At 37.1% G+C, this 144,179-nt stretch overlaps 1 protein-coding gene and 2 pseudogenes across 4 annotated transcripts; 2 read left to right on the plus strand and 1 right to left on the minus strand.

Moving 5' to 3' along the window:
• Positions 1-691: 691 nt before the first annotated feature.
• On the plus strand, positions 692-119,930 carry HACE1 (HECT domain and ankyrin repeat containing E3 ubiquitin protein ligase 1). 4 transcript variants are annotated; one of them, XM_044244910.1, is made up of 24 exons: positions 692-916; positions 7,869-7,923; positions 9,148-9,237; positions 9,984-10,088; positions 15,019-15,094; positions 27,262-27,393; positions 37,752-37,834; positions 47,059-47,155; positions 48,147-48,248; positions 49,305-49,411; positions 55,586-55,736; positions 63,532-63,866; positions 64,490-64,558; positions 64,798-64,885; positions 86,870-86,981; positions 87,074-87,171; positions 87,352-87,439; positions 90,786-90,935; positions 91,458-91,654; positions 100,884-101,015; positions 109,779-109,877; positions 110,158-110,228; positions 118,529-118,642; positions 119,192-119,930. In XM_044244910.1, exons 1-24 carry the CDS (start codon positions 841-843, stop codon positions 119,292-119,294), a joined length of 2,730 nt encoding a protein of 909 aa, XP_044100845.1. In that variant the 5' UTR covers positions 692-840; the 3' UTR covers positions 119,295-119,930. The 4 variants fall into 4 exon arrangements, with proteins under 4 accessions (XP_044100845.1, XP_044100863.1, XP_044100853.1 ...); XM_044244918.1 differs by having other exon boundaries at positions 883-916; positions 7,841-7,923; XM_044244928.1 differs by lacking the exon at positions 27,262-27,393.
• Positions 119,931-123,560: 3,630 nt separating this feature from the next.
• LOC122904296 lies at positions 123,561-124,137 on the plus strand (annotated as a pseudogene).
• A 14,141-nt stretch (positions 124,138-138,278) lies between these two features.
• Positions 138,279-140,067, minus strand: LOC122911271 (annotated as a pseudogene).
• Between the last annotated feature and the right edge of the window lie 4,112 nt (positions 140,068-144,179).

Below are 144,179 nucleotides of genomic sequence, written 5' to 3' on the forward strand. Positions count from 1 at the left end.
AAGTCTGGATTCCCCACTGGGATTTGCCATCACCTTGACGCTTCAGCACTGTACCAAAGAAACGAAAATTTTCTTTCAGAATGTCATCATCAAGATTTTCCTTAAAGTTCCTTCTTTCTGTCAGGTGGTAAGTATGGGAGTATAAGACACAAGATAGAGTGGTGTTTTGCCCTCATGAAGTCGCCCCAAAGGGGAGACAAATAATTAAGCTACCTGCAGTGATAGAAAACGTGTATTCTGTTTTGCATTTGAGTTTATTCTAAGTTTGACACATTAAAATATACTATTTCAGCAGTTCGTGCATCTGCAAAACAAACGTACCAAAACTAAAATGAGGAGGAGGATGGACTTAAACTGTGCAAAACTCCAATCCGCCACATAGGAGAGTGACAGAAATGAAAGAAGCTGCTGCTCTCCCGTACAACTTTGGCCGGCCGGTGAGGGCGTGGGGCCACAGAGCATGTCTCTCCAGGAACTTCGGGGTGCGCCCAGTGCCGGTCGCGCCTCCCGCACTCACCTCTCCACCATGGCGTCTGCGTAGTCTGGGCGTGGAGTCACCCGCGCACCCAGCGTGGCTCCGCCTCAGGCGCGCGAGTCGGTCGGCTCGGAACTACTGTTCCCAGAAGGCTGTGCGGAACCGGGAGGGAAGCGGCGGCCGCTGCAGGAAGGGCACGAGCGGCAGCCTCGGGTGTCCAGTCAGTGGCGAGTCCGGCAGTCCACGGGCCCCCGGCGGAGGAGGCGGCCTCTAGCGGCCCTGCAAACGGGCACCGGGGCGGGATGTAGGGCGCTGGGTGCGGAGGCCGCCGGCGCGGCGGGGTGGGCGCGGAGGGCGCGCCGAGGATGGAGAGAGCGATGGAGCAGCTCAACCGCCTGACGCGCTCGCTGCGCCGCGCGCGCACCGTCGAGCTACCCGACGGTGAGCGGGCCAGGGGGCTCGGGGTGTCTAGGGCAGCCGTGTGGCGGCGGGGGCGGGGCTGGGGCTGAGGCGAGGTCGGGTGGATAAACTAACCCAAAGCGGAGAAAACGCCCACATTTACTTTCCTTAGCTGGGAGGGGCCGGGCTGGAACCCCCGACTACCCCTCGACCGCTGCTCCCACCCTGGCAGGTGGGAGTTTGGGGGAGGGTCTGGGCTCTGTGGGCACTGGTGCTGGAAGAAGCAAGACAGAAGTCTCCCGACCGTCGATTTGGGGTTTTGGCAAAGGGGCAAAAATATCAGTCGGATGGCGGAGACCCGGATTCAGAGAACATTACAGTTGTGGGTCATTTTAGTGTCGTTGCTAGCTGGGGGTAGAGAGATGCACCAAAATAGTTTTTTTTTTTTTTTTTTACTTTAAGCTGCAGAGCTGGAATTAAGTAGCCTTTCTTTTCTTTTCGGAAATGGAGAGTACTGTATTTTGATCTTTTGGCAGACAAAAGCGTGTTAAATATCAAATATGTACCCTTAAAGTACTGTGCGTGTGTGTGTACACACTTTGAAACTATGCCTGCCTGTCTTCATTCTTCATTTATTCATCAGATGTTAAGTGTGTGTTGGGGACCTTTTACAAAGAGGAATAAGGCACGATCCTCGTAGTTGAGGAATTTTAGTTCATCGTGCCAGGGTTTCTTTAGGTAAAGAAAGCACTAGCAATAAGGAAGGTGAGGAATGAAGCTGTTTTGTTTGCAGCCTCACGAATTCTACGTTTCAGTGGCAGTGGGAGGTGGCAGTGCTGCCTCTGTGGCCCAGTGAGAGACGGGTTAGGAGGTAGGGGCTGGTGGTTTTTTTTTTTTTTAATGTATTAGTGTATCTTTCATTTTTCAAAACTTTCTTTGAATTGCTGCTGGAGAGGTGATTTGTAGGTTATAGGAGACATTGGGAGGGAGTCATGTAATAATAAATGTGGGACTGAGAACTTTGGGGATAATTTTCATGAAAAAAATCCCCCCCAGGCTCTGTTTAAGATTAAGAATAGGGTTGATTTGTTTGACTTCCTGAAAAATAATTTTCTGCTTGGTGCTTTGCTAGTATAAAGTATTTGACTGAAAATAATTATGATTTTAGTAACTGGACTTCCAGCTTGAGCTCCTACTTTCCATGTTTTCTTTCCAACTTTTACCTTTGAATCCATTTCTTAAGTGCTGTCCTCATTCATTTCCCACAAATTACTGGTATAGGTTAGTGAAGAACATAGCATGCACAGTTTCACTGACTTGGCAATTCTGTTGCTTAGTTTATATCCCATTATATTTTACACAAATATGATTTAGAAGACTTTGATAATGTTTCCTGGTCTTAAAATTAAGTAATGTATTTTCGTTGTAGAACATTTCAAGAAAGAAAAATTCAAAAATTTGTTGTTCGGCCATTCAGTAATTAACAGTATTTTCTTTATTTCCTTCTATTATTTTTTCTGTCATTCTCTACCAAATTAAAATCATACTGTATATAGTCTTTTATTTTGCTTTTAGAAAACATCACTTTTAAAAATATCTTTAAATATGCCTAGTGACCTTGCAGCTTTTCATAGGATACATGTAACAAATACTGAATTTTTTAATTTTTGTTTTGATAATAGCGTTTATGAGGAGTAGCTTTGTAGTTTTTAAGTCTTAGTCTTCTTTTAATTCTTTCCTTATGATTAGAAGTAGAAGAAGATTTATAGATCTAATTAAATCAACATTTTTAAAGCTCTGAGTATCAGCCTCTCAGCCTTCTTTTTAGAATGTTCCACCAACAGTCTTGAGAGCCCCTGGAAACTAGAGTAGTAGTAAAAATGAGACATTTTCCCGTGTTGCTAGGCTAAATTGAAGTCTTGGCTTTCATTTTTTTTTCATTATGATGAATGGTGCTCATCTTGTACCTTTAATTTGTCTTCGTCCTTAAGTTCTGATGGATCTTTCTTTTTGAATTCTCTGAGATTGGCTCTTTCAAGTACGTATGTATATGTGTTATAAAAATCTAGTTATAAAAATCCAGATTGTTGTGTTCGCATTGTAAAGACTGGACAGAAGTTCTGAGATCGCTCTGAATTTGGAAAATATTCAGATACTTATTTTGCCTTGTTAGAATTCAATGATTAATAAGCACCTAATTGGAACACATTATTAAGGTTAGAAAGTTTTTAATTAGCTTTTATTCTGAAATTAACTTTGTTGCATAGGATTAAACTGCAGATTTGATTTACTGAACTGGATTCTGGTAGAGCACTTTTTTTGTTTCTTTGGGATGATGAAAACCTGAGTATTACCTCTAAGTATTACCACTAAATAATGGAGTGCAGGTTGTTGAGTCATCCTGGACAGGGCTAACATAAGAATATTCTTGCGAGAGGGGAAATGAAGAATAAGCTATTACTCTAGGGATATAAATTCTCAGTGGACTTTACAAAATTGGTATATAGTGTTTGATTCTGTGGAAAAAATAGTCGTTACTGAATTTACGGTGAATATAGCTTGTTTCGTAAAATAATGGAACATGAGCCCATATTAGCATATATTTGAATGATGATTAGGGTGATAATCAATATTTTATAGAATTTTTTATTTTTTAAAAAAGATTTTATTTATTTATTTAAAAGGCAGAGATCACAGGTAGGCAGAAAGGCAGGCAGAGAGAGAGGAAGGGAAGCAGGTTCCCTGTTGAGCAGAGAGCCCGATGTGGGGCTCGATCCCAAGACACTGGGATCATGACCTGAGCCGAAGGCAGAGGCTTTAACCCACTGAGCCATCCAGGCGCCCCCAATATTTTAAAAATTACTCCCATTTGGGCTGCCTGGGTGGCTCAGTCCTTAAGCTTCTGCCTTTGGCTCAGGTTATGGTCCTGGGGTCCTGGGATGGAGTCCCTGCTCAGCGGGGAGCCTGCTTCTCCCTCTCCCCCTCCCCCTTCTTGTGTTTCCTCTCTCACTGTCTCTCTCTCTGTCAAATAAATAAATGAAATCTAAAAAATAAATAAATCAATAAAAATTTCTCCGATTTGATAGTTTAAAGAGAAATAGTGTATAATGAATCTGAGCTCCCTGTTTAAGGTTTTCCTTTTAGTTGTGGAGTTCTCGAACTTTATCAGCTAATCAGAATGGCCAACATATCTGAAAAAGTGAGAGACTTTTTTTTTAATCAATCTGAAAACTTTAATTATATACCTAGTTCTTAAGGTGTCTTCCTGAGCACGTTAGAACAAATTTTATTGTTCTTCCATAGTGTAGTATTTCCCGGGTAGGCTCCTTTTAGCATCATAGTTGTGGTTATATTTATTTCCTCATACCATTTAGTGTATGTGAACTATACTTTTATAAGGTTAAATGTGAATTAAAAAGTGAGATCTATATATAAATTTTGTCTAAACAAACACCCTATTAAATAAAACCCATGTGAACATTATGAAGCTTATGCTTACTTAAAATTAGGTATGAACTTGATTTATAAGTTTAAACTTGAGGGTACTTCCTGTTTATGACTGTGCTTATTATGGAGAGACTTAATGAAATTGTCATGGTTTGGAAGTTCAGATGTTTATTGGGGCATGTATCATATGAGAGATAAAGAATGTTGCCACGCCCAGGGAGGCGAAATGCAGTATTTTTCAGCTGCTGGTGGTGACTCACTAGTAGTTAATGAGAACAATTTATTGCAGTCAGCATTTTAAAAAATGAAATAGAAGAGAAAAAAACAAATTAGAATGTATTGCGCATAAACAACTAAGTATTGTATTGTAGACCTTTTGGTTACTGTATGTAGTATACTGGGTATACTGTAAGATTTTTATTGTGGCCTCTGCAATCAGACAGGTTTGAATTCAAGCTTAATAACCTAATGTCATCATCACACAGCTTATTACTTACTTTGGTGCTCAGTTTTTTTGTTTGTGAAATGGGGATAATAATTGTACCTACTTCATAAAAGTGGTTGTGACGATAAGAGAGATGATGTATGTAAAGTGTTTAGAACAGTGCCTTTAATATAATGGTTTAAAACATGTGGGCTGATTTGCGACAACATGGATGGAACTAGAGCGTATCATGCTTAGCGAAATAAGTCAAGCGGAGAAAGACAACTATCATATGATCTCCCTGATATGAGGGAGTGGTAATGCAACATGGGGGCTTAAGTGGGTAGGAGAAGAATCCATGAAACAAGATGGGATAGGGAGGGAGACAAACCATAAGTGACTCTTAATCTCACGAAACAAACTGTGGGTTGCTGGGGGGAGGGGGGTTGGGAGAAGGGAGGTAGGGTTATGAACATTGGGGAGGGTATGTGCTTTTGGGTAAATTGGAAGGGGAGATGAACCGTGAGAGACTATGGACTCTGAAAAACAATCTGAGGGGTTTGAAGTGGCGGGGGGGTGGGAGGTTGGGGTACCAGGTGGTGGGTATTATAGAGGGCACAGCTTGCATGGAGCACTGGGTGTGGTGAAAAAATAATAAATACTGTTTTTCTGAAAATAAATAAATTGGAAAAAAAAACATGTGGGCTGTTAGGACTAGGATTTTTGGTATTATTATTATTATTTTTTAAAGATTTTATTTATTTATCAGAGGGAGAGGGAGAGAGAGCGAGCACAGACAGACAGAATGGCAGGCAGAGGCAGAGGGAGAAGCAGGCTCCCCGCTGAGCAAGGACCCCGATGCGGGACTCAATCCCAGGATGCTGGGATCATGACCTGAGCTGAAGGCAGCTGCTTAACCAACTGAGCCACCCAGGCGTCCCATATTTTTTTGTAGTGAAAGAATTGTTGCATTTTCATGCTGAACTTGTGAATAGTCCTGACTAGGACCAAATTGTTTTTCATGGATATACTTAAAATTAGTGAAATAATGAACGAAGATCTGAAGAAATGGTGATAATTTTTTTCCTTCTCTGCAGTATACATTTCTTCAGTATATATTTCTAAATATGTAAACAGCTTTATTTAAACATAATCACAATACTGTTGGTAGAGCCAACACAAATGACAATAATTTTTCTTATCATCAAATCCCTATTAAGTTTTTTTCTCTCAGAAACATCCTCTTAGGGTCACCTGGGTGGCTCAGGTCATGATCCCAGAGTCCTGGGATCGAGCCGTGCATGGGGCTCTCTGTTCAGCGGGGAGCCTGCTTCCTTTCCTCTCTCTCTGCCTGCCTCTCTGTCTATTTGTAATCTCTGTCTGTCAAATAAATAAGAAAAAAAAAATTTTTTTTTAAAGATTTTATTTATTTATTTGACAGAGAGAGATCACAAGTAGGCAGAGAGGCAGGCAGAGAGAGAGAGGAGGAAGCAGGCTCCCTGCTGAGCAGAGAGCCTGATGTGGGACTCAATCCCAGGACCCTGAGTTCATGACCTGAGCCGAAGGCAGCGGCTTAAACCCACTGAGCCACCCAGGCGCCCAAGAAAAATCTTTAAAAAAAAAAAAAGAACATCCTCTTACAGTTGGTTTTTTGGATCAATATCCAGAGACCACATATTATATTTGGTTGATCATCTCTTAAGACTCTTTCAATGATAACAATTCCACTTTTTCCTTCTTTTGTTAAAACTTTATTTTTAAGTAATTTAAGACTTACAGAAAAGTTGCATAAATAGTACAGGTTCCCCTTCTCCCAATTTCCCATTAATGTTCACATCTTGTTACAACTATAGTACACTTATCAAAACTAAGGAATTAACATTGACATAATACTGTTAACAGCATTACAGACTTTATTAGAATTTCATGAGTTTTATCAGTATCAATGTCCTTTTTCTCACTTAGCATCCAATCAAAGATACTACATTGCATTAAGTTGTCCATGTTTCCTTAGCCTCCACAAACTGTAATAGCCTTCAAACTCTCTTGTATTTAATGGCCTTGAGACTTTTTAAGAGGACTGCTTGGGTATTTTGTGGAATTCCCCTTAATTTGGGTTTGTCTGATATTTATTTATACTATGTTGTTTTTAGTGGATCATCGTATCAGAGGCTACATGATATCAATATGTATTATATCTGGTGATATTACCCTTTATCAGTTGATCAAGGTGGTATCTGCTGGGCTCTCCAATGTAAATTTTCCTTCATAATTAGTATTTTGGGGAAATACTTTGATACTATGCAAAAACCCTTTTTTCCTTCTGAAAGTTTAACTCTTTAATTTTAGTATTAGCATTAATGTTTTAAGAGTTGTCAGGATTACTTCTCTGTAAATAACTTAGAAAAAACCATAAACCTCTAAAATGCATTGAATTGAGATGACCATTGGTAATATATAAAAATAAATCCAAACAAGGCTGAAATTTACATGAGTATAGTCTAATATCATAAATATTGTTGACTTTTAACCTTTTCTTTTGGATCTTATCTCTGTGAACTTATTCTATAAAAGATATAAATGAAAATGTGAAAAATAAGATTTTTAATGCTGTTTTGTAAAAGCTTCTAAAATAATTTCCTTTGTTATAATATTGGCATGAAGCAAGTACTATGTATATTTAATGTTTAAAAATTATTTTAGCATTTATATCTTTAATGCCCATGTATCTATAATACCCATATAGGCTTAAAAATCCCCCAACCTACATGTAAGTTTGATAAAACATGAAGTTGGTAAACACTTCTTTGGAAGTAAAAGAAATTTCTGTTGTTAAAGCTACAGAAAATATTAGGTCTTATTTTCCCCATCAAATCCAGAAGCTAAGTGTTTTGGTGGTGATGTAAAGAGGCGTAACATTAAGATAAGAAATTTTGCAAATTTTGAAATGCCTCTGGTATTCTACACTATCTTTAATCTTCTTTCCTGTCTTCTCACTTTTTATATGGAATTAGGAAAACTCTGAGGCTGTTTTAAGGATCATCCTTTGGAAAAAAATAGGACAAAAATTAATTCTTTCTCTGTTTTTTGTTTAGTTTTTGTTTTGTTTTGTTTTTTACTCAGATAATGAAACTGCTGTTTATACATTAATGCCAATGGTTATGGCTGATCAGCACAGGTGAGTGCCTATTTCAAATTTAATCTTTTTTGTATAAATATGCAAAAGAAGGGTGCCTGGGTGGCTCAGTTGATTAAGTGTCTGACTGTTGATCTCAGCTCAGAACTTGGTCTCAGGATCCTGAGTTCAAGACCTGTATTGGGCTCTACACTGCACGCGGAGCCTACTTTAAAAAAGAAAGAAACAAACAAAACCCTCCCCAAACTTAAAAAATATAAATTTACCTGTGTTGCGTACACATACATGCATGCACACACAGTTTGGACATAGATGTTGTCTTGGGACATGTTACTTAACCTCTGTTATATAGGTTATTGTCTGTGAAATAAAAACCAAGATTTTCCAAGGTCCATCTCTGCTATAAAAGTGTATAGTAAGAGATGTTCTGAATGAATTATCGAATATTAAGTAAGTTATTTATTTGGCTGCTCACTGACAATTAGAAAAACATTGTGATGGTTTCAACTAGAGATCACTACTGATATTTATTGCAAAAGGTTAGGGTTGATGGACAACTTAACTTTCTAATGTTCTACTTTCATGTTCTTTTTATTGATGTGTTGTGGACACTTTTTACAGGAGGCATATGAGATCTAGTTATCTGCCGGGGTGATAAGATGTTTATATTTGTAGCAGGCAGCTCTGCTGTACTTAGCCATTCGGTAGTTGATGTATAAAGGGGACAAGGAAACTATTTTGAAACAAATTTAAAATATAAATAATTTTTTGCTTTAAACTCCTTTTGTGCTACAACTAAAACATATTTAAATCTGATTTTTTTATTTGGCCAAAATTAATATAGATAGGCTATACCTTTTTTAGATGAGCAGATGAGGAAACCTTCAACACTAGTTTTTAGGTAAGTGCAGTTGGTTTTTTTTTTTAAGATTTTGTTTATTTAAGAGACACAAGCTGGGGGAGAGGTTGAGGGAGAGGGAGAAGTAAACCCTCCACTGAGCAGGGATTTTTTCCCAGTGTGGGGCTCCATCCCAGGATCCTGGGATCATGACCTGAGCCACCCAGGTGCCCCAGTGCAGTTGTTTTTTGGATGAAACTGCTGGCTACCATGCTATGCTTAGAGGAGAGTGCTTTGTATTTTGGTTGGTGTGGGACAGAACTTTTTGGATAATTGGTTAGAGTAACTAAAGGACTATTAACTTGCATTACTGTGTTTTTAAACACTTTTATTTTCAGCATCGACTCCTTTATTTTCTTTTGGCTTAGGTCTGTTTCTGAGCTACTATCAAATTCAAAGTTTGACGTCAATTACGCATTTGGACGTGTGAAAAGAAGCTTGCTTCACATTGCGGCAAAGTAAGAAGGATATTTTGGATTAAAGTCTGGTCTAGCACAGTGATCAGTAAGCTTTGGATCAGTGTTGTCCCACAGTAGTTATGGGAAGAGATGAGAACAGACTGCTGAATGGTTCCTTATTGTGTTGAAAGCATAGTGTGCTGTGTTTGCATTCTTTTTCTTGATACCTTAAGACCAGACTCAAGTCTCCCATATACTGTCTTAGCTTGTTCTAGATCAGATCAGTAGGTTGTCTTTCCTGGATATACTTGAGAGGGTATATTCACTGAAATTTTTCTCTCATCCTACCAGTATGAAATTTTATTTGTTAACTGCACATTGGCTTTATATTTTTTATTGAGGTGTGCAAATGATTTTTATCCATAATCTTCAAGTATGTAATCAATTAATTATCAGTTAGTGGATATCTAACTTCCTTTCAGTACTTAGATATGTTAAAATTAGTTTTTCATAATAAATTTGGCTTTTGAAAGGTCAGAGCATTGAGAGTACTATGTGGTTTCTTTTATGTATTAATACTTTATTTTGCTTTGAGTATCTCAAATACTTCATAGCTTTCATAGTAGAATGTACTTTCTTGAAAGTAATGGATATTTACTATTTGTGACGGAAGTTAAATAAAATTGTAGGTTATTAATGGACCTCAAAAATAATGTGTTTAATAGGGCTTTTTGTTTTTTTAATTGAGGTATGTCAGCTGTGACTGTTTGTTGAATGTATCTGAACTGTTTTTAATATTGTTTTAGTTGTGGATCGGTGGAATGCTTGGTCCTGCTATTAAAGAAAGGAGCAAATCCTAACTATCAAGATATTTCAGGCTGTACACCCCTTCATTTGGCAGCTAGAAATGGGTAAATATTTTGTCTCCTTGAGTAGCTTAAGCTGTATTGTCTGTTAGGACTGACAGTATTCAAGGCACTCTTTGGTGATTTTTTTGTCCAATATTTGCCTTGGGAAGAGGATTGTGGATCATTATATTCAGTATTTAAATAACTGTCATATTTAACAATTTATTAAATTGTTTACTACTATTTTTTCTTGAGAATATACTTGAAGTTTATTTTTATTTGTATTATAATGATATTTTATTTTATTTTTAAAAAAGATTATTTATTTATTTATCTGACAGAGAGAGGTCACAAGTAGGCAGCGAGGCAGGCAGAGAAAGAGGAGGAAGCGGGCTCTCCGCACAGAGAGCCCGATGCGGGTCTTGATCCCAGGACCCTGAGATCATGACCTCAGCTAAAGGCAGAGGCTTAACCCACTGAGCCACCCAGGCGCCCCTGATACTTTATTTTTTAAAAAGCATCATTGTCACCTCTTTGTTTTGGTGTCCTTTTTCCTGCTGATTCTTTTCCACATCTATTTCCATACCTTATTGTCCAAATCGCTTGTTCAGTTAATTTTATTAATGGAATTAAAGACAGAGTAAATATACCCAGCTTATTTATATCTTTTTGAGAATGGGTTATACCATAGTAAGCTTTCTAAATTAGGGTAGCTTACTCCTTTCAATGCCAAAACTTACTTATCCTTTCTAAATGAATAATGTCTTTACTACCCTTCCTTTTGAAATTTTTTATTAAATAATTTTTCCCCTTATAAAAATAGTATTTCCAAAATGTAAATTTATTTTTTCCTTTTTTTAATAACTCTGGTCTTCATTATGAACATGTTTATGTTATTGTGTGCTGTTTCATTCTTTTAAAGATTTATTTGAGAGAGAGAGAGAGAAAGAGAGGTACTTGAGAGGTAGAGTGGGGGCAGGGGCAGAGAGAGAGAATATCAAGCAAACTCCCTGTTGAGCATGGGGCCCTACAACATGGGGCTCCATCTCAGGATCCTGAGATCATGACCAAGAATCAGACACTTAACCAGCTGAGCCTCCCAGGTGCCCCCATTGTGTGCTATTTAAAACCCTACTATACTTTTTATGGCTTTCTTTCTCCCTTTTCTGTGGAGAATTTCAGATGTCATATATCTGTATCTGCCTCTGCTTACCACTATTTTTTATGTCTTAAAATTTGTTGGACTGAGGGGTGCCTAGGTACCCAGGCTTAGTTGGTTAAGCATCTGATTCTTGATTTCGGCTCAGATCATGATCTCAGAGTCCTGTGATTGAGCCTCACATTGGGCTCCACACTCATCAGGGAGCCTGCTTGAGATTATCTCTCTGTCTCCCCTTACTCCCTGTTAGCCCTCTCCCCCCCGACCCCCGCTCTTTTGCAGGAATGTGTATGTGCATGCACACTGTCTCTAAAATAAGTAAATCTTTTAAAAAAAATTCTGTTGGACTGAGAAACCATACCAAATGGCTGGAATTATGTTTAAAATGAAAAAAAAGCAGTTTTGACTCAGGGCTTGAAGAACTATGTTTATAAACATGCTCCAAATGATATAAAACTTCTGTATAAAAGTATATTCTTGGGGCACTGGAGTGGCTCAGTCAGTTAAGCTTCAAACTGTTGATCTCAGCTCAGGTCATGGTCTCAGGGTCGTGAGATCTGGTTCTGTGTTGGGCTCTGTGCTGGACATGGAACCTGCTTAAGATTCGCTCTCTCCATCTCCCTTTGCCTCTACCCAGCTTTCCTCCTCACACCCCAAAAGAATAAAAGGTATATTCCTATGCATCCTTTTTTTGTTCTTTTTTTTTTTTTTTTAAGATTTTATTTGTTTGTTTACTTGTTTGAGAGAGAGAAAGCGAGCATGAGTGGCAGGGAGAGAGGGGCTGAGGGAGAGGGAGAAGAAGACTCTCTGCTCTCTGCTGAGCAGGGAGCCTGATGGGGCTTAATCCCGGACCCCAGGATCGTGGCCTGACCTGAAGGCAGATGCTTAACTGAATGAGCCACCCAGACGTCCCTCTTTTTTTGATTACTCTTAAAATTATTTTTGTTTCCTGTTTTGACCTGGGATTCTAGGTAGTTGCGGTAGACGCCTAGCTGAGATACGGGGCTAAAATTGTGTACTGCATCATTCTGAGACCAAATTTTTGTATACAGGGATTAAAGTGGAACCAAAAATGTAAGAATTATAGTGATATCTAGGTTGGACAATGGAAAGGCATACTCCTTTGACCCTGTTTGGTCTGATCCAGTTCTTGATTTAGCGTGTGAACCAGTTGTCCACTGTTGCGATACGTAAAAAGGTAAAAAATGTTCTGATTACCAACCATTTTTATAGTAATTAGTAACACTGGTTATATTTGTAGTTTGTCACACCTAAGTTCATACATCTTGCTGAATTCACTCCTTGGTGAATTGTTCTCAGGTTAGGTACATTATCGGATAGTGACAAAGCGCTTTCAAAAAATTACACATAGAAAAATATCTCAGTACTCTAGATCAACAACTGTAAGTGAAAGGAGAGATTGGCGCACAGTGGGGTTAAAATGTCTATTGCCCTTGTAGTCAGAGACTTAAGTCATTTAGGAGATCATTACCTTTTTTTTTCCCCTAGCTTTGTTGAAAGTATAACCAACAAAACTGTAAGATTTTTAAAGTGTACATCATTATGATTTGATAGACATATACACTGTGAAAGAATTCTTTTCATTTAGTTAGTAAACACATCCATCACTATCACCTTACATGTTTATCTTTTTTGGTTGGGGGTGTGAGAACGTTTAAGTTGGAGACTGTTACATTTAAAGGTGAAGAAATATGACAGAACCCACTTGATTCACATGGCAAGTCAGTGAAGAGAGGAGTAAGAATAGTTTATAACCCTACCATAACATCTAATTTGGATACCCTTTCTGTTTCTATAAAGATTAATTTTGATATTTGAAACTAGTTTTTATTACTTAATTGCTTGTACAACTTAAAGTTGCTCCATAACTATTTGCTGAGTGGTTTGAGTGCATGTTATTTCTGATGTTTTCAGAAATAGCTTTTTAGGGACACCTGAGTGGCTCTGCCTGCTGCTTTCCCTGCTTGTGCATGTGCTCTCTCTCTCTGACAAATAAAAAAAGAAAGAAAGAAAGAAATAGCTTTTTTTTATAATATCTTTATGAGTTTATATTTGTCTAGACTGAAGCAGAAGTCAGGGGGACTTCTGCCCCTTTTCCTTGTCCATCAGTTTTTGGGAGTTTATTTTCTGTTTTGTTCCCATAGTTGTTGTTAGATGAGTATTATAATTCTTCTGGCCTGCTCTACATTCCTCTCATTAACTGTTAATGCTGGGTATGTTGGTACTGAATTGTCCTCCTTTCCAGTAGAAGGCTTGTTAAGCTACCGCAGAGCAGCACTAGGATGATTTGCCCTTGTGTCATTTAGGTTACCATAAGCTTCCCATAATTGTTGCAGTATCTGAGCAGGAAAATAGTTACTTCCTGTACAGGAGGATCCAGTATTCTTCATGATTATATGAGATTTAAAAAAAAAAAAAAAAGACTTCAAAATTGTTGTGTGTTCTTAGGTTGCTTGTTGGTCACATTTGAAACATGATTTTTTTTCTTAATTTTTTGGGCGAAGTTTTGACTTTGTAAAGGGAACAGCCCATATGTTAATTAATATTTTAGCTCTAATTCCTGGCAAAATAAGTGCTCATTTAGTGGATTGTTTTGACCTACTGAGATTCTATAAAGTATTAATAATGATTTTTAAATGAGAGATAAAGGATACATTTCTCTAATATTGCTGTCTTTTACAATTCATTATTTGTTTGGGGAGCATTATGGATTTCTACTTTTTTTTTTAAGATTTTATTTATTTATGACAGAGAGATTACAAGTAGGCAGAGAGGCAGGTGTAGAGGGCGGAGGTGGGGTGGGGGCAGGGTGGGGGGGAAGCAGGCACCCCACTGAACAGAGAGCCCGATGTGGGGCCCGATCCCAGGACCCTGAGATCATGACCCGAGCTGAAGGCAGAGGTTTAACCCACTGAGCCACCCAGGTGCCCCAATTTCTGCTTTTCTTCAGCCACTCCCTGAACACCTCCTTAGGACTATTTTCCTGGCCCATTCCACCTAAGTGTTTATTTTGGCAATAGGCCAGTGGTCTAAAACAGGCTTTTGAAGATCTTTTCAAAATCCAGCAATATGGGTATAGGCACACATACACATGTTTTAAACAATGTATTCATTTTTTAATAGGGCTGTCTGTTCTGTTGTCTCAGGATTATTGAAGATTTATTTCCTATGGTTTTCAGAACAGTGTATTAGATGAGCTTTGTAAATGTTGAACTTACAAGTTTACTCATAACTTTTTCTTTCTTTTCTTTGATTATAATGCCAATTTTAAGTATTTAATTTCATTTCAGGTACAAAAACCAAAGCTAGAAAAGTAATTTGTTTCCTTTTAAAAAGATTTTTTCAGTTAATAAAAATTTAGCTATAAGTTAGAAGATTGAATAATTAATAATCAGTCAATAAAGTTTTATTGAATTTCACTGAGAGTACCTAACTATGCTTAATACTAAGTTTATTAAAGAAATATACAATTCATGGCATGAAGAAATTTAGGATCTGATTGAGTAAATGGTAACATGTACACATGTATACTATTTATTCTGCATATTGCATATATAGTACTATTATGTATATCCATGTTAATACTGTATATGTTACATGGTACATAATATGGTATTATATATACACTGTTACATATTTTTATATGTCACAATTTTTTCGATTTATTTCAAATGTTATAACGTTTGTTTAAAAAAACCTATAGATTGATACTTGCCATCAGCTAATGTTAAGTGTAGTCAATATTTCAGTAAAATAATTGTCATTTGCCTATTTTTCTCATACCAGTTATCTGTGTCTCTTTTTTCTCTTCAGGCAGAAGAAATGCATGAGTAAATTATTAGAATACAGTGCTGATGTCAACATTTGTAATAATGAAGGCCTTACAGCAGTAAGTGCTAAGAATTCTATGAGAGTTTTAAAATACTTTTTTGAAAATCGTATCGAAGGTGATAGTAATGCAAAGTGCAGCGCAAGTGTTTCTGCAGGTTACTTCTTTGTGTAGTTAAGAAGATGCAGAAAGATCTAGTTCTAGTTCTGTACTGTATTTATTAAGAGAAGTTATGGGTTCACTTATGTTTCTCCTTTCTGCTTTTTGTTTGTGACCTTTCATTTATTTTGAAGGCTTATTCCTCTAGCTTTGTCATTGAATTTCAGGGGATGTTTTAGGAGCATGTCTGCTGTGTTATGAGTTCATTATAGGAGAGCTATTTTTTTATTATGTTCTTTAAAACTATTTTAATACGTACATTTCAGAAAAATTGAATGGCTAGGCGGAAAGGAAAAAAGTAATGGAATGATCACTCACTGTATCCTCTGCACTCAGAGATAATCACTGTTAATATTTTGGTCTGTCTCCTTCAGACTTGTTATATCTTAGCTAAACTAGTATTTTTATCCATTTTGCTATGTCACTTTCTTTTCAAAAATAAGTTAATATATTTTTGATCCATATTGATATTATTTGGAGGTAGTGTGGGATATTTCTGAAAAGATTGTTGAAGTCCAAAGATTTTTTAAAATTTATTTTTATTTTAATTTTAATGAAGTTAATATACAGTGTTACATTAGTTTCAGATGTACAATATATGATTCAACAGTTCTGTACATGAAATCTAAAAATTTTAATCGTTGTCACTATTTAATGGAACATTATTCACCTTAGAAGTAGAGATAAAATAGAATTATGTGATTATGGAGAAATTATTTAGAAGTTGGGACAGAAGATGTTAAATTTTATATATTAAATTTTATCTTCCCAATGTGAAATTATGCATGTATGAATTAAGTGGATGGTGAGGATCCTTTCAGATGTCTGTCAAATCAATATTGTATACTTGAAATATCCTACAGTTTTATTTGTCAATTATACCTCAATAAAGCTGAAAAAATTTATTAGAATTTTTAATCCTAATTCCAGTATAGTTAACATACAGTGTTTTATTAGTTTCAAGTGTATACTATAGTGATTCAATGATTCTATAAATTGTTCAGTATTCATCATGATAAGTATACTCTTAATCCCCTACACCTATTTCACCCATCCCCCAACCGCCTTCCCTTTGATAACTGTTAGTTTGTTCTCTCTAGTTAAGATTCTTTTTCTAGGTTTAAAAAAAATGTTTTGTTTTTTTTTACCTTTCTTGGTAGTATTTGTAGATTCTGAATCTTTTAACTTGTGGATGAAGAATATTATTTACTTACCATGCCAGTTTTCAAGACTTTCTGAATAAAAAATTTTTTGAAGGTGGGGGTGCTGAGCATTAAAAAACAGCTTACCTAAGATTTGCTTTATTCTGTATGAATGACTTATTAAAGATAAAGAATAAGCTCCATCATGATTATTATATGGAATCTACAATTCCTGTGATAATCTAGATTTTTTTATATATATGTATATTACATATGCACACATAATATATTTTTTTCAAGATTTTATTTATTTATTTGAGACACTGAGAGAGCGCAAGAGCCAGGGTGCAGAGAGAGGAAGAAGCAGACTCCTTGCTGAGCAGGGAGCAGGGAGTCTCACTCGGGGCTCAATCCCAACACCTTGGGATCATGATTTAAGCTGAAAGCAGATGCTTAACCAACTAAGCCACCCAGGCTTCCCAGTTTTCTCCTATATGTATATATTTTCAAAGACTTTACCTATTTGACACAGAGAGAGAGCACAAGCAGGGGGAGCAGCAATTAAATGGAGAAAGAGAGGCAGGCTTCCTGCCAAGCAGGGAGCGAGATATGGGGCTCAATCCCAGGACCCTGAGATCATGACCTGAGCCCACGGCAGATGCTTAACTGACTGAGCCACCCAGGCACCCGATTTTGTCCTGTATTAACAGCATACTGCTATCTATTCTATAAAGAAAAACTGTGGAATGAATATCTGCAAGATGCCAAATGATGCTCTACTACTGATGATTATAAAACTGTGCAACTGACAGACCCTATCTTTTGAACACTATCTAGTGTAGGCAAGATAAGATGTTCAGTATTAACATAAATTTTTACTGCTGATTACTCCTGTTCACTCCTGAACTTTAGGGGAAGTAGAGAAAAGTTTTAAAAATAAAATTTTTACTTAAAATGTTATTAATACACCTATTTAAAGAGTCAGATGATTCTACAAAACTTATTATAGAAAAACAGTCTTTGCACTCTTTCTGCTTGACCAACCTTGGTGTTTTTCTCCTTTGGCCTGAATGGTATAATGTGCCTCCTCCTCTTAGAAACTATTCTGGCAACCAACATGATTCTTCCTAGTCCCAGAACACCATGAAGGAATTAATTCAACAGCTGGGCCATTGACCCCATCAGCTGAAGGAAGCTGGGATGGTGAAAATGTGTTGCTGCAGAACTGAATAGTTGTCACCAAACATGTGGGACAGTAAAGCCAATGGCTCCTGAGTTGGAAGAAGCCTTCATTGAGGAGCCAAAAGTCCCAGGATTTTTCTTACAAAAAGAGAGAACTGTTGACTGCATGCTTTCTAGGCTGGTTATTCTCCCAGAGGACTCCTCGTATTTCTTCCTTCATTTGTTTCAACAGGAATTTCTTGTATACTTACTATGTGCTAGGCACTTTGCTGTTGTGGGATAGAGCCATGAATATGGTCCTTGTTGTGCCCAAACTTAAAAGGAAGACAGGAAAGTTTTTTTTTTTCTTCCAAGTCTTTATTAAAGTTCAAGTTAGTTAACATTTAGTGCATTATTGGTTTCAGGAGTAGAATTTAGTGATTCATCACTTATATAAAACATCCATTGTTCATCACAAGTACTCTCCTTAAAGCCCATCACCCATTTAGCATCTTCCCCCCCACTCGCCCCCCTAATTTGTTCTCTGTAGTTGAGTCTTTTCGATGTGCCTCCTGCCATGTTTTTATCTTACTTTTCCTTACAAGAAGACTGGTCTAGCAGGGGACCCGTCCTCACCTAGGGCATTAGAAGAAGTATCCCAGGGACATAGCACATGGGCTGAGGCCAGAAGGACAAATGGAAGTTAGACTGGTGGGGCGCCTGGGTGGCTCAGTGGGTTAAAGCCTCTGCCTTCGGGTCAGGTCGTGATCCCAGGGTCCTGGGATTACGCCCCATATCTGGCTCCCTGCTCAGCGAGGAGTCTGCTTCCCTTCCTCTCTCTGCCTGCCTCTCTGCCTGCTTGTGATCCCTGTCTATCAAATAAATTAAAAAAAAAAAAAAGAAGTTAGACTGGTGAAAGTGGTCGTTGTGGGGTTGGGAGAGGGGTGGGGAACAGTTTTGGTTTTACAGAATAGATTTGTGAAGGCTTGGAGGTGAGAGAGAGCATTTAACTGCTGTTCAGGTATCCCGGGGGGTTCATGGAGACTTCCCAAAGGTCTTTGGCATGGATAGTTATGGGGATCACTTTCCAGATCTTTAGCTTCTGGATGTGCATTTTTTCTTCAGAATGATTCCTGTGGTAGAAAGCCTGCCCTTCACACCTTCACCTTCAAAATCACTCTCCTCCCACTTTTTTTTTCTTAAAGATTTTTTTTATTTGATAAGGAGAGAGAGAGAGTGAGAAAGCACAAGCAGGGGGAGCGGCAGAAGGAGAGGGAGAAGCAGGCTCTCCTTTGGGCAGGGAGTCTGACATGGTGCTCGATCCCAGGACCCTGGGATTACAACCTGAGCCAAAGGCAGACGCTTAACCAACTGAACCACCCAGCTGCCTTCTCCTACTACTTTTTGAATGAAGTACATTTTATGCTCACCCATCCTGAGTATTACTAAGTAAAGGATGGCCTGGAGATAGTGACAAGCAGAAGAACAATTCAAAGTATTGGTGTCTGCAAAGGCTGTCATTTAGCACCATAAACCACAAAATCATGGTAGGATTTCATAGACTTTTCCCCACCTTATACATACTGCTATCAAGGGTGAGATAATTAGACTTAAATTGGTTTGTTCTAAACTTAGCAAAATTATAAAAGTGAAGCAATAGGAGTGATGGAATATTTGTTTGATGATGCTGCCTATATCATTCCCCAACGACTGTTCAGAGAATTCATTGCCTCTAACAGAGATCTGTGAGAACAAAGAAAAAGAACATCAGTAATAAATACTGAAGGCAATGTTGACTTACATTATGCAGGTGTAAAATTAGGGTGAGACATGTGTCTTACCTATCCATCTCAGGACAAGGGAGAAAATAGGCAGTGACTGCTAATGGTACTGGGTTTCTTTTTGGGGAAATGAAAATGTTTTAAAATTGATTGTGGTGATGATTGCACAACTGTAACTATACCAAAAGCCCTAAGGTGTCTACTTCAAATAGATGGATAGTATGGCATTTGAATTGTATGACATTATACCTTAAATAAATATACATCTATATGGTGATCTGCGCCCCCCCCAAGAAAAGAAAATATTCTCTTGACTTTCTTCTCCAGCCTCTCTATACTTCTAACTCTGTAGTTAGTGCTTCTCAACTATTTTAATAGATATGAAAATTTTGTTTCCTCACCTCTAAATAGCATGCTACTATTGTTCTTTTTTTGATTTTTTAGTTTTAGGCATCATCAATTGACTTTATGGAAGATAAGGCTATTTGCTCTCTTTTTCAGCCCCACCTCCAGGTACAAGCACATTTCTCTTACACCTTTTCTTTCTTTCTTTTTTTTTTTAATATTTTATTTATTTATTTGACAGACAGAGATCACAAGTAGGCAGAGCAGCAGGCGGTGGGGGTGGGGGAGTGAAGCAGGCTCCCTGCTGAGCAGAGAGCCCAGTGTGGGGCTCTATCCCAGGACCCTGAGATCATGACCTGAGCCGAAGGCAGAGGCTTTAACCCACTGAGCCACCCAGGCACCCCACACCTTTTCAATATAGTTGTGATTTTAATTAGATCATTTTTTTCAGTATTTTGATTTTTTAAAATTATATACATACTATTCATATTTAGGCCAAATAGTTTGCTATAATTATTTTTATTACATACCATTTTGATTTTCATAGAGTTCATAATTGCATTCTAAAAAAATTGAGATAATTGTACATTCATATATACCTGTAAGAAATAATACAGAAGAATGCTCTCTATATATTGCCCAGTTTCCTTCAGTGGTAACATTTTACAAAATGGTAGTATTATATCATCACTAGGATGTTTATACTGATAAAATTTTTCTTGTTGCTATTGCCCCAGTTTTACTTGTTTATTTGTACTCAGTTTTATCAGAGTGCGTGTGTATTTATAGTAAGTTCTATACATTTTTATTACCTGTGTAGGTCCATTTGTTCATTACTCAAGTCAATATTCTGAACATTTCCAAGTCTACAAAGATGTTTTATGTTGCTCTTTTGTAACTACACCTTTTCTCCCCTTCATCCCATGCCTGACCCTTGGCAACCACTAATCTGTTCTCCATTTCTAAAATTCGGTCTTTCTGAGAATGTTACATAATTGGAATCATATTGTATGGAACCTTTTACGATTGGCTTTTGTAAGTTCATCATATTCTGTGGAGATTGACCTAGGTTGATGTATTTATCAGTAGTTTGTTCCTTTATGTTGCTGACTGGTATTCCTTGGTGTAGATGTACCATTGTTTGTTCAACCATATGCTGTTGAAGGGCATCTGGATCATTTCCTATTTGAGGCTATCTTGAATAAAGCTGCTATAAACATAAACATTAATGTACAGGTTTTTGTGTGGACATAAAACTTTTCATTTCTCTAGAATAAATGTCCAAGAATGCAATTGCTGGATTGTATCGTAGTTTCATGTTTAATTTTTTTTTAAGATATTTTATTCATTTATTTGATAGAAATCACAAGTAGGCAGAGAGAGAGAGGGGGAAGCAGGCTCCCAGCTAAGCAGAGAGCCCAATGTGGGGCTCAATCCCAGGACCCCCAGATCATGACCTAAGCTGAAGGCAGAGGCCTTAACCCACTGAGCCACCAGGCACCCCTCATGTTTAGTTTTAAAATGCACTGCCTAACTTTTCCAGAGTGCCTGGAACATTTTGTACCCTCAGTTGCAATATATGAATCATCTAGTTTTTCAGTATCCTCCCCAGCATTTGATGTTGTCACTCTTTTTAATTTTAGCCATAATAATACATGTATATAGTTGCTAACTCATTGTGTTTTTTGTTTTTTTTTTTTAAAGATTTTATTTATTTATTCGACAGAGAGAAATCACAAGTAGATGGAGAGGCAGGCAGAGAGAGAGAGAGAGAGGGAAGCAGGCTCCCCGCCAAGCAGAGAGCCCGATGTGGGACTCGATCCCAGGACCCTGAGATCATGACCTGAGCCGAAGGCAGCGGCCCAACCCACTGAGCCACCCAGGCGCCCCTCATTGTGGTTTTAACTTGCATTTGCCTAATTGACATCTTTTCATGTGTTTTTTTGCTATCTGTATTTTTTTTTCTTTTTTAAAGTTTTTATTTAAATTTCAGTTAGTTAATCTACAGTTTTATATTAGTTTCAGGTATACAATGTAGTCATTCAGTGCTCATTACAACAAGTGCACTCCTTAATCCCCATCACCTGTTTAACTCATCCCCTTATCCACCTCCCCTCTGGTAACTATCAGTTTGTTTCTGAGTCTGTTTCTTGGTTTGCCTCTCCCCTCTCCCTCCTCACCTTCCCCCCCTTTTTTTTTTGTTTCTTAAATTCCACATATAAGTGAAATCATACGATATTTGTCTTTCTCTGAATGATTTATTTCACTTAGCATTGTACTTTCTAGTTCCATCTATGTCATTGCATATGGCAGGATTTCATTCTTTCTGGCTGAATAATATTCTCTCGTGTTTCTATATCACATCTTTATCCATTCATCAGTCGATGGACACTTAGGCTGTTTCCATAGTTTGGCTGTTGTAGATAATGCTGCTATAAATATTGTGGAGCATGTATCCCTTTGAGTTAATATTTTTGTATTCTTCGAGTAATTTTGCTATCTCTATATCTTTCTATGTGAAATGTTGTCAATTCATGTCATTTGCCCATTTTTAAATTGGATTACTTTTAAACCTTGAGCTGTGAGAGTGCTTTATATACGAAGATACTGGTCCTTTATCAGGTATGTGATGTGTAAATATTTTCTCCTAATCTCTAGTTTGCTGTTTTAATTCTTTAAAAAAAAAAACAGATTTTATTTATTTGAGATAGAAAGAGAGAGAGTGAGCGAGTGCAGAAGCATGGGGAGCAGCAGGCAAGGGAGAAGCAGACTCCCTGATGAGCAGGGAGCCCAGTGTGTCGCTCAATCCCAGTACTCTGGGATCGTGACCTGAGCTGAAGGCAAACACTCAACCGACTGAGCCATTCATGCGCCCTTGCCATTTTAATTCTTAACAGATCTTTTATATAAAAGTTTGCAGTTTTGATGAAGGCCACTCTCAGTTTTTACTTTTATGGATTATGCTTTTGTTACCAAGTTTAAGAACTCTCCCTAACTCTAGATCTTCAAGACTTCTTAGATTTTTTTTCTAACTTTTTATTATTTTATATTTTACATCTAAATCAGTGATATATTTTGAGCTAATATTTGTGTAAGATGTAATGCTTAAGTTGGGGTTCATTTTTTTTTAAGGTTTTATTTATTTTTTTGTCAGGGTGAAGGGGAGAGAGCACAAACAGTGGGAGTGGCAGGCAGTGGCAGGCACAGACTCCTCAGCAAGGAGCCTGGTGCAGCACTCAATCCCAGGACCATGGGATCATGACCTGAGCCGAAGGCAGACGCTTAACCAGCTGAGCCACCCAAGCGTGCTTTTTTTTCCCCTCAAGTCCAATTACTTGCGCACTGTTTGTTGAAAAACTATTCTTCCTGCATGAATTTCGTTTTGCATCTTTCTCAAAATCTACGGGACATAATTATATGGACTTTTTTCTGGGTTTCATGGATCTATGTGGTTGTCCCTTTGCCAATACCACACTGTCTTGATTACTGTAGATACATACTAAATAGTAAGCCTTAATATCTGGTTGAGTAATGCCTCCCGTTTTATTTTTCTATGTTAGGATTGTCTTAGTTATTCTGGTCTCTTTGCCAGAAATTTATAGATAGAATAAATGTATTTATATAATAAGCTTGACTATGACAAAAAAAACCTTGCTGGGATATTTACTGAGATTTTATTAAATGTATAGATCTGTTTGAGAATTGTTAACTTTATTGTAAACACAGTATGTTTCCTCATTTATTTAGGTCTTTGATTTCTTTTTGTAAATGAAAGTTTACCTCTTGTACTGTTCACCATACAGACCTCGTGCATGTTTTAAGTATATATGTGTAGCTAAGTTTCATTTTCTTTCGAGCAATACTAAATGGTATTATGTTTTTAATATCAGTTTCTGCATGTTCACTGATAGTATGTAGAAATGCAATTCCTTTTTTGTGTGTTGATACTGTATTCTTGTGACCTTGTTGAACTCACTTATTAGTTCTAGGAGTTTTTGGTAGATGCCTTGGGGTTTTCTATGTAGATGGTCATGTCATCTGCAAGTAGAGACAATTTTATCTTTACCTTTTCAATCTCTGTCTTTTTTGTCTTATTGCAGCTTAAGATTAACACACACACACACACACACACACATACACACACACTTTTCTGAGTACTTATTAATTCGTTGTGAAGTTTTCCCTGAGTTTTGTAAATATCCTCATGATAAGTATTCATTGTTTTTCATCTTCTTGATTAACTTCAAAGGAGTCTTTTATGGAGACTTCTGTCCTCTCTAAGCTGGTTTGGGAGATTTCTAGGCTTCCTTCACAGTTGTTTGGAATGTCTCTTCACCATCATTCTGGATGTTCCTTTTGCCTTTCTCTTGTTTCAGATTCTTTTTTATATGGATTCTCTGTCTTTGCAGATAACTATTCTGTCACTTTGCTGAAACACATTTTCTAGTAGTTAACTGAGAAATAGTTAATGGAAAATAAATTTGTTGATACTTTGCATTACTTTAATTTTGAGTCTGATTAATATTAATCATTAATAATTAGTAATTGAGCTGGCAATAAAATTCTGGGTTGGACATTGTTTTCCCTTAGAATTTTGAAAGCATTGCTTCATTGTTTTCTAGCTTTCAGAAGTTTGGTGCTGTTTGCTGTTTAGATTCTTTTCCTTTTTTTTTTTTTTTTAAGATTTATGAGAGAAAGAGAGGGTTTGCATGGGGTGGGAGAGGGGCAGAGGAGTAGGGAGAGAGAGTCCTTTTTTTTTTTTAAAGATTTTATTTATTTGACAGAGAGGGAGAGAGCATTAGCGGGGGGTGGGGCAGCAGGCAGAGGGAGAGGGGAAAGCAGGATACTAGATGAGCAGGGAGCCCAATGCCCAATGCAAGGCTCCATCTGAGGACCCTTGGGGTTATGACATGGGCCACACAGGCGCCTGAAGGAGAGAGAGTCTTAAATGGACTCCTCACTGAGCACAGAGAGTGATGTGGGGCTGGATCTCTCAACTCTGAGATCAGGACCCAAGCCAAAACCAAGAGTCAGACGTTTAACCAACTGTACCACCCAGGCACCCCACCATTTAAATTCTTGACTCTAGAAACTTAGTGAACCACTTTGTCTTTAGAGTTTTAGAATTTCAGGATTATAGGTCTGGGTTTGGTTTAATTATATCCGTTTGGCTGGGTAATACTGAGGCATTATCATCCTGGAAACTCATGTAATGGGAACTCAGGAAAAAATTTTCCTTAAAATACTTTGATAATTTCACCCCTCTATTTTCCCTGTTCTCTCCTTTTTGGGTTCCTGTTATTTGAATATTGGACCTCTTGGGCTAATCTTTTAATTTTCTTACTTTTTCTCTTGTTTCTCTACTTTTGTCTTTTTGTGCTTCTTGGGAGGCTTCCTCCATGTTATCTTCTAAGTCTGTTGAGTTTGCATGTCTCTATCACAATATTAATTTCCAGAAGTTTGTTTTTCATTGTCCTTTAAAAATATATCCTGTTCTTGTTTGAAGGATGCTGTCAGTATGTTTTCTTTCTAAGAGTATTAAATACAACTTTTTTTTTTTTTTTTTTTTTTTAGATTTTATTTATTTATTTGACAGAGACAAAGCAAGAGGGGAGGTAGTAGGAAGGGAGAAACAGGTTTCCCGCTGAGGAGGGAGCCCAGTGTGGAGCTCTCTGTGGGGCTTGATCCAAGGACCCTGGGATCATTACCAGAGCCTAAGGCAGATGCTTAATGACTAAGCCACCCAGGCGCCCCTGGCTTTTTTTTTTTTGAAGGTTTGTTTGTTTGTTTTGTTTTGTTTTTTAAATATTAATGGTTCCTTGTCTGCTCTTTGTATGTTTCTGTTTTGTTTTTTGTATTTTTGTCTTTCAAACTCCCATTTGAATGAATGAGGTTTATTCACCACGGACTTCAGCATAGGGTGATCTCTTGGGCATTTGCCTTTAGGATTCTTCCTAAAGAAGAATCTTCTTCTTTTTTTTCTTCTTCTTCTTCTTTTTTTTTTTTTTTAAGATTTTATTTATTTATTTGACAGAGATCACAAGTAGGCAGAGAGTCAGGCAGAGAGGAGGGGGAAGGGGGGAGCAGGCTCCATGCTCTATCCCAGGACCCTGGGATCATGACCTGAGCAGAAGGCAGAGGCTTTAACCCACTGAGCCACCCAGGCGCCCCATGATAGCAATTTCTTTAGGCATTTATTCTCAAACTGGTTAGATTCTTCAGGGTAAACTCTAACAATTGCCTAGAGGGAGTTAGCATTCTGGATATTAGGTAGAGGAGAATTCTTCAGGATTTCAGTATTTGGTGTATAAAATTGACTTCGTCTCCCTTTTTCAATGTGATATTCTTGCTTCATTGTGCTTGGTGTCACCTGTGTAGAGATTGTTTTCAAGTCTCTTGGGTTCTCTTGGATTGGGAAGGGGCAGTTATTGTCCTGGAAGAGTTGGGGAGGGTTGGGGATATAAGGGTCTAAATCCACCAGTTCATCCCTACTTAAAGAGATGCAAGGTGCTTACCTCCAATTCTTGAACCTTTTGGGATTTCAGTGATCTGAATCATCTTCCTTGGCTTTTTCTATTACTGGTTTAGGATTCAGGTTTTTGTTCTGATCAATCAGAACTTGGTCAGTTCTTTTACTGACTTTTAACTTGCAAAACTTTTTGCTAGTTTTTTAGCAAAAGCTTTTAACTTGCAAAACTTGTTGCTATTATAATCTTGTTTTTCTTTATTGTAATGGGTCTGTCTTTGAAGAAAAGGTATTCTTTATTGTCCTTTCAGTGATGTTTGGAGAAGAAATAGAAGTCGATGCATGTGTTTAAGCTGCCATTTTAAAACAAGTTTCATGATGTATTTTTTAACAGAAAACAATCAATTGAAAAATGCATGGGTAGCATAGTCCAAAGTTTTAACATTGATTATCTTTGAGTGGTAGAGTTTTAAGTATTTTATCCTCCCTATGTATTATTATTTATGTATGATACATGAGTTACTTGGAAAATGCAAGAAGAAGAGAATATGATGTCTATTGTGTTAATTACCTCTTTACTCATACTTGCTTCTGGGAAGGAAAGGTATCCAGTACCTTTTCTTTAGAGACAAGCTGTGCATAGAGTCCAGGATCATCTAGGAAGCAGGGTATTTGGTGATCCTAAGTATAGGATATTTAACTGTTGTGATCCATGAAATGCTTGCTTTTGAAGTACATGGTGGTGTGACCTACATGTTGATGCATGTTTTTCCCCATATAAAAAATAAGAAAAATATAGGAAAATATATGGGCTTTTATTTTTTTTAATTATTTATTTTATTTATTTATTTATTTATTTTTAAAAAGATTTTTATTTATTTATTTGATAGAGAGACATCACAAGTAGGCAGAAGGCAGGCAGAGAGAGAGGGGAAAGCAGGCTCCCTGCTGAGCAGAGAGCCCGATGTGGGGTTCAATACCAGGACCCTGAGATTATGACCTGACCTGAAGGCAGAGGCTTAAACCACTGAGCCACCCAGGCACCCCTATGGGCTTTTATTTTAATCTTTAGTTTGTGTATCATGCTCACATTTGAGAAATAATGGCATTATTTATCTGCTGTTTTTATGAAAAACTCCATGCATAAATGTTAAGTAACTAAATGCTGTACAGATACACTGGCTGGCTGTGAATGGACGGACAGAACTACTCCATGACCTTGTACAACACGTCAGTGACGTCGATGTTGAGGATGCGATGGGGCAGACAGCACTGCATGTGGCCTGCCAGAACGGTCACAAGACGGTAAATTCAGCCATGAGGACTTTCAGTTGCATGTATTTGTTTTTGAAAACTTTGAATTCGTGAAAAGATTTTCACTGTGCGTAATTGGGAACATGAAGCATCGCAGCAAAATCTTAAAACATTTTCTACATCATATGGACTTATTAAATATATATTCTTTGTGGATAAAAGGAATAGAAAATAGTGCTTTTAAATCTGTTTAAAGTATTTGGATTTCAAATTTATTTCTAATTCATAGATTTTGATAGCTGAATATACTAAAATTTTAAATGTATGTTCACATGTAATTCTAAGTAGTAATGTTCTTATTCTCAATCTTATTGTCACATAACTTTTTTGTATTTTATTTTTTACCGTTCAGCCTCAGTTACTGGGATTAGATAGTAAGAAAGTGAGCACTGACATTGCTTAAATATTTCAGCTTGGATTATCATATTTTTCTTTTGTCTTAGAATATGATGCAAGACTAGAGTGATGGATTTTTTCTTCCTTACTTAGATATCTAAAATCATGCATTTGTTTTATGTTAGTACTTTCCTGTTACATCCATGTACAAACATTTAACTTTAAAAGTTGCTAATAGTTTTTCTTTTATTAGGAGACTGCTGTCTTATATAAAAATTGTTAGATTAAAATTTAAAATCTGCTTTGTTATAGTTTCCTATCCTGGTTACTTTTGAATTTTTTTTTCACATTTAACATTGTTGATAAGAGAAATTTATTTACTTGTTAACCATAACAGTAACAACAAAAAACAGCCAAAACCAAAAAATCATCACCAATAACTGCAAAGATACAAAAATTTGTATTTAATATGTATTCTTTTTTTAAAGATTTTATTTATTTGACAGAGAGAGGGAGAGCACAAGCAGTTGGAGCAGCAGGCAAAGGGAGAGGGAAAAACAGGCTCTCCACTGAGCAGGGAGCACCAGGCAATGTCAGGGCTCAATGTCGGGCTTGAGCCTAGGACCTTGGGATCATGACCTGAGCCAAAGGCAGATCTTAACCTACTGAGCCATCCAGGCACTCAATATGTATTATTTGGACACACTCTCTCTGAGTCTTATCTTCCTGTTGTGAGAATTCCTACTGCAGTCTAGATTTTCATTTCTGAAATACTTTTTTCCTAATCTGGGTTTAGGATGTAAGATGCTAGATGTTTAGTTGGCTTTATGTATGACTATAATTCAGAGTATTACATTTCTTTAGGATAGTGAGGCCAAGAGTAACATTGTCTTATGTTTAATGTGTGGATAAGAGGAGGGATATAGATTTTTTTTCCTTTCCTGGAATTTCTTCTGAATACTAGTCCATTTTTATTTTTATTTTTATCTTTATTTTTGTCTTTCATCATCTGAAAAGTAACCCAGTGTTTTGAAGGAGTATTTCCTTCTCGCTAGTTTTTACTTTCCGAGAGTCAGCACTATTAATTTAAAAAGTATTCTGTGTGAAAAAAAATTTATCTGAAATGTTTTAATCTTGAATGGCCCAGGCTTTAAACAATGGTTTCGTATTAGCAATACTAATAACAATACTGCTTGTAGTTGTTATAGGACAGAAAAGCACACACTTCAGTATAGAAGAGTAGAGTGTCCTATACTAAGATTATAAACCCTACCTGTTGCTAAAGAGTTATTGTACAAAAAGCTGGGATACAGATCAGAAGTGATCTACAAAAGCTATTTTTAGCTGCCTTGAGCCAATGAAGAAACAAGAATTACTAAGGAAACCCTATTTCAAAACATGTGCATTACAGGCTGCATTAAAAGTTTAGAATTGCCTTCTGAAGTTATTGAAGAATAGTTAGTATGAGTATAATATAGTCCATATGGTTTACAACCCAAAGCAGGTGTGGTGAGGTAAGGGAGAATTCCTCATACTCAAATGCCTTTGAAGAATTATATTCTCAGAAGATTTATAAGGGGGCCTGACTTCACTGCGATGATGAGTTTCACAGAGATTTTGCAGATATAGTAGAGGAGGAAGAGTACTAAAAGCCATGTTGACTTGTGGTTGATTGTTTTGGTGAGTGGGATTCCATTCTATTATAGTTGGTCAATTTTAGTTATCTGCAAGGATCATGAACAGATAAAGAGTATGTTTAGTGTTTTATGAATCATTGTATGCATCTTTTTTTTTTTTAAGATTTTATTTATTTTTTTGACAGAGAGAGATCACAAGTAGGCAGAGAGGCAGGCACAGAGAGAGGAGGAAGCAGGCTCCCTGCTGAGCAGAGAGCCCGATGCGGGACTTGATCCCAGGATCCTGAGATCATGACCTGAGCCGAAGGCATCAGCTTAACCCACTGAGCCACCCAGGCGCCCCATTGTATGCATCTTCAGTCCTTCCTCAAGGCAAGAAGGAATCTTGAAAAATTAGTCTTTTAGCTTCCAGGCTGAATTATACCCCTAAAAATCTTTGTTCGTAGTTGTTAATATTACCCATGTCTTACAGTTACTTCTGTATTTCTGGGACATGTTCAAATCTCAGTGGATGAGCATATGATATAAATTATTACAGGGTAGGGATTATTGATTTTTGTTAACTCTTTGTATATCTTTCCATAAGTTGAACCCTGAGTCCAAAATGCTTTGTCAGTTATCCTGCTGACTTAACTTTAGCTGCAAGTAAAAACGGCCTTTTCATGGTCTCAAAGTAGTCAGTTCATGTATAAATCCATTAAAAGGTGTTTAAAACTAGGCTCCATGTAGATATATAGCAGTGCATATAGGCTTCAAGGTTTATTTTTAAGCTTAAATCTTGCATATTGATTATATATGTTTTATAAAATAAAATAGGAAACTTTCAGGGGAGAAAGAAACTCCATTTAAAAAATATTTTTTTTTTTTTTTTTTTAGGAGCGTGTGGGTGATAGTCGGTTAAGCATCTGACTTTAGCTCAGGTCATGATCTCACCGTCCTGGGATTAAGCCCAGTGTAGTTGGGCTCCCTGAACAGGAGGGAGTCTAATTGTCCCTCTCCTCCCTCTGCTCCTCCCCTGCCATTGTTCTTTCTGTCTCTCTGAAATAAATAAAAAATCTTAAAATATTTTTAAAAGGTATTAGTAGCACTTTTCAAATTAAAGAAATATGATAAATCCTCTGAAATTTACTTTCTAATCTCACTTCATAGTAAATCTAAGAACTGCGTGAAAAGATTTTTGATCAACTGGCTAAGACCCCTAAAGCTTTGTAGAATTTGTAATTGAATTTTTGCTTTGATAACAAGAGTGCTGTTCAAATTTACATTATTTTTTTAAAAGGCAAAGATTTAGAAGACAAATTCCATTTTGTTGTAACTAAGAAATTGAATAATCTTTGCTGATTTCATATAGATGTTCTCATATAGATTTCATATAGATGCATTGGTTTTATTAGAGGTAAACCAAGATAAAGGCCTTGTTTAAAGGAATTGGTTTGGGTTGTTGAGAATGAATTTTGACCATTTCTTGTCCTTGGAATGTAATAGCACTATGGGTTTTTTGGCTTTTGTTGGGGGTGGGGAGAGAGTTGGGAGGGGCAGAGGGAGAAGAAGAGAGAGAATCTTGAGCAGACTGCATGCCCAGTACAGAGCCCAACACTGGCTGGATCTAACAACCCTGAGATCATGACCTGAGCCAAAGTTAAGAGTTGGACCCTTAACCAACTGGGCCACCCAGGTGCCCCAGTAGATTTTAAACTACTCTGTTCCTATTTAAAAATGATCAAATGAAAGAAATGAGCTTAACTTCTCAGTAATTTAATTTTTTGTAATTTTCCTTAGGTCAGCTCTTATTAGCTTTCAATAGCAAAATAATGGTTTGTCTTGGGATATTGATTTTAAAAATCATTTCAGAGTTTGGTTATTCAGCTGGGCTATTATACAGTCTTTGGCAAATTTTTCCCCCCTGCCCTTACCTCCCCCCTTTGGTATATTCTGTTCACTGTTTATGTAATTAAAGTGTTGTGAACACTCTGGAAGACACTTAAGAGCAATAATCATATTGGTACCCTTCCTTCCTTCCTTCCTTCCTTCTATCATTATTAATGTGATGATGTAATTCTGCAAGGAAAGTACAGAGAGCACTATCCTGGACCCTTAATTTGTTTAGCCTGTGCAGTGAACTAGGACCAGTGTGTTACTTGATTTTTTTTTTTAATAAAAATTTGATTTATTAGTATATTTGCAATTTTTGTGTTACTTGATTTTTTATCTCATTTTTAGAAAGTATGGTAAAACCTAATATTATTCTACTTGGATATAATTGACTCCAATTTTTTTGGCCATAAACTGAGTTACCTTTTGGTGACTTTTTTCTTTTTTATTCGTTCTTTAAGATTTGTTATTGTGTTAAATTGCCACAGAAAGTTGATTATTGTTTTTGTAGAATAACTTGGGTTAAAAACCCTAGCGACTGTCAAATGATTTTGTCACAATTTATATTTATGAGAGTACACAGCGGAATTAGTTTATGAACTAATTTCACTTCACTTAAAAAATAAATTTTATTTTTATCAGAATAAACTTTATGTTGCTGAATTTATATAGCTAACTATGAAGCTTCACAAACAATATAAAATGACAGTTGAATCCTGGTTAGAATAGATTTAAGCTTCTGAAACTTAAAAGCGTTGTTTGACACTGGTATTATATAGACTGTCTTTGATAGAACTGACTGCATGTTTTACTGAAATTGTAGGCTTGGTAAGGAATAGTGCTTACCTACGTTCCGTCAGCTCTCCTTGGTACCTTTTAGCTAGCTTTCAAGCTTTTCATTCAGAGAATTACGGGAGAACCATGCAAACTTAATTGAAAGCTTTTGCAAAAACATTCATTGGATTCAGCCTTGAGGCACAAAGGTAGATAGACTAACATTTTGGATTGTATTTTTAGGTTCAGAGTAATATTATTTATTCTAATGTTGGAATTCTTCTTTAATCGCTTCTGGGAAATGTGACCAAAATAGTTCTGTTACTACAATTTTCAAACACAATTGGATAATCATTTTTACTACATGTTACATAATCAAAGTTTTGAAAGGTTTAGGTGGACAGCTTTCTATTGAAAAATCTATATAAACCCGTCATTAGTTAGTGAGTTGGCCATTTTTCTTAGTGGATAAGTAATTTGTGCATTGCTGTCAAGTTGTATCATCAGAATTATTCTTACTAAGAGGTAAAGATGCTGTTTTGGTTGTTTTGTCTTTTAGGAAGTAGAAATATCACAGCTCAGATTTTTACTTACAATTTTAATATTGAACATCTATTCCTTTTTACTTTGATCAGTATTATTTAGAGTTGACATTGATAAAGTAGAGCTGCCTTGGATTTCTTGCTTTGTAATTTTTCAGTGTATTAGGCACAGGTGGTCTTGGTTAGTCACTGCCTTCAATTAAATGACTTTTGAGATTGACCCGAACATTAGCTTTGCGCATTAGTTTTCCACTCAGAATATTGTTTTATCACTTGAAAGGTCATGAAGTCTGTTGAAAGTGTGTTGTTTCTTCTCAAGGATTTCTTGAAGCCTTATGAAAATCTCCGTTCAATGCTTTTCTTTCAAGGATCTTTACTAGCAGTTTCTTATACTGTAAGAAGGAAGGAGCCTCCCCCCACTTGTAGATTATCTAGGAATAAGAGAATAGTTTATTTTTGTTGTTTTTGTTTTTTTGCTGGGGGAGTATTGGACAGTTTCCTACTTTAAAAGTAGAATATCTGTTGCCTCCCAGGATTTATTAAATTTACTAGCATAGTGTCCAGGTACATGTTAAGGTTACTCATATTATTATATCATTATGTATTTTAAACAACTATATAATATTTGTAAATGCATAGTATGTTTTGTTAATAATTTATTTCTGCTTCTGGGACAACTGGCTGGCTCGGTCAGTGGAGTATGCTACTCTTTTTTTTTTTTTAAATTTTTATTTTTTTAAAAAGATTTTTATTTATTTCACAGAGAGAGAGAGACACACAGCAAGAGAGGGAACACAAGCAGGGGGAGTGGGAGAGAGAAGCAGGCTTCCAGCTGAGCAGGGAGCCTGATGCGGGGCTCAATCTCAGGACCCTAGGATCATGACTGAACGGAAGTCAGACACTTAACGACTGAGCCACCCAGGCACCCCAGTATGCAACTCTTGATCTAGTTGTTGTGAGTTCAAGGCCCATGTTGTGTGTAGAGATTACTTTAAAAAACTAAAGTCTTTAAGATAATAATAGCAACAATAATAATAATTTATTTTGCTTCTTTGTGAATTGCTTGGTTTTAGTTGCATATTAATATATATTTTCAATGTATATATTGCTTTCATCTCTCCTGAGCCTTTTGAATTGTGGCTTTTTGTCTAATTTCTACAATAACTAATGAACGTTATTGCTGCTGTCCATCTCATTCTTGTTTTGGGCCATATAGACACAGCTTTTTTTTTTTTTTTTTTTTAAGATTTTATTTATTTATTTGACAGAGAGAGAGTGAGAGAGGGAACAGGAGTAGGGGAAGTAGGAGAGGGAGAAGCAGGCTTCCCACTGAGCAGGGACCTGATGTGAGGTTTGATCCTGAACTGAAGGCAGATGCTTAACAACTGAGCCACCCAGGCAACTGTAAACACAGCTTCTAGGTCAAAACTCAGAAAGAAGAAGAAAGAAAGAAAGAAGCCATGATCAAAAGGCTCAAGTAGGCCTTGTCTTATAAAATAATGACCTAAATGCTTATTTTTCTTATATTTGAAAGATGTGCTTGACCACTTGTCCTCAGTTTAAAGGAGTTCTATAGCTGATAAAATTTTATGTAAATGTTTCTATTCCTCTTGGATTAGAAGTGAATTCCAATAGTAATGCATAAATACTCTATCTTAAAATATTTTACTTTTATCAGAATCTTTGCAATAAACATGATAGCCCCTTAAACGACCTTTTTTTGTCCAGTCATGAACACCAGGCAATAATTTTCAGCTCTTAGTTTTCCTTCTGTTATCTATTTCCAAATAATATGCTTTTGTTGCTCTTCCTCAACTTTCAGATGACACTGAATCATTTCTTGTCCTGCTGAGTGAGGACTTAACTCATTTAAATCCTCTTCCCATGCTTTCTCCCCCATTTCTAAAATTAAATTGTAAATTTTGACAGAAAAGATTAGGTGTATATATAGTTAGATAATTATTGTTTAATTATTGTTTACTGAGTCAAGTAATGAATTATAATAACATTTTCTGTCTAGGGTGACTATTTTTCTTAAAGTTAATTGGCTGTGTTCCATTTTCTTTTTATGAATTAGTAATTCTTCCTATATGCTTCTACAGAATCAGAATATCACGGGACTATTTTCTACAAAGACAAATTGATTAGATATTATCAGGTCCAATTTTTTTTAACTTAGGAATTTCTTAGTTTCTCCTGTGTTCAATGCCCAATAATCTGGGTTCCATATCGTCTATATTTTGATGTATTCCTTTGTTTAGTAGCTTCTTGAGAAAAGCTACACTGGATGTAATCTTTTTTTTAAAGATTATTTATTTATTTATTTGACAGACAGAGATCACAAGTAGTCAGAGAGGCAGGCAGAGAGAGGAAGGGAAGCAGGCTCCCCGCTGAGCAGAGAGCCCAATGCAGGGATGATCCCAGGACCCCTGGTTCATGACCTGAGCAGAAGGCAGAGGCTTCAATCCACTGAGCCACACAGGCGCCCCTGATTTTTTTTTTAATATTACATAGCTAAGCATGTTTTTAATTTAAAACCATGTATTTGAATGATAGTGTGGTTGGCTTTAGTTTTACATTGGAAATAATTTACCTTACAATTTTGAGGGCATTTAATGTTTTAAATTTCACTGTTGCTGTTGAGAAGTTTTGTGCTAATCCCATATATGTTTGTCTGGAATCTTCTATTCCCAGTATTATGAAATTTCACTTTGATGTGCCTTGTTCAAAGTCTTTTAATTTATTATACCAGACAGTTTTTGAGCCTTTTCAGTCTGGCACTGCATGTCTTTCAGTTACAGAAATTTTTTGGTATTATTTCTTGATTACTTCCCTTTGGTCTACCACCTCCTTCATTTTCTTTGTTCTTGATTTCTACAGTGTCTCCCTGGATTGATCTACTAACTTCCTGTTCTTCCTGTTTTCTTTGTCTCTTTGTTTTAGTTTCTTTTTATGGAGTTTTCAACATTGTCTTTCTAAACTTCTGTTGAATTTGTGGAGTGCCTGGCTGGCTCAGAAAGATACCTGTGACTCTTTTTCTTGGGGTTGTGAGTTGAAGTCTCATGTTGGTTGTGGAGATTATTTAAATAAATAAATAAAAATAAACTTAAAAATATTTTTAAACTCCTATTGAATTTTTGCTTCTTCCATCACATTTTTGATTTCTTATTCTTTGAATATTTTTCTCCCAGCATCTTATTCTTGTCCTATGGATATAATATCTTCTGTTTCAGGGTAATGTCTTTTCTAAATTTTGTTGTTGTTTTTTTTTTTTTTTTTTGGTTCCCTTTATTATCTTTATTTTTCTGACTTCCATTTTCTTCTTGTTCTGGTTTTTGTTTTTCAGGTTAGAGACCTGCTTTTAGTCAAGTTAGTTGTCTCTTAAATATTGTCTGTCCATTTGTAATATAGTGGTGAGGCACTAAAATGTTGGCTGAAAGTATCATGTACATGGGCTGGGTTTGTCTGACATCATAGAATGCTATGGTTTCTCAGTTCTGCCACTATTGATGTTTTGGAACTGAAAATTCTTTCTTATGGGGGCTCTCTGTAGATTGTAGGATGTTTAGACCTATCCCTGACCTCTGCCCACTAGCTGCCAGTTGCACACCCTTCCCCAGTCATGGAAAAGAAAATCTCCCAGCATTGCCAGGTGTCCCCTAGGGGTGACTGGGCTATTTCATGGCCACTCTGTAATGCCATTATTTGTAGGTATCTTCTCTGGTGCCAGTCTGCAGAGGAGGCTTTCAGTCTCTACCCCTTGAGGTTTAGCCTGACTACTGGATTTCTGGGAGTCTAGTGGAATGTAGGGGCTGGAAGTTTTTACTTAATTGTGTTCTTCATGGCTCCTGTTCTCTGCTTTACCTATGTATCTTGCCTGTCAGTCTTGAGCCTCCCTATTCACTTTGTCCAGACAATAAATCTCTCTATTTTGAGACAGTGTAGGGAGAGATAGTGGCTAACTGTATGTATGGGGAGGAAGGGTCCTGTGATAAGGTCCAGGTGTTTCTTTTGTAGGCTTTTGCTACAATTCCTGTTTAGAACTCTGTGTAACTGTTCCTATCTTCCAAGGTACCTGGTACTCCCAACTCCTGTGTTTTGTTTGTGTGTTCGACAGGGAGAATTTTGTGGTTTGTTGGAATCCACGTTTGCAGGTGCTTAGAGTTAAGCTGCCTCTGATCTGCTAAGTTGGCTTCTATTCCTCCACTTGCTTGCCACTTTCCCGAAACTTACTGACTTGTGTAGCATGCTGTTGTGTTCTTTCCTATTCTTCCTTGGGAGTTTATAGTCTTACTATTTTACTGACCTTGTAATAGGTCTTAGAGCATTAATAATGAACGTGTGTGTTCAGTCTAAAGGTAATATTAAACAGTGTAATTCCAAAAACTTTTAGGTTTTTACATGTTTTCTTCCTTTTGGCAGGAGAAACCCAAATGAAGATCAAAAGAATAAAACCAGAAGAGATTCTTTTTTTTAAGTTTTCAGGCGATCCACATTCTATATCTAGTTACCGAATTATGTGTTTTTAAGATTTTACATTAACTTGCTCTTTCTTAGTATGATGCAGATGATTGCAGAAGTAGAGCTTAACAGAGTATGTATGAATGAGACTAGCAGAGAAAGAGTATTGGTTACTGCTAATAGCAGAGAAAGAGTATTGGTTACTGTTAATAGCAAAAGGATTTCTTAGCTTTTTAACATTTTGAACTTTAATAATTATGTTTAGTAATCATGTTTGAGTTTAAGAAAGTGATAATTCTGGTACCTATTTTTTGTTTTTAGAGGCAAAAATTCTGGTTTATAAAACAAATAGCTAGAGTAGCACTGTCAATTTCACTAACCATATGTGGCTATTTAAACTTAATTATTATAAAAAAATAAAAAATTCAGTTCCTCAGTTATTCTAGCCATTTTTCAAGTCTTTGGTAGCTACATGTGTCAGCAATGTTCTAGAGCCTTTCTGGGTTAACATAGGTTATATTGCATTGATAATTCCACATATATTGTTTCAAAAGGACTAACCAAAAGTTGAGGTAGTTAAGCTATCATAATTGTCATGTTCCGACTTATTCTACTTTAAAATTTCAGGTAGTGGCAAGAGCATTTCTTATATCTGTTTAAATTGTGATAATTGTGTCTTTGTTTGACTTCTCTGGCTTTACTTTTTAATTGTTTCTTTTCCCTCCAGACAGTGCAGTGCTTGCTAGACAGTGGTGCTGATATTAACAGACCAAATGTATCTGGAGCTACTCCATTGTATTTTGCTTGCAGGTAGGATATTTTATATTTGCCGATGCTCTCATTAATGTACTTATTACATTTCCAAAGACTAGCATTTCTGTATATTTTCTGAAGTTCTCGTTTTCCCACAAATGCTGTGCTCACTGAACTGCACAAGTAAAAGCGTTTTCTATTATATTGCCAGTGTTTTTATGTGGTGTAGGTGGGAGCTTTTGATTTACTTGATTATTTAAATTTTAGATTAATTACTTAATAAGTAATGAAAAAAGATTCCTCTATAATTCAGTAATTTCCATAGTTTTCTTTGTTAAGTACTAGATCTATTCCAGAGGGATGAGCTATTAAAGTATGTGTTGGTTCAGAGAGCCATGCCTTTGCTTTCTTTGGAGTTGTAACTTAAAAAAAAAAAATCTTTGGATTTGTCTTGTTAGATATTAAATTATGCATTAAGTTATTTTTGAACTTCTATTTTGGTTCATTTTCTTGAAGCGTACATTTTGTTCATTTGTTCATTCATGTAATAAGCAAATGTTTAGTTAGCACTCATTGTGTGCCATATATTAGAGTATTAGTGATATTGTAATAAATAAATCTAAGTCCTTAAGGAGCTAACAACATAACAATTACACACGTATTCCACCCTGTACCTACATAGCCTATATACATACTATGTTATAAAAATGTAGTTTCTTTTTTTTTTTTTTTTTTTAAGATTTATTTATTATTTGTTTGACAGAGAGAGACACAGGGAGAGAAGGAGCACAAGCAGGGGGAGTGAGAGAGGGAGAACCAGGCTTCCCGCCGACCAGGGAGCCTGATGCAGGGCTTGATCCCAGGACCATGGGATCATGACCCGAGCCAAAGGCAGATGCTTAACGACTGAGCCATTCAGGCCCCCTAAATGTAGTTTCCAATTAGAACCAGTTTACAGTAAACCAGTGTTTCTTGTCTTTGGTTTATTTAGATTATATGAAGTACAGTATTTATTTAGGCTCTTAAATGCAGATATGGAGTTATCCAGAAAGTTCCTCTTTTCTTATCCTTTTTTCTGTTACATATCATTTTACAGGATGTTTGTTTTATTATTTTTTAAATTATTATTATTATTTTTTTAAAGACAGAGTTTACATGTAGACAGAGAGAGAGAGGGAGTGGGAAGCAGGCTCACTGCTGAGCAGAGAGCCGGATGCGGGGCTTGATCCCAGGACCCTGAGATCATGACCTGAACTGTAGGCAGAGGCTTTAACCCACTGAGCCACCCAGGCGCCCCTGGATGTTTGTTTTAGACTGAAAGACCTACTTTTGTTCTTGTTTAGCTTCTCTTTAGAGTCTCTGATGTTGCTTTTATCAGACTGATTCAAATCATCATTGAATGACCTTGAGTTAGAATACAAGGACTTTCAAGTCTCTGGACTTCTATATGCTATCTGAATCCAGCCATTTTCTTAAAGTATATTTATGTTTTGGTTGCTTGGCTAGAAAACCAGTTCTTTCCATGGCATCCTGAATTTATGAACAATGTCATTGTTTGATTCCCTGAAATTATATCCTGTCTTGAGGCGTTATCTCTAATCAGTCCTTTCTTTGAAGCTTCAGATTTGATGGCCACCTGCCTGATTTACATCATCACTCGCAAGTCATACAAAATCTCAGATGTCAACATGTCCAAAACAAAGCTTCTGATTTTCCTTCTCAAATCTTTTGTTTGCCTTTTCTCATCTCAGTCATTGGAACTGTTGTCCTTTCAGTTGTTTAAACAGAAACTAGATCATTATTTTTTATTACTCTCTCTCTGTCTCTCTTTGACCCTGAACTTGGAATTTATTAGTTAGTTCTATAAATTCTACCTTCAGAATATATTCTGAATCTCTTCTCCAGCTCACTGAAATGACTTTAGTTAATGTTGTTAGTGCTTGTCTAGACTGCTGTAGTCGTCTCTTAACTGGTCTGTCTGATTTCTCTGTTGTTTCCTTCCCATCTGTCTTTTCCTCAGCAGCCAGAGGGATCTATTAAAAAAAAAAAAAAAAAGGAATCGGCTTGGGGTGCTTGAGTGACTCAGCCAGTTGATTTGACTCTTGATTTCAGCTCAGGTCATGGTCCCATGGTTGTGGGAAGGAGTCCTGAGCCAGGCTCCGTGTTCAGCAGGGAGTCTGCATAGGATTCTTTCTTTCTCTCCATTTGCCTCCCCACCCTTTTCAAGAGAAATCTTTAAAAAAAAGATCAGCTTTTGTCACTGTGTTTAAACTTTGTCTTTAAAACTTCTCAGTGTCTGTGCATCATTTCAAATAAAATACAGGCTCTTCCTTTGCCTATGAGACCTGCATGGTCTGATCCCAGCTTAGGTCACTGTGCTTCTGTCACATTGGCTCAGAGTTCACCAAATGCAAGGGACTCTTTCCAGCCGGCTTTCTGCATACTGTTTTCCCTGAAATGCTCTTAACTTGGCTTTTTATGTGGCTGACTCTTTATGTCACTGCTTAACTGTTACTTTTTAGGAAGGTAGTTCTTAACCAGTCTGAGTAGGCCCCCCCCCCAAATTTTCTTTCACAGAAGCATCACAGTCTTTTTTTTTTTTTTTTTTTTGACGTAGTCTCACACCCATCCTGGAGCCAGCACAGGGTTTGACCTTACGACCCTGAAATCAAGACCTGAGCTTAAGATAAAGAGTCCCACACTTAAGCTTAATGGACTGAGCCACCACCCAGGTGCACAAACACTTGTATTTTGTAATTGTTATTTGCTTGTTTATAGTGTATCTCTCCTAAAAGACTGAAAGCTCAATAAAAGCAAGAATTTTATTCACCACTTTGTATTCAATGTGTGGTTACAGTGCTTTGCATTTAGATGCTTAGTAAATATTTTTGAATGAATTAATTGCTATAATTACATGTTTGAGAAAAATCTTCTGTAACAATGGCATGTTAAATATAGGTATATTAGTGTTATGCAGAACATGGATAGTCTTATAGTTATTGCATAGAGGTATGATAAAAGAGTTTTTTAGAAGTACTTTCTGTTAGTACATGCCCATCATTAACTTTTATTTCTTTAATTTTTAAAAAAATTTTATTTATTTGATAGAGATCATAAGTAGGCAGAGATGTAGAGAGAGAGAGAGGGAGAAGCAGGCTCCCTACTGGGGAGAGCCTGATGTGGGGCTTGGTCCCAGGACCTTGAGATCATGACCTGAGCTGAAGGCAGAGTAACCCTCTGAGCCACCCAGGTGCCCATCTTTAATTTTTTTTAAGATTCTATTTTTAAGTGCTCTCTACATCCAACAGGGGGCTCAAATTCACAGCCTCAAGATCAAGTTGCTTGCTCTACCCACTTAGCCAGCCAAGTGCTCCTCCCATCATTAACTTTTATTCTAGCAAATACTAGACCATCTAGCCCATCTCCCACCCACCTCCCTCTCTGCACCCTGTTTGTTCTCCATCTTTAAGTCTCTTATGGTTTGTTTTCCTCTCTCACTTCCCTCCGCCATATGTTCATTTATTGTTTCTTAAATTCCACATATGAGTGAAATCATAAGGTGCTTGTAGGCATACTTTTAATTTTTTTTTTGCGATATCTAGATATAGGTATACATTAAACATATAAATTATTCCCAGTGTATCCTCTCTGATAAATGAAAAGGGAAAGGAATGTGAGAAACAGAACAAGTTGACCTTTTAGACAAACTAAGTTAAAAAAAAATTAATGCAAGTTTTTATTGGTTGAGAGGTATTACTAGGTATATCATCATATGCTTTTTAAAAATTTTGAATTATATTTGAGAAGTATTGAGATATACAGGAGAAGGATCCGTGGAAGCAGGGTTCAAATCAGCCTCAAAACTGTGCAACTTCAGTCAGGTTTCTTGACCTCTGAAGCTTTTGTCTCTTTGTTTAGGAAATGGAAATGTTCTATCTGGCTTGTGGGACTATAGTGAGAATTAAATGAGATGGCATATTGAAAGCATTTGCCAGTGTATTTTGCACTTAGTAGTTAGTAAGTGCCTACTAAACTAGCACACTTCTCCACTCCTCAGCACAAAGTAGGGTTGTCCTCAATCGGTTTTATTGCTGTATAAGATTTTCATTCTGAGAAATAGGATTCTTCTTTCACCATAAAGACCTTTTCTTTTTTTTTTTTTTCTTTGTTATACTTAGGTTCTCATTCTGACCCATATTTAATTATGTAGTGTTTCTGTGAACGAGTCATTTTCAAACTGATTTTGACCTAAAATTATGACAGGCACTATTTCCCAGCCATTTTTTTCCTCTAGTTATTTTGCACAAGACATAATTCATTACCTTTCTTTCATGTGTACAGTAGGCACACAATGATTCCTCCCCCATTCCACCCCCATTTTTAGACAACTTTGTTTTTAGGACTTTTTTTTAAGGGGGGCAGAGGGAGAAGGGAGACAGTCTTTTTTTTTTTTTTTTTTTTTTAAGATTTTTAATTATTTGACAGTGAGAGAGAGCACGAGCGGGAGAGAGGGAGAAGGAGAAACAGACTCCCCACTGAAGAGAGAGCCTGAAGCTAGGCTTGATCCTAGGTTGCTGGGATCATGACCAGACCCTAAGGCAGAAGCTTAATGCTTAACCAACTGAGCCACCCGGGTGCCCTGAGGGAGAAAGAGTCTTAAGCAGACTCTGCACTCAGTGCAGAGTTGGATTCAGTAGTTGATCCCTCAACCCTGAGATCAGGACCTGAGCCAAACCAAGAGTTGGTTGTGCAATCAACTGTACCACCCAGCCATCCCTAGTACTTACATGTAGTACTTACAAGTGCCTCAAGTCCTTCAGTTGCTAGATTGGTTTTATTTTCAGTTTTATGCTTCCCTTAACTGAGTTCTTTAAATAAAGCTTTGGATGTATATTTTCTGTATCTGGGATAACTTTTTTCTATTAGGAAAAGTGACGCTTAGCTGGGGTTGTATAGATAAAGTAAATTAATGAGATGTTTATGTAATTATAGATGTGTGCAATAGAGAAATAGAAAAAGGTGTGATTCTGAACATGGATTTGTAGCTTCTACCAAGCGACTCTTTTCACTTCACAATCACAGCCATATAAAACTGGCCAAAGACTCAAAATTGTAAACTTTAGAAAGACCATTAGAAACTATGGTCTCTTTGTTTTATAAGTTATTCCAAAAAATACTGGAATATATGTACTATATGCACTTTAGCCAAGTTTTCAGATCAATTGCTTGAAAGCCTAAAATCAGGAGACTGAAAGTGCTTGAAAAATCAATTCTAAGTATGTTAGAAGTACTGTAGCTTGTTTTCTTTCTTTCTTTTTCTTTTCTTTTGTTTTTAAAGATTTTATTTATTACAGAGAGACCGAGAGAGAGGGAACACAAGCAGTGGGGAGTGTGAGAGGGAGAAACGGGCTTCTTGCTGAGAGGGAGCCCGTGGAGGGCTCGCTGCCAGGACCCTGGGATCATGACTTGAGCTGAAGGCAGGTGCTTAATGACTCAGCCACCAAGGAGCCCCAGTACTAGCACTTTCTTATTAAACCTTTGCCAACTTAGTTTCCAGAAAATGCATTGGCATTTCCTTGAAGGGGCTATTATCTCAATCAATATTTAAAAAAAAAATAGTTGAATTGTAAAGAATACTTGTTCATTGAGCACATTTTTGCAGTTATTTGAACTGAAAAATCTTTTATGCAACACTCTGAGGAGTTTGTTATAGGTTAGTCTTAATGTCGTATAATATTGTAGGTGAGGTACTTGAAGCCCTAATCCAGTAAGGCAGATTTTGTGTATTTTTAGCTCTTGTTTCTTGCTTTTATTTTTGAAATGAAATGTTACGTGATTGTTGATGAGATTTTAATGTAGTTTTAGAAATTACTCCAGTTTTCTAAAAATGTCAAAATGGTATTTTTTTCTTCATGCTAATTATTCTTTTTGCTATATATGATGAATAAAATTATTTGGAGACTTTCAAAACCACATATATTCAACAGTGTTGCATTTGTACATGCTGATCTTGTCCGTCCATTGTGTGAGATCCCCATTGTATTTTTCTCATAGCATATATCCCCTTGTACCTTGTACCATACTCCCTTGAGTACTAAATTGTTTACTCTTAAAACTTACTCTTAAAACTCTTTAAACTTTGTTTATTCATCTTGGTGGAATAATATATAGATGGAAGATTTTGGAATCAGACTGATCTAGATTCAGATTCTCTATGATGTAATTGTGATCTTGAGTAACTTTAGGGTTTTCTCAAGTCATGGTTTTTTCCAATTGAAAAATGGAATGAATTCTCTTTTTATGTTAGTGTCAGGATTAAGTCAGACTTTGTAAAAAGACCTGAGCATTATGCTTGTCACTTAGTAGAACCTAAATAAACTGTGATTTGGTTCTTTTTTTTGTTACTTTCTATAGTACACTACCTTATATAATACTTATTTGTCAAATGAGTGGTACCTGAAGTTAAAAACCATAATACAATTCAAGGGGCGCCTGGGTGGCTCAGTGGGTTAAGGCCTCTGCCTTCAGCTCAGGCCATGATCCCAGGGTCCTGGGATCGAGCCCCACGTTGGGCTCTCTGCTTGGCGGGGAGCCTGCTTCTCCCTCTCTCTCTTTGCCTGGCTCTCTGCCTACTTGTGATCTCTGTCTGTCGAATAAATAAAATCCTTAAAAAAAAACTATAACACAATTCAGCATATGTATTGATACATATTATGTAAGCTAACTACTATGCTTGGTTCTCTGGAACAAATATATTGTGAAGAAGTTTATAGTTTAATTGGAGTGATTGGACACATGAATATTAAATAATTATAGAAGAAATGTCATTAAAGTTGAACTTACTAGCATTGCAAAATTAGGTTTTTCAGAACCAAGGGTAGTAGCAAAGATACCACTGTCTCTCTAAATAAATTAATGTTGAGTTAGTTTCTTTTCACTTAGCTTTCATTTTTAGGTATTACAAAGAACAGAACAGTGTCAATTGTAACCTCTTTGCTATTAGCTGTAATATATAATGTGTTGGCTAGTATACCCAGCTAAATGACAAATGATGCTTGATGAAGACTTTTCTTGATGTACAATAGTAAAACCACGTATTGTTGCTTTTGGAGAGATTGCTGATTTACCTGGTTTCTTGGTTTTCTGGAATAAATTAGATATTGTTCTTTTTTTTTTTTTTTCCAAATTTTATTTATTTGACAGACAGAGATCACAAGTAGGCAGAGAGACAGGCAGAGAGAGGCGGGGCTCAGTCCCAGGACCCTGGGATCATGACCTGAGCCAGAGGCAGAGGCTTTAACCCATTGAGCCACTCAGGCGCCCCTAGATATTGTTATTCAGTCATTTTTGGCCTCCTGATACTTTTCTTAAGCTAAGTAATCAGTATTACAATAAAGTATTGAGAGAGTGATATATCTGTAGTATCTGCCATCAAATTCATAGTAGCGTTTATTAAATTTTAAAAATTTTAAATTTTTTAATGCCATTTGATTATAGAGTATACTTATGTGGTGTCATTTTGTGGAAGAGAATGAGTAGGGGTTTTTTGTTGTTATTGTTGTTTGTCTTTTGGTTTTTTTTTTAAACTTTCTGAGAAGTCTGTGTGTCTTTCTCTTTGGGAAATGACATACTGGTTTGGGTGTGATGGTATCATAGAAAGAGTCTTGTTTTGGAAGACAGGGTTCTGAGTTCTAGTTTCACCTATGCTTGAGTTAGTAGCTTTTGTCATCTACAAAATAGAAATTTTTGATCAGATACTCTTCCAAACCAGATGACTTCCTTGGGTGTTCTATAAAATTATCTTTGAACTTTAATGTCTGTGAATTGTAAATTTATTTTTTATTGTATTGAGTATCTTGGATCAGATTAGCTCACTAAATAATGAGACTTGGAGTCTAGTGGTTACTTTCCCCAAATTAGCTTCTTCCTAGCTGAAAGAATGGTGGTTGCTAATTTTACTCCTACTGGAAAAGAGAACAAATAGAATGGGCACGTGGTTAAGAGTATTGTTCATTCTAGATCATATTAAAGAGGTGTCAGCAGAAGCCAAACTGAGTGGGTTGATAAAATGAAGGTTGAAAGTCAGATAGTATTTTGGGGTAGTTAATCCCTGCCCTTCTCCCATTCTCTTATTTTGATATTTGTATTTTCTTCTTCCTTTCTTTTTATTTATTTATTTTTTTTGCCAAATATAAAGTGCCATAAAATGTAATCTTGTTTTGAATATTGAGGTTTTTTGACTTAAGAATTCTCTAGACTTGGATGGGTGAGGTCGGAAGAGGGTTGGAAATGATTGAAAGAAAAAAATGGAGCATAAGCCTGAGTAGTAGCTGCTTACACCAAAATATTATTATTTATTGTAGGTAATGTTTCCTAATTTAATTCTAAGATTTAATAGGTCAGTTTCTTATCTATGTGGTGAAGGTATGATTTAATACTGAGAAATGTTTTCCTGGATGTTGAGGATGTAATTCAGATCTTCCTCTTAGTTTTTAAAAATTGTTAGTCTTCTGTTGTTTAATATTGACTGTCTATAATTCATAGAGAAAGACTTTAAATTAAAAAGATTATTATTTTTTTTCCCAATTTATTTATTTTCAGAAAAACAGTATTCATTATTTTTTCACCACACCCAGTGCTCCATGCAAGCCGTGCCCTCTATAATACCCACCACCTGGTACCCCAACCTCCCACCCCCCTGCCACTTCAAACCCCTCAGATTGTTTTTCAGAGTCCATAGTCCCTCATGGTTCACCTCCCCTTCCAATTTACCCAAAAGCACATACCCTCCCCAATGTCCATAACCCTACCCCCCTTCTCCCAACCCCCCTCCCCCCAGCAACCCACAGTTTGTTTCGTGAGATTAAGAGTCACTTATGGTTTGTCTCCCTCCCTATCCCATCTTGTTTCATGGATTCTTCTCCTACCCACTTAAGCCCCCATGTTGCATCGCCACTTCCTCATATCACGGAGATCATATGATAGTTTTCTTTCTCCGCTTGACTTATTTCGCTAAGCATGATACGCTCTAGTTCCATCCATGTTGTCGCAAATGGCAAGATTTCGTTTCTTTTAATGGCTGCATAGTATTCCATTGTGTATCTATACCACATCTTCTTGATCCATTCATCTGTTGATGGACATCTAGGTTCTTTCCATAGTTTGGCTATTGTGGACATTGCTGCTATAAACATTCGGGTGCACATGCCCCTTTGGATCACAACAAATTTGACAATCTGGAAGAAAAGATTGTTTTTTAACATGGTTTTACTTCTGTACAGTCATGGTCAGAGAGACACAGCACAGATTCTTCTGTTACGAGGAGCTAAGTATCTGTCAGATAAAAATGGAGTAACACCTCTGGATTTATGTGTACAGGTATGTTTTTAATATATATTCCTAGCCCTTTACTTTATAATAGAAGTTGAGACTGGTAAAATCACCTTTTTTTCCTCAAACGAGAGTCTGAATGCAAAAATTTTATTCTTTAAAGGATATGATTTTTTTTTTTAAAGAATATGCTCATTAGAAGGAATTGTGATATTGTAAGAAATGTATGTTGGTCTTCATCTCAGTTCCTGACACAAGAGCTTCTCAGGCACTTGGAATCTCCAGAGTGATAAGAATGTCTTTTTGTACCTTAATGAGATGGCTGGTGGCTTAAAGCCTCTGATAGCTTCTGGATGGGTGCTGATTGCCTGGAAAACTGAACATGTGACTCCTGGGGTTATGAGAGGGACTGGAGATTGAGTTCTGTCATCAATGACCAATAATTTAATCAATCATACCTATGTAATGGAACTTCCATAAAAACCCTGTAAACAGTGGGGTTCTCAGGGAGCTTCTGGGTTGGCGAACACATCAAAGTTGTGAGATGGTGGCATGCCCAGAGAGGGCATGGAAGCTCTGTGTCCCTTCCCACATACCTTATCCTGTGCATCTCTTCCATTTGGCTGTTCCCGAGTTGTATCCTTTATAATAAATGTTTTCCTGAATTCTCTGAGTTGTAATCAAACAGCAAACAGCAGATTATCAAATCTGAAGGGGGATTTATGGGAACTCCTGACTTATAGCTGGTTAGTTAGAAGTATGGGTGGCCTGGACTTGTGAATGGTTTCTAAAGTGGGGGCACTTTCATGAGGCTGAGCTTCTAACCTGTGTAGTCTGTGTTAACTCGGGGTAGGTAGCGTCAGAATTGAATTAAATTGTATTATACTTAAGTTGGTGTCCACAGAGAGCTGGAGAATTGCTTGTGTGGAAAACCCACACATTTAGTATCAGACTGGTATGTAGAGGAAATAAGTTTTTCATTAGGAACATTTTTTTAAACCTAGATAATTTTAGTTTTTTTCCTATTTTTTTTTTAAAGGGTGGCTATGGAGAGACCTGTGAAGTATTAATTCAGTATCACCCTAGGCTTTTCCAGACAATTATTCAAATGACACAGAATGAAGATCTCCGAGAGAACATGGTAATGTAGTTGAGCTAGTCGCTTGTAAATGAACAAGATTTGTTCATGTTTAGTATATGTGGCATTTTAAAATGTGCTTAGTGATTTTAGTATTACAGATATTTTAATGATTCAAATTTGCTTATTTGCATTATAGGAAAGTATGAATTATATATATGAACTTTGTGCTAATATTTAACCCTATGAGTCTTCTGCCCTTTGGGTCTTTGTTTTGTTTTTGAAGATTTTATTTATTTGGGGCACCTGGGTGGCTCAGGCATTAAGCATCTGCCTTCAGGTCAGGTCATAATCCCAGGGTTCTGGGATCAAGCCCCGAGTTGGGCTTCCCGCTCTACAAGAAGCCTGCTTCTTCCTCTCTCACTGCCCCTGCTTGTGTTCCCTCTCTTGCTGTGTCTCTCTCTGTCAAATAAATAAATAAAATCTTTAAAAAAAAAAAGATTGTTATTTATTTATGTATTTGAGAGTGTACATATACGTGGTGGGGGCAGAGGGGGAGAGTGAGGGAAAGAATCTCAAGCAGACTCCACACTGAGCCCAGAGCCAACCTGGGGCTTAATCCCACAACCCTGAGATCATGACCTGAGCCGAAACCAAGGGTCAGATGCTTAACCAACTGAACCACTCAGGTGGCCCTGGGTCTTTGGTTTTTGCTTAAAATAATTTGAATTTTCCACATAGGTAGGGGAAAATAATCTAAGGAGGAGTATCCTATCATTGGTAATCACTGGTTTATTGAGCTCTATTTTGTAATAGCTTTACTCTGAAATATTACGGAGTTTAAACTTCTCATATTTTATAAATTTGGAATTAAGTTTTTGTAAATGAACTTGGTGATTTCTATTTGCATTTTTTATTGCTTTTTTACTGGGTGATTTTGAAAAGATTTTATGTCATCTCTATATTAGCTTTTGAATTTATTCCAGGCAAAATAACTGTAAAGGACTTGATTTCAGCTTATTGGCTTTGGGATAATTTTTAAACTAATAGGTATGTAATTTCTTGATAAAGTTTAACGGAGTATTGTATAATGACATTTTTTATTTGTAAAAAATTTAGTTACGGCAAGTTCTGGAACATTTGTCTCAGCAAAGTGAAAGCCAGTACCTAAAGATTCTAACAAGCCTTGCTGAAGTTGCCACAACAAATGGACATAAACTGCTTAGGTAGGTGTTTCAAAATGTAAGTGAATCAATAGGTAACAGTATCTTTCAGCTTTGTCTCCTTTCAGGCTTTTCTGGGAATAGTTTATTCTGTTGGATGTTTTTGTCAGTGCTAAGATGTCCTAAAAATTTGCTGACTTACTATTGTTTCATTTTAAAGGACCAGGGCAATCAGCTATTACTGGGAGATTTTAGTCTCTCTAGAGAGACTGAAAATAGAGACTTACTTAAGTGGATTTGGACAGGTGTCTAAAATTTTATAAAATGATAGCTTAGTCTTCTAAGTAATATGTACATGAAGAATAATCAAGAAAGTTTAGGAGTGGTTTTTTGTTTTGTTTTTTATCCTTCCCCCAAGAAAATAGTTTAGGAGTGTTGATTACTAATTTATAGAACTCTGTATATGGGCTACTGTTCAGCCTGTATACCCTCATGTCCCTTATAAATTTTTTGCCCTAAACTGTCCCCTTCCATTCAGTTCTTTATTCTTTCCAGAAGATGCTATGGTTTTAATGGTTCATTGCTATATCCATGGAGATCATGCCTTTATATTACTTGCGTTTATATGTATTGTATTTTCCTGCAACTATACTTCACTGTGTATGGTTAGCTACCCCAATTAGGAATAAACAGTCCGAATTAGGAATAAACAGCCATTTAAGGGCACCCTGGTGGCTCAGTTGGTTAAGCATCTGACTTCTGATTTCAGGTCAGGTTGTGATATCAGCGTTGTGAGATGGAGCCCTGTGTCAGTCTCCATGCTCTGTGTGTAGTCCACTTCAGATTCCCACTCTTCCTCTCCCTCTGCTTTTCACCCCCGCTTGTGCGCACACACACATATTCTCTCTCTCAAATAAATCTTTAAAAAAGGAGTAAAAATAAACTAAAAATCTAAAAAAAAATCATTTAGAAATAGTAAATGTATTTTTTCTTGGCTTATAAATTTGGCCCACGTCTATTTGGATGCTTTCCCCTTAGCAGTTTTCTTTTCACTTCTCTTAATACACTGACAATCTTAGAATAGGCTTTGGTCTTCTCTCATCTCTGTAGTTGCAACTGGAGTTTCTTCCTCCCAACTCCATACTCTTTCTAGAAATCGGCTACATTGTTGACTCCATTATGATAGCTGTTTGTTTCTGTCTTCCTTTGGGCTTCAGACCTACTTCAGACCAGAATTACACTCTGTACTGTTTATTTAGAAGGGTCTTTGCTAGGCCCCTTACCCTTCATGATACCAAGGTCACCCCCTTGTGTTCTTTTATCCATTAAGTCTTTCTTCAACATTTCTAGTACTGTACCATTTACTAATTTTTTAAATTCAGTTTCTACCTCTGAGACTGCTTAGGTTCTGTTTATGGAATTCGTTGAATTTCAGCTTTACATAATGCTCTTATTTAGTCAGTTCTATTAATCCATTTATTTGATGAGGACTTTCTACAGTTCAGACATACTAAATAAAGACTTGGCTTGGGATTTAAGGTTGGTTTAGGTTTAAATCCAGATATCACTATTTACTGTGTGATCTCAGCAAGTAACAGTTTTGAGTTTCCCTTTATCATCTACCCATATATCTAATACATGTTTCTGAGTGCCTACTATTCACCAGACCATCTGGTAGGTGATTGTAAATAAAACAGATAAGATCTCTCCCTAAATTTAATTTACAATCAGTCAGTGTTTTGTTTCCTTGTTGGAAAATGGTATTAAATAACTTCTTAATGAATTGTTGTAAAAATACAATGTTAAGGTACTATAAAGTGTCAGGCATGTTGTCTGGTACATAGTAGAGATGATGATGATGATTATATAAATGGAAAATTGCCAGAGATAATAATTATGGTTATTATAAATACTCTACATTTCTTTCTCCCCCCCCCCAAGATTTTATTTATTTATTTGAGAGACACAGAGAGAACACAAGTGGGGGAAAGGGACAGAGGGAGAAGACAGCTCCCCACTGAGCAGGGAGCCTGACGCAGGGCTCGATCCCAGGACCTAAAGGCAGACGCTTAACCAACTGAGTCTCCCAGGCGCCCCCAGTACTCTACATTTCTTACATTAGAAAACTTAACCTGTTTTTTTCTTTTTAAATCTTTGTCCTGCTTTTTGCTTTTCTACAGTAATGAGAAAGCCCATGTTTTTCTGTATTTATGTTTTTAAGTTTACCTTTAACACTTATTAACCAGGCAGTAAGCTAAGGAACATTCAAATATATTATTTCATTTAAACCTCACAGTAAGTTATTTTCATTTGACATAGAAGAAAGCTTAAATTTAACCATTTACCAAGCTAATACATAGAAGAGCCAGGATTCCTGGTCTCACTAATAGAGGGTAGATTTATGGTTACAATCTAGCTCTTAAAAGTAACAGGGAGATTAGTGGAATGGAAGTAGAGTGGGAAAAAGGGAGCCATGATCATAACAGGATTTAAAACTGTTTTGCCAACCTGTACTGCCTCACCACTTATAGTGCTACTTTTCATATGCTTTATGAAATCTGTTAATTATGGCCATTTTGGGGGCTCTGAGTATCTTTTTCTTGAGGTTGATAGTGAGTATTGGTTATTAGTATTTTATTAGAATTTATTGTATTGTTTACTATTTTGGGAAATCCTCTGTTTCTCCTTCACTCTCAGACTTCTACTCTGCTGACCAGATATGTGGGGTTTTTTATTCCCCACACCAAGAAATTTTTTAGACATCAGCTGCTATACAGTTTAACTCAGCTTTGACAATTGTCCATCCAAAGATACATTAGATCTCACAGGTTAAGAGCTCATTCCTATGAGACTGTTCCTACTTTCATATGCCAGTTGCAAGTAGTAGGTCCTCAGGTTACCCACACCTGTCTGACTTCACTTCGTATCAGAGGTTCTCATGACCTCCTTCCTCTTAGATTCAGAAGCTCCCAGAACCCCAGTTTTTTTGGCTTTTTGTGGAGGCTTTATCTTGTAGGCATATTGGTCATTAACTGCATTTTCAGGCCCTCTCCCCTTTTTGGAGAATGTGGGGTGATGCTGGAAATTCCAAGCTTCTAATCATGGCTTCATCTTTCTCATGAGCAGCCTTCATTCAGGAGCCCGCTAAGAGTCACCTCAGTAGAACAAAAGACACTGCTGTCACCCAGGAAATTATAAGGGATTTAGGAACTCTTTGTCAGGAAATGGGTCGAAGACCAAATACTAGAACAAAAGATACTCCTAGTGCTCTTATCACTTAGGAAATTATGCGGGTTTTAGGAACTCTGCCAGCATCCAGGAACAGAGACCAATATATATATTTTTTATTATCTCACAACTGCCAGTATAGAGTCTTAAGAGGATCTCAAATACGAATTACTCCCCTCTGCCAGGTTATGTTTTATGGCACTTTTGCAAAATTGTCTCCCTTTTTGTTTACTCATTTGTGAATCATTTTATGTTTCTTAACCCACAATGTGATATAATTTTGGCTACATACTTTAATAGAAATTTTAATTAAGGAAACTGATTCAAATATGTATTTAGTGACAATTGAGATGTTATTTAGCTTACTTTTGAGAAAATTGATAGCCTTTTGTCTAAATGATTCTAGGAATATTTACTAAAGATAAATACTGATATAATGTGCATATAATGTGTTTCACTAATTAATTGAGTTATCTTGCATTCAGTGTACTTATGATTAAAGATATAGTTATCAGTGTGCAAATGAAGAGAGATATTATAGCTCTTTGCTTAGTGAAACACTGAATGAAAGTATACTCATATAAACCAAAGGTATTGATAGGGCTTTGCATTAGGAAACTAATGTTAAAACTTTTATATTAAGATACCACATGGCTTGGGAAGAAATTATCATTTTATGATCAAATGGAGAAGGATATGATGAAGTTTGGATTTTATGATCTTTTTATTTAATACTAAAGAGATATTTCACGGTTGTAGAGTGAAAAATAACATTTTTTAGATGCGGTGAATCAGCTTGGAAAGAAGTTTAAACTGGGTACAGTAAATAAAATTATTAGACTATTAATAGTATACTCAGATTCCACTGTGTAAGAAAATACTTCTTTTTTTTTTTTTAAAGATTTTATTTATTTATTTGACAGGCAGAGAGAGGGGGAAAGCAGGCTCCCCGCTGAGCAGAGAGCCCAGGGTGGGGCTCTATCCCAGGACCCTGAGATCATGACCTGAGTTGAAGGCAGAGGCTTAACCCACTGAGCCACCCAGGTGCCCCAAGAAAATACTTCTTAATATAACTCATGATGTATTTCCTAGATCGGATACTTAAATCTTTATATATATGATAATTTTGCACAGGAAAGTCAGATACATCTCTTTCTCATGGAAGAATTTGAGAGTCATCATAGTTCACTATGATGTCACGACACAAAGAAGGAGATAGTTTCAGCCAAACTACATTTCTGTTTTGTCAGTCTCAACAATCTTAGGATATAAAATTAGAACACTTCATAAAGACAAATATGTAAAACTCAGTACAAGCTAAAGTAGTAATTCTGTACACATTACATTAGTAATGTACACATTACTACTGTACACAGTAGTAATTCTGTACACACTTGATTCAAAGTTACTAAAACAAGGAGTTTGACTAATGTGATAGAGCTGTCCCAGTTCATGGGGAGTAGTAACTGTTACATTTTGGGGAGCAGTAACTGTTACATTTTACTAATAACACTTGTAACTGATAGGTCATTTTTATTGACTTTTGAACAATTTAATAATTCTTAGAGTGAAAAACAACATGAATATTGAAGTAAAAATGTTAGAAAATTTTGGGTTCACATGTCACCAGGGTAGAAAATACCCTCTATTTGGCACTTATCACATTAGAATACTTAGAAGTAGGCACTTGCTATTTCCATATTATTGTGGAATGATGTGTGTTTGACGTACAATGTTACATTGGTTTCAGATGTACAACATACATAGTGACTCAACAATTCTTTATGTTAGTGCTCATCATAAATATAGTCACATATGTATGTCACCATACAATGTTATTACAGTATTATTGAGTATATTCCCTATACTGTACTTTTCATCTCCTTGACTTATTTTTATAACTGGCAGTTTGTACTTTCTAATCCCTTTTATCTATTTTGCTCATCTCCCCATCCACCTAATCCTTAACTTTTTTTTAATGGATACCTAAAAATATAGAGGAAAATTTTAGTGAGCTGGGTAAAAATACACTTAGGGGAAGATGGGGTAAGCTTTGATAATTAATATATGCAAAGACAGTCATACCATTCTGCCCAAAAGTTTATGTAACTCTTTACTCTACTTTTGTGCAACTCTTGTAATACAAGATAACTGATGTTAGAGATTTCAAAATAAAGCCACCCCCTGAACAAAAACAAAATTTTTTTTTAAGATCTGTCATTAGATTCAGTACAGATTTAGCCTAACTCCTACTACAGTTTCTCTGTGGAAGTGTAGTTCATTGATACTTGTGATGATGAACAATCCCCAGGTATTATAAGATTCTGAAGTGCTTTTTGATTTATCAAAGAAGGTTTATATTATATTCAATATTGTGCTAAATGGTTTTGAGTTTTTTTTTTTTTTCAGGGATGTATATCCTGTATTTATGTAGAGTCCTAACACTACCCATTATGTAGAGAACCATGCTTGCTGATAGTAACTTTAAGATTATTCAATTTGTAAATTTTCTACTGTATGTGAACGATTGGTTACTATTCTGGGGAGAGATGTGAAAATCCTGTTATGGATAGAAGAGTAGAAGGTTCAGCTTCTGCAGCTGATTTGTGGGTTGACTTAAGAGCATAACATTTCTATCATTGTTTCTCTGTGAAATGTTCTCAGAGTTCTAAGATTCAGTGTAATTTACATGTATATTTTGAAAGTGAGAGTTTGAGATTGCCTTAAGTTGGTGCCCCAAGAAATTGTTTTACAGTGGTGCTTTTTTTCATATTTTTATGCTTTGATAATTAGTTATATTCTTCTTGCTTAAACATTAATAATTCATTCATATGCAATTCAAATAATGTGTAGCAACTTCCTATTAAAACATTCCAACCCTATCATGATAGGAATTTTGCTAGTTGTATTAGGAAACCCATGGTCAATATGATTAAAAGGTCTTAAGTAATTTAAAATGTAATTTTTATTGTCCACCTAACCTGTTCATATTTTAATTTTTATTTTCAGCCTATCTAGTAATTATGATGCTCAAATGAAGAGCCTTTTAAGGATTGTGAGGATATTTTGTCATGTCTTTCGAATTGGTCCATCCTCTCCCAGTAATGGAATCGATTTGGGCTACAATGGGAATAAAACTCCAAGAAGCCAGGTGTTCAAGGTCAGAAAAGTACATGATATTGTTAGGAGATAATTGAAAAAGAGATGAATTTGATAAAGATTGCAGTCATTAGTCGGAAATATCACAAACTAAATTTATTTATTTTTTACCACTTTCTAAGTTAGGCACACCTTTCTCCTTTAATTCTGTCTAATCAACAGCAATCTTAAGTGGTTACTTTTCTGTATTTTTCTTATAAATAACATTTTAATTCCATTAGTGTTATATTCTAAAGGGTAAAGATATTTATTATTTAAATCTACATTTTTATTGGATTACAGGTTTTAAATGTGACAATATGCAACCATCATGCTTTTTTTAAAAAAAATTCTTAACTCAGAAGGAAAGAAAATATCTAGTTTTCTTTTTTTTTCTTGTGTCCATTTTTTTAAAAAGTTTTTATGTTAATTCCAGTTAGTTAACATACAGCGTTAGTGTTAGTTTCAGGTATGCAGTATAGTGATTCAACATTTCCATACATTACCCGGTGCTCCTCATGACAAGTGCACTCCTTAATTCCCATCACCTGTTTAACCCATCCCCTCACCCACCTCCCCTCTGAAAGTATCTAGTTTTTATTTAGAGGTTATTATCATGTGTATGTCTGTGTATGTGTTTTTGAAGTAAGATTACTTTCATTTCCTGCATTTACTGCCAATTCTTTAGATCACGTCAAGGAAAAATCATTGAGATATTTTCTCTCTTCCTTTCTCTTTCTCTCTCTCCCTCTCTCTCTCTCTTTCTTTCTCTAAGATTTTATTAATTTGAGAGGCGGCTGGGTGGCTCAGTGGGTTAAAGCCTCTGCCTTCTGTTCAGGTCATGATCCCAGGGTCCTGGGATAGAGCCCTGCATTGGGCTCTCTGCTCAGCAGGAAGCCTGCTTCCCCCGCTTCTCTCTGCCTGCCTCTCTGCCTACCTGTGATCTCTGTCTGTCAAATAAATAAATAAAATCTTTAAAAAAAAGATTTTATTAATTTGAGAGAGAAAGAGAGCATAGGTGGTGGGTGGTAGTGGTGAGAGGGCTGAGGGAGAGGGGGAAGCAGGCTTCCCATTGAGCAGAGAGCCTGATGCGGTACTCCATCCCAGGACCCCGAGATCATGACCAGAGCCAAAGGCAGTTGCTTAACCAACTGAGACACCCAGGCATCCCATATTTTCTTAAAATGTTTTGTATTGCTTCAGCTGCTTCCTGTAAGACCCAGGACCATGTTGCTACCCAAATTAAATTACAATTTTATGAATTAAGCAAAATGAACATGGCTGTAATTCTCTTGGTGCTGCTTTTTTGTGGCATTATATTTTTAAGTAACTCAGATGTTGGACAAATGTGTAACTTTATAACGTTTTCATGTTATTTTTTTAAAGGCAATTTTCTTAAGAGATTTTCATAGTATAAAATTTGCTTTTTGGTTCACAAAGGCTTGTATTTCTTTAGTCTTTTGAGTACAAATATAGGTTATCAGTCTAAAAAGTGATATAAATATTTTAAAGTGTCAGTTCCTCAAAAACTAGTTATGATTGACAGCTTTACTGTCTGTAAAATCTGAAGTAAAACTAATGACTTATGCTAAATGATTTTTTTCTTACATGGAAATTTTTTTTTACAGACATTTAATAACTGCTTTGTTAGCATTTTGACACTAGTAGGTTCTTTAATAACCTAAAATGGGTATGATAGGCTGCTTCAGGTTTTTTTTTTTTTGTTTTTTTTTTTTTGCTTCACTGTTTTTTAAAGAATTAGTGTCGGAAAGAGTTTTTAGCTGTGTGTGTGTTCGTGTATGTGTGAGAGAGTATTTCTTATTTTCCCTTCCTTTTTTTTTTTTTCCCTATTGTGCCACCTCCTGGAAGGAGTCAGTTATACATCTTCTTGTAGTTCAGATTTTGGCTTTTCACATACTACTTCTTCAGCAGTAGTTTGGAGTGATAACTTACTGTCTTTGCAAAATTTGAATCTAATCATTGAGCCACTGTTTTGTCATTGTTGTTTTAAGTGAGCTCTATTGCTTAAACATTCTCATTATATGCAGTTGTCCTTAATGTATTCTGGTGTGGCCAGTGCTGTTAGTTACTGAATCTAGGCTTGATTTAATTTTCTGTTTATTATTTCTGCTTACCTATAATGATGAATAGAAAATCAGTTGAGGTGTAGACAGTCACTATTATCCAAATCGCATGTGGATTATACTCACTGTTGTCTGATTTTTTTGTTGTTGTTGTTAAATTGTAAGTCAGCCATGTGTTTGCTAATGATATCAGAAAATAAGTAGTGTGTTAATTCATAGCCTCTGTATAAGAATTAAATGCTTGATTTAAAATGTTAGTTTTCTATCTATCCCATCAGTACAGGTATAACAGAGTAGAAAAGGGTGTCACTGGTTTTCTTTGAACTTTTCTTTAATGAAATCTAAACTCTGTTTTGATTGTCATATACCAGTGAAGTATATAATAAAAAAGTTCTTTTTTTCTATTTTATTTCACTTGTTAGTGTCTTCTTTTTTCTTAAGTTACTGTTTTCTGCATCATTGATAACTGCTTTGCCTCTGACCACTTTTTCTCTTAAATTTTGACCTTTCACTTTGTAAAATGTGAAACTCACCTATTTTTTTAAACATTAGGTTTAAACTAACTCACCTATTTTTTTAAACATTAGGTGTTTCTATTAAAAACTTAGTCTCTTTCATATAATTTTATGAATTAAATGTAGACTGAAGGATGAGAAAATGATGTCTTCCAACTTACAAGGATAAAAAATAGAAACTATATTGTCATCTATTTATATAAAGTCTTCTGTTCATTGTGGGGTGATTTACAGTTGTAAATATCATAACCATTTCCTGAGTTCCTGCAGTGCTAGACTGGAAATACCATTTTAATTTTTACCACATTTTTGTCGAAGGTAGCAATTGATCTTTACTTTCCATTTCATTAACTAGGTATCCTAACATGTCACTTTATTGTTAGGATTAACTAATGGGTTTTCCGTTAAGAATGAGTGGGTTTATAGGCCATTTGGTTTTAGGAGGTGAAATTGTTTAACATCCTGTTATTAGTTTTCTGATTTATCTTAGAAATCCTTTAAGTTAATCTTAACACTTAGCTATTTTTTTTCAGTGTGAAGAGATTTTTATCTAGTGCCTTGGAAACTTTGGGGTATCTGAATGAGAAGGTAGTTATGAATATTGAAGCAGTGTGAGCATGGAGTAGACAGTTTAGGCTTCCTGAATCTTTTTTTTTTTTTTTTTAAAGATTTTATTTATTTATTTGACAGACAAAGATCACAAGTAAGCAGAGAGGCAGGCAGAGAGAGAGGAGGAAGCAGGCTCCCTGCTGAGCAGAGAGCCCTATGTGGGGCTGTTGTATGTGTGTGTGTGTGTGTGTGACTATTAATGCTTTGTAGAGTTATAATTGGTAAAATTTGGAAGCCAGGAAAGATTGAGAAACTTCTAAATTTAAAATCTTAATCTTTTGAGTTATAACATTTGACATTATTAAATTGAGTCTAGTTAGACTAACAGAAAACTTGAAGATACTATTAAAGAACATAAGTTACTAATACTTTCCTGTCAAATTTGTGTCTCACTTTGGCAGATGGATCTTAAATTTTTAAAAATTGTCCAACAAGTCTGAGATTATATGTTACGGTTTTGAAATAGATCTTAAAATGTTTTGAGAACTATATGTGGTTATCATAACATTGTTACTATGTGTAGAATATATTTCTGGAGTGAAGACCATTCAGTAATATGAAATGAAGCTCTCTTTCACAATGCCAAGATGCCTACTAGTGGCTTTTATAGTCATTGACTCATTTTTTTTTTCTTAGGATTTTATTTATTTATTTGACAGAGAGAGAGATCACAAGTAGATGGAGAGGCAGGCAGAGAGAGAGAGGAAGCAGGCTCCCTGCTGAGCAGAGAGCCCGATGCGGGACTCGATCCCAGGACCCTGAGATCATGACCTGAGCCGAAGGCAGTGGCTTAACCCACTGAGCCACCCAGGCGCCCAAATGACTCATTTTCTATAGTCATTGTTTTCCGTAGTCATTGACTTATGTTTCAGAAATAGGTGATATATATGTTGCTTTGTATCTTATCTACAGTTTTCTATCATTATTTATGGATATAGAAATCATCATAGATATGCTTTGCAGTGGTTTATTTTTAATTTTAAAAATTTACTTTAACCCCTTTTTAAATTTGTGGCTGCTACCACAGTTAGAAATTAGAATTATTTTCACGGTATTCTTTTGGTTATAGAGGCATGAACTTTCTGAACAAACCTTCAAAGGGACACCTCTTTAGGTAAAAATACCTTGAGGTTGAAATTTAGTTTTAATGCATGTGTGAATGAAGAAAGAAAAGATAGGAAAAAGCCCAAGATGACTGACTTGTTCTTTTTTTTCCCTCATTCTCTTTTTAATTTTTGCTGTGTTCCTTTACTGACAAGTCTTTCTTGAACTATCATTTTTACACAGATCTGGGTTTAAAAAATTATTTCTGGGTTACTCAAAATTTGCCTTTAATTTTTACACATTGTCAGTATTTAAAGATAGGATTGCTGTTGGTTCAGGCTCAGTGCTCTCATCTGTGTGAGCAGCAGGTTATCATTTCTTGCCTTAGGCTTCATCTCTATTCAGTGTGCTGATTTTCTAGGTTTTAGCCCTTCTCATTTGGAGGCCAATTATTCCTTTTGTCTTTTGCTTCAAGAAGTTTTAAATTACCACCCATTCTTTCTATTTTGGGAGTTCAATTTGTGATGTAAAACTGAAAGTTTCACTGACATAAGAAGTTCTTTTTCATCTTTTACAGTGTGTTTAATGTTTTGTTCATGAGAAGAATTAAGACATTTTTGTTGCACCTCAGTGTTTATGGCAGCTGGCGCTTCTTGCCCTTCCTTTAAGCAGCTCAGGGATCCTGAATCTCCTAACTGCTGTGCCTAACCATGGAAAAGCCCTCTTTGTAGGGGGCAGGAGTGCTTATTTCAACCTCAGAGAGAGTATAATTAGTTTCTCACTCTGCTTACCTGTTACCTATTCTGTACTAATTAAATATTTGTTGAATGAAGGAGGTGGGTTTTTGTTGGTGATAGCATGACTTTTTTGCTTTGTTTTCTGCTTTTTGGTTTAATATTACAATGAAGACTTAGGGTTAATTTAACTATTTTCAAGTTCAGTAAGTCAAATATTTCCAAAAAGTGGATGTTCTGGAAACTTGAAGAAAGACTGAACATATAGCAGAGGAATTTGTTAGAAAATAATTATAAAGAATTTCCTGGAAGAATAGGTTATTTAGATATTTCCTAAACTTTCAAATGTAGTTGATGAATCTGTTTCCACTAAGTAAGATTTTAGTATTTTAATTATTATTTTTTTGGTTGAAATATTGTAGGCATGGCTCTTTCTGAAGCACATGGTCTAATTTGTAGCATTCTGTGATCCTAAAAGAAACAAAAAGTAAGAGTAACTTTTACATTCATTTGTAGAAAGGCAATTTATATTCTCAATAGGAATATTTCATACCTTGTGGCTCAGCTGGTGAAGCTTCTGCCTTTGGCTCAGGTTATGATCCTGGTGTTAATAGGAATATTTAAAATAGTGTAGAAATGAAGGAGCATTTAACTGCTATCCTTGGCTGTCCTCCCACCCCCTACTGATAACTGTTAATTTTTATTTGGGATTAAAAATAGTCTAGCAGGTCTCTCCCTCCCCCCCAGTTTTATTGAGATATAACTGACCTGTAACATTGCATAAGCTTAAGGTGTACAATGTGATAATTTGATACATGTGTGTTTTGCAAAATGTTTGTCACAATAAGGTCAGTTAGCATATCCTTCACTGACATTATTTCCATTTTCCTTTGTTACAGTGAGGACATTAAAGCTTTACTCACATAGCATCTTTCAAGTAAACAGTATAGGATTGATAATTGGTCATGGTATTGTATATTGGAGCCCTGGTAACATGCCTTTTATAGTATTTCTCCTTGTTAAAAATTACTAATTATTAGGGATGATACATATATTTCATCTTCTTTAGTACTTAGTCATTTTGTAGCTTTTGTGATTACATAATATTTTGAAAGGGAAATTTTCATTTGCTGTTAATTTACAAAAGACATTTCATTATTCTTAAGAGGTATATTTTAAATAGTATAGAAATAAGAAGTAGTTTACTCTCTCCCTCCCTTTTTCTTTTGCTAGTCAGGGGCACCTGGGTGGCTCAATCAGTTAAACATCTGCCTTTGGCTCAGGTCATGATCCCAGGGTTCCTGACCGGCTCCCTGCTCATGGGGAGCCTGCTTCTCGGGGAGCCTGCTTCTCCTCCTCCTAGTCCTCCGCCTCTGCTTGTGTGCTCTCTCTCTGTCACTCTCTCTCTCTCTTTCTCTCTCTTGCTCTGCTCTCTTAAAAAAAGAAAACTTAAAAAAAAAAAAAGATTGCTAGTTGGTATTTGATAGTTACTAGTTGTTAGAGATGGATTTTGTGTTTTATGTGCGTGAAAACTTATGCATGTTTTATGTGTGTGTGTGTATATATATATATATATATGTGCATTTCTTACCATAAATTTTCAAAATCTGTGAATTGCATGTAAAGAAAAGAGCACAGTAAACTTTTTAAAAAGTTTATTTCTTTTAATAATCTCTTCACCTGGGTGGCTCAGTGGATTAAAGTCTCTGCCTTTGGCTCAGGTCATGATCCCAGGGTCCTGCAATCGAGGCCCTTGTCATTGGGCTCTCTGCTCAGAGGGGAGCCTCCTTCCCCCTCTCTCTCTCTCTCTGCCTGGCTTTCTGCCTACTTGTGATCTCTGCCTGTCAAATAAATAAAGAAAATCTTAAAAAAAAAATCTCTACACCTAGTGTTGGACTCCAAACTCACAGCCCTGAGATCAAATTGCATGTACCACTGACTGAACCAGGCAGGCACCCCAAAACTATGCTGTTTATTATGCTTTTTAGGAATTCTCTCTTTCTTTTTAAAAAGATTTTATTTATTTATTTGACAGAGATTACAAGTAGGCAGATAGACAGGCAGAGAGAGAGGAGGAAGCAGACTCTCCGCTGAGCAGAGAGCGCAATGCAGGCCCCATCCCAGGACCCTGGATCACGACCCGAGCTAAAGACTGAGGCTTTAACCCACTGGGCCACCCAGGGTCCCCTAGGAATTCTCATTTTTTAAATTGTGAAAAGATTTATAATTGAAAATTGTTAACACATGAATATAGTAAATGTTGGGGGATTGCATATGTAAAAGTAGTATATGTTTGTTTTGTTTTATTTTTTAAAGATTATTTATTTATTTATTTGACAGAAAGAGATCACAAGTAGGCAGAGGCAGGCAGAGGGAGAGAGGGAAGCAGGCTCCCTACTGAGCAGAGAGCCAGATGTGAGGCTTGATCCCAGGACCCTGAGACCATGACTTGAGCTGAAGGCAGAGGCTTAACCCACTATGCCACCAAACTGCCCCATAAAAGTAGTATATGTTTTTAAATCTAAATATTTGAAAAATTTTAAAAGATGAAAAGATTGCTTATAAATTTTTTGTTAGACTTTAGTTTCACCTTTTTTTATTCCAAGGAATAAATACATGCAAATTAAACTTTGCTATAAACAAAGAAATTGTTATTTATGTGGCATTCCTATGATTTTGTTATTACCTTTAGGCATTGCTATCACATTAATTTAGGAAAATAGAAGTATTTAGAATAAATTTTCTCTTTTATGTTATTTGTTTGGCTGTGTGAGTTTTTTTCCCCAGAATTTAAGAATAATGTTTAAAAAACACTTCTGTTTTTCTCCTAGCCTCTTGAATTGCTTTGGCACTCCTTAGATGAATGGCTAGTTTTAATAGCTACAGAATTGATGAAAAACAAAAAGGACTCAACGGATATCACTTCTATTTTACTGAAACAAAAAGGCCAAGATCAAGATGGTACTTCCATTCCTCCATTTGAACCTCCAGGACCTGGGAGCTATGAAAATCTATCCACTGGCACAGGGGAATCTAAACCAGATGCTTTTGGAGGAAAACAGGAAGCCAGTGCAGACTGTCAGGATGTTATTTCTATGACAGCTAACCGGCTAAGTGCTGTCATTCAAGCTTTTTACATGTGCTGTTCTTGTCAGATGCCTCCAGGGTAAGAAGGTTTCTGCTTATTACTTCCTTTTCTGATAGATGAAGAAAAACTATGATTTTTTTGTAATTTCAGTAACAACAAATAATAATTTGTTAATTTTAGGTTCTGTTTTAATTTTGCTTTAGGATACTTACTGTACTAATCTTAAAATACTTGAGTTTTAAGCAGTATATAAGTTATTAACATGTAGAATGGTGAATGTCACTTTGTATAAGATTATTTAATTATGTATTATTTAAAATGTGTAGAGCAGAGACATTTAAATTTTCAAGGTTTTAAAAAATTCTCTGGGCATATCCTGGGTTAATGAAAAGATATATATATATATATATATATATATATACACACACACACATACACACACATATTCTAATCTCATGTATTGACTGGGCATGCCTCAGTTTCTCAGTTTTTCAAGATTTTAAAACTTCTCTGGACATATCCTCTGTTAAAGAAAAGTTATATATATATGTATTCTAATCTTATGTATTGACTGGGCATGCTTCAGTTTCTCAAATTTAGTCCAAACCCAAATCTTGTTTTTTTTTTTTTTAATAGTTACCAAATTTTACTGTATCACCAATTTCTGTGTGTTCTCATTGTTTTTTTTTTAATCCCCACAGAATGACTTCACCTCGTTTCATTGAATTTGTCTGCAAACATGATGAAGTTCTAAAATGCTTTGTTAATAGGTAAGGTTTTCTCAGATTCATATATTGTCCTCATAGACTTTTCTTTCTTATAGTTTTTATCTCAACAAAAATAATGTTATTTTTGTTACTATTCAAAAAATGCTACATGACAAGTAAAAGTATAGTAGGTGTGGATTAATATTTTTCTTTTGTTTCAGTATCTGTATATCTGAATTTGCATTTCACTTAGTACAACTCATTCTTCCTGTCCATTTAAACAAATTATATTTTTCTTTTAGAAATCCCAAAATTATATTTGACCACTTTCACTTTCTCCTTGAATGTCCCGAGTTGATGTCAAGATTCATGCATATCATAAAAGCACAGGTAGAGATTTCTTTTAACCTTGTTTTTATTCTGTCTAATGAAAATTAAGTCTTTTAGTTTGAATACAGTTTAGTGAAGTAATTATTATACTTGAGACCTCCTGCTGTAAGAGGAGTAAAATTACTTTATTCTTTACTTTAGTTTGTGGAATTACATTAGTATGTTAATATGAAGAGCATTTTTTTTTAAGAGCATTTTTTTTTTAAATTTTAAAGGAAGTATGTATCAAGTGCCCACTGTGTGGAAAGACAACAGAATACATTGACACATTTTCTGAAATGAGTTTACTGGAGCATTGGTGCTATAAGGCTGATGGTCCTTGAGAAAAGCATTTTATCCCCAAATGCATTTAGAATATAATATCCCTGTTGGAGATTTATAATGCATATCAGCAGCTTGTTAAAAGGCATTGAGAAACCCTCTGCTAAAAATAGTGATTTAACTTTGTTAATCCTTCAAATTTATTTGACCTGAGAGCCTTTTCCCCAGTAAGGTTCATTCTTCATATCTCATGTTTCATGAAACGTGCTAGGGGAAAACTTGTTTTGCTACATACAATCTATGTAATTTGGGGCACATTTCCAACATCCTTAAGCCTTGGTTTCTTCATCTTATAGATATAGAGATAATGACACCAATCTCACAAAACTACTGTGAAGAATAAATTTTAATTGTAACTGATGTATATGTTCAATAGATGGTAGTTATTTGGAGATAGAAAGCATATGTCTTCTCTCCGAAAAGATGTTGATTCATTCTAGCAGGGGAGATAATAAGTGTACCTATAAAATAGTAGTTACATTATTACGTGATTGTTTAGGAGTTTAAGGGAGGAAGACCTTGCTCCTGCCTGCTGTAGTCAAGGAAGATTTTGAAGGGGAAGTAGAGTTTATGCTGGACATTGAAAAGCATTGCAACGTTTTGCTGGAAGTGAATGGGGAAGATGAACATTCTAGCCAAGATACGAGCCAGGGCTTATAAATGGAAAAGTGTGTAAAATTACAGTGGTTGAAGCAGAAATTTTGTGTAGGTGAGGAATGAGATATAATTCTGGAAAGGTAGGTTGGGGTCACACTGTGTTAAGCCTTGATTGCCAGATTGAAGAATCTTCTTTGTTTTTTTGACTATCAGCAACCCCTGGTAACTTGGAAGAATGATAGGACCTTGGCAAAATTTTAGGGAATAATTTGTCAAAAGTGCAGGATAAACTGGAGGTTCTGGTTTGGTTAGTAGTCATAAGATAGATACTATAGGTGTTTTTAAAATGTCTTTAGGGACACTAACACTTTTGGGAGTTAAAGAAGCTAAGAACTAATTTTTATAAAATTCTGCACATGTACGTAAGTATCCTTTGGCATCTGTTAAAAAATAATGTAAAAGAGAAGATAATAATAGTAACTTACATTTATTGAATGCTAACTTTAGGTCAGTGACCATATAGATGCTTCACATGGATTATTTCCACTACAATCTTGTGAGATAGGTACTCTGTAACTGAGGAGATTAAGCAACTTGTCATTTAGGTACTAAGTGGGAGAACCAGAATTTAAGAGTTTGTCTTTTTTTTTTTTTTAAGATCTTACTTATTTATTTGACAGAGAGAGAGAGAGATCACAAGTAGCAGAGAAGCAGGCAGAGAGAGAGGGGGAAGCAGGCCCCCCCGCTGAGCAGAGAGCCCAATGCGGGGCTCAATCCCAGAACCCCAGGATCATGACCTGAGCCGAAGGCAGAGGCTTTAACCCTCTGAGCCACCCAGGTGCCCCGAGTTTCTGTTTTTTAAATTCATTTTCTTAATCTAAACTATTTGACTCCATTCTAGGGCAAATAAGATTATATGTGAAAGAAGCTCTTAGATTTTGAAAAAGAGATAGTTTGTTATTCTTAATATTATCTCTGCTTTTCACTTGTTTTCCTCTTCCATTCCTGAACAGTTAGTCAAAAGCAATTGCATTAAGCTACCCACCCTTTTTTACCCACAGAGGAGGTTTTGTTGCCTGACCAGGTGAGGAAGTGTTCACATGTGTAGTGGTGGCATAGTGTGGAGTTTGGAGCTTCGGTATGGTAAGGGGTTGCCCTTAGAGGGGGGCCCAGCATAGAGTACGTGAGTTGGAGCAGCATATGGAGGATGTCCAGTATAGAGGATGGTGACAGTTGCTCAGAGTAGACAGCCCAAGTAGGATAGAGGGCATCCATGCAGTAATGTGTCCATGTCAGTGACAGGAGATTGGTTATATACAATGTGGGGCAGTTTATCAAATAACTAAATGTACTTATTATGGGAGCCCGTTTTCTCACTATTGGAGGAAGGAGTTACAAAATGGAGGAGAATAGATTGACGCATGTGCTGTTGGATTGGAATTGGAGAATTGTGAACTTAAATTGTGAACTTAAATTTTCAGAGTAGATCAATAGATAAAGCAAACCTGGCACCCAGTTCTCAGCCCCTACACACTGTTCTCAATTAACCGGGGCTCTTTGGAGAAATGGCTAATTTCAGGGCTCTGTCAGGGAAAGTACAAATGAGCCTAGAACTTCTTATATGCAAGAAAGTTGTTCAAAGAGTGACAGGATTATGTCAGAATGATACAGAATCAGTTTGAATGAACTCTGCTGGCCAACGCTGAATAATTTGAACATTCAAATAAATTATGATGGCAGAATACTATAAATAAAATTGGAACTCATGGGGCGCCTGGGTGGCTCAGTGGGTTAAGGCCTCTGCTTTCGGCTCAGGTCATGATCCCAGGGTCCTGGGATCGAGCCCCGCATCGGGCTCCCTGCTCAGCGGGGAGCCTGCTTCCCTTCCTTCCTCTCTCTCTCTCTCTCTCTCTGCCTGCCTCTCTGCCTACTTGTGATCTCTGTCAAATAAATAAATAAAATCTTTAAAAAAAATTGGAACTCATAAGCCTATACTGAAAAAGTTAATAAATGTGAAGTTTGATGAAGGGTGGGGTGTGTTTATAGTCTTAAAGTATCTACTCACAGAATACTTAAGAATTACAAAGATTAAAAACTACAGTGGAAAACTTGGCAGTGATCAAAACAGACGTATCAGCATGCTAGCTGATAGGACGTACTGAGGAGAATGTGGGCATCATTTCTAAGATATTCCTGCTAAAGATGTACACCCTGAATTTAATCATGAGAAAAACATCAGACTAACTTCAGTGGAGGGACATTCTCCACAATAACTGACATACAGGTTTTAAAAGTATCAATCAAGGTCATGAAAATTAAGAACGCACTGAAGAACTGTACCAGAGTGAGAGAGACAGGACAACTAAGTGCCATTCTCGCACTGTGAAGGATAGTATTAGGACACGGGCAGAGCTTGACATGAGGGTCTAAGAATTAGCTGTAGTAATGTACCAAGGTTAGTTTCTTGATTTTGATGGTTGTTATCTAGTTATGTAGAATTCTCTTGATTATAAGAAATATACACTGAAGTATTTAAGGGTGACTAGACATCACGTTGGCAGCTTACTCTCATATCAAGGAAAAAATACTTAATTCTCTATTATACTTAGAAATTTTCTGTAACTTGGAAGCATTTTGCAAAAAATCAAGTAGAAAGTGTAAAAGAACAAAAACAATTACCTGTGGTAAGGGATTGACTTCTTCTATTGGTGGTTTTCAGAGGTGGCCTGTAGTTAAAGGGAGAGTCATTTTGCATTGCTGTACAAATGCTATTAAGAGGAGCCTCTGTGATCAGTCTTGTTTTGTGAATTATTTAATGGAAATACGGTACTCAGAAAGTTTACATACAAAAACATGCCCTTTGGCTTTTTAGGTGTATGTAAATATGTGTGGATGTTTTGATCTTACACATCTCTTACTAGCTTCTGAAGGTAACATTGTATATGGTTTAATGTTCCACTTGAATTACTTTAAAAATGCCATTTGCTTTTATTTATTGGTTCACATTTTATAGATAAAGGATATAGTTAAATATCTTAAAATGGTGAATAAGTTTTCTATCGCCTTCTGTCATGTCAAACAATTTTAACATTGTTCTGAGTGACAATAAGAAGACTTATTGAGCATTCTGGGTATTGATATTTCTGCATGTTACTTAACCTCTTGGTACTGTTTTTCTCTTCTATGAAGTAGGGATGATACGAGGCCCTTTTTCTCATACTGTTTTGAGGATTACATGTGAAAATCATGTAAAGTGCTGAAAAGAGCACCTGGCATATTTAGGTGCTTTAATAATTGTTAGCTAATTAATTATTGTAATTATGATTATTATGTTCTGGATTTGCATTATTTTATTTAATTCTTGCAGTTAGCCCTTGAAATATTTCCCCTGTTTTACAGGTAGGAAAACTGAAGTTCTGCAAGGTTAAGTAATTTCCCAAAATCACAAACCTAGTAGTGACAGAGCCAGGATTCCAAACCATGTTGATCAAACTTCAAAGTCCCTACTTAAATGTATTACTTCTTTTTTTTTTTTTAAAGATTTTATTTATTTATTTGATAGAGATGGCAAGAGAGGGAATACAAGTAGGGGGGAATGGCAGAGGGAGAAGCAGGCTTCCCGTTGAGCAGGGTGCCCAGTGCAGAGCTCAATTCCAGGACCCTGGGATCATGCATGACCTGAGCCGAAGGCAGATGCTTAACAACTGAGCCACCCAGGCACCCCAAAGGCATTACTTCTGCGTAATGTTTTTTTTTTTTCCTCCTATACCAGAGTTTTAGAAATAATCAGCATTAAAACTGTAAGCACTTTATATTCTAGTTCACTTATTAAAGTTTATATGCCCAGTAGTTATAACAGAAGTGCTTTATTCAGAACGCAAAAGACTATTAGAAGTATGGATAAAATTAGACACTTTTATTTTATTTTTAATTTTTTTTTTAAAGTTTATTCAGGTCATCTCTACACCCAACTGGGGCTCTAACTCATTGCCTCAAGATCAAGAATTACGTGCCTCTCTGACTGAGCCAGCCAGACACTCCAATACATTTAACTTTTAAAAAAGAGAATATTTACTCTCTTCTTAACTGAAAGATAAGATACTAAAAGACATAAGTTAATCTCTCACAAGTTACTTTCAATAATAATAGTATTTTTATTAAGAACTAATAAAAAGTGATGTTTAAGCCGTTTGAAGCAAAACTAATATTTAACTCAGATGAATAAATTTACTGGTGTCCTACAAGCTGTCTGAAAGATAACCTCTTTGTGGTCTTGGATATTGATCATATTTATTTCTTGAAATTCCTTTGTGGAATTACACCATCCTGGTCCTTTGACTTTTATAGCTATGTGTATCATTTGCTAATCAGATTCTCAGTCCTGACCTGTGATCATAAACTCTTTTCTACGTGTTGTTCCCTGTATCTTTAATCTCTTGATCTTACCTTGTGTCCAACTTCATCTTTGTTCATGACTATATTTCCAGTGCTTCACCTGTGGCACTTTCTAATATTTATTTCCAAGTTCTTACTAGTTGCATGCCAGGTAAGCTGAAATTCAGAATATATAAAACCTCATTCAGTATCTTTGGACCTCTGCCTTCTAGGACTGTGGGGGTAGGTTTTGAGGGGAGGGTTTTCTCCCTTTAAGCTGTTTCATTAAATTCTATCCCTAGAGATCTTCTCTTACTTTTCATCTTTGTCAATCTGTCTTTCAGATTTCCTTTTTTTTCCTCTTCATCCTGTGACCAACTCCTTATCATCCAGTACTTAATATTTTAACTGTTGCTTACATCGTCTCGCTTTATACTGGTCCTACTCTCATTTTAATTACCCCATTTATTATGTTATCCCTCTGACCAAACACCCACAATGGTCCCTGTATCCCTCACTTGATTCTCAGGATCCATAATTATGTTCTCAGTATACTTATACAAACTTATTCCTTCATTCTATGTAGGGATGGACTCTGATTATGGTGGTTACCTTCCCTGCATCTTCCACGGAGACACAGTTTTACCTCCTCTGCCTTTTTCCTTGACTCCCTTACTGTAGTATACTCTCTTCTCTACATGCTTGAGCAGGTCTTACCCAGCTTAATGTTCTGGTTCAAACTGTGACCCCCTGAAAGCTTTGTACTCTCCTCATCTGCACAGTCTCTAAATTCTTAATGTGCTATACTTACAGCCCAGTGTGAGCCATCAGAGTGAATGGTGAGGACCTTAGCTGCCTAGGTAGCTGATATGATACAAGTCCGTTGCAGGGCATGTTGTAACCCATTTACATCTAAATGGAATTATAATAGCAAAACTTAATAATTATTTAGGGAGTAGTATGAAATCTGGTCTGTAGCCATTGTCCCAAACTTGAAAGATCCAGCCATGAGAATAGGTCAGTTAAACAGTTATGTCTCATTTCAGGAGACGGTCTTGCAAGTAGATTTCCAAAATTAGGACTGTATTTGCGAGAAATTAGGTATTTAATAAGAGGCATTTCTGTGGAAACAAAGGAAAAATAAAGGCTAATGGTCAGAATAAATTATAAACCAAATCTGAATCCTGAGGGCAGGATTTCTAGGTGATAGGCTCAAAGCAGCTTTGTGGTTTGAATTTTTCTAATGATGCTATCAGGTGTTAGGTGAACTTGCTGTTGCCCATTCAGCAACAGGCACAAAGATGGTCTGTATGTGAGATGTTGTGATGATTTTTCTGAAGCTGGTTATACCAAGTTGTTCTGTCCTACATCTCATGGCTTTAGGAAAATGGCACTTTTAAGTTCTCAGTGATTCCAAGTCAGAAGGGTGAGAGAAAAAATGGAAGTGTTAGTTAGGGGAGTTGTAGCCAGATACTGGAAGAAACGAATAGAATTCATGATATGGTTCAGTTTACAGGTAAAAAACAAAACCTCAACAACAATTAAAAGCGCTAAAATCTGATATCCACAAAGGTGTATTACTGAAACATAATTTATTCTCTATATAGTCATCCTCATTTCTATCAGAGATAAGGAAAATAAGGCTGAAGTGTTTGTAAAGTAAGTCCACTGTCTTTAAACTTGGCCTGCAGCATGAATAGTGATTGATCATGTAGAATCTTATAAGTCAGCTTTGCTGGAATTTTTCTTAAGGAATTTCAGATTGAACTTTTGAAAGCTGCTCAAGGCTAGGAAGCCAAGCCAAAGACTTGATGTCAGACTTCATCTATAATACCTATACATATGGGTGAATTCCTCATTTTTTGAGGTTCTTGATATATTCTGATATTCCTGGGCCTGCCAGGCAGTGACTTCCTCACTCATCTTGTAAGGCTACTGGGAATCCTATAAGGTACCAAACTGATTTTACTCAAGGGGCTTAATTGGTTACATAAAGTCAGCCTTGTTTTTTTTAAAGTTGTCTTGGCATATCTGAATCTATGCATATCTCTCTCAAATATTAATGACATTCCACTCAAAGCCTTGGTAATGTAACCAGTGTTTCCAGTTGTGTCCTGGTACAGGGAGAACAGATTCACAATTGAAATTACATAAATAACTATACTGCTGCAAAAATAAAAGAATACTCACTGAGAGTTCCCAAATTCTGGAGGGATCAGGTGGGGGAAATAAGTGATTGTGTTTCATCTTCATTCAGAAAGGTATGCTTAACCAAAATGCTGTAAGTCATAGCTATCTTAATAGAAAAAAGTTTCCTTAAATCTGAAAAACAAAAAATTAAAGAACCAGCAATGTTTCAAACAAAACTCATAAAAAATTAAAATCATTCTCATCAGTTCATCCAGTCCTTGTGATACTTGATCTTGATCTTCTGTTAGTTTTGTGAATCTATTTTTTCCTGAGAGTTCTGTCATTTCTTACTCAGTTCAGTATTTGATCTGAAAGTTATCAGAAACCTAGGCTTGTCAGAGTCCTTTCCAGGAATCTCCTTGAAGATGAAGCATTTGTGCAAAAGTGTAAGAGTGAAACACTGTCTCTAAATGATGAAAGACTTAAAAATGCCCATGTTTTAAATTATAACACAACTGAGAAGGAAATTTGACTATTTCTGTGACACACTTTTTTAAAAATTTAATTTTTTTTTAGTGTTCCAAGATTCATTGTTTATGCATCACACTCAGTGCTCCATGTTTGACACACTTTTTTTTTTTTTAAGATTTTATTTATTTATTTGACAGACAGATCACAAGTAGGTGGAGAGGCAGGCAGAGAGAGAGGAGGAAGCAGCCTCCCCGCTGAGCAGAGAGCCTGATAAGGGGCTCCATCCTAGGACCCTGGGATCATGACCTGAGCCAAAGGCAGAGGCTTTAACCCACTGAGCCACCCAGGTGCCCCTGATGTACATTTTAAGATGATAACTGGAATGATGATTGATAATATTCTGTATCAGATTTAGGAATTTGATAGAATTTCTAGAATGCTTATATTAATAGCATATATCCATACAAGGATATTCATAAGGAAGGTTTAGCATTATTTCTTATTTGACAGTACTTCTCATAAAACTTTACCTATCAAATAAGCCTAATTAATTCAATGTTTCTCTTTTTATAAGGAGAGTGAACACATCTTTTGAGATGTTCCAGGGTTCTCTAGAAAATCCTAAAATTATTTCCAGATCAAAAAGACTTTATTTAGAATTTGATTTTGGGAACTTAGTCAAAAACATCAAAAAGTTTTAGACACTTGACTAAGTAGGATCACAGATAATTATGAAACAATACTTAATTATCTACTTAGCTAGAATGACAAAAGATTTTAAAGGCATATATAGAAAATTACATAGTTCTGAGCAAAATTCAGCTCCTTTAATATTGAGAAGACTCAGTTTGCTTAAGTAATCAAAGACCTGATTAAAACCATATGAAACACGGGTTATTTTGATAAAACAGAGAATCTTTTCCTTCTAACTAGATTACTTAAAAGGTAAAGCAAAACCTTTCATAATCTAGTATCAAGAGCTGCCCAATACGCCCAAGAAAACTTTGTCCTTTTAGCAGATGAAAGAAAATTATATATGCATAGAATTGATATTAAACTTTACAAACAAACAAACAAACAACAAATCCTTAAAAGTTTTAGCCAACTCAGCCACACAGGATAAAATTCTTTCTCTTTCTTCTCGACTTTCTATACCATTTTGTTCTTTATTTTCCTCTTTCCCATTCTGAAACGGCCAGTTTTACTTTAGGACAAATTTACTTTCTTTTCCATTAACAAAAATACATCTTCATTCCTTATACCTTCTCTTAGCTAAAGACACATCCTACTTTCCTTGCATGCAGAAATGTTTCCCATGTTATTTGTAGTAGTTATAATTACATATGTTATTTAGAATTCTTTGCCCTTAGAAACCTTTCCTAACAAAAAGCAAGAAGTAAAACTTTGAAATGTTAAACCAACATTCTTCACACTGGCAAATTTATGAGTGTATTTCATAATTTCTATCAATATACATTTCCTCATAGTACAGTTTTTCACAAGACATGCTTACTACAGACCCAAATATCTTTAGTTCCTTTGTAACAAGAGGTCAAAAGTAGGTAAACTTCAACTTGTTTTGCAATTGCTGTTTCAGTATTTTATTTTATTTGGAAATGGTTTGGACATTTGGTGAATTTCCTTCATTTAACTTAGCAAAATTCTAGGGCTGGAAGTTAACAAAAATTTTAGAAACTAGTTTTAACTAGATACATCATAACATATTTATTGCTGAAAAGCTCACCTAGAAACTCTTATCCCATTTAACATTTATCTAAATCTCTTGATCACAGCAATTATGTTTAGATGACCCATGAAAAACTTTATTAGGTAGCATCATCCCAAGTTATTTTTCTTGCTGACAGATTTTGTAATAGAGGTAACATGAATTTGTTTGACTAGTAAATGCTGGTAGAATATGTTTTTTAATCTGCATTTTATTTAACATAATTAGTTATATTAATATGATCTGTTATATTTAGTATATAATATGTATTATATGTGTATAATATAATTATGTTAGTTACAGGTTATTACATATATATTAATTACATATAATCTGATATATATCTATATCTATATATCTGAAGACATACTTCTTTAAATTACACCAGATTTAAACAAGCTTTTACTTCCCACAGATTATCCCAGATCATGTGAATTTGTAAATATTTGGGTTAGTTTTGGGGGCCCCTGGGGGTACCTGGATGGCTCAGTTGGTTAAACATTTGCCTTTGGCTCAGGTCATGATCCCAGGCCCTGCATCGGGCTTCCTGCTCAGTGGGGAGTCGGCCTCTCCTTCTGCCTACTGCTCCCCCTGCTTGTGCTTTCTCTATCATATAAATAAATAAAATCTTTAAAAAACATTTAGGTTAGTTTCAATATTTTTGAGTTTTAGGAATACTTAATTCATAAGTGCTTATTTTTAAGCCAATTAAATAGAGTTCTTTTACAAATTTTGGCAATACCATCTGGAGTTTGAGAGAAGAAAATCACATATATAACATATTCATAGACATACATAAACATGCAGACAGACACAAAGGCCTATAGCTTCAATTCCAGCATCCTCGTCATGAATCAGGTAAAATATAAAACTTACTAGTGTATAAATATCAGCTGAATCCAGATTGGCAGACAGAATAAGCTAAGGTTGCCTGCTCCAGTGGCTAAAGCTTTTTACTAGTATCTGTGGAGAAGACTTTTAAGATTTGTATTTATCCTTAACAAATAATTCTTAAGGAGGCTGTGGACTAGAGTTTGGGCAAAAGAGCTGTTATAGCATGTTTTGTATTTTAAAAGGCCTCTTTACCCCTCTTTTTTTTCCCTTTAGTCTCAGGCAATCATGGGTAGAGTTTTAGTTACCTCTTGGGGTGTTTATCTTTCAAAGACATTGAGGATTAACATCTTCAGGGGGCAGAGAAAGGATGTAAGTTTTCTCCTAGGAGTTCTGGTGCTTTTTTCATGGTTTCCGAGGTCATAATAAAATGTAGTAGTGCCACCCTGTAATTAGGGGGAGTGCCTTGTAAAAGTAATTCACTAGACTCAAGACCAAATGAGACCTCTTCAGGTTGGAAACAAAGAAGGGGTTATTTGGATTACTGTGGTCATGGAAATGATGAATCCAATGGACTGTGGGAATTTTGAGCAGGAGGATATAGGCTTCCTCTGTGAGCCTTAGCAGTGATCACTGTTGGAAGGATGGGTACAGTGCTAGGCAGCATATATGCAAGTGAGGAAGGGGAGGGACTCCCCATGAGTATTAGTGGCTCTGGGGGCCTTTGTCTTCGCACTTCCCTCTTCCTCCTCAGGAGAGGCCTCAATAACCCCTTCAGCTTTTCCCTTGGCAGTAGGAACACCTTGTGAGGTGTGCTTGTAGTTATGCCCCCATTCAGCAGAAAACTTAGGGGGCTCAGAAAATGCGCTATCTCAGAAGGAATGAGCATTATGGTCCAGATGGATCTTTAAGAAAGTTATGGATTTGGCTGGAGAGAGGCAAGATGGCAGTAGTGTAGCAGACTGGTGTGATGGGTCCCAGGAGTTCAGCTAGATAATTATCAAACCATTCCAAACACCTACAGACTCAACAGAAGATAGAAGAGAAGAGCAGGAATTCTAGGAACAGAAAATTGACCACTTTCTGAAAGTTAGGACATGCAGTGAAGTGAGTCTGAAGGGATGGGAAGATAGACCGCTGGGGCAGGGGCCAGCTCCCAGCAAGTGGTGGAGCAGTGGAACACAAAATCAGAACTTTTAGAAGTCTGCTCCACTGAGGGACATTGCTCCATAGGCTAAGCAGGGGTGGAACCCTTATGCAGACATTGTGGTCTCAGGTACTGTGGGGTCACAGAAAGATTGGGGGTGTCTGAGTGTGGCAGAACTCCCAGGTATCGGAGCAGGGAAGCCAATGACAGAGACAGAGCTGAGGAGTGAGCTTTCAGATCGGGGTTACTTAAACTGTGATCCAAGGCACAGTCAGACCACTGCTGTTCAAGCAGGGACCCCACAAGTAACAGATCTGGGGAGACTCACCCTCCTCCTCTGAGAGGAGCAGTGCGGCAGGAATCTCCTGGGTTTGGAGACTCCAAATGGGGCTGTGCACCAGAGATAGAAACACTTGGTCACAGACTGGGTGAGTATAAAGCACGGCCGGAGACCAGGAAGACAGAAGTGATGACTGCTTATCTCTGAGGGCACACTGATGAGTGGGGCCCCGAGCTCTCGGCTCCTCTGGGCTGGAGATTGGGAGGCTGCCATTTTCATTCCCATCATGTAGGGCTCTATGGAAAACGTTCAGGGAACAAAAGCTCCTGAGAGCGAACTGGAGCAGATTTCTTTTTTTTTTTTTTTTTCAAAGATTTTATTTATTATTTATTTGACAGAGATCACAAGTAGGCAGAGAGGCAGGCAGAGAGAGAGGGGGAAGTAGGCTCCCGGCAGAGCAGAGAGCCCAATGTGGGGCTTGATCCCAGGACTCTGGGATCATGACCTGAGCTGAAGGCAGAGGCTTTAACCCACTGAGCCACCCAGGCGCCCCTGGAGCAGATTTCTTAGCCTGAACTCTGGCAAGAGCGGTGCAGTTCTGCCTTGGGCAAAGACATTTGAGACTCACTGCAATAGGCTTCTCCCCAAGAAGATCCGTGAGAACATCCAGCCAAGACCAAACTCATCAATCAAGGAGAACATTGGAACTCCAGAGACAGGGAAAAGCAATGCAAAGAACTCATGGCTTTTTCCCCAGGATCCTTTAGTCTTGCAAAGTTAAATTTTTAAATTTAACTTTAAATTATTATTTTTCTTATTCTGTTTTTTTTAACTTTTCCTCTTTCCTGTCTTAATGTTTTTTAACTAGTTTATCTTAACAGTACATTTCTAAAAAAAATATTTTTCAAGCTTCATTTTTATAGTCATATTTTATCCTTCATTGTATTTAACCTTACTTTTTGTACACATAGAGGTTTTTTTTTTTTTTCTAAAAAATTTTGGGATACAGTTTCTTCGAATAGATCAAAATATACCCTAAATCTAGTGCATGGCTTTGTTCTAGTCTCCAGCCTGAGTACATTCTCTCCTCTTTTTTTTTTCTTTTTCCAACCAACTTATCAATTCCTTTTTTAGAATTAAAAAAAATTTTTTTTCATCTTTACAGTCATATTCCATCCCTTCATTGTGTTTACCCTTATTTGTGTGTGTGTGTGTGTGTGTGTGTTGTGTATATGTTTTTCTTTAAATTTTGGGAGGTAGTTTCCTTCTAAGAGACCAAAATATACCCAAAATCAAGTGGGTGGCTTTGTTCTGTTCACCAGTCTAATATATATACACATTTTTTTTTCTTTTTATTCCCCGTCCCCCCAGTTTTGGGTCTCTTCTGATTTAGTTAGTGTACATTTTTTTCTGAGGTCTTTGCCACCCTTTTAGTATTTTATTCTTTTGTTCATATATTCTTATCTGGATAAAAACGACAAGGTGGAAAAACTCGCCACAAAAAAACAAAAACAAAAACAAGAGACAGTAATGACGGCTAGGGGCCTAATCAATATGGACATTGGTAAGATGTCAGAACTAGAGTTCAGAATGATGATTATCAGGGTGCTAGCTAGGCTCAAAAAAGGCGTGGAAGATAATAGAGAAACCTTTCTGGAGAAATAAAAGAACTAAAATCTAACCAAGTTGAAATCAAAAAAGGTGTTAATGAAGTGCAATAAAAAATGGAGGCTCTTACTGCCAGGATAAATGAGGCAGAAGAGAGAATTAGTGTATAGAAGACCAAATGATGGAGAATAAAGAAGTTGAGCAAAAGAGAGACAAACAACTACTAGGCTATGAGAGGAGTATTAGATAAGTGATACCATAAGACGAAACAATATTAGAATAATTGGGATTCCAGAAGAAGAAGAAAGAGAGGGGCAGAAGATATATTGAAGCGAAATTTAGTGGAGAATTTCCCTAATATGGCAAAGGGAAGAAACATCAAAATCCAGGAGGTACAGAGAAACCCCTCTCAAAATAAATAAAAATAGGTCCACACCCCGTCATCTAGTAGTAAAATTTACAATCTTAGGGACAAAGAGAAAATTCTGAAAGCAACTTGGGACAAGAGATCTGTAACATACAATGGTAGAAATATTAGATTGGCAGAAGACTTATCCGCAGAGACCTGGCAGGCCAGAAAAGACTGGCATGATATATTCAGAGCACTAAATGAGAAAAATATGCAGCCAAGAATACTTATTCAGCTAGACTATCATTGAAAATAGAAGGAGAGATAAAAAGTGTCCAGGAAAAACAAAAATTGAAATAATTTGCAAACACCCAACCAGCCCTATAGGAAATATTAAAAGGGGTCCTCTAAGCAAAGAGAGCCTAGAAGTAGTACACCAGAAAGGAACAGAGACAATATACAGTAACAGTCACCTTACAGGAAATACAATGGCACTAAATTCATATCTTTCAATACTTACCCTGAATGTAAATGGGCTAAATTCCCTAATCAAAAGACACAGGGTGGGCGCCTGGGTGGCTCAGTGGGTTAAGCCGCTGCCTTCGGCTCAGGTCATGATCTCAGGGTCCTGGGATCGAGTCCCGCATCGGGCTCTCTGCTCAGCGGGGAGCCTGCTTCCTCCTCTCTCTCTCTGCCTGCCTCTCTGCCTACTTGTGATCTCTGTCGAATAAAAAAAAAAAAAAAAAAAAAGACACAGGGTATCAGAATGGATAAAAACCAAAACCCATCAATATGCTGTCTACAAGAAACTCATTTTAGACCTAAAGACACCTCCAGATTTAAAGTGAGGGGTGGAAAACAATTTACCATGCTAATGGGCATCAAAAGAAAGCTGGGGTGACAATCCTTCTATCATCTAAATTAGATTTTAAGCCAAAGACTGTAATAAGAGATGAGGAAGTGCCATCTTCTGATGGCACATGGGAGAAGAATGAGGCACAAACAAGTCAGCTGCAAGAGAATGGGAGCAGGGGGCGAGAATAGAAAAGACTGTTGCTCCGAACAACTCCTCAGTCATATTTATTAGAAAGTGAGTAACAACCAATGAAGAAGCCGGAGTAGATTACACAGTTATCGTGAGTTTTGTAGATACATAAGAAGAAAGGCAAAGTATGTCTGGTCACATAGTACACGACCCATAGTGAGCAAGCCCAAACGAAAGGATTGTCTGACTAACTGCTTATGCTCTCTGGGAAAGGGGAGATAATGGAAAAATGAAGTAGGTGGCATTCTGCCCTAAGCGAGCCAGGCATCCCCAGCTGCTCGGCTTCAAGGATGTATGTCGTCCTTGCCCCAAAAGACCTGTTGCTAGTACATGTTTTTCTTAAAGCTATATCTAAGCATGCTTGGTAAATAGTATAATTTCTCAAAGTTTATATTTTAAGCAGTACATTGTTCTGAGGGACAGTTATAAGGAAGGAACTATCATACTTAAAGGGTCGGTCCAACAAGAAGATCTAACAATTTAAATACCTATACCTTTAACATGGGAGCAGCCAACTATATAAACCAATTAACAAAATCAAAGAAACACATTGACAATAATACAATAATAGTAGGGAACTTTAACACCCCCCTCACTGAAATAGACAGATCATCCAAGCAAAAGATCAACAAGGAAATAAAGGCCTTAAATGACACACTGGACCAGATGGACATCACAGATATATTATTCCATAGTACATTCCATCCCCAACAGAATACACATTCTTCTCTAGTGCACATGGAACATTCTCCAGAATAACCACATTCTGGGTCACAAATCAGGTCTCAACTGGTACCAAAGATTGGGATCATTCCTTGCATATTTTCAGACCACAATGTTCTGAAGCTAAAACTCAATTACAAGAGGAAAGTTGGAAAGAACTTAAATGCATGGAGGCTAAAGAGCATCCTACTAAAGAATGAACGGGTCAACCAGAAAATTAAAGAAGAACTGAAAAAATTCATGGGAACAAATGAAAATGAAAACACAACTATTCAAAATCTGTGGGACACAGCAAAGTTGGTCCTGAGAGGAAAGTATATAGTCATCCAACCTTTCTTAAAAAACAAGAAAGGTCTCAAATACACAACCCAACCTTATACCTAAAGGAGCTGGAGAAAGAAAAGCAAAGAAAGCCTAAACCCAGCAGATGAGAAATCATAAAGATCAGAGCAGAAATCAATGAAATAGAAAGCAAAAGAATGGTAGAACAAGTCAATGAAACTAGGAACTGTTGGTTCTTTGAAAGAATTAGTAAGATTGATAAACCCCTGGCCAGACTTATCAAAAAAGAAAAGAGAAAGGACTGAAATTAATAAAATCATGAATGAAAAAGGGGAGATCATAACCAATACCAAAGAAATACAAACACCAGGTTCATATATAATAATAATATATTATGAGCAACTATACACCAGCAAATTTGACAATCTGGAAGAAATGGATGCATTCCTAGAGACATATAAACTGCCAAAATTGAACCAGGAAGAAAGAGAAAACCTGAACAGACCCATAACCAGTAAGGAAATTGAAGTAGTCATCAAAAATCTCCCAACAAACAAGAGCCCAGGGCCAGATGGCTGCCCAGGGGAATTCTACCAAACATTTAAAGAAGAATTAATAGCTATACTCCTAAAACTGTTCCAAAAAATAGAAATGGAAGGAAGACTTCCAAAATCATTTTATGAGGCCAGCATTACCTTGGTTCCAAAATCAGACAAAGATCCCACCAAAAAGGAGATTTACAGACCAATATCCTTGATGACCACAGATGCAAAAATTCTCACCCAAATACTAGCCATTAGGATCCAACAGTACATTAAAAGTATTATTACCACAACCAAGTGGGATTTATTCCTGTGCTACAAGGTTGGTTCAGCATCCACAAATCAATCACTGTGATACAATACATTAATAAAAGGAAGAACAAGAATCATGATACTCTAAATAGATGTTGAAAAAGCATTTGACAAAGTACAGCATCCTTTCTTGATGAAAACTGTTCAAAATGTAAGGATAGAGGGTACATACCTCAATGTCATCAAAGCCATCTATGAAAAACCCACAGTGACTATCATTCTCAATGGGGAAAAACTGAGAGCTTTTCCCTTAAGGTCAGAAACACAGCTAGGATGTCCACTATTACTACTGCTATTAAACATAGTACTAGAAGTCCTAGCCTCGGCAATCAGACAACAAAAAGAAATAAAAGGCATCCGAATTGGCAAAGAAGTCAAACTCTCACTCTTTGCAGGTGATACAATACTTTATATGGAAAACCCAAAAGACTCCACTCCAAAACTGCTAGAACTCATACAGGAATTCAGCAACATGTCAGGATATAAAATCAATTCAGGGAAATCAGTTGCATTTCTATACAGCAACAGCAAAACAGAAAAAAGAGAAATTAAGGAGTCAGTCCCATTTACAATTGCATCCAAAACCATAAGATACCTAGGAATAAATCTAACCAAAGAGGCATAGAATTTGTGCTCAGAAAACTGTAAAGTACTCATGAAAGAAATTGAGGAAAACACAAAGAAGTGGAAAAACGTTCCATGCTCCTGGATTAGAAGAATAAATATTGTGAAAATGTCTATACTACCTAAAGCAGTCTACACATTTAATGCAATCCCTATCACAATACCATCAATTTTTTTTCAAAGCATAGAACAAATAATCCTGAAATTTATATGGAACCAGAAAAGACCCTGAATAGCCAGAGGAATGTTGAAAAAGAAAGCCAGAGTTGGTTGCATCACAATTCCAGACTTCAAGGTCTTTTACAAAGCTGTAACCATCAAGACAATATGGTACTGATACAAAAACAGACACAGATCAATGAAACAGAATAGAGAGACCAGAAATAGATCATCAACTCTATGTTGAACTAAACTTTGACAAAGCAGGAAAGAATGTCCAATGGAAAACAGACAGTTTCTTCAACAATGGTGTTGGGAAAATTGGACAGCCACATGCAGAAGAATGAAACTGGACCATGTCCTTACACCACACACGAACATAGACTCAAATGGAAGAAAGACCTCATTGTGAGATAGGAATCCGTCAAAATCCTTGAGGAGAACACAGGCAGCAACCTCTTCGACCTCAGCCACAGCAACTTCTTCCTAGAAACATCGCCAAAGGCAAGGGAATCAAGGGCAAAAGTGACTTCATCACTTCATCAAGTGGGGACTTCATCAAGATCAAAAGCTTTTACACAGCAAAGGAAATGGTCAATAAAACCAAAAGACAATTGACAGAATGGGAGAAGATATTCGCAAATGAATTATCAGATAAAGGACTAATATCTAAAAATCTATAAAGAACTTAACACCCAAAGAACAAATAATCCAATTGATAAATGGGCAAATGATATGAACAGACATTTTTGCAAAGAAGGCATCCATATGGCCAACAACACATGAAAAAGTGCTCAACATCACTTGGCATCAGGGAAATACAAGTCATAACCACAGTGAGATACCACCTCACACCAGTCAGAATGGCTAAAATTAACAAGATGGGAAGCGACAGATGTTGGAGAGGATGTGGAGAAAGGGGAACCGTCCTACGCTGTTGGTGGGAATGTAAGTTGGGGCCGCCACCCTGGAAAATAGCATGGAGGTTCCTCAGAAAGTTGAAAATAGAGCTAACCTACCACCCAGCAAATCACACTACTGGGTATTTACCCTAAAGATACAAATGTAGTGATCCGAAGGGGCATGTGCACCTGAATGTTTATAGTAGCAATGTCCATAATAGCCAAACTGGATAGAACCTAGATATCCATCAACAGATGAATGGGTAAAGAAGATTTGGTATATATATACAATGGAGTACAATGTAGCCATGAAAAGAAATGAAATCTTGCCATTTGCAATGACATGGATGGAACTAGTGGGTATTATGCTGAGCAAAATAAGTCAATCAGAGAAAGACAATTATCATATGATCTCCCTGAGATGAGGAATTTGAGAGACAGAGTAGGGGGTTTGCGGTGTAGGGAAGGGAAAAATGAAACAAGTTGGGATCAGGAGGGAGACAAACCATAAGAGACCCTTAATCTCGTTAAACAAACTGAGGGTTGCTGAGGGGGGGTAGTTAGGGATAGGGTGGCTGAGTTATGAACATTGGGGAGGGTATGTGATATGGTGAGTGCTGTGAAGTGTGTAAGTCTGACAATTCATAGACCTGTACCCCTGGGGCAAATAATACATTATATGTTAAAAAAATAATTAAAAAAATAAGTAATAAATAAATAACACATAATAATAAATAACACAGCTATTTAAAAAGAAAAAAAGGAAGTTATGGATTGCAGGGTGTTTAGAGGTAGCAGCCAGTATAGCCACTATGAGTAATAGTTAAGAGCCAGTTCCAAACAAGAAAACCTGCAATAACCAATTAGTCCCCCTCTCTCCTTCCTGCTGCATAAAATACTTAAGAAACATTTGAATTTCAGTTAAGGAATGATTTTTAACCTCAATTTCTACTTCTTGTTTTTATTCTATTACCTTAATCTTACTGGAAAATTGTTGTTACCAACCCTCTTTGTAGGCTGCTTTCCTTTTCAGGGTGTCACAGGAAACCTCTCCTGGATTGGAGTCTGCCTTCAGACTGATATGCACAGGGTCTTTGGGAAAAGTCCCTAGGCCTCTGGAGCATAAACCAAAGCCTTGGCATTTTGGTATGCATAATTGAGTAACACCTAGGAAGCACCCATGGGGGGTTTTACCAAGGAGCTGGTGTGCTTTGTCAGGTCCTTGTTCGGGACATTTATATTGGTCCATTAATTTTTTAAGCAATACTACACCAGGGATTGGACCCATAGTATCCTGTTGGGTCAGGGGACAAGTAGCAATGGTAGTAAGTAAAGTGGCAACACAGAGACTATAGGCCTTTGTGTGGGTTCTCTCTGTGTGGGTTCCCTCTTGCTATTGGCTTCCAGTTACAGGGCTTTGTTTTTCTTCTCGGTTAGGACATGTAATTTGGGCACACGCCACTTGCTCAGTGGTTACAAGTGGAAATTTCCAATCCTCCTCACCTAGCGGAATCATTTCCATCTACCTTTGGCCCAGAATCCTCCTTGGCAGTGACAGTAGCCTTGCACTCCAATCCACCCTCCCTTGCTTTCCTTGGCTATAGAGGTCCCTTATACACATTAATAATCAATTAAGACCTTTATAATTAGTAGTCTCATCATTTCATTGCAGCATATGGCCTTGCTTATGCTGCTCTGGGGAGATTCTTGAATTATTATGGCAGGCATGACATTTTAGGTTAGATATTGCAGGCAACACATGACAGAGGCAATGTGTAAAAGCACATAGCAGCATGACAGACCCCTAGCTAAAGGTGCTCCTTTCTCAGATGGTGAGTTTGGCAGTTAGTGGGCAAGTTGCAGGTAAAGTCATTCCCCTTGGTTAATTGCAAGGTCCTGCCCGTCCTGCCAATTATGCCAGTTGTCCTGTGTTGGTCTTAGCCTTTCAATACCCAGTCTTGTGCCTAGACCAGCTCTTGTGGTTTTTATTATGATTTCAAGATGCCCTTCAGCAATAACCATTAGGAGACTGAAAAAAATAAAGATTTATTACTTACAGGACCTGGGTATTACACAGCACACATGATAGAAATGGGGGAGTGGGAGAATGCATGGTAATGCACATGGGCCTGAAGTTCTGCTTTTATTGGGGCTGAGGTGGGAGCCAAGGGTTTCATAGGCTCACTGTTGGTGAATTTAAAACATAAGAGCAGGAATTTAAAGCATGGGAAGAGGAAAAACTGGGGGCCAAATGGTCAGTTATAGAAATCAACCAAGATTTCTAAAACAGAGGAGCCTTCCTTTGGGAAAGTGGCGTGGCTCCTTATCAAGTTATGTGCTGGCTTTCTGTTTATTTGAGATAGCCTCTTTGAAGTGGTTGCCTTGGCAATAAAAGCTTAAGTCAGGCACTTACATTAAAATAAGAAAAAATACCCTAATTGTCAAGGTTTACACTATGTATTCAAAGGATAGAAATAAGAATAAAGGTAGATAGTGGTGCCTGGGTGGCTTAATTCATTAAGTGTCGGACTCTTTTTTTTTAAAAAGATTTATTTATTTATTTATTTATTTGACAGAGAGAGAGATCACAAGTAGACAGAGAGGCAGGCAGAGAGAGAGAGAGAGAGAAGCAGAGCTGAGCAGAGAGCCCGATGCGGGATTCAATCCCACACTCTGAGATCATGACCTGAGCCGAAGGCAGCAGCTTCACCCAGTGAGCCACCCAGGTGCCCCTAAGTGTCTGATTCTTGATTTCAGGTCAGGTTGTCATGATCTCAGCCCTGTGTCAGACTCTGGGCTCAGTGCAGAGCTGGCTTGAGATTCCCTCTCCTCCCTCTGCCCCTTCCCAAGCTCTCGTACATGCTTTCTCTCTCGGTCTCTCTCTCACACAAAATAAATAAATAAATAAAAATAAAGTTATATCTAGAAGATCATTTTCATGAAAAATTGAATATAACATGCAGTGTAATTTTTCTGGTTTGGAAATTCATTCTTACAAGCATTGTTATGCTTCAGAGAAATTAGGAGAATGGTGTGCCTGGTGGCTCAGTTGGTTAGGCAGCTGCCTTTGGCTCAGCTCACGATCCCAGCACCCTGGAATCAGGCCCACAACAGGTTCCCTGCTCAGTGGGAAGCCTGCTTCTCTTTCTCCCTCTACCGCTCCCTCTGCTGGTATGCTTCTGCTCTCTCTCTCTCTGTCAAATAAATAAATAAAATTGTAAAAAGAAAGAAAGAAATTAGGAGTAAATCTCATCAATTACATATTTGATATTAAGTTTAGGTATAACCTAATTTATCAAGTCTCTTCTGTTAAAAATGGGAATTTAAAAATTATACTCTTTGTAATCAAAGTATTTCAGCTAGATCTGCCTTTTTGTGAATAGTTCTTGAAATATCAGAACATTATCTAGAACTATTTATTATAAATAAAGGTCTAAGGATGATTATTTGTGGAAAGGACATTAGCAGGCTCATTAATCTGATAGGTAGCTGTAATACTGCTGACATATTTTACTGTTTTTTTGTTGGGTGACATATTTTACTGTTTTTTTGTTGGGTTAGCCTTTTAAAGATCGCTGTGAATGGTTCTATGAGCATTTGCATTCAGGACAACCAGATTCAGACATGGTGCACAGGCCAGTGAATGAAAATGATATCCTGCTGGTTCACAGAGGTATGTTTAAAAAGAAGCTGATGTGGTTGAGGCACAAAATACCAGTTACTGTTAATTTTAATACATAAAATTAACCAGTGCTACATATTTAGATTCTATTTTTAGGAGTAGCTGTGAAGTTGTGTCAAAAGCAAATTGTGCAAAGCTAAAGCAAGGAATTGCTGTACGGTTCCATGGAGAAGAAGGCATGGTGGGTATAAAAATAAGTGCTATTAATGTCACTAGATATAAAAGATTGAAATGCACTTGAATAAAGTTTAGTATATAATTGATAATGGAAGAAATTTGAAATGATTCTAATTTGTTATTATTCAGAAAAAATTTCCACATATAATTCTGTTGATATTTAATTTTATTTTATTGAACTCAGGGTCAAGGTGTTGTGCGTGAGTGGTTTGATATTCTGTCTAATGAGATAGTCAATCCTGATTATGCATTGTTTACCCAGTCAGCTGATGGTAAGTTGTACAGTCTACATTATTTTTTCTGTTACTTCTCATATTTTCAAACTATATCAGTGCATTTTATCCTTTGATTCCCATAGTAATCTTGTGAGCTAGGAGTGGGATAGTCCCATTTCCTAGAAGAGAAAGTTGAATCCAGAGATTTTGTTAACTCGATTAATGAGTGGTAGGATCACGAGTGGAACCTGGTTCAGTCTAGCATTCTTTCCTCTACGTAGATGGTTCTCAAGGGCCAGTGCTGGCTGTAAGGAAGTTTTCATCAATCTTTTGTAAAGTAAAACTAAATTTATGCAATTTAAGGATTGTCCTTAGACTGCTTTTCTGAGCTAAAATTTCCTTTTGTGAAATAGTGCCTTAGAAAAGATGGACTTAGAAAAATACTTACTTGGAAAAATTAAAATTTGTTAACCCTATTTGAGTTTCCAAGTCTTAAAATTTATCAGTCATAAAAAACAGTCTAGATTTCATGGTGTTAAATCTTAACTAATAATCTATTTATGTATAGTAACTTAGTTTTCGGTCCTTTTAAAAGATTAAACCTAAACAGCTCTTATTATCTTATAATTGAAATAGGTTATTTGTTGAAATGGTACTTTCGACCTGCACAATTCTAATTCGATATAGTAGGCTGAATGGAAATGGTTACTGCCTCATCTATGAGAAGAATACTTGGCAGTTCTCTGACTTAAGAAAGACATACACAAGTGAAGACGGGATTTCAGTTTTTAAATGCTTTACGCAGTTGTTTTTATTTCCTGAAGATCTTTTCCTTCCCAGTGTTTAATTTATTTTTTGTAAGGAGAGAATGCATTATTAATTGTACTTCCTAATTGTCTCCAACTGAACCAGTAGATAAACCTCCACTGAATAAGGATGATGACAAGGAAAGAGGGGGACGGTGGTGGGCTGCAGGGATACTAGGAAACTGCAGGTATTCACTTCTGTGATGGGCTCCTCAGACACGCGTGGTGTATTTGAAGTTGTTTAGGAATACGTGACTGCTTTAATTGTATAACTTATGATTATTTGCTCTGAGGTGAATTTGGTGTTTTTGTTGTTGTTATGACAAATATGATGAGGTGGTGGGTTTAGTTAGGCCTGATCTTTGAAGCAAGATTTAGCATTAGAGCATTATATTTTAGCTTTATTTCATTTCTTTATAGTCCCCTATTCTGAGGCTGTCTGTTTAGTTTCATACCTGAAAAACAGATTTGGTGTGGAATTATGAGTCGAGGTAATTCCTCATACTATGAATATATTAGCAGAGCATATGCTAAAGCACAGAGATCATAAAGATTGTGATTTGTACTTTGTGTAAGCTATAGAAGTCTTCTCTTTGGGATCATAGTATTTATAAATTAGAATCTCAGTGAAATATTTCCTTGTTCTTAGGTTTAGTTGACTTGAAGGGAATTACATTAAAATTTTGAATTAAAAATTCCTAAATGTGGGAAATGTTTGGGTAGGCTTCATGTCTGTAATAATTTCTTTAAAACTTGCTTTCTAATTGAATTAAGATATTTACTGTAGAGTTTGGCCTTTGATGTTACGCTGGATGTGAATACAGGCTCTGCTCCTCTTGTTATCATCTTAGGCCAATAAATGTAACCTTTTTGGACCTCAATTTCTCCATTTGAAAATGGTGATAATATGTGTTTTGTGATGTGGTCAAAGAGAAATCAATTAGCTATTACGTAAAAAATGTTTAGCCTAGTGCCTAAGAAATACAGAAAGTACATAGAAAGTAGAAATAATTATTAGAAGCTATTTTTGAGTGGGAAACGACATTTTCTTGTTCACTAGGATTTTTCTGAGGTGATGAAAATAGCTGTGTCACAGTTTCATTTTATTTATTTATTTATTTTAAAAAAGATTTTATTTATTTGATAGGCAGAGATCACAAGTAGGCAGAGAGGCAGGCAGAGAGAGGGGGAAGCAGGCTCCCCGCTGAGCAGAGAGCCCAATGTGGGTCTTGATCCCAGGTCCCTGAGATTATGACCCAAGCCAAAGGCAGAGGCCAGCCCACTGAGCCACTCAGGCACCCCAGTTTCATTTACTTATTTATTTATTTATTTTAAAAAAGATTTTATTTATTTATTTGACAGACAGAGATCACAAGTAGGCAGAACAGTAGGCAGAGAGAGAGAGGAGGAAGCAGGCTCCCGCTGAGCAGAGAGCCCGATGTGGGGCTTGAACCCAGGACCCTGGGATCGTGACCTGAGCCGAAGGCAGAGGCTTTAACCCATTGAGCCACCCAGGCGCCCCTGCACTAGATATTTTTTTAGATTTTTGTTTTCATTGTGATCAAGTATATAACATAGTATGTATTCTTTTAACCACTTTAAAGTGTACAATTCACTGGCATTAAGTACATTGACAGTGTTGTGTAACCATCACCACCGTTTCCAGATGTTTTGTCATGTAAGTGGAATCATACTAGGTTTTGACAGTAATTGGTAACTATTACCTTTGCCATTTTTACTTATATATCTCTGTGGTACTTATTTAAAGTTGATTATTTGTGAGGTGCCTAGGTGACCGGTTGGTTAAGTGTCCAGACTCTCAAGATTCAGCTCAGGTCATGATCTCAGGTTGTGAGATTGAGCCCTGAGTCAGCCTCTGTGCTCAGTGGGGAGTCTGCTAGAGATTCTGTCTGTCTCCCTCTACCCCTCTCCCTGCTTGGGTGTGCTCACTTGCTCTCTCAAATAAAATCTTAAAAAAATAAAGTTGATTATTATGAGGATTAATTGGTTGACTTGTGGATTTTGGTGATTTTTCTAATAATTGTTAAAAGGCATCAAGTTCATTACTTAAGAACAGTTGTACATTTAAAATTTTAGTTAATTTAGTTAATTTAGTTACTCTCTTGTAGTGCTCTATTCCAATTTTAGTATATGTGCTCCCAAAGTGAGTGCTCTATTCCATAAGGAACAAAAAGTAGTGAAGATCTGCACTGGGCATGTATAGATGAATAAAACAATGCCTGTCCTAATTTATAACCTAGTATTTATACATTGCTGAGGAAAACGTGTATTATCTTTTAATGTATTATTTTCAGGATCTCTTTGACACATCTTCCAACCACTTTCAGTTAAAAGTATTTCTAAAATTTTCTCTTTGCAAAGACTTACCTGATAAGTATGTGTGAATTAATGATTATCTTCTGACAATTCCATTGTCTGTTACATATTCCATAAAGAACATTCTGCTGGAAGTTTATACATAATGTAACCTTGGTTTTGCTGAAATTCTATATGAACTGATTTTTTTGCATTGAAGTGATTTTTTTTTTTTGCATCTAGATTCTTAGAAGTAAATTATTTTGTATTTATTTTAATAGGAACAACTTTTCAGCCTAATAGTAACTCCTATGTAAATCCTGATCACTTAAACTATTTCCGGTTTGCTGGACAGATCTTGGGATTAGCTTTGAACCACAGGCAGCTGGTCAACATTTACTTCACAAGATCATTCTATAAGCACATTCTTGGTATGGCTCTATTGTTATTTCCAGAGGCATTTATTTGAAGTGTTTTTCTTAGAATCTTTAGGGAAAAACTAAGTAGGTAAGTGATCGCATTTTGATTGAGGTAGTTTTTATTTCAATTAGAAACTGTCTGTGTATGTAAGGCATTTGGGAGCCTGAGGGAGAGAAAAAAAAATCTATTTTTTTTCCTAAAAAAATTGTTTTTCATTTTAGTGTGCATATGTTTATGCTAAGAATGCATTTTAATATGAATATGCTTAAGTGAATGGCACTTTTTGAAGTAATAATAATTTGTCTGTATAGCTATTTCAAAGAAAGATTACATTATAAAAATGTGGGAAAAAACACAAGTTTAAATTAACAGACTTCCAAATCTAGGAATTAGCCTCTACTTAAATCATGCTGTGAATTGGGTTATATTTTGTAGTTTTATGGAATATCTGTAGAGGGCAGTATTTTACCATTAAACAAACAAGGAAAGGCAGAAACATTTAGAATATAACTGCTGTATGTTTGCATTTTTAGGTATTCCTGTAAATTACCAAGATGTGGCATCCATTGATCCAGAATATGCCAAAAATTTGCAGTGGATTTTAGATAATGATATTAGTGATCTGGGTCTAGAGCTAACCTTTTCTGTTGAAACTGATGTGTTTGGAGCAATGGAAGAGGTGCCTTTGAAACCTGGGGGTGGAAGTATTCTTGTCACACAAAATAATAAAGTGAGTATTTGAATACTTATCGTAGCCATTGTTTGTAACTTGGCCCTGATACTTTGCTGATTACTCTAGCTTCCTGACACTAGCTGGAAAAACTTTTACTGTTTCAGTTTCATAACATTTTATAACAGAGAAAATATTTAAATTAACTAAACCTTCAAATACCCAATTTTTAGTTAGGAAGGATCATTTCACTAGTGTGTTAGATAGCTGAGGCAGTTCCTGAGGCAGCCTAGAGCACAATTCAGTTGATTCTATAAATTGGGCATCTCTTTATTAAAAACTTTGATAAGCAATAGAAGTTTACACCAAAATCAAATTAGGATTTAGTCACTGTTTCATCTTTTGAAGTACGGTGTTAAGAGTTCCAGTAGAGAAAAGAAGAATTTCCCATGTTAAACTTTGTACATGCTTTTGGTATCCAGTAAGTCTGTTAGATCTCTCAACTTGATTGTTTTTTTAAGCTTTATAATTTGATTATTTTTATTTATTGTTCTGTCTTTTGTTTGTGGATATTTTTTCCAGTTTTATTTGAAAAATAATTGACAGCTGCACATAGTAGTTTTAAATTTTGTCATATGTTTTAAATTTCACTGTTGAAAAATATGATTCAGTTTTATGTTATATTTTGATATGTAGGAAATTGGGAACCAGAAAATCTGGTTTGGGAACTCTACTTCTGTCATTTACTAGTAGCAACTTCTGGTTAAACAAGACTCAGTTCTTTTTCCTTTCCATTAGTTGTATTGTAATTCCAAGACAGCTTCAGAAGCAACTAACTTTAAGAAATTATGCCCATTGATTTAGTAAAATACGGATTCTTTTTTCTTTGAAAGACCAGAAGACTTGGCTACATTTTAACCTCTTTGAGCCTCAGTTTTCTAATTTGTAGACTTGAGATAATGATACCTTCCATACAGAATCGTTACTAGCATTTTGCAAGCTGAAAACCACAATACAAAATAGTGCTCTATAAAAAGAGGATAGTGCTCTATAAAAACAGGTTTTTAGTTTGAGATATGTATAGGGTATTGGAAAGTTATATCATGGTGTGCAGTTTTACTTTTTGCAACTTAGATACTATATGTAGAAAATAACCCATGAAGTTTAATTTTTGAAAATAAGATCAGAAGCTGAGTTTTTACACACATATGCTTAGATGTTTTTTAGTTTGCTCTCTCATTTGACACATAAGGATACTGAAGCCTAAAGAGTTAATAGTAAAGCTGGGGACAAAACCCAGATTACCTACTTTCAAGTCTGATGTTCTTCCTTTTGCAAAATTAATCATGTTAAGGAAGATCTTACTTGATTTTTAATATAATGAGTCATGTTAAGCTGTAGATAATAAAAAGACTAAAATGCTTCTTTTTTTTTTTAATTTTAAAGATTTTATTTATTTGACAGACAGAGACGGCAAGAGAGGGGAACAGAAGCAGGGGGAGTGGGAGAGGGAGAAGCAGGCTTCCCACCAAGCAGGGAGCCTGATGTAGGGCTCTATTCTCGGGCCCTGGGATCATAACCTGAGCCGAAGGCAGATGCTTAATGACGGAGCCACCCATGCGCTCCAAAATGCTTCATTTTCAAAATATGTATAAGCTTGCCAGTGATTGAAAATACTTTTAAAAATCTCATTATTAGATTGTCCACCCTGTAGTGCATTTATTATTTTATTTTACACTGGAGACCTATTCTCAATTAAGGGTAATGAAATTATACTGTCTTTATTATAAGCAAGTGATTGTTTTTCACCAGAGAAACTCAATCATGATTCTTATCTGTGAATACTATGGTGAGTGGACTTGTCACCCTCTCAGATATATTTTATATGACAAAGTGGAAAGACTCATTAACAATTGCATGATGCATAGGTATATTTATACTTGTATCTCCTAACAGTACCCCTCCTATTATGACATGATTTTTGTTTAGATTTTTAAAAAGACATTTTATTAATTCTTTGGCACTCGCGTCTTTTATGAATTCTAGAAAGAAGGAAGATATTGAGTAAGTAACAACAAGAATATACAACATTGAGGGTGTACCTTTCATTGTGAGTCTAGTTAGACTGGAATACTTACTATTGTAATATTATGAGACCGATGCCTTACCACTTGGCAACTGCCTTACTATTGTAATATTAAAAAGGCTGAAACTTTTTTTTCGAAGTTAAATCCATTTTTATTTAACTATGTTAACTAATTTTTGGTTGATTATAGGTGACTTTTTTTTTATTATTAGCTTTTGGTAATAAAGCAGGATCTCAATCACTAATATGTTAATTCTTCTCAGCTTTCATTTTTGTGATGTAAACATTTTCCAGAGTTTTCTAATGTTACCAGAAAGAGCCAAGTATAATTGTTTTATTTTTTTTTGAGTCAAGCATAATTCTGTATCAAATTGTTAATGCTTAAACATTTAATGCTTACTTACAATAAGCAACCCAATTTTTTAAAATTAAAAATCTTTAGAAACATACCTGCATTTAAAATTGATTACTTGCTTTAAGATTGTTATTCAGTTTACAAATAAAATTTTCAATTTTTAGAAATTTTGTTATTTTTTTAACATATATTTCTTTTAAGAACTTTTTTGTTGCTCTAAGGTTAGACTTTTACTTGGTGTAAAGTTGTAACAGTCAGCTTTGGAGTTCAGCTTCAAAATCTGTAAGCATGTTGCAGCTTAAATGAGTTTCCAAGCTTGTTAGTATGAGAAAATCTGTGTAAGCTTATCTCCACATGGGGGAGTCATTTAGTCCTAAGTTTTATGGAAAGGCTTTGATAATTGTGGAATGAAGTCAAATAAATGAAAATACCTTTGTTTAAAATAGTACATTAAATAAATACAAATGATATAGGCAGAAGAATACATATCCATTCCACATTTTATTTTTTTTAATTTTTAAAATTTTTTTATTCCATATTTTAAATATAATGCTCTTTTAAATTTAATTTTGTATCTATCAATTTGTTAAAAATCTTAAAAAATAATGAAACTAAACTGGTTTCACTTTTGATTTGGATGAATTACCAGGAGCTGAGCATTTATATATTTGTTTGTTTGTTTATTTTTAAGATTTTTATTTATTTGGCAGAGACAAGTATTTGACAAGTAGGCAGAGAGGCAGACAGAGACAGAGGAAGGAAAGCAGGCTCCCTGCTGAGCAGAGAGCCCCATGCGGGGCTTGATATCAGGAGCCTAGGATTGTGACCTGAACTGAAGGCCGAGGCTTTAACCCACTGAGCCACCTAGGTGCATTTAAATAGTATTTTCATCTTCTTTTTAAAATTTTTGCTTTTATTTTCACTTTCTCTCTCTCTCTCTTTTTTTTTAAAGGTTTTATTTACTTATTTGTCAGAGAGAGAGAGAAAACACAAGCAGGGAGAGTGGCAGGCTGAGAGAGAAACAGGCCCCCTACTGAGTAGGGAGCCAGGATGTGGGACTCAATCCTAGGTATCTGGTATCATGACCCAATCTGAAGGTAGACACTTAGGCATCCCCTCTTTTTTTTTTTTTAATTTATTTTATTTTTTTAATTTTATTTTTGAGCAGAAGCTAGAATCATGGAACCATAAAATTTAAGTTAGAAGTGACAGGTTTTCTTATATCTTCAGTCTGTCTCCTAGAACTGAAGAGTAAGATACATGAGTTTTAAATGCTAACACTTTTACAGTATTAATCATGAAGTTCATTCAGGCTGGGAGGGAAAGAAATAGGGATGGGATAAGACAGGATAAGACAGAGGATATTAAGGAATAGAGGAGGCGGCATGGAAGTTGAATTACAGAAGCATTAAGTGGTCAGACAAGAGTAGGGGGATGGAAATGGTAAAATGTTCTGGGCTTATAGGAAGTTAAGGGTGACAGAGCACGATGTATTCAAGGAACCACAGGTAGATCAGAGAGTTGTAGATCTTAGCTTAGATTGCAAAGCAAATGAGTGGTAAAAGATGAGGGGGGTAGATGGGCCAAATTCTGAAAGACTCTGCACTCACAATTAAGAATTTGAAAATTGTTCTAAAGACTGTAGGGATGATTGTAGATGTTATAGAGGCAAGTTTCATCAGTGGATTCTGTCTCTTAAAAACACAAAAACAGACTTAGCTTGGAATGTGAAGAATGAATTGAAATGGGGCAATATTGGAGACAGGGCAACTGGTAGGTGGTCGTGGTATTGGTCTGGGGAGCATGCATGAGGATTTTGTAAGACAATGGCAGTGAGGATGGATATAATGAAGTAGTTTCTTGCCTTTTTGGCATATCTGCTTATGCCTACAAAAGAAACCTGGGTATCCTTTGCAGTTTTCAGTAGAGAAATTTTCAGTGAGAACTCTTATATACCAGAGCAGTAGTAAGTGGATAAACTCAGGAAAGAAGCTTTTATACACCAAAGGATATATATTGAAACTGTAAATTGAATTATACCAACAATAATGCCATTTAAACTGTTAATTATAGAAAAAATAACTATTCCAAACTGTTTTACAAATGGGCCCAGTTTATTCCTCTGCTTAGAGGAGGGGGAAGAAAGAACATCTTGTTTTCACTAGTAAAAGTTAATTATTATTTAAGTAAATATGGTTCATTTAGATATTTTTTGAGAAATAATGAAAAACAATTTTCAAGAGGAAAAATAGCTTAAATTTTGCTTTTTTTTTTTTTTCAAGATCACCACCATTTCTCATAAGAAGACATAATTTAGGTTGAAAGCCTGAAGAGAAGTTAAAATTTTAAGGAAGGTGTCTGAGAGAAGAATATTATTTATTCCACATATTCAGAAGACTAGGAGATTATTAAAACAAAATGTTTCTATAAATACAGACATATAATTTAACTGGAACATATTATCTGAAAGTTCAGTCTTCTTAATTTTAGTGTTTTTATGTTTTTCACTTCAGTTTCTTTTTTGCTTACTGATTTTATATCACTTACCAGGATCAGAGGCTGTGCCAGAAAAAAGTTGCTAAGGCTCTTTTTTGTTGCTGTTGTTGATTCTATGCTATGCTGAAGCTTTTCGAGTTGAAAGCTTTCTATGTATTTATGTAATTATTTTACCAGTACAAGTTATTTTTATTATTATTATTTTTATTATTATTCCTTAATATGATTAATTCTTCAATTTAATTCTTTGGCATCAGTATTATTTTATGCCTTCAAAGAATAGACAACAAAACTCAGGTGTGAGCAAACATGACTCCTAGGATATGCAATCTGTTAGGGATGACAAAAGATCCTCTGCCCCCAAGTTTTATCAATCTCTTATAATAGCTTAAAATAAAATGATAGTTTATATTTGGTTTATAATTAATGTTTAATTATGCAACTCTTTTTTTAAAAAATAGATTTTTATTTATTTATTTGAGAGAGAGACAGTGAGAGAGAGCATGAGAGGCGGGAAGGTCAGAGGGAGAAGCAGACTCCCCATGGAGCTGGGAGCCCGATGCGGGACTTGATCCTGGGACTCCGGGACCGTGACACAAGCCGAAGGCGGTTGCCTAACCAACTGAGCCACCCAGGTGCCCCTAATTATGCAACTCTTTATGCCAGTGTTTTCTGGCCTGGTTGTCATCTACATATTCAGTGTTTCCTTATTAAAGCATTTAAGGTATTTGATGTTGTTCAGGGCATAAAGTGTGGGGAGGTGAGTCACTTGGATGTCTGTATAGATAATGGGAATGCAGTCAGTATATTTCTGCTCAGTATGAATAGTCAGAATGTTAGTGTGTAATCGTAGTGGATGTTCATAGTAATAATTGTATCATCAAGAAAACGTTAATTTGTGTTATGCTGTTTGAGGATGTACAGTGTTTAAGGAAGCAGGGAAACATTTTAGCTCAGTTGGATTTATATTTTCTTCTGTTAAACAGTAGTATTTCAGCTATGTGGAAAACTTTATTTTACCAAACATCTTAGCAGGATTTGTGATGGCTATGATTTTATTAGTCTTCTTTCTTTTTTTAAAAAAAGATTTTGGGGCGCCTGGGTGACTCAGTGGGTTAAGCCGCTGCCTTCGGCTCAGGTCATGGTCTCAGGGTCCTGGGATTGAGCCCCGCATCGGGCTCTCTGCTCAGCAGGGAGCCTGCTTCCTCCTCTCTCTCTGCCTGCCTCTCTGCCTGCTTGTGATCTCTCTGTGTCAAATAAATAAATAAAAAACCTTTAAAGAAAATAAAAATAAAAAAAGATTTTATTTTATTTATTTGACAGAGAGGGAGAGAGAAAGAGAGCACAGGCAGGGGGAGCAGAAGAGGGAGAAGCAAGCTCCCTGCTGAGCAGGGAGCCTGATGTGGGGCATGATCCCAGAACCCTGGGATCACGACCTGAGCCGAAGGCAGTCAGTCGCTTAACCAACTGAATCACCCAGGTGCCCAATTTTATTATTTTTCTGAGTAATAATTTAGACCAAAAATTCATCCATATTTAAATTAACTTAATATGGAAACTGGTATTAGAAGGAGCTGATTTCCACAAATTGATACACAATGACTATGGGTCCAAGTTATAGAAATAAATGTGGAAAATATTTAAAATATTGGAATAATATTCCATATTAGAAGAATAGAAGGGAACATGTAAGAAAAGAATAGTATACTTGTGATAATTAATTTTTAAAAAGAGAATGTGTGAGGAAATAATAGGAATTAAGTAACTGAAAACAGAATTTGTACTACTCTGATGAATATGGAGTGCAGTAATGGCCAGTTAAAATTGGTGAAGTGTACTTTGAACAGTTCACAAATATTTTCCTTTTTTTTTTAGCGTGAGAGAACACATGTGCACATCTGAATGGTGGGAGGAGGAAAGAGGGGCAGAGGCAAAGGGAGAGAGAACACCTTAAGCAGGCTCCATGTTCAGTATGGAGCCCAAAATGGGGCTAGATCTCATGACCCTGATATTATGAGCTGAGCTGAAATCAAGCGTTGAATGCTTAACTGATTGAGCTCCACAGGAGCCCCACAAATCGTTTATGCTTCATAATTTAAGGTCTTGAACAATGATCATTAAATAGTACCATAAGATTCTAAGAGCAAAACATTTTGGGAAAAAGCTGGTCTTGATAAGGGAAGATAGGGTCTATAAAGCACCTTAAACATTAATGAATGAGTGGAGCAGAAAAACTGTAGTAGTTGAGTAAGTTTATGTAGAACATACATAAACTAAAAGATAATGATGTGCTAATATTGAAATCATTGCTGGTTATCACTTGCAAGTGTGCTATATATATTATTTCTTGGATTGGACATGAAAATCTAGTTTATATTTCTGTTTGATTGTTTGGCACTCATTTTTGTCTCCTCCTCTCTGGTAACTACCTCAATGTAGTAACTGATTAAATCCTGTACAGTGGAAAAAAACTTCTGGGTGGTAGGGAGTGTGATTTGGGGGCTGGCTATTCAGTAGGCTGAATAGCAGAAATGACAGCTTTCCCTGCTCTAGATTGCACCAAGAGCTATGTGGGTTTGGGGAGAACTGTGGAGAATCCACCATGACACTTCTATAGCTTTGACATGTATGGAGAATTCATAAGCAGTGGTTATATATAACTTGCTAGCTCAGTCCTTGTGGGTTTTTCCCCCCACTGGGGTAGAGTTAGGAAGTGGGATGGGGCATAGCATTGGATTAGTGCCCCCTCCAAAATAAAGAAGGAACCTAAAATAGGCTTTCTCTACTCTCTTTAGAACATTCATACCTGGCAGGTAACAAGTATGTATAGCATATTGCTTTTTAGTCACAAAGTTTCACTTAGAGGTAATTTAAAATACACAAATGATAACAATTGATAGGGTTGATTGATAAATATGTAATAGTTGATTCTTGTCTGAGCCAAAATATATTATTACCAGTTAAATTTTAAGTGACACTGTTTTCTGTAATGATGTATTTTGAAATGAAATGTGTTAAAGTAGTTTACCTTAATTTAGAATCAAGTCAAGTATGCTTAAATGACTCATTTTATCAAGTTCTTAGTATGTATTAAATGCACTTGTTGAATGTATGCATTCTTTCAATATTTGTTGAACATTTGCAAAGTGGCAGCCACTTTTTAGGAGCTGGGAATATATACTAGAAAACAAACAAAGCCCCTGCCTGCAGAGAGATTACATTCTAATGAGATAATTCAGTCAGAGACATGAGGAAGTATAGACACTAAGGCCTGAACAAGCTTATATTTGGGGAATAGAGAGAATGAACAAGGGAGAGAGTAGAAAGAAATGAGATGAGAGGGCACAACAGAGACTGGATTATTTAGGGTCTTAAAGGCTAGGAAAGTAATTTATATTTTACAAAGTTGTTTTGTTTTTAAGGTGGGTGAGAGGTGCTTGACTGAGCCACCTAGGCACCCATCACTGTAAGGCTTTGAGCAGGAGTGATGTGATCTAAATTATGTATGAAATTATATAGATAATATTTATTTATATATTTAAAAGATTAGTTGGTGCTATGGGAGAAGCAGTACAGAGGCAAAAATGGAAACTGGGACCCCACATGTTACAGTAACCCAGATGAAGATGATGATGATGGCTTGGACCAGGGTGCTGGATGTGGAGAGGGTGAGACAGGGTTGGTTTGAGAATGTTGTTTGGAGGTAGTTCTGATAGCACTTACTGATACAGCATGTGGGAGAAATCATGGGTGATGGATTCCTAGGATTTTGGCCAAAGTAGCTCAGTGATTGGTAGATTATGGGTTTACTGAGAGACTTGAATAATGGTGTCTCTAAACCTTTTCCTCTTTTTTTTTTTTTTTAAAGATTTTATTTATTTATTTGACAGAGAGAGAGATCACACGTAGGCAGAGATGCAGGCAGAGAGAGAGAGAGAGAGAAGTCTCCCTCTTAAGCAGAGAGCCTGACGTGGGGCTCGATCCCAGGACCCTGAGATCATGACCTGAGCCGAAGGCAGAGGCTTCACCCACTAAGCCACCCAGGCACCCCTTCTTTTTTTCTTTCTTTATTTCTTTTTAAATGTATTTATTTGACAGAGAGAGAAAGAGTAAGCACAAGCAGGGGGAATGGCAGGCAGGGGAGAAGCAGATTCAGCAAGAAGCCCAGTGTAGGACTCTCGCTCAGGATCCCAGGATCACAACACAAGCTGAAGGCAGCGGCTTAACTGACTGAGCCTCTCAGGCACCCCCAACCTCTTACCTCTTAAGTGAAGAATGATTATATCAACATTATATTAAGTATGTGAAATTGAAAAAAAAAATCACCTTTTTTTTTTTTTTTTTTTTAATAGGCGGAGTATGTTCAGCTTGTTACTGAACTTCGAATGACAAGAGCCATTCAGCCTCAAATCAATGCTTTTTTGCAGGGCTTTCATATGTTCATTCCACCTTCTCTCATACAGCTTTTTGATGAATATGAATTGGTAAGGAAAAACATCAGTTTATTTTGGTTACAAAACAACACAAAACTCCAGTCGCTATAATTCAGAAAGAATTTTGGAGTACTATGGTAAATAAAATAATGTATAATACAACATTATGGTTTGATGTTCTTGTTAAGAGATTTCTTACAAGATTTGTGATTGTGCTTCTCTTAAGCTTAATAGCCAGAGTAACAATTCCTTAGTGTGAAATGAAAACAAAAATGGAGCACATTTTCAAAGTATTTTACATGGGAGATATTGAAGGCTAGTCTTCTCAAAAGCAATATTCATATTATAGTTAACCCTTAAGCCTTGAACAACACATGTTTGAACTGTTGTGAGTTCAAACTTAAAAGTGATGTTTTCCAGTTTAACACTAAATTTTCTTACTTTTTTTTTTTTTTAAGATTGATTTATTTGAGAGCAAGAGAGAGCGTGTGTGAGTTGGGAAAGGAGCAGAGGGGGAGGGAGAAAAGAGGACAAAAAGTCTTAAGCAGATTTCACACTAAGCATGGAGCCCAATGTGGGGTTCAGTCTCAAAATCCTCAGATCATGACCTAAGCCCAAACCAAGAGCCAGACACTCAGCCAACTGAGCCACCCTAGATGCCTCTTCCTTCTGATTTTCTTAATAATATTTTTTCTCCTGGTTTGCCTTGATCTAAGAATAGGATATGTGTAATTCATGTAACATACAAAATATGTTTACTGTTTATGTTTTCTATAAGGCCTCTGGCCAGCAGTAGGCTATTAGTAGTTAAGTTTTGGGGGAATTCAAATGTTACATGTGGATTTTGACTGAATGGGGTCAGAGTCCGTAACACCTGCATCGTTCAAGCAAGAATCAACTGTACTTCTAAATTTTTGGTTTGACCATATGAGGTACAAGATAATGATACTAACTTCTTGTCCTTCCGAAAAGAAGAATTAGAAGGTTTTTGTTACTGTATTTGTTTAATTTTCTCTAACTTCTTATTTTACCATATATAATTCTAAATTTTCCATTTTAAATCTGTGTGGAGTCCTTACTTTGTTGGCTTCTAGTTTCTAATGTTTGTTTTGCTTTTTTAGTTTCCTTGCCTTTTACTATGACCTAACAGGATTTCTAATTTTATATGCTTTATGTTTGCATTTTCCCTCATATCCTTTTTCTCTCTTATGATTGGTAATAAATTATTTTCAAACTCTTGGGGAGTTGTCTAACGCCGTAATTAAACATAGTATTTTTTTTTTTAGATTTTATTTGAGAAAGAGTGAGTGAGAGAGCACATGAGCAGAGGCAGAGGGAGAGGGAGAAACAGAATCCCCACTGAGCCGGGAGCCCAATGCAGGGCTTGATCCCAGAACCCTGGGATCATGACCTGAGCCAAAGGCAGATGCTTAACTGACGAGGCACCCAGGCGCTCCTATAGTGTTTTGAATAGAGTATAGAGTATAGCTAATTTTTTATTTAAAAAAATGTAATTTGGAATAGTAAATTTTAGATCAATGGAAAAGTATCCTTTGGTTTTTATTCTTTCCCATAAAATTAGTTTTACCCTGTGCTTTTCACTTTACTTTATGAGTAAGTACACTGATTTATACCTTTTAATTTTACATATATGCCAGTATTTTTTGGTTTATCATTCATAGTGTATCTTAGTATAATAGTGAATAAAATTTATGAGTTAATTTTGAAGTCCATTGTGACTTAGTTTCATAAAATGTTAGTTTTGAGGTTTTTTTTTTTGCTTGCATTTTTAGGTTTAAGATTAATGGTTTTGTTTAGTATGGACTCATTACTTTTTACATGGCAGTAAGTTATTTTTAGCATTTAAAAATGGAGGAGTACTTATGAACTATTATTAAACATGATTGAAATCTGACTTTTTTCTGTACCGTACATACATTAAATTGGCTTTGTGAGTTCAAAACAGAGACATTATCTTTTGGACCTCTGTGTAAAAAAGAACAAATAGCAACAATGTAAATAATTGACAAAAACTTTGCCTCTTGATTTACAGATATTGCTCAGTTTTATGAGATTTATTGATTTATAGTGTATTTAGAGAAAAGTATGTGCATCGTAATGTACAGTTTGATGAATTTTTATAAACTGAATACACCCATAAAACCAGCACCTGGATCAAGAAACAGAGAAATCCTGGCACCCCTCATGTCCACTCCTGTTCTATTCCAGTCACTATCTCTTCATGGGGAACTACTCTTCTGACCTTTTTTTTCCATTAACATTATTATTATTCTTGTTTTTACATTTACTTAAATTCAGTAAATTAACATATATTATTAGTTTCAGAGGTAGAGTTCAATGATTCACCAGTCTTATATTTTTTCTTTAAGATTTTATTTATTTATTTTTTTAGAAAGAACCTGAGAATGGGGAGGGGCAGAGGCAGAGGGAGAGAGAGAATCTCCAGCAGACTCCCTGCTGAGCATGGAGCCCAATGTGGGGCTCCATCTTATGACCCAGAGATCTTGACCTGATCCAAAATCAACAGTCCGGTGGTTAATGGACTGAGCCACCCTGTATTCCCCTTCTGACTTCTAAAAATACCGTAGATTAGGTTTCTTATTTTTGAACTTAATGTAAATGGAGAAGTCACCTAAATATATCTGCCTTCTTTAAAATTTTTTTTTTAAAGATTTTATTTATTTTTTTATTGCATTATAGCTTTTCATTGTATCAGAGTGTGTGTGTGTAGGTTTAGAGAGAGGTGTTGATGAACATTTGGTAGGTACTTTTCAGTTTTGGGTTATTTGAAGTAGTGCTGTTACAAACATTCTAATACATGTCTTTAGGAGGGTGTATGTGTGCATCTTAAAAATGTAATTGCTGGGACATATGGTGTACATTTATTTTATTGTAGTAGATAATTTGCAGATAGTTCAAGTGGTGTGTCAGTTTGTATTCCCACCAGTAGGTATGGGAGGTCTGGGTATTCCATGTCTTCACTAGCACTTGATGTTTTATTTTTCATTTTTACCATTTTTGTGGATCAGTAGTGGTGTTTCATTTACCTAATGACTAATGAGATTGAGTGTGTTTATATGTTCATTGGCCACTTACACTCTGGCGCCAGGTGGCTTGGTGGGTTAAGCATCTGCCTTCAGCTCACGTCGTGATCTCAGGGTCCTGGGATCAAGCCCTGCATTGGGCTCCCTGCTCAGCGGGAAACCTGATTTTCCCTTTCCCTCTGTCTGCTGTTCCCCTTGCTTGTGCTTTCTCTCTCTCTGTGTCAAATAAATAAATAAAATCTTAAAAAAAATAAATAGTGTTTACTCAAGTAATTTGTTCATTTTTCTATTGTGTTTTCTGTTTTGTTTTGTTTGGGTTTTTTTTGTTACTGATTTATAGGATTCTTTATAGGAGTGTTTGTTATCTATGTTGTGAATATCTTCTATATCTTTAAGTGAATAAAAGTATTCAGTTTTAAACAGTTCAGTTTATCCTGTTTTTCCCTTTTTTTAATAAATGGATCTCTTTTGTCTCCTTTTAAGAACCTGTTTCTTATTCCCAGGTCATGAAAGTGTTTCCCCATGTTTTCTTCTAAAAGCTTTCTTTTTTTTTTTTTTTTTTTTTAATTTTTTTTTATTTTTAAATTTTATTTGAGAGAGAGACAGTGACAGAGAGCATGAGAGGCGAGAAGGTCAGAGGGAGAAGCAAACTCCCCAGGAGCTGGGAGCCTGATGCGGGACTCGATCCCGGGACTCTGGGACCGTGACCTGAGCCGAAGGCAGTTGCTTAACCAACTGAGCCACCCAGGAGCCCTAAAAGCTTTCTTTAGTCCTTTATTTTTCATATTAAATTGAAATTTTCAGTTGTGCTGTTAACTTTTCAGTTGTGGTTTGTGTTAGAAGTTAGGTCAGGATTCCTCATCGGTCTTAGACTCTGGCTTTATTATGTTGAGCGGATTGAGACAGAGGGATTATTTGGAAAGAGCATGTTGTCAGCATGATCCTGATATATTCAGTGATGAAAATTATTATTAAAAATGTGGTATTTGCCAGGTACTTTATATTTATTAACTTTTAAAATTTTTACAATAGACCTCCCATTTTACAGAGAAGGAAAACTATTCCAAAGAAGGTACAGAATTTACTCCTGTTCATAAAGTATGTGGTAGAGCCAGACTGGGAACCCATGTTCTGTGCTCTAGACCTGGTCTGTCTTCATCAGTATTGCCAGACTGTCTCTCAGAGGCATAAGTTATAAATGGGACTTGGTTTTAGAATGACTTTGTCTTTCATAGGAAAAGGAGTATGCTACATTTGGATAGGAAACTTTTTTTTTAAAAAAGTTGGCACAGAAATCTAAGCTAGATGTGCATCTGAAATTAATACATTGAACCATATGAATACTAGATAAGCTAATGGCTATGAATATTTGCATGGCTCAATTGCTGGCCATTCATATGGGATATATATGTTATACCCATTTCCGGTAGACTAAATTCATTTATTTTGTCATGTTTTTAAAAAACAATAAATTATTGATTGGGACTTGAAATCTTCCTGATGTATATTCTTTTTATTGTGGAATTCCCATTTCATCTACTTGTTTTTACTCAGTGTAATTTTTTTTTTTTTTTTTGCCTAGGTGTTACATGGGATAATAAAGATCTTCCTCTTCACAAAAGTTGTAATAATATATTCATGAAATGCTTTAAATTTCTTGAGAGAATATAGTCTCAATCATTTTTACTTATAATTATTAATAATGGAAGCATACTTAATATTATTAAAAGCTTATCTTTAGAAGGGAAGAGGATTAAACTCTCATGGCTTGTAAGAAATGTATAAAATTCATCCCTACTCACTTTTGGCAGATCTGTATCAGTGTCTTGCCAATTTCCCCAGATGGCTCAGATGGAAACTTTAACGAAGGAGCTATTACAGAGGTGTGGCAGTGTTAAGAATAACAAAAAAAGAAAACTTGCCATTTGCAAGGAGGTGGATGGACCTAGAGGGTATTATGCTAGGTGAAATAAGTCAATCAGAGAAAGACAATTATCATATGATCTCACTGATATGAGCAATTTGAAAAGACAGGATCATAGGGGAAGGGAGGGAAAAATGAAATGAGGGAGACAAACCATAAGAGACTCTTAATCTCAGGAAACAAACTGAGGGTTGCTGGAGGGGGAGGGTAGGTGGAGGGATGGGATGACTGGATGATGGACATTGGGGAGGGGATGTACTATGGTGAGTGCTGTGAATCATGTAAGACTGATGAATCAGACCTGTAACCCCTGAAACAAATAATACATTATATGTTTAAAAAATAAAAAAAAGAATAACGAGTATGGTGAGGCATCCAGAGACTAGCAACAGTGGAAAGCTTTATCATTCCTAGAATTGAAGAAACAGGTGGAGGAATTACAGTAGTCCCCCCTTATGAAGAGGGAATCTGTTCCAACACCCGCAGTAGATGCCTGAAACCGTGGATAGTACTGAATCTTATATATTTATGTTTTCTTTTAAATATACATACCTAGGGTAAAGTTTAATTTAAAATTTATATACAGTAAGAGATTAATAACTACTACTAATAATTAATATTTATAACAATAATTATAACAGTATACTGTAATAAAAGTTATATGAAGTGGTCTCTGAAAATATCTTATTGTGTGGTAATCGCCCTTGTTCTTTTGATGATGTCAGATAAAATGTGATGAGATGAAGTGAGGGGAATGACGTAGGCATCGTGACTTAGCATTAGGCTGCTATTGACTTTCTGACAGTATGTCAGAAAGCAGATTACCTGCTTCTGGACCACAGTTGACTGCGGTAGCTGAGACCACAGAAAGGGAGATTGTGGGTGAGAGTGGGGGGCTATTACAAAGGACCCTGGGAGAGCCTGAAGTACCAGTGAGAGGCAGCCTGATAGTAGCTATAGTTGAGGATACATGGCTCCTGCAAAGTTGTGCTGAAGCAAAGTGGGAGCAGAAAATACCCACACCTCCAGAATCCTGCCTGTTTCCCAGTGATGGAGCTCAGCCTAAAGCTGATAGGCAAGAGAGCCAGTCTGCATGAATTGGTCTCCTGGGGCCCAGAAGAGTGCAAAGAACGGTGGGGAATATATCTGAATTGTTAAAATGGAGACTAATCAGAATATCCATCTAGTAAAAGTATTTTATAATACTGTGGAAAGGAAGACTAAAATACACCCTAGACCAGCAGTTCTCAAAGTTTTTGGTTTTAGGACACCCTTACAACAAAAGTTTTTGTTTATGTGGGTTTTATTAATTGATGTTTACTGTATTTGAAATTAAAAGATATAAAATATTTTCTTAATGTAGAAATAACAATCCATTACATATTAATATAAATAACATTTAAAAATTAAAAATTGCATTTTTCAGAATTAAGCTAAAAATAGCTTAAAGTGAGAAGAGTGGCATGTTTTACATTTTTGTAGGTTTTTTAAATATTTAACTAATAGAAGACAATTAGTTCTCATATCTGCTTCTGCATATAATCAGTTGTAATATGTTGTTTGCTTGAACTAGATGAAGAAAATCCAGCCTCAGATAGGTTGGAAAGGGGAGAAACTTTTAGACTCTGAGTAGATCTTAGAAACCCCAAGAGTTGTCAGATCCCACCTCCCCATTAATTTTCTTCTGAGCACACTTCGGTACTAGTCAGGTGTTGTATGGGTAGTTGTTATAGGAGACATGATTTTGAACCACACTGTATCTATGTCTGTGATAACAGACTCTGCTGATCTGGCTTGTCAGTATTTGGTTAAGTGTAGTCTAGTCATTGCCTTATCTGACTGTATAAACACATCCAGTTGTGACATACGGGCTCATTGAGCCATCTGGACAAGCTCTTTCCATGTTCAGTTTTCTCTTGGAAGACATAATGGTATTTTTTACATTCTTAATTTCACATTTGTTTATTTGATTACTATTTTGTTTGATGATCTTCACATAAAAAAGGTGACTACCAAAAATCATTAGGAAATTGTATTTTTTTCTCATACTGGGAAATGTTGGCTTTAGAGGATCCAAAACATTCCAAAATAGAGTACTTCCAAGGCCTGAATATGTACTGCTTTTTAAAAAATAATGACTATTTTTATTATATTACCTTTTTTTATTGTATTGCTCCTTTTTCCTAGTGACTAGATTTTCTTGATTGTCTTTTCTTTTGTTTAACCCAGGACTTATTCAGGTCTTTGTTGCCACATTCATGTTGAGCATATAATTTAGAATTTAACAAGTTCATACATTAACATAAACATAAACCCAAAATAATAACATTCAAAAAAATGTTGCAGATGTAAACTTGTTGTGTATGTGTTTATGTATTTGTCTCCTATGTTTTAATGAAGTTGTATAAATGTGGAGATATTTCCACATTTCAGCAATATTTGAGATTATCAGTATGAAGAGTTCTCTCTCATATAGTACTTGTTATTGATGACATGCAGAAACTGTCAAAAAAATAAATCAGTTTTGATCCATTCATCTGTTGATGGACATCTAGGTTCTTTCCATAGTTTGGCTATTGTGGACATTGCTGCTATAAACATTCGGGTGCACGTGCCCCTTTGGATCACTACGTTTGTATCTTTAGGGTAAATTCCCAGTAGTGCAATTGCTGGGTCATAGGGCAGTTCTATTTTCAACATTTTGAGGAATCTCCATGCTGTTTTCCAGAGTGGTTGCACCAGCTTGCATTCCCACCAACAGTGTAGGAGGGTTCCCCTTTCTCCGCATCCTCGCCAGCATCTGTCATTTCCTGACTTGTTGATTTTAGCCATTCTGACTGGTGTGAGGTGATATCTCATTGTGGTTTTGATTTGTATTTCCCTGATGCCGAGTGATATGGAGCACTTTTTCATGTGTCTGTTGGCCATCTGGATGTCTTCTTTGCAGAAACGTCTGTTCATGTCCTCTGCCCATTTCTTGATTGGATTATTTGTTCTTTGGGTGTTGAGTTTGTTAAGTTCTTTATAGATTTTGGACACTAGTCCTTTATCTGATATGTCGTTTGCAAATATCTTCTCCCATTCTGTCAGTTGTCTTTTGGTTTTGTTCACTGTTTCCTTTGCTGTGCAAAAGCTTTTGATTTTGATGAAATCCCAAAAGTTCATTTTTGCCCTTGTGGTATATATACACAATGGAATACTATGCAGCCATCAAAAGAAACGAAATCTTGCCATTTGCGACAACATGGATGGAACTAGAGCATATCATGCTTAGCGAAATAAGTCAAGCGGAGAAAGACAACTATCATATGATCTCCCTGATATGAGGGAGTGGTGATGCAACATGGGGGCTTAAGTGGGTAGGAGAAGAATCCATGAAACAAGATGGGATAGGGAGGGAGACAAACCATAAGTGACTCTTAATCTCACGAAACAAACTGTGGGTTGCTGGGGGGAGGGGGGTTGGGAGAAGGGGGGAAGGTTATGGACATTGGGGAGGGTATGTGCTTTTGGGTAAATTGGAAGGGGAGATGAACCATGAGAGACTATGGACTCTGAAAAACAGTCTGAGGGGTTTGAAGTGGCGGGGGGGTGGGAGGTTGGGGTACCAGGTGGTGGGTATTATAGAGGGCACAGCTTGCATGGAGCACTGGGTGTGGTGAAAAAATAATGAATACTGTTTTTCTGAAAATAAATAAATTGGAAAAAAAAATAAATCAGTTTTACATGGGATTAGTTTCTAATTAAGGCAAATTTACTATTTAAATGTAATAACTTTTTTTTTCCCAATGAAGATTAATGAAATACTTCTCTTCTTCCCCAAAGGAGCTACTGCTTTCTGGCATGCCAGAAATTGATGTGAGTGATTGGATAAGAAATACAGAATACACAAGTGGCTATGAAAGAGAGGATCCAGTTATTCAGGTAAAATCTCTCTAGAGCTCAGAATGAAGTTAAGTTTGCCATTTAATTTTATAAGCTTTTCAGCACTATTGGATATGAAAACCTACATTAATTAACAAAGTAAAAATTTTCCCTAAACTCTTCTCCTGGGAATATTGCATATGAAAGCTTTGTATTAAAGCATTTTTGATAAATGAGTTTTATAGAATAAAATATGCTTTATGAATATTACATATTTCTCGGGTATTAAGAAGTCTGCAATTACTCTGAAATGTGAGTTAAATTTTTTTATTGTTGTTAGTGGTTCTGGGAAGTTGTGGAAGACATTACTCCAGAGGAGAGAGTTCTTCTCTTGCAGTTTGTTACTGGCAGGTAAGAAGTGTTTTTATGCTAATGTGGAAAGATTTTAATGTGTTGCAGTTTTGGTGGCCTAACCAACCAAAATGCATTATTCCTTTGAATTGTCAGTTTCTATTTTCCTTTCCAGTTTTTTAGGTATTAAACAAAGATTTACTTAGCTGTTAAGGATAAAATATGGTAGTGCTCAGTAAATGTTTATTTAATGTATACTAGTATATAAAAAAATAAACTGTTCCAGTCAGGACAATCAGCATATATACTGTATTTTATAATTTGGTAATCTTTTCATTCTGTCGGTAAGTCAGTGGTAGTGCCAAATTCTTAATATTTGTCTGTTGTTGGACAACATACACATACATACACACGACACATATAATATCCATACTCAACAGTTTTTCTCCAGTTCTTGCCAAATTTTTTGAAGATTTTATTCCACAAGCCGAGGAGGAGCAGAGGGAGAGGAAAAGAATCCCAAGCATACTCTGTGCTGATTGCAGAGCCTGACATGGGACTTGCTCCCACAACCCTGACTGAGACCATGACCTGAGCAGAAACAGAGTCAGAAGTTAACAACTAAGCCACGCAAGCATCCCTCTTAACAGATTTTAGTCTCAAGATTCGTGGCCTAAAAAATAATTTGTGATAGCACAAATATATTTGAAAAGTCTACTTTTGGACTGATTAAATATAGATACTGGAAAACTAGATGCTTTTAACCTCCTTTAAGTTACATTAATGAAAGATGTTTAAAAAAATCCGATTTTCATTCTTGGCATCTTAGAATTTTATTTGTGCCCTCCACTTTATGGAAATATAGTTCATTTGTTCCATCATAAATGTACATGGTTCTTCTAGGAAAGCTGGAGCACACATAAAATTAGAACAAATAATGAACACCATTCTCTGCCAGCAATAACTATTGTAAATAATTTGGTGTATTTACTTCTCTATTTTTTCTATCTTAAAAACATAATTATGGGTATATATCTCTATAAAATATATATGTTATTTGAAGTCTAGTTTAATTTCCTTATTTCTAGTAATCTATAACCATTATAGAAAATTTGGAGTGGCACCTGGGTGGCTCAGTGGGTTAAAGCCTCTGCCTTGAGCTCAGGTCATGATCCCAGTGTCCTGGGATTGAGCCCCGCATCGGTCTCTCTGTTCAGCAGGGAGCCTGCTTCCTCCTCTCTCTCTGCCTGCTTCTCTACCTACTTGTGATTTCTGTCTGTCAAATAAATAAATAAAATCCTTTTTTAGATTTTTAGAAAAAGAAAATTTGGAAAATGAAGAATATAGATAGAAGACAATGAAAATCCATTAGGTAATTCCACTATGCAGAGATAATACTTTGACATTTTGCTTTATTTTCTAAGTCCTTTAGAAAAATAATTGGGGGTTTACACTGTAATCTAATTTTAAACAATAAATTAAACAGGAATATTCATTCAGGGTACCTGACTAGCTCAGTTGGGAAAGCATGAGACTCTTGATCTTAGGGTTTTAAGTTTGAGCCCCATGTTGGGTATAGAGATTACTTAAAAATAAAATCTTAAAAAAAAAAGAGCATGAATATTCACAGATTATAGACTAAAGATATGAAAGAAAACCTTGTTTTAGTGTTCTATTGTAGTTTTTTGGCTTCCTAATGCCAAGAAGTGCCCAGAGATTTGAGTAATTTAATGAAAAGAATTAAAAATTATATATTCTAGGTGGGAGGATTAGACAATTTCAATAAAAAGAATTACTTCTAATCTTAGTGTCTGAGATTCCAGAAATTTTCCCACATACATAAATTTTTACTTTTCTTTTTTTTGTTAAGTTTTATTTAAGTAATCTCTACAACCAACCTGGGGATCAAACTTACAACCCCAATAAGAGTCTCTTGCTTCTCCCAACCCAGCCAGCCAGATGTCCCATAAATTTTTACTTTTTAAAAACATCATTCCTCTTTTATAACTTCTGAATTTAGCTATATATTATTAAAATTTTTTCCATTTATAGATCTAATTTGTTCATGGCTACCTATTCTTCAGTTTATGGACCTTAATTGGTATTGTCCTTCATTGCTAAATTTTCCTGTTTATAGTAATGCTGAACAAATAAGGAATTCTTACATTTATATACTTGTGGGCCAGTTTGATTATTTATATAGAAAAAATTCTTAGAAGTTTTTGGACATGAAAGTATATAAATTTTTATAACCTGATACGTTTTACCCTTCAGAATATCAACAGGGAATGAGAGGACTTATTCCTTTTGTTCTGTCAGTACAGAATGTAATTTTTTTTTTTAAGGTCTTATTTATTTGAGAGAGCATGAGAAAGAATGAGACCATAAGCAGCGGGGAGGGGCAGAGGGAGAAGCAGACTCCGTGCTCAGCAGGGAGCCAGATGTGGACTCAGTCCCAGGACCCTAGGATCATGAGCTGAGCCAAAGGCAGATGCTAAACCGACTGAGCCACCCAGGCATCCTCATTTCTATTTTAATATAATTTTTTATTTATATAATTCTTATGTGAATTGACTGTCTTAATTATTATGCATTCTATTATCATTTATTTTTTTATTTTTAAAGATTTATTTATTTGAGAGAAAGAGAGCTTGGTGGGGATTATTGGGGGATGGAGAGGGAAAGGGAGAAGGAGAGAATCCCAAGCCAACTCCCCGCTGGGCACAGAGCCAGACACAGAGTTTGATCTCATCACTTTAAGATCATGACCTGAGCTGAAATCAAGAGTCAGATGCTTAACCGACTGAGCCACACAGTTGCCCTGTCATTTTTAAAAATTCAGTTCTAAGTGTTCTTTATGTGGGACGTTAACCTTACAAATAACTTTTCCCAGATTATCATTTGCCTTTTAACTTCATTAAATTAAATATAGATTCCCATGTAATTTAAATTATAAATTTACTTTACAAAATTAATAAAATAGAAGTATTAATTTTGTAAGTTGATCATTGTATTTTTCTTTGTTGCTTTTATAACTCCTTCCCCACTCCCAAGATTATATATATATGTTTATCTGCATTTTTTTCTATAACTTTTTATAGTTCCTATTTTTACTTTCCGATTTTTAAGCCATCTGGATTTTATTTTAGTTTATGCATTGACGTAGAGCTCTTACTGTTTTCTAAATGATTTATATCTAAACACCATTTAATGGATTATTATGTCCACACCACCATGATTTGATTGGTACGAGTCTTTAAAGTGCAGATAACAATTACAATTACTCAAGGTCTCTGGGACTAAAAATGTCTGTTAAGTTGCTGCTCTTGTAGAATAAAAAACTCTTGTATTAATAATACAGAGTGCCTCTCCCAGGTCAGACATATAGTCATGGTTAGCAGTACTGAAAAGAATTGCACTTTTTATTATTTAACTGGTCATGAAGTGTAGCTTATGAATCCATTTAAACTGAGGTGAGGGATTTGAGTAAAAAGTAGAAGCCAAGGAAGCTGAGGGGAACAACACAGAGCTAAGCTTCACCATCATGCTGAAGAAGTCACCTTTCAACATTTAGTCTACAGAGTCCTTGTTTTGAATTCAGACTGAGTAATTTTTCAACTTTTTTAAACCTTAACTTTTATTTAATTAGACTTAAGTGTAGGTATAGAGCATTTACCATTCTAAACTTAGCATGTTTTTTTTTATTCAGTAGCACTTTCTAGAAAATTCTGATTTTCTGTTTATATAAAGTATCTTTCTCTCTGTCTATAGTTTAGTGCAACCTTCCTGAAAAGTCAAATGTGTTCTAATTATTAGAACCAAGAACCAATGCAAAAATTAATTTTTGAATATTATTATGGTGTAACATTATTGGTCTATAAGACTGTTTTAATTAAATGACTTACTCAAGAATAATGGGATTCAGACTTGATGATTTCTTTGTGTATAAAATAGATGTGTGTCATTTTTATTGACTGTAATTTTACATTGTATGATCCAAGTGTCCTAATATTCAGCCAAAGACCATTTCATTTATTTTTCTCATACATGCTTAAGCTTGATGAGCCATGGTCTTAGGGTAATATTCACTGATTATTCAATTATGGGGCCCAGTCATATTTGTTTGTAGTTTAGAAGAAGAGGAATAAAATTTCAGAAATTGTGAATAGCAGTTTATAATATAATTTTAGTTTTAGATCTTTAAATTGGAAAATCTTCTGATTTTTAAGCATATTTTTCAAAATTTAGTTATATGAAAAACATTAGATTGATCATTCTGATGTTGAAATACTGTATATTAATTTGTCAAGTCTCATTTTCTTATCTTATTCTGATAAAGTGGTGTACTTTAAAATTCTGCCTCTACAGGAAATTGAGAACAGCTTGGCTTTTCACCCCTTTTCATTTTTGGTTATCCTTTTAATAGGCGTAGACTAATGTAGAATTTTATTTCCGTTTACACACTTGTCCAGGTCTTCTTTAGCTATTCTTTTGCTATTCTTTTAGTGTGTATTAACAAGACTTTCAATATTCACTTGGATTTCTAAGGTAAGCTCAGACATTTCATGAGTAAAGCATTTAATAGCAACCAAACAAGTTCCCAGCTATAAAATAAAACTGCGCTTTTTTAGAGTTTTATTTATATTGGATTGTGGATTGGATTTTTTTCCCCCGATGGATGTATACATACCATTTATGATTTTAAACAGAATTCTGGTGCATTTTTCCACAGTTTTTGTAGTGTATGGGCAGAAAGTACAATAACATTTAACACTTTAACCATTTCTAAGTACAGTTCTGTGCCCTTAAGCACATTCACATCGTTGTGCAACCATCACCACCATCCAGCTCCCGAAGGCTTTTATCTTCTGCAGCTGAAACTGTACCAGTTAAACACTAACTCTTCATACTCCCTCCCTCTAGCCCTTTGGAACCACCATTCTGTTATCTCTCTCTCTGAATTTCACTACTCTGGGTACTTCATATATGTGGAACCGTGTATCATTTGTCATTTTGTGATTAGCTTATTTTACTCAGCATAGTGTCCTCAAGGTTCATCCACATTGTAGCATATGTCAGAATTTCCTTCCTTTTTAAGGCTAAATAATTATCCACTATAGGTATATACCACCTTTTGCTTATTCTTTCATTTATGGATGATCACTTGAGTTGCTTCTACCTTTTTTGGCTTTTATAAGTAACACTGCTATGAACATGGATGTACAGATAATCTCTTTCAGTCTCTGTTTTCAATTCTTTGGGCTATATACTGTAATTCTATGTTTGTTTTTTGAGAAACAGCCATACTGTTTTCCATAGCTGATATAAATTTTACATTCCCACCAGCAATGCAGAAGTGTTTCAATTTCTGCATATCCTTTCCAATACTTATTATTTTCTTTTTTTTTAATTTTTGTGTTTTTTCTTTAAAATGGTCATGCTGGGGGTCCCTCGGTGGCTCAGTCTATTCGGTTAAGCATCCAGCTCTTGATTTGGGCTCAGGTCATGATCATAGAGTTGTGAGGTCGATCCCCATGTCAGACTCCGTGCTTAGCAGGGAGCCTTTCCTTTTGTCTCTCCCTGCACACACACTGTCTCTAAAATAAATAAATTAATTAATCTTTACAAAAATTTTAAAAAAATAAATAAAAAGGTCATCCAGGTCATCGTGATGTGTATGAAATGATATCTGATTGTGGTTTTGATTTATAGTTCCCCAATACTAGTGATGTTGATTGAACATCTTTCCCTTTTTTTTTTTTTTTTTAAAGATTTTATTTATTTATTTGAGAGAGAGAGCATGAGAGGGGAGAAGGTCGGAGGGAGAAGCAGACTGGGAGCCCAGCTCGGGACTCGATCCCGGAACTCCGGGATCATGACTTGAGCCGAAGGCAGTGGCTTAACCAACTGAGTCACCTAGGCGCCTGATTGAGCATCTTTTCATATGTATATCTTCTTTGGAGAGATGTCTATTTGGGTCCTTTCCCTATTTTTAAATTGGGTTTTATTGTTGTTGTTGAGTTGTAGGAGTTCTGTTTATTTTCTGGATATCAATTTTTATCAGATTTATGACTTGAAAATAATTTTCTCCCATTCCATGGACTGCTTTTTCACTTTGTTGATGGTGTCCTGTGGTGGACAAGTTTTTAATTTCGATGAAGTTCAATTTATGTATTTTTCTTTTGTTGCCTCTACTTTTGGTGTCATATCTAAGAAATCATTGCCAAATTCAGTGTCATGAAGCTCTTCCCCTCTATTTTCTTCTAAGAATTTTGTGGTTATAGTTCATGCTTTGATCCTTGATTTATTTTGAGTTAATTTTTGTTTATGGTTTCAGGTGAGAATTCAATTCCATTTTTTGGTAGTGTGGATATCCAGTTTTTCTAACACAATTGTTAAAAAGATTGTCCTTTCCCCATTGAGTGTTAGGATTCTGGTTGAAAATGATTTAACCATATATGCAAGAGTTTATTTGGGATAATCTATTCTATTTCTATATGTCTGTCTTTATGCTTCATGCTATTGCTACATTTTTCTGATAACCATAGCTTTGTAATTTAAGTTTTGAAATTAGAAACTGTGAAACCTCCAACTTTATTCTTCTTTTTCAAGATGGTTTTGGCTAAAGTTTAACTTTTTTTTTTTTAATGAAATAAATTATGCTTTGTACTAAGAATCTCATGTTAGAAAACATTTCTAATACAGGTCAGACCTCGGCGTTTGAGTATACCTTTAGTACCTATACATTAATTTTGTTTTGTTTTGTTTTGTTATCATTCTTACTTATCTAGAAGGTATAATAGCATCTCAATATAAAACAAAATGTTGGGATGCCTGGGTGGCTTATTTGGTTAAGCAGCTATCTTTGGCTCAGGTCATGATCCCAGGGTCTTGGGATGGAGTCCGTCCCTCATTGGGCTTCTTGCTTGGCAGGGAGACTGCATCTCCCTCTGCTTACTCTGCCTGCTGCTCCCCCGGCTTGTGCTCTCTCTCTCTGACAAATAAACAAATGAAATCTTTAAAAAAAATAAAATAAAACCACAAAATGTTCTACAGGATTACTTTGTTTAATCATGATACATACAACAGCTAATTTGAAATAATGTCTTTCAAATGTGAACAATAGAATTTAGAAGTTGTGATTGTATTCTCTGTAGCCATATATCCAAGATTAAATTTTCTAATACTGTATGCATTTTGTTAGGGTTTTCAAATTTGAATGAGGTCTTTTTATGTTTGTGTTAGGTGACATTAAAAAAGAAATATATCTGATATTGTGACTCTTTAGAACAGAAATGTAAAGAATATTCTAATTTTCCCACAGTGAAAAACAAAACAAAAATCCTTTGACCTGTTGGGGAGGAAAGATTTTTCTTTACCTTTTAGAGTTATTCGGCTTGGTCTAAGAAGTAAATTGACATGGACAGATTAATAGGAAGAAAACAAATTTAATTCATATGTTTTAGAGCTCATAGAAATACGAATTTCAGAGAAGTGACCAAAGCAAGCAAGCAGGACTTATACCTTTTAGACAAAGAAACAATATATTTTTGAGGGATTGAAAAGACAAAGCAGTTAGTGCTTGGAGTAGTAAATTGGTGAAGAAGTAATGAGATTTGTTTCTATAGCCTTCTCAGCCCTGAATTGCCTATCTCTGGTCATAGGATGTTTCTTTACCTTCTGGCACAGGGTGAGTACCTCTCCTATGGGAGATGTATTTCCTGCTTTCAGCCAGACAGGAAGGTTTAAGTGTCCTTTTTGCACTGGTTGTTTTTAAGTAACTTTAATTTGAAATAATCAGTATGCCTAAGTGGCGTATTCGGGGATGGCCTGCCCTGAACCCCATCAGATCCTAGATATTGTTCACATATAGGGAAATTATTTGGATTACATCTAAGAGCCTCTCTGTTGCTTGAATTAATCAAGCAAACATCCATGTATTTGGCAAGTATCTAATGAATGTCTGTTAGATGCCAGTCATTTTGCTAACCCCAAAAGTATAAATACAAATGTGACACATTTAGGTCCTCAAGTTAGTCCCAGTTGAGTAGGGGGAGACACATATGAGAAAACAATTGTACATGCAGTATGCTATGTGCAATAATAGAGGTATGTGCAATGGCCAATTGAAAGCGTGGTATGGCTTACAGAAATGTGGACAGAGGTTCTCCATGGAAGCTTGCTAACTGGCCACAAGGCATCTTTTAATAATGAGCTGGAGTTTTGAAGAACCAAAAAATGTTACCTTGTCAGTGCCCTAGAATTGAATATATTCTAACTCTATAACTTATAATTTGAAATGTATCTATCACAAAGATTTTTGTTTCCTGATTACAACTTATTAAGCTATGAACTTTTAGTTCCAGGGTCCCACATGGTGGATTTGCTAATATCATGGGTGGAAGTGGATTGCAAAACTTTACAATTGCTGCTGTGCCATATACTCCAAATCTCCTACCAACCTCAAGCACATGGTATGTTAAAATGTTTATTTAAATGCATTGTGAATTGTCTTGATTAATTTTGAATAATTAAAGGTCTGACTACTGTACTGCTGCATTGAGAGGAAAACTCAACAGTAATCTGTTTTCAGCATTTTGGAATTACTGATAAATAAGTACCAGCATAATCCCTTGCCTTTCCCTTTTTTTGATAGGGAAAATATTTGAGGAAACTACCTACCTATAATTTAATTAAATGTAGTTCAAGTATCACTGAAGTTACACTGTCACAAGTAACACTGAATTACACCATCACTTCAAACTAAATTTCCTTATCGCTTATTTATTTTAGGCTGAAAGGAACTTATTTTCTTCCACTACATTTGCATACTAAAGGAAACTGCAATGCAGCAGTTTTTGTTTTTTTTTTCTTTTTAAATACTACTTCAGGGTTTTCCAATTTGAATGTAAATTTGAGAGGGTGATTTTATGTTAATTTTGAGTAGTGTTTTCACTGCTAGACAAAACAATCAGAAATTTCATAGATTTCCTATTTAATGATGGTATATTTTTCTTTTTTAGCATCAACATGCTTAAGTTACCTGAATACCCAAGTAAAGAAATACTCAAGGACAGACTTCTTGTGGCATTACATTGTGGCAGCTATGGTTACACAATGGCGTAAAGAAGTCTGGAAAATTCATCTGATTACTGATGCGCAATTCAGAGTGGCAGAAATAATTTAGGAAACTGTCAACAGAAAAGGAGCCTAAATGCAGCCCACAGGCAGGGCTGATGTTTAAAATTCATAAAGAATCACGCTTTCTACCCTCCCTTCCCACTTCCCTTTTATGTTTGCTGTTTGTGATACAATTAGAAAATATAAAATCACAGTAGTCTTCAATTTAAAAAATGCTAATTGAAAGTAGTAGAAATTATCCTTTTTCACCTTTCCTTACTCTAATTGAAGATTGTGTTAAGGCGAAACCTTATTCTACATTCCACCTCTACCATTTAACTGTCTTGTTGAAAGGGTGTTTTCTCTTTATTTTCCTATAAAATTGTATTGGGACACCCAACCTGGTATGTTCTGTTGCATGTAAAGTGCTGTTTATATTTTGGAAAACTGTTGTATAGAGTGAATTAATTTAGGTTGTGTATAAAGCCACAAATATGTATTTTCCCATATTGAATCTATATTGCAATGATGTTTTTTAGCTTTTTAATATTTTAATATATAGTGTAAAATTTAGAGTGATGTGACTAACAGCTGATGAAATGACATTTAATTTATATATTAAAGCTTATATTGTATGAATTATTTGCATCTTTCAGTGGTCAGTTTCCCATATATATTGTGGTCTCAAAGTTATGTCCTATTTTAATTTATATTTTAGGTAAAATTAAATATAATATTTTAATACATTCTTTTTATTGCTTTTGTTTTATCTGTGAGTTCTGATAACATATTTGAAGAAGTAGTTCAATGTGCACAGTACAATTTAAATATGTAAGTTTTTATTCTTGTTTATTTTTCATGATTAAAATGTTGAGATAAATGACGTGCCTAACACAGAGCTTTGGCTTTTTAAATTTTAGAGTGATCTAATCTAGTTTTCTTTTGAAAGGATCCACCTCAGTTGTTACAGCATACCTTTTAAGGGGAAGTAGGAACACTCACATATTCTTTTTTTTTTTTTAAAGATTTTATTTATTTGACAGACAGAGATCACAAGTAGGCAGAGAGGCAGGCAGAGAGAGAGAGGAGGAAGCAAGCTCGCCACTGAGCAGAGAGCCTGACACAGGGCTCGATCCCAGGACCCTGGGATCATGACCTGAGCCGAAGGCAGAGGCTTTAACCCAGTGAGCCACCCAGATGCCCCGGAACACTCATATATTTAGAAGTGCTAGCAGAGGAACTCGTAATGTCTAGGACTTTGCCTTTGGAAACTAAAAATGTACTATCCAGTGGCATCAATGTCATAATCATAAAATGGTTCATGCAGATTTTTTTCCTATGAGTAGATGGTCATATTTTCAATATATATTGAAAACTTTGTTACATTATAAAGCTTCTTTAATATATGTCTTTTGATCTTTTGTTTTTGCAAGTATATATATACTTATATATTTACATATATAGAATATGTATATTATTTATATTATATATTACATATAAAAAGAATTTCTGAGCAAATTAATATTAAAACTAGGAATTCTTTAAAAAGACAGCTTTAAAATTAAGACTAAATGCATATTTACAATAAATGAAGCTAAAAATTTTTTAAATTTGATTTTCAAAATTCATTTGTATAAGAGGTTGTTGCCTTCTGAGTTTTCAAAAAGGCAACTGACTTCTTTAATATTACATTGCTTATGATTTTAATGTTTAACAAACATTTGTTTCTTTATATAATCATTCAGTGCATTGGGCTTTGTCAGATTAGTCCTTTTGCAAGTATTTATGTAGGAGATAATAAAATATTTAAAATTTCATGGTATTTTACCCCTGAATTTGAGTATTTTTTGTACAGATTTAACAACTTCAGGGTTTTTTTTTTTTTATGTTGTCTTTATCTCTTAACCTTAAGAATGTAGTTAATATAAAGTATTTTATATGGATTAAAAATACTATTTAAGTGAGAGGCAGCACGTCTTTTTAACATACCTTATTTCCACAGTTTCTTCCATAAGTACATGGATATGTTGAATGCAAAGTAGCATAGAAAAATGACTAGAGATTTTTATCCCCTTTGGGTAAAAGATTACTCTCATAGGAAAATGACTCTGACCTTAAAACATGTAGTGATTCCATGTAACGGAGAAAACAGAGGAACCAGCACTCTAAAGGAATAAAAATATAGGGCAAAGGACCATAGTATAGGAAACGGATTAATAAAAGCATTTCAGCAAGAGTAGATTAAATTGTTCACATAGTTTGAGGGAATAGTTATGACATAGTTCATAAAATCTTCTAGTCTGTCCAGAAATTAAATGTAAGGAAATCCAAGCTTTAAAACAGTATGCTAAATACCGCCTAGAGGTATGACAGTCTTTGTGGGTTGGATATGGGGCCAGAAATGAAAGCTTTAAAGTGAAGGTCACAATTTGGAGGCCCAGTAGATGATTTCTACTCACAGTTTGTTTGTCATGCCAATTCTAAAATGAGTTGTCAACATTTAAAAAATCTGAAGCTTTCATGCAGAAGTCTAGATTTTAGGCTTTTGAGAGTGCAGGACACTAACAACATTGGGCATTGATTCCTCGAAGGCATAGTTGGCCGCAATTAAGGAGAACCCACTTCTTCCATTGACTGAATATTCACGCTCTTCATTCTACCATCTTTTTACCCCATCCTGCCTCCCTCATTTGTGTAACCTTCTTGGCCATTGACAGCATTGGAATTTGCTTTAAAGAATCTATGTAAACCCTCCTACACTTGGTGGGAATGCAAGCTGGTGCAACCACTCTGGAAAACGGCATGGAGGTTTCTCAAAATGTTGAAAATAGAACTGCCCTATGACCCAGCAATTGCACTACTGGGTATTTACCCTAAAGATACAAACGTAGTGATCCAAAGGGGCACGTGCACCCGAATGTTTATAGCAGCAATGTCCACAATAGCCAAACTATGGAAAGAAGCTAGATGTCCATCAACAGATGAATGGATCAAGAAGATGTGGTATATATACACAATGGAATACTATGCAGCCATCAAAAGAAACGAAATCTTGCCGTTTGCGACAACATGGATGGAACTAGAGTGTATCATGCTTAGCGAAATAAGTCAAGCAGAGAAAGACAAATATCATATAATCTCCCTGATATGAGGAAGTGGTGATGCAACATGGGGGCTTAAGTGGGTAGGAGAAGAATCCATGAAACAAGATGGGATAGGGAGGGAGACAAACCATAAGTGACTCTTAATCTCACGAAACAAACTGTGGGTTGCTGGGGGGAGAGGGGTTGGGAGAAGGGGGGTAGGGTTATGGACATTGGGGAGGGTATGTGCTTTTGGGTAAATTGGAAGGGGAGATGAACCATGAGAGACTATGGACTCTGAAAAACAATCTGAGGGGTTTGAAGTGGCGGAGGGGGTGGGAGGTTGGGGTACCAGGTGGTGGGTATTATAGAGGGCACAGCTTGCATGGAGCACTGGGTGTGGTGAAAAAATAATGAATACTGTTTTTCTGAAAATAAATAAATTGGAAAAAAAAAAAAAGAATCTATGTTAATCAGAAATGTTCCCCTGGAGTATAAATTGGTACAAATTCTTTGGAAGGCAATTTGGCAATGTCAGATTTTTTTAAATGTACACATACTCCTTGACTCAACAATTCAAAGAATTTATCTCATGGATAATCTTGTTCATGTCAAAGATATTTGTACAAGAATGTTCCCCGAAGCCTTGTTATAGAGAGAAACAATTTAAATGCCAATCAGTAAGGGGTTACTAATAAATTACAGCCATCAGTAGAATATTAAATAGCATTTGCAAAGAATAAAATGGATTTATACATACTGATACGTAAATGTCTCTAAAGTATGTTAAGTGAAATAAGGTATATAGAAGAGTGATTAGTGTATAAATAAATATAACATAGGTGGGGCAGTTTCACACAAGAATGATTTCTGGGCCATGGATTACTGCTATATGTGGGAAAGCATTGTAAGATGGGATAAAAACTTTCTCATTAAAATAATCTATTTTTCCTAGTTGTCTAAAACACAAGCCTGAGTTATTTTCTATGTGATATTTGTAAAAAGAAACACTGGTCTCTTTACTTCCCTTGAGACCAGAAACACTGGTCTCAAGGGAAGTAAGCATTAATAATGGGTTTTTATTTGATCTATAAAAATGCCATAACAGTAGCAATAAGCAATATCTTCATAGCCACAAAACTTACTCTTTTATAATGTGGTTAACTTAAAGTAAGTCTCTTTGAGTCAGACCCCAGCAGCAGCGGCAGTGGCCATCCTCTCTCCTGACTCTCCTTGTTCTCTCCCTTTTGCTTACGGAAAATGGCCTCTGATACGGCAGTCTCTGATGGCATCATCGAGGTGTTCAGTGACTTGAGGGTATGTGCATTAATCCTCAACACCAGAGGAGGTGAGAAGTGCAAGAAGGTGGTACTCCTCTGCCTAAGCCAGGGCAAGCAGGACATCTTAATACCTGGAGGAGGGCAAGGAGATCTTGGTAGGGCATGTGGGCCAGACTATAGACCACCCCTCTGCCACCTTTGTCAAGATGCTACCAGACAAGGACTGCTGGTATGCCTCTATGACACAACCTGTGAGAACAAGGAGAGCAAGAAGGAGGACCTAATGTTTATTTTCTGGGCACCTAAGTCTGTACCCCTCAGAGCAAAATGATCTGTGCCAGCTCGAAGGACGCCTTCATGAAGAAGCTGATGGAGACCAAGCATGAATTATAAGCAAACTGCTGTGAGGATGTCATGGACTGATGTACCCTGGCAGAGAAGTTGGGGGGCAATGCCATTATTTCCCTGGAAGGCAAACCTTTGTGAACCCCCTTCAGTCCCCTGCCTGGAGCATCTGGCAGCCTTAGACCTACCCATGAGGGTTGCAGGCTAACCTCTTCCTGCCAAACCTGAAGGGCTGGAGGGATACCAGCAAGGGGAGGGCAGTCCCTTCATCCTAGTTGCCAAACAGCCTCCTTGCCCCCTGGACCTTCCTCCTTCATCCATCCCTGACGGTTCTAGCCTTCCCAAGTTACTTTTGATCTGATTCCTCTTGGGTTGAAGTAGACCAAGTACTCCTATCCAGGCACCCCAGTTTGGTGGGAGGTACTATATTTTTTATGACACCCCAGTTCCCTACCTGTTCTTTTTCCCATGCTGGTAACTTCTAACCTCCATAATGACTCTGTGCTTGTCTGTTTAGTTCTGTGTATAAATGCAATGTTGTGGAGATAACCCCTTCCTGCCCACTTGGTTCCCCTCCCCTTTATCTGGGTGCAGCCACTCATGGAAGCAGGACCAATAAGGGACCTTCAATTTAAAAACAATCACATACACACACACACACACACACACACAATAAGTCTAATTTGTGAACATAATTAAAGAAACGCTTTTTTTCCCACGAAGCTCTATTTCCACAATGCCTGATAATTAGCACTATTTATAGCTCTTTAAAATTCTACCAGTTATATATTTATTTGAATTTACACTTTTTTCGCTGATTTTCCTTTAAAAAAATTTTTTTTAAAGATTGTGTTTATTTGAGAACATGAGAGAAAGAGAGGGGGGTGAAAGGCGAAGGGAGAAGGAAGACTCCCTGCTGAGCAAGGAGCCTGACGTGGGACTCATGACCTGAGCCGAAGGCAGACGCATAACCAACTGAGACATCCTTGTGTCCTTTTTTTTTTTTAAATAGCGCTTATTTGATAGGGGAAAATCTGGAAAGCATGGATTCATGTGTTAACTGGAAAAAAGCCGTAAATTACAAGTCTATTACCCAAAAGTTTTATTAGCTTCTGGTCTTAATGCATGTTTTCCATAATTGAGTTCATAAAGAACATAGCATTTAGTATCTTTTTTATTTATTCAGCATTATATTTTGTTTATTTCCCATGTCATTACAACTAACTTTTAAACATTTTTTTAAACTTTGGCATAATATTCTTTTGTATGAATGTATCATAATCTATTTGACACTGTCTCTAAAGTTTTTAACATAGATTTCTAATATTTTTGCTTTTATAAATACCAGATGATCTTTTTCAACACTAGTTACAGTTTAAAGGTGGTAACATTTTCTGGGTTATTTGTTGAAATGTCCATCAATTGCTTCACAGTTGTGGAATTACTATTTGAAGGTTCAAGGAAGGGCTGTTGAAATTTATGGTAGTTAGGACTAGATAGCATTTTTCCAGCAGCACAATTAGAGCTGTGTGCCCTATCTGAGCATAAAAAAGATTAGAAAGAGAGATAGAAGGGTGTGACAAAGGTAAATCAATTTTAATCATTCTTTACTTGGGGACACCTGGGTGGCTCAGTGGGTTAAAGTCTCTGCCTTCAGTTCCGGTCATGATCCCAGGATCCTGGGATTGAGCCCCACATTGGGCTCTCTGCTTAGCAGGGAGCCTGCTTCCTCCTCTCTCTCTCTCTGCCTGCCTCTCTGCCTACTTATGATCTCTGTCTGTCAAATAAATAAATAATCTTTTAAAAAATAATTGTTTACTTGAGTCTTCTTTCTAAGAGCAGGGGAGGAAACTCACCTGCATGACACAACACCCATTCTCAGGACCCAGAACTTGAGAATGTAATATTATGTTATATAGTACAGCCATGTCAACATTTATACTCCCATGGGTTAAACTACAAACCTAGCTTCCATTTACAAAGTTTTCAAAAAATGGACTTAGAAGCTTTTGGAATGCAATCCTTTCATCAGTTGCAAAATGTATGTATAACAGCTGCCTCTATGAGTGGGTTTTTAACTAAAAGTAAAATTTTGGCTATTTTCAGCACAATTTAGGTCTATTAACATGTATCAGTGGTCACTATTTTTCTAATATGAAACATGCTCCTCTGTTCCCGTGCACATCCATAGTGGTTAGTTGACAAAATTTACATTCCAAGTTAACTAATGACAAATCTCAACTTTACACTTCAGCTTAAGCTATTTTAATGTAGAAAGATTTCTGTTAGAATGTCCTTTGCGAAATTCTTTGGTCCGAGGTTATGGTTACCTGCCTACTGATCTGGTATAAATGGCACAAATGCATTTATTTAATATATAATAAGTCCTTTCATTTTACAGATGAGAAAATTGTGGCAATCAGAGAGGTGGTGACTTGCTTAAGGCTTCGGGGCTACTTTAGTACTAGAATTTAAAACCTAGGTTTTCTAATTCTTAGCCCACCAGTTTTTCTTTTACTCCATGCTGTCTCTTTATGACATAACTGCATTATAAAAAGACTCTTTTAGAAAAACACCTGCAGCCTATTAACAGTCATGTAAGACAAGCCTGTTGGGAAACTATAACTTAATAAGCTGATAGTTAAGAGTGATTAATAGGACTATATTTCTTCTCTCCCACTGTGCCACAATAAGCTAGGGTGGGTATTTTACCATTTGAAGATGAAAAAGAACAGATGTCTCGTCAGATCATAGATCATGGGTAGTCATTAAGTTTTATTATCTTTAAAAAAATGTTCAATTTCAAGCATACTTGGTGTTTGGAAATATGTTGTGAATTTAATGTTGCAATACCATTAAAACCATAAACTGAGAATATGATGACTATTACTGTATACTTGTGTGACTGAATTGAATTGAGTGAAATGGAGGGTGAGTCATCCCAGGTGAGCACTGGATATACAGTTAGTGGAAACAACTTTCCAGATGAATTTAACAATTTCCCCTTAAATGTATTCAGCACTGGTTTAGGGACTGGGTCACAGTGCTTGCCCTCAAAGGAAATAAAATTAGGTTGGGCAGATGGAAGGCATATTTGAAACATTTTGAAACTGTGCAGTATAGCATATGATTAAGTGTAAAAACCAGCACAGAAATGCATTAGTGTAGGGGAAGAAGGGTTTAACATAAACTGAATAGCTAAGGAACTTCAAATATTTGGCCTAACTGAATTATTAAATTGCTCTGTAGATTTGGAGACAAATAAATTGATTACCCTGTTGATTGAACAAATGACTGAAAATCAGGTTAAAAATTGTAAACTTTCGAGGCGCCCGGGTGGCTCAGTGGGTTTAAAGCCTCTGCCTTCGGCTCAGGTCGTGATCCCAGCACCCTGGGATCTGAGCCGAAGGCAGAGGCTTAAACCCACTGAGCCACCCAGGCACCCCCAAAATGATAAGCTTTCAAGGCTAATGTGTAGCAGTCACAGAGTTCTCAGATTTTTAGAGAATTATTTACTTGCTCAGTTCTAAATTCTGGTCATTCCTTGAGAATGCTGACCTAGTAGTTTTCATAACTTAGAGACTATTGTGTTCATATACCAACAATATTTGAAAATGGCTCAGTATTTTTCACGGAAGAGTGGCAATATCTGATTCTGTCTGAGAGCTTACTGGAGGAGCAGGGAGGAGGCGTGCTTAGCTTAAGGTGGTGTCTGCACAGTATCCTCTTATACAATATTTCTCTTTTCCTAGTATCTAGGAATCGAGGGAAAAAAAGTAAGCTTGATATTCAAATTCCAAAATTCCATATGAGTGGCCTACCTGACATCTTCACTTAGATATTAAAAATCTGAAACCTTAAATATATCCAAAGAGATCTCTTGTTTCTCCACTGTCTCCCTGTCACCTGTCACCCCATCCCAATCTTTCCTATCTCAGCAAATGGCACCACCACCTACTTTATCGTTCTAAGCTGAAGCCCAAAAAGTTTTCCCTTTTCTTATTTTCTACATCCTACCCAACACCAAGTCTTGTTGAGTTTACCCATTCCGTATACTTTAGTCAAACTCTAGTGCCCTGTCCAAGTCACCATGATCAGTTCCGTAGACTAGAGTGGCCAACACAAAGGGAGGCAGTAGAGCATTATGGTTAGGAATAGAGGTTCAGAGCTTGATGGCCTGGATTTGAATTCGAGCTTTCCTACTATTATCTGTTGCTAGGAGTTCAGCTGAGCTGGGTAAGTGAGCTGAGGTTCAGATGTTCAGATGAGTAGCTGATTAATGCAACAAGCCAAAAATGAAAGAGTTAAACATTTACGTGCTGGAATGGTTATATGCAAGAGTCTAAAATGAGAAGGCACTGATTCCCCCTGTTACATTTCCCTCATGAAAAAGCATGCTAATCCAGGGTCGGGTGTGTCAACACAGACATGGGAGATGTCTCACTGTTGTAGGAGCCTCAACCTAAAGGCTCCAGTAACTTTAAGGACTCTGTGGTGGAGGGGAGGGTGAAGGAGGTGGGTTAGGAGTGGAAAAGTCAGTGGAACAGTGTTTTCAAGGTGTCTCCCATTGCCTCTTAAAAGGAGGACTCAGCAGAAGCATCTGAAGAAGGTTTATGGCTCCGGCCTCAGATGAAGAGACCCAGAAGTGAAGGCTTGACTGAGCAGGGGAATCTGAGCTGTTTACTGCAACTGCCTTCAGAGACTGCAATGCATTGGGCTCTGTGCCAAGTCCAACCAACTGAGCCACCCAGGCGTCCCAAGGGCTCTGTGCCAAGTGTAGGTTGGGGGGCAGCAGCCTTTTTCCCAGGAGGCCTGCCAGTAAAATCTTTGTAATTGCTCATAGACACATCTGAAAAATCACACACAGGTTTTTAACCAGGAGCCAGACTCTTCAGGTGTGTGAACTTGGGCAAGTTTCTTAACTGTTCTCTGCTACAGTTTATAAAGGAGATGTAGAATTATGAGAATCACATATTGTAGGTTAGTTTTCTATTGCTGCTGTAACAAATTACCACAAATTTAGTAACTTAAACCCACAAACATTTATTATCTTAACAGTTCTTGAGGTCAGAACATTATTGGAATAAGGGCAAAAAAATCATATGATTACATCAATAAATGTAGAGATAGGGTCCATTATCAAAGGAACGAGACTGAAACAAAGTGAAAGTTATGCAAAGCCTTATTCTATGCCAAGCATTAGAAGTCCCACTGACCGGCCAGGGCCGCCTCCGAAGAAAGGGACTCCCCTTGGTCTTACAGGCTAATTTTTATAGGGCACAACCGCAGATTTCTACATATGTGGCTTTGGCTGATTGGATGTCTTTTACCTGCCTGGTCTTATTTTAGGTGTGTATTTCAGTAACAGTTACCCAGAATCGATATCAGTAACTGCTGAGGCATTTATTAAACAACAAAATGGCTACCTAGGCAACAAAATGGCTACCTAGGCAATATGGAGTCACTCTGGCTAAGCAGGCCCAGGCAGGCCCTTGGGGTTTAACAGGTTTTAACGTGGAATTGGCCCCAACAGTAGAAATGAGCACTTGATAAAGTTCAAGTCCCCCCACCACCTTTAAAGATTTTATGTATTTAGAGAGAGAGAGCACGTGAGTGGAAGGAGGGGCAGAGGGAGAGGGAGAGAGAGAAACTGGAACAGACTCTATGCTGAGTGTGGAGCCCAATGTGGGGCTCAATCTCAGGACCCTAAGATCATGACCCAAACTGAAATCAAGAGATGGACGCCCAACCGACTGAGATATCCAAGCACCACAAAGTTCAACCCCTTTTGACAAACACTGTCAAAATTAAAAATTTAGAAGAATTTACTTGATTTGAGAAAGACATATTGTATACCAAACATTCTACAGCAAATATCACGTTAATGGGGAGACTTTATTCTCATCAAGATCTGTTCTAAGACAGGAATACTCAAAATTACTATTAATGTTTGATATAATACTGAAGGTTTAGCTAATGCTATGATGTAAAGAAAAGAATTAAAAGTTATCAGGATGGGAAAAATATACAATTATTTGTAGATATGATTGTGGACAAAAGAAATAAGTGTATTGAACAGAGTGACTATTGGGCCTAATAGGAGATAAGAATGATAGTATTTGTCTTTATCAGCAACAATCAGAAAATTTAAGTGGAAATTATACACTACCTACAATAGCCACTAAAACTATAAGGTAAGATATAATCTCTCAAAAATGCAAAAAAAAAAAATTACAGGTAAAACGTTAGGACTGTTTAAAGACTATGACCTGAGGGTGTGGAAAAACTTTTAAGACCCAAACAACTCAAATGAAGAATTGCTTGCTACAAAATTAAGAGGTTTTTTCATTTGAGGGACATCATAGAGAAAAACAGATGAGAGATTGGGAAAAGATATCCATAACGTCTAAGTCCAACAAGAAGTTTACATACAGAATATTCAAACAAATGCTGCTTATCAACAAGAAAAAAAAAAAAAAAAGAAAGAGAGAAAGAAAGAAATAGGAAACCCAGTGGGCAAAGGGGCAAAGGATATGGTTAGGCAATTCACAGATGGAGAAGCCCAACTGGCTAACAGGTATATGAACAGATGCAAATCAAAACAGGCAAATTTCAAGTAAAAATTAGTTCCACATCAGAATAGCAAATATTAGAATATACCAGATTTTAGTGACTATGTGAGAAGTCACTAAAGCCTTGGAAATTAGAGTGTTAACTGGTAGGGCCATTCTGGAAAAAATTCTTGAAAAATTTGGTTACACTAAATATGAGTGTGCCTGTGGCCCAGTTGTCTTGTGCTTCATATTTCCTAGAAGAATTCCACACTTGTCCATGGGGGACATTATTATTTGCTTATTGTGGCCTTGTTCAGGGTTGACATTCATACTGTTTCCAGTTTTTGTTTTAAAACAATACTGTTATGAATAGTCTTGAATGTCTATATGTGTGCCAGAGTTTTTCTGGTAGCATCGCTAGATCACAGGGAATACACATCTCCAAATTTAAGAGATGATCCTACTGGTTTTCCAAAGTGGTGATATCATTTAATATTTTCTTTAGCAGTATATAAGAGATGTGACTGCTCCTAGATTCTTGTCAATGCTTGGGATGTCAGATTTTAAAAATCCTGCCAATACCATCAGTGTGAAATATATCTTAGTGTGATTCTAATTTTCATTTTCCTTTTTCTTTCATTTCTTCATTTCTAATTTTTTTTTTAAGATTTTATTTATCTATTTGACAGATCACAAGTAGGCAGAGAGGCAGGCAGAGAGAGAGGAGGAAGCAGGCTCCCCGCTGAGCAGAGAGCCCGATGTGGGCCTTGATTCCAGGACCCTGAGATCATGACCTGTGCCGGAGGCAGAGGCTTCAACCCACTGAGCCACCGAGGCGCCCCTTCATTTCTAATCTTTCATTTCCATTTGCTAAACTAAAAGTTAAGCAGCATTTTTATAATTTATTGGCCATTTGTGCTTGAGTCTTCTATGAAGCACATTGTGGCAAAGAAGATAATTTATATGATACCAGTCATTTAAAATTAGTTGAGTCTTAGAACAATGGCCCAGAATGCTTTCGGTTCTTGTAAACTACTGTTTACTGTCTCCACTTTTTGGGTAAAATGTTCCATATATATTCATTAGGTAAAGCTTGTTAACTGTATTGTTCAAATTTTCCATATCCTTACTGATATTTTTCTTCTTGATTTTGTGAACTATCAATCACCAAGTTCTGAGGTATGTTAAAATCCTCAGCTCTACTGCTGTGCTTCTATATTTATTCTCGTAATTCTTTTAAGTTTTGCTTTATATAGTTTCAAGCTATAATGTATAGAGTTCAGTTTGGAATTTTTGTATCTGATGGTGAATTAACCTTTTCTCATTATGTAGTTTGTCTCAATGCCTTTTGTTTTAAAAGTCTATTTTGTCTGATATTAATATAGTAACATCAGCTTTATTTTGATTATCTGCACTGTGTATATATTTTTTCATCCTTCTAATTTCAACTAATTGATAACCTTATGTCACAGGACTCCTTATAAAGCAACTTATAAGTGGATTTTATTTATTTTTACCCAATTTAATAATCTTTACTTTTAAACACATTTATTTGTGCATTTAAATTTACATAATAATTCATATTTTGTATTTATATCCATGTGCTATCCCCTTCAGGATTTCCAATTTGATTTTTGTAGATGTACATATTTCCATCTCTTGTATGTCTCCTATATGCTATGTCTCTGTTCTGCATTATGCAAAATACTCTGATTCATCTTCCAGCTTATTCTTTCTTATGCTGTATCTATTCTTTTGTTTAACCTTCTTTTAAATTTTAAGTTAAAATTATTTTTTATTTCTAAAAGTTCTAGGTGGTTCTTTTTCTGTGTCTTCCTTTTCATGTTTTAGTCTTGTGTTCCTTATTTGTATTGAAAATTCTCAGGCAAGTAGGCAAGTAGTTTATTGGGGAAGTGAATGCAGGGAACAGGAGTGTGAGATTAGGGAAAGGGAAACAAGGAGGGAATGCCAATATAGGGATGCCCTATGGATTGATCTTCACTGTAGGCAACTGGGACTCTGTTCCATTGGGACCTTTTGAAGAGCTGGTATCTCAAAATTGTCCACTAAAAGAGTGAAAGATGAGAGCATTTATCCATTAGCTTTCATAGTCCCTTGGTCAAAAGTTGCCCCAGGGAGGGCAGTCTTCCATACTTCCAGATGTGCATGCATGTGCCTAGTCGATTTCTGAATAAACTGACATCACAGAAGCCCAGGGACAGGGAGAAAGAGATAAATGGTACAGTTGAAGCAAAACACTACCAGATCACACCTGTCCTTTGCTATTGCATAATTGCACTATCTGGTGTCTTCTGGGGTCTATTTCTTATGATTATAGTTTCCAATGGCCCTATACTCATGGTCCTTCATGTGTTTTGTGAAACTCTGCTCTGAGATTTTACTCTTTGGTAGTTTATCTGTGGGAATTCTTTGGGAATCAACTTGACAGTTCGTTCCTTTTGAGTGGGGCTGCTTTTGATTCTGTCAGGCATCTGAGTGCATTACCAACCCTGTACAATTTTAAACTATATTCTTAACCTGAAGTTTCTTTGGCACCACTCTAGTGGTGTAAATTTGGACTAGAAACCCAAATAAAGGTCTGTTTGTGGTTATGAATTCTTAGGAGAGATTTTTTTCTCCTCTACTAGCATCTAGGGATTGAGAAGTTTTTCTTTCTCTCTTTCCCTCCCTCCCTCCCTCCCTCCTTCCCTCCCTCCCTCCCTTCCTTCCTTCCACCTTCCCTCCCTAGATTTTATTTATTTGAGAGAGAGAGAGAGAGAGAGATTGAGGATGAGCAGGGGTTGGGGGGTATGGACAGAGCAGACTCCCTGCTGAGTGGGGAGCCATACTTGAGGCTTGATCCAAGAACACAAAGGTCATGATCTGAGCCAAAGGCAGACACTTAACTGACTGCGCCATCCAGGTGCCCCAAGAAATTAGTTTTTCTTATTATCTCTAATGTAGGAAGTAGAACTGTCATTGAAGTCTCCTATTAGACTCCCTGCCTCAGTCAGGCCACTTGTGTCTTCATGCCCCAAGGCCCTATGAGAAATCAAAGATCAAGGTCTACAGGATTACTGAATAGTATCAGAGTGAAAACTGGGTCCACATTTTCATGTGACTTTAGGCACCTAAGTATTCCTCACTTTCTTGCCAGCTTATTAGCATGTTTTAAAAAGATTTTCCTTTTAATATTATGCATCGATTTTGGGTGTTTTCAAACGGAAAGGTCAGACTCTTGAGGGTGAAATACTGCCTGGGATGGAAATATGCATTATTGTCCTTAGGTCAGGAAAGTAAGTGAAATTTCTCATAACTCAGGAAGTCTTTTCAAATTTATCATGACGACCACACAATAATTAGAGCACAAGTTGGAGAATCAGTTTCCCTAAGTTACTACCTGTGTGGTCACAGATAAGTCAATCAACCTCCTATTGACTCAATTTTTCATCAGAGTAACAGTACCTACTTCACAGGGTTCTGATGAGGATTTCATAAATTAATACACAGCACTTACAATAATGGAAAATAGTAAGTACTCAATATACATTAGCAATTATATTACTACTATTATTCTTACTATTCTTACTATTACTATATATTATTCTTCCAAGCTTATCTCCTAGCCAATCTATTCTTTCATTGCCCTCTGATTTGAGTGTGTGCCGTTACTTCTCTTAAAATTCTCTTCCAACTCTAAGAGGAGGTCATTCTCAAAGAACACCCGTGCCATCACTGAGGGAGAATTTTCAGCACAGCCCTCCAAGAGATGCCGCTCACTATTGCCGCCTCCCCATCTATTCTGTTTCCTTATTTTAAGTTTGGTAGGGTTCTCTGTGGGGAGCAGAGGGAACCTGACAGTCTGCCCTATCTGGGGACAAGACTCTCAACAATGCTATCCTATCTTATCCCACCTATCCTAGTAATCCTAACACTAGAACAAAAGCTCCAAAGACAAGATTTACAGTTTCAGGAAGACCTCAAAACATCAAGCTATCAGATTCAGGTTGGAGTCTCAGTTCTGTGACTTACTAATGATATAAATGATGTTACCATCTCTATTGACCTCTCAAATATTGTTGCAATATTTAAACAAGAAAAAGTACTTAAAAATTTTGGTAACAGGAAAGCCCTAAATTGGTAGGAGCATTTTTAAGAGGTTAGGAACCCTTGTTTAAAAGATAGGAAGTGACTTTTAAAAAATCACAACAACAAATCTTTATTTCCAGCTAGAGGAATTAAGCATACTGTTGATAAATGCTTGTGAACATTATGCAACATGAAGTCTAGGGGTGTAACATCATCATTAAACATGAACTGAGGGGCACCTGCATAGCTCAGTCAGTAAAGTGTCTGCCTTTGGCTCAGGTCATGGTCCGAGGGTCCTGGGATCGAGCCCCACATGGGGCTCCCTGCTTAGGCAATAGCCTGCTTCTCCCTCTCCCGCTCCCTCTGCTTGTGTTCTTTTACTCTCTCTAAAATAAATAAATAAAATCTTTTAAAAAAAAGAAACATGAACCGACATCACCACACACATTACTCCTCCCCGGACTAAATGCAGTGATCATTAACTTATGCACAGAGGCTAGAGTTTGTGTGTCAACATAGAGTTCAGCTGTATGTACTAATTCCTCTAAGTACTTGTGACATTATGTCAAGAGTTCAGCAGCTGAGCTTCACATAGGGCAGTGTGATTCATCGGGATTATTAGGCTCCTCCTGGAATAACTTCCCTGAGTTGATTGCCTTTGACAGATCAGTTTGCTTAGATTAAAAAGCAATTGCTGCTGTCTGGTCGGATTTAAACACTTTGGCTAGAAGAAGCTGAACTCTAACTCTGTCCAGTCTGTGGAAACACCTTGATGTGAAAAATACACAGAATATAGCGATACAAAGAAAAAAACCAAGTTGGCAATACCCTGGTGTACAGTGTTGTGATCATGCGAAGGAGCATACATGCCAAACACAAGTGACCATAGGTATATGGGAGGGAGGGAAGAGTATCTTGCTTTCAACAGCAACTATATCTGTACCCAAAGTACTGCTAAGCCAGTAACAATATTTGAGATACCACTCTGCTCCACATTCATTCAACGTTCACTACTAACAGACTTGGGGTAAAATGGATCCATCTTCTGGGCTGAACAATAGAAAGTATCTGGGGATATAGACATCTCTCCTTCCCCCTTTCTGAATGAACTTCATAATTTAGTAGAAGAAACAATAGTATCAAGAGTACTAAATTAGCTGTATGCTGAAGTTTAAACTATCTTTTTTTAAAAAAATGAACGAAGTATCTGATTTAAGTGAAATTTAGGGTTAATGTCTGACATTGCTTTCCCAGACTGCATGAGTTGTAGATAAAATGGTGGCTGAGATGACATTAAGCTGATTACTGCCCCCCCACCCCCACCCCCCATCTCTGGTGGATCAGCAAACAGAGTACTGAAACTAGTGTCAGAGGAAAGTCTCATCTACACCATTCTTTTCATCACAGCTTCCTTTTGTGTTTGGGCTTCTTGATATCTTGAGGAGGATGGAGGCTGACTGGGATGTTTTTAAAATGGAGGAGATGAGAACCCAGGCTCGATGGCTTTTCTCTTCTTAGGAATTTAAGTCCCCTGAGAATATAATCCTCACATGGCCCCGGGCTAGAGAAAACATCGGTTATACAGAGTTTTAATTTTAGTGAGTTTGTAGTGAATTTTTTATCAACAAAGAACACCATTGCCATGTCATCTATTAGTATATCTATCATGATGATCTAAGTTTAGACAATTTCTTATCACCCAAAAGAAACCCAGGAGTCCATTAGCAGTCTGTGAAGCAGAACACTGTGTTCCAGTAATCCGTGCCATGGCAGGGCTCCAACAACATGGAGGAGAGGAAAGATCATCACGGTGCCAGCCACCCAGCAGAGAGTCCAAACACTTGTGTCCACTGCATCTTGGTATCAGAGTCACCAAGGAAAACACAACATAACCAAGCACTGGAGAGAATAATGCTTTTTACTCACAGAGAAGAGTCTGCTTAGAACTTCCAGAGGGACCTAGCCAAATGCAGCACCATGGAGTACACCATGGACCCGTTCCCCGACTGTGCAATGACAGCTGGCCAGCTTGCTGGAGGGTATGTCAGACAGGTCAGTAATCATCCCCAATCTCCTCCCCAAGTATATTTCTGTACCCAACAGGTCTGAAGCCAACCCTGTGAAGCAGCTGCAGGCCAAAGAGGAGGCTGGCTACCACGATATGTACATCTAGCTTTCGAGGGAGTTTGTAGGCTCAGGGGCTGCTGGCTTCCTTGAGTAGTGGGTCATTGAGCTGCAAGACCAGCTGCCATCTGCTGTGGATATACACTCAGGGCCGGGGACAGACAGAAGCAGCCCTGCAGGTGGAACCCTGCTGTCCTCACTGTCTCCTGGGGTAACTTCACCTCTTCCCTCTCACCAAGCAGCTGCCTCCCCGTGCTCCTGCAGGACCTCTGGGTTTTGGGCCCTCCCAAAGAGGGCCATGGGCTTCACCAGGTCAAACTTTACTAGCTGTCAGTCTTCTTCAAGCCCAGGATGCATGAAGAGAAGTCGGGCTTGTTCTCATAGTGCTGCATCACTGCGGGACTGTTTCAGGGAAGTCAAACTGGATCAGGTACTTGTGTGACACTATGAGGACAATGGCTTTCATCCAGAAGCAACTTCTGGATGGACAGCATGGCCCATGGCATGGCAGGCATGGCCCATAGGATGGGCAGCACCACGAGGTGGTGACCACGTGGTCAGGGACGACGAGGGCGTAGCAGGGTAGTTCCGAGTGGGGCAGCTGCACACTGGTACCCAGCCTGCAGCAGCCACAGGGCCCGGCCCTGCCGCTTTGGCTTCCTCTAGCTTTAGGAAGCACAGGGGCTTGGTGATGAGCAGCTCACTAGCCATGCGCGACCGGATACCCGTATTGACTGGAAGCTACCACAACTGCACAGGGAAGGCCTGGGCTCGGCAGGCACCTCGTCCTCGCTGCTGCTGTGGGGGTTGTGGCCGTTGCTGAGGGCGCTGCTTGTGCTGTTGGTTGCAGGCTCGGCGGCTTCCCCGAGGACGTACTTGGCTCAGGGCGGGCCTGCGAAGGTCCCTGCAGCATGGCCTGGACTTCGCTCTCTTACTGCTGGCCCAGTACGCGCCAGTGACTGTCTGTCCTCTGAAGGAGCTCGGGCCCCCAGGGGGTGGGGAACGTGGCACCTGCGGCCCAGCACGTGGCTCGCGGCGCTCCTGCAGGCGCGCAGCCCGTGCGTCAGCCCTTTCCGCCAGCGCAGAGCCCCTCCCCCACAGGAACCTCGGGATCCGCTCTCGCTGCATCACGTGGCTGCGTCACGTGGCTGCGTCACGCGGCTGCGCCACGCCTTCCTCGGGCTTCCGGATTCAGGTGGTCCCCTGTGGGCAGCTACTCTGCCGGTTCCTGCCACCGCTGCCTCAGTACTGCCAGGACTCTGCTCACCTATCCTATCCCTGCGCTGCCATCTGGAAGGCGCTCTGTGCTCACTGCCTGGACTCTTCAGGCCAGGCCACCTTCTTCTCCCCGTCGGACTCGAACAGTGGTCCCAGGCGGGAGTGGATGGCTGTGACGTGGCCGAGTCACAGCCAGCACTATTGTCACTGCAGCAGGGAGAAGCCCTCTGGACTGCCCGGCCCTGGCTCCTGGTTTCTGGGGGGGGCCCACTGCCCGTCGGGTCCTGCTTGTGCCTCTCAGGCTTGGCACAGCTGCGCCGGGGACTTCTCTGCTTTGTGGTGCAGGTCGATGCTTTTGAGGTCAGCGGCTTTGAAGAGGGCAAAACTCCTGGAGGCCTGCAAGGTGGTGGGCAGCAGGAAGATGTGGAGCTCGGCCTTGATGTGCAGGGAGTGGTGGCTGAGGAAGATGCAGTGCTGCAGCAGCGCGAACAGGGAGCAGAGACTGTCAGGCAGGACCTGGCCTCCTCCACCTGCAGCAGGCAGTCCTGGCATCTCCCTGGGGTTATGGTCACCCCTGATGCAGCACATGAGGCTGAGTAAAAGTTGGATGGCCCAGCAGAAGTTGCTCTGCATTTGCTCCACATACACACAGGACAGGAACAAGAGGATGTCCTTGGAGAGGACAGTGAGCTTGCAGAGAATGAGGCAGCCCCTTGGCAGGAGGCAGGCTCATGTGTTCTTCTGCAGCTTGGTGCTGAAGAGCAGCAGGTAGAAGTGGGTCAGTGGTAGCCCAGCTTGAAGATGCTGATGTGGGGAGCTGTCTTGACTAACACCAACCAGGAGAGGAAGCAAAAGGTGGCCATCTCCAGCATGCTAAGGTAGGACCCACAGGGGATAAAGTTGGGCATGGTGTGGGGCTCCCCCTGACAGGTTCCAGGTGGTCAGTATTGATGCCAGCTGCTCCTTGTTGTACTTGGAAGAGAATACCTACCACAGCAGAGCAACAGGAGGAAATCACTTATGAAGTTGGTGGAGTTGGAGGCCCTGAATAACTTGGGTAGGTACAGCCACTTAAGTGTGGAATTCACAAAGATGGTCTTGCTTCAGTGACACAGGTAGTTTATGCACAGGAATGCCAAGGTATATCCGGCAACTGGACATTATAGGCAGCAATGAGCCCCAGTACAGTGTAAACCATGGCCAGCCACCAGAACATTTCAAACAGCTTCTGCCAAAGGCTGTTGTAGATGTGGAAGAGGGTGAGGCAGAGCAAGAAGAGGAACATGTAGATGATCTTGTAGATGGTGAGGCAGCTGGCAAAGCTGACCACGATGTATGTTTCAGCAGACGTATACATCCAGTAGTTGGCGTAGACACCTGTGACTGGCTCCCCCAGACTCTGAAGCAGCATTGCATGCGCTCTGTGTCTGCCATGGTGACCTCTGTTCGTGCAGGGGAGCCTTCACCTTCAGCAGCTTCTCCTTGACACACTGGTGTAGCAGCAGCTAGAAGGTTGGAGTGTTCAGCACCATGTCACTGAGGTTCAGGCAGAGGTAGTGGATGTTCTGTAGTCCCATATAGCCAGGCTGACAGAGCCCAGGGTGATGGGGAGCTCAGGACATGTGTGTCATGCTCTGTGGCCCGCATGTGGTGCAGGCTGCACAGTGCCAGTCTATAGAGCAGGATGGAGGGTCCTCCACGCGTGGTCAGCTGGTGGCAGCTGCACATGGTCCAGCTGGGGCAAGCCCAGAGCAGCAGCATGAAGACATGAAAGTCAGCCAGCTGTAGTAGGGGATGTGCTGTATAATCATGGTGATAGGGGCACAGCTGTACTGAGTGCTGGTCCATGATGATGTGAGCCCACATCTCTCTAGGTTCAGCCAGCCTGGGGCTCAAATGGGTGCTGCTGGGCCACCTGGCTATGGCCAGTCAGGTCGTGCCTGATGTAGATGTCCACCTCTGTGTCAGGGCCTGTGAGCATCATGTGATGGGCAGCCTCCTCTTTCATGGCAGCAACAGCCCTGGCCTGCCCTGGGCCATAGCCCACCTTGGTCACCTCTACCTCTTGCTCTTCCTTGCCCCTCATGCTTCCTTGGACCCTTGGTCCAACTGGGTGGTATGTGCAGAGCTTCAAGAGTGACATTCAGAAGCTTGACTGTAAGACCTCTGAGGCCCTAAAAGAGGTCTTTACGAGGCCGCAGTTTAAGGTTGGGGGTCTGGAGAGATGAACTGGGACAAAGATGGCCGCCTTCGCCTTCTTCACCATGGCTGAATACTCGGAGTGGGCCACACTTCTCAAATCTTTAACAAGCACATTGGCAGTGGGGGCTGGCAGGCTGCCACAAAGGCCTGGGGTGGTACACCTGTCAAACAGCAGTGCAGGTGTCCCAACATGAGCTCAGGAAGGTGAGTTCCCATGGAGCAGAAGGACAAACACTCACTCGGTCTTGATTTCAGCATGAATGCACATTAAGAAAGCAGGCCCTCATCATCCTTCTGATCTTTTGGGTTTTAAGCAGGAGGTATCAGAAAAGTTACCACAAGGATAGCTGGCTTGTGGTGGCCAAGCGTTCATAACAATGTTGCTCTATGGTCCTTTGATGTTGTCTCTTCCTATCATGGTGAAGCGGAATTCACCAGGCATTGGATTGTTCATTCACTAATAGGGAAGGTGAGTTGGGATTAGACCATCATAGGGTGGGTTAGTTTTACCTTACTGATAATGTGTTGTCGCCATGGTAATCCTGCTTAGTTCAAGAGGAACCTCCCTGTCATTTTTAATAATCATAATTCTGAAATTCACTTTAACTTCAAAAGTGTTCCGAGGGCGCCTGGGTGGCTCAGTGGGTTAAGCCGCTGCCTTCGGCTCAGGTCATGATCTCGGGGTCCCGGGATCAAGTCCCACATTGGGCTGTCTGCTCAGCAGGGAGCCTGCTTCCTCCTCTCTCTCTCTCTGCCTGCCCCGCTGCCTACTTGTGATCTCTGTCTGTCAAATAAATAAATAAAATCTTTAAAAAAAAAAAAGTGTTCCGAGCTTCACAACTATGAATTCTTTTTTGTTAATGTATTTTTAACAAAATTTATTTATTTATTTGACAGAGATCACAAGTAGGCAAAGAGGCAGGCAGAGAGGGAGGAAGTAGGCTCCCTGCTGAGCAGAGACCCCCCCCCCCCCGCCCCCAATGCGGGGCTTGATCCCAGGACCCTGAGATCATGACCTGAGCGGAATGCAGAGGCTTTAACCCACTGAGCCACCCAGGTGCCCCTGTTAATGCTATTTGAATGAAAAGTTTAACAACAAACTAAGTACAGTCTTCTTTAGACACTCAGAATTTTGTTCCCGGAAGGATTTTGGAGATTATCTTGTTCATGGATTAAGCAGTAGCTACTCATTGCCAATCAGTTATTGCCAGACTGACATGAGGGCCCAGTGATGCTGGAGCCTACAATTAAAAGAAAAAAAAAAGCCACAAATTTGGATATTTATGGGAAATATCCAAATTTTAAAATGGCACAATGAATTTAAAATTCTGTTAAGGTGAGAGGCTCTGGTATTTTAGTTTCTTTGTATCCTGCTTTGCCCCGCCTTGTGCTGTGGATTGGTGGTAGATATTGCTGAAGAATTTGATTGAAGGAATTCTGGGAGATTGTAGATCTTGCTAGATCTCAGGACTAATACAGACAGGAAAAAAGTTATTAGCTTAGCCTTTTAATATAGATGTTGGCTGTTTGGAACCAGATAGGTATTAAGAAGCCATGTCAATGAACTTTCTTCCCTTCTTATGCTTTCACTTTTGATTAACCAGTTGGTTATAAGGTTGGATCTCCAAAGATAACCCTAGGAGGTGTCCCTTCTGTTCAGCTAGAATTTGACAAAATGCTTTACAATCAAGCATCTATTCTGTTCAGCTCAAGGTTTAAGGATTGTTTTTTCTGGAAGTAAGGCTTTCCTAAGGAAGATTCCTGGGCAATTTGACATTTGAGGAGAATGGCCTGGGAAACACACCATGGAGAATCCAGCACAATTATTCAAAGCAGAGCCCTTAATATATTTAAAACTATACTTTGGAGGGTTGCCTGGGTGACTCAGTGGGTTAAGCCTCTGCCTTCAGCTCAGGTCATGATCTCAGGGTCCTGGGATTGACCCTCTGCTCAGCAGGGAGCCTGCTTCCCCCCATTCTGTCTTTATCTCTGCCTACTTGTGATCTCTCTCTCTCTGTCAAATAAATAAATAAAAATCTTAAAAAAAACTATACTTGGGAAAATAAATAAAGCTATACTTGGAACCAACTAAAGATACGTTTAAAAAATTGAGAGTGGGGGGCGCCTGGGTGGCTCAGTGGGTTGAAGCCTCTGCCTTCAGCTCAGGTCATGATCCCAGAGTCCTGGGATCGAGCCCCGAATCGGGCTCTCTGCTCGGCAGGGAGCCTGCTTCCTTTCCTCTCTCTCTGTCTGCCTCTCTGCCTGCTTGTGATCTCTGTCTGTTAAATAAATAATTAAAAAAAAAATTGAGAGTGGGGGGCACCTGGGTGGCTCAGTGGGTTAGGCCTCTGCCTTTGGCTCAGGTCATGATCTCAGGGTCCTGGGATCAAGCCCTGCATCAGGATCTCTGCTCAGCAGGGAGCCTTCTTTCCCCTCTCTCTCTTTCTGCCTGCCTCTCTGTCTGCTTGTGATCTCTGTCTCTCAAATAAATAAAAATCTTTTTTTAAAAAAAAATTGAGAGTGCCTTTTTTTTTTTTTTTTAAGATTTTATTTATTTATTTGACAGAGAGAGATTACAAGTAGGCAGAGAGGCAGGCAGAGAGAGAGAGAGGAGGAAGCAGGCTCCCTGCAGAGCAGAGAGCCCGATGCGGAACTCAATCCCAGGACCCTGAGATCATGACCTGAGCCGAAGGCAGCGGCTTAACCCACTGAGCCACCCAGGCGCCCAGCCTTTTTTTTTTTTTTTTAGAGACAATAGAATATCTCTTGTGATGTTTTTCTCTTTGGCTGAACTTGGGATTTGATTTCTTTGTTTAAAAAAAGAACTTGGGGGTGCCTGGGTGGCTCAGTGGATTAAGCTGCTGCCTTCGGCTCAGGTCATGATCTCAGAGTCCTGGGATCGAGTCCCGCATCGGGCTCTCTGCTCAGCAGGGAGCCTGCTTCCCTCTCTCTCTCTCTGCCTGCCTCTTGGTCTACTTGTGATTTCTCTCTGTCAAATGAATAAATAAAATCTTTAAAAAAAAATTAAAAAAAGAACTTGGGGTGCCTTGGTGGCTCAGTGAGTTAAGCCTCTGCCTTTGGCTCAGGTTATGCTCTCGGGGTCCTGGGATCAAGCCCTGCATTGGGCTCTCTGCTCAGTGGGGTGTCTGCTTACCCCTCTAGCTCTGCCTGCCCCTCTGCCTACTTGTGATCTCTCTCTGTCAAATAAATAAAATCTTAAAAACATTTTAAAAAAGGATAGAAAAAGAATTTGTGGGGCACCTGGGTGGCTCAGTTGTTTAAGTGACTGCCTTTAGCTCAGGTCATGATCCTGGAGTCTCAGGATTGAGTCCCGCATCCGGCTCCCAGCTCCACAGAGTGTCTGCTTCTCTCTCTGACCTTCTCCCCTCTCATGCTCTCTTGCTCTCTCTCTCTCTCAAATAAATAAATAAAATCTTAAAAAAAAAAAAAAAAAGAACTGGGGGCACCTGGGTGGCACAGTTAAGTGTCCAACTCGGTTTCAGCTCACTCAGGGTCATGAGATTGAGCCCCAAGTTGAGGTCTAAGCTTGTGTGGGTTCTGCTTAAGACTCTGTCTCCCTTAACCTCTGCCCCTCCCCCTGCTCTGTCTCTAAAATAAAAAATAAAATAGTAAAAGAACTTGGTTGAACATTTTGCTCTCGGAAGTATTTTGAGCTCTCTATAGATGACTGGCATAGTCCTTAGTTTCCTGATGACTTTCTTAAAATTTCCTTCCTGAGGAAAAGCTTTGTTTCACAGCTGAAGAACAAAGCCTCTGGCCACATCCTGATGTTCTGGTGTGTGGCTGATCAGTCTTTTTCAAATCTTAGGAAAAGCCAAGGTGATCCTAAAACCTCTCTCTTCTATCTATAAGTATTTAGAACTAGAAGCCTTTGAACCAGTACAACTGGGTATCTAAATATGTTTTGCCAAGTAAAGTGATCCTTTTAAAATGGGACCATTTAATGGCGAAAATGAAAATCGTGAACATTCAGCA

This window comes from Neovison vison, chromosome 1, assembly GCF_020171115.1.
Source record: "Neovison vison isolate M4711 chromosome 1, ASM_NN_V1, whole genome shotgun sequence".
Lineage (NCBI taxonomy): Eukaryota > Metazoa > Chordata > Mammalia > Carnivora > Mustelidae > Neogale > Neogale vison.

Bases quoted from the DNA above. Each gene is read 5' to 3' on its own strand.
- HACE1 (XM_044244910.1), top strand. From the start codon at position 841: ATGGAGAGAGCGATGGAGCAGCTCAACCGCCTGACGCGCTCGCTGCGC. The intron at 63,867-64,489 runs GTAAGAAGGTTT...TAATCCCCACAG, and splicing joins TCTTGTCAGATGCCTCCAGG to AATGACTTCACCTCGTTTCA. The intron at 64,886-86,869 runs GTAGAGATTTCT...TTGTTGGGTTAG, and splicing joins TGCATATCATAAAAGCACAG to CCTTTTAAAGATCGCTGTGA.